Here is a 144179-nt window from a genome sequence, read left to right as displayed (position 1 = left end):
CCCCTTTTTCCTCCAAACATAACGATGGTCATTATGGCCAAAGAGTTCTATTTTTGTTTCATCAGACCAGAGGGCATTTCTCCAAAAAGTATGATCTTTGTCCCCATGTGCAGTTGCAAACCGTACTCTGGCTTTTTTTATGGTGGTTTTGGAGCAGTGGCTTCTTCCTTGCTGAGCGGCCTTTCAGGTTATGTCGAAATAGGACTCGTTTTACTGTGGATATAGATACTTTTGTAACTGTTTCCTCCAACATCGTCACAAGGTCCTTTGCTGTTGTTCTGGGATTGATTTGCACCTTTCGCACCAAAGTACGCTCATCTCTAGGAGACAGAACGCGTCTCCTTCCTGAGCGGTATGACGGCTGCGTGGTCCCATGGTGTTTATACTTGGCTGACTTCTTTTGATTTTCCCATGATGTCAAGCAAAGAGGCACTGAGTTTGAAGGTAGGCCTTGAAATACATCCACAGGTACACCTCCAATTGACTCAAATGACGTCAATGAGCCTATCAGAAGCTTCTAAAGCCATGACATTATTTTCTGGAATTTTCCAAGCTGTTTAAAGGCACAGTCAACTTAGTGTCTGTAAACTTTTGACCCACTGGAATTGTGATACAGTGAATTATAAGTGAAATAATCTGTCTGTAAACAATTGTTAGAAAAATGACTTGTGTCATGCACAAAGTAGATGTCCTAACCGACTTGCCAAAACTATAGTTTGTTAACAAGAAATGTGTGGACTGGTTGAAAACGAGTTTTAATGACTCCAACCTAAGTGTATGTAAACTTCTGACTTCAACTGTATATATATATTTATATAAATTTTTTAACACATATTTAATCCCTTTATTTTAGCAGGCACACACTACCATTAATTGTTTCAACAGGTACCGGTTACCTTCAGACGAGTCCAGTGACACTTGTGGGGTTCGTAGAGCAAATCAGAGAACGTCACTGTGTTCGTGAGAGTCTGTCCATCGAGTGGTCATATTAGCTTCTAGGCCAAACTGTACAAACGTTTGAGAGACAAGTTAGATTTTCGGGATGCCTGATTGTCTGATAAACAATGCAATGGAAGTAAAATTCCGTTTCTATAATGATTTGTGCATTTCTTATTTTCATAACGCACAGCCTACTACTGGGACAATAGTTAGTCTGTAGCCATAATACGCACCAATAAACCGGTCAGTTAACAATAAAATCCACCTTCATTAAATACCTGCATTCTCTTTCTTCAGTTTGTTCATCTTTATCCTCTGCTGGAGTTTAGACTTAGTGATGCTCTGCTCCACTCTCTGTTCCACTACCTTCAGCTCAGTCCTGACCCCTCCACTCTCTCCCTGAGCCCATGGCCCAGACACACAGAACAGCAACACCAGAAGAGCTACAAAACCCCTCATTTACAAATAATGCCGTAAAAATTATGTAGAGAATAAAGTCAAGGATTCTGATCAAGCGAAACACTGCTGTGAGCTGACAAGACAGCAGGTCATTTAAATCTGACACTGTAAAAGGCTGTGACAGAACTGAACCTTCCATTCAGTTGAATAATCTATTTATCTACCTATAAAATAATGTTTCATGTTTTCTTAGAAGTGACTGGAACTCAACCAAGACACACATTGAATAGGAATAAACCAGACGTTAGTGAGCCACTACTCCAATATGTTAGTTATTCAGCCATTATACAACGAACTAGGACACCCACTGTGTTCATACGTGGGTGTCCTGTGTGTGTGTGTGTCCGTGTATTTGTGCCATGTTTTTTTTAAGTAGAACATTATGTCAGCTGTCATTTTTGCTGTGTTATATTTGAGGGATTAAAGTCCTACTCCAGTCTCCTTTTCAGCTAATTTATCACCTGATTTACTGAACAAAAGGCACATCTCAATAGGTGGTCCAGGTATCCTCATGACATGGCAAAAGTGGGGGGTGGGCCTTTCCTCTTGTTCTCTATTGCGCCTCTATTGTTCCTCGAGCAAGGGGGAGGCCGATGACATCAGAGGGCCCCATCAGACCAAATCTTTGAATGGCCTACTCAATTAAGTTTGCACTTGTGTCTAAAAAACACCATTTTGCTCAAAACATATTTTTTTTACCCGTAGTCCATTATCAGCCTAAAACAACGTCATACTTGCACGTAAAAAAAAAAGCAAAAGGTAAAACGTCACAGTAGTTTACTTTTTTTCTCTCAATGCATAGCAATCAATGGGAAAAGATGAATGTCACAGGGTTGACGTTTTTCTCAGTGTCGCTGGGTTGATGTTTATGTAAATACATTGCACAACCATCACATCGCTGCAGATTTTGCTGTGAAGAGACATAATCACAAGATCATTTGTTTTGTTACTGTCCATATATAGCTTGTTTTTGGTCGCAGGTTCAGGAAAGGCTGAAGAATTGCAACATTTACCTGGAGCTAACTCTGCAAACCCAGCACTGCAGCTCTGCACCCAGCTCTGCACCCAGCACTGCAGCTCTGCACCCAGCTCTGCAAAACTAGCTCTGCACCCAGCTCTGCACCCAGCTCTGCAAACCCAGCTCTGCAAACCTAGCTCTGCACCCAGCTCTGCACCCAGCTCTGCAAACCCAGCTCTGCACCCAGCTCTGCACCCAGCTCTGCACCCAGCTCTGCACCCAGCACTGCACCCAGCTCTGCAAACCCAGCACTGCAGCTCTGCACCCAGCTCTGCAAACCCAGCACTGCAGCTCTGCACCCACCTCTGCAAACCCAGCACTGCAGCTCTGCACCCACCTCTGCAAACCCAGCACTGCAGCTCTGCACCCAGCTCTGCAAACCCAGCACTGCTGGGTGATTTGAAAAGTCATAGTCAATCGATCAATAATATAATAATGCTTTTAGCAAAAATGTTTATCTTTAATTGGCAATCTGTAGAAACTATGAGAATAAAAAGGTTCAGAACTTTTGTGTAACATCACAGCACAGTTTAAAACTATATGGCAAATGAAATAAAACATGGATGGTGTTAGATGGGAGGGGTTTAGTGGAGCTGAAGGGTGGGACTAAAAACAGCAAGATAACTCATGTAAAATATACTGTGTCTGTAAAATGTATGTAGGTTCATAACCTTTATGAAACAGCACAGTTAAACATATATGGCAAATAGAACTTCAGAGATAGATGGGAGGAGTTGATGGTAGCTGAAGGAAGGGATTAAAAACAAACAAAAGATAACTATTGTAATATATACTGTATCCGTAAAATGTATATAGTATGTATAAGCTGGAAGTAGAAGCCTAACTGTTGTTGTCCACTAGTTTACTCCAATTAGGGGAGGGGTGGCAGGGTTAGGAAAATGATAATAATAGTAATAATATAATAATAATACATTACAGTCAATAGGAAAAGATAAGTGTCACAGGGTTGACATTTATCTCATTATATTGCAGTCAATGGGAAAAAATTAATGTCACAGGGTTGATACCTAAGTGAATACATTGCATTCAATGGGGGAAGACTAACATCACAATATGGACGCATAGAGAATGACATCACAGACATGACACTCTCTCTCCCTCCCTTTCTCTCTTCTTCCCACCTCTCCCTCCCTCCCTCTTTCTTTCTTCCCTCCCTCCATCTCCCTCCTTCTTTCCCCCTCCCTCTAATTAATTCTCTCCCTCCTCTCTCTCCCACCTTCACCTCTCTCCATTTTCCCACCTCCACAGACAGGATATTGATGCATAGATACGCCTCAAGGGTATTGGCACATAAATCAATATACCGCATTCAAGGCAAAAAAGCTGGTGAAAGAACTGCAATGGGTAAATTGGTGAAAGACAGACAGGCAGACAGGCAGAAAGGGATGTGGAAATGAAGTTAGTATTCGGGTTATGGCTAGGGTTAGGATTGAGCCAAGATGTGGAGATGTAGCGAGGGTTAGGGTAGAAGCTGGGTTTAGGGTTAGGCTGGGATGTGGACATGAAGCTAGGGTTAGGGTTAGGGTAGAAGCTGGGTTTAGGGTTAGGCTGGGATGTGGACATCAAGCTAGGGTTAGGGTTAGGGCAGAAGCTGAGTTTAGGGTTAGGCTGGGATGTGGACATGAAGCTAGGGTTAGGGTTAGAGTAGAAGCTGAGTTTAGGGTTAGGCTGGGATGTGGACATGAAGCTAGGGTTAGGGTTAGAGTAGAAGCTGAGTTTAGGGTTAGGCTGGGATGTGGACATGAAGCTAGGGTTAGGGTTAGGGTAGAAGCTGAGTTTAGGGTTAGGCTGGGATGTGGACATGACGTTAGGATAGAAGCTGAGATTAGGGTTAGGATGGGATGTGGACATGAAGTTAGGGTTAGGGTAGAAGCTGAGTTTAGGGTTAGGCTGGGATATGGACATGAAGCTAGGGTTAGGGTTAGGGTAGAAGCTGAGTTTAGGGTTAGGCTGGGATGTGGACATGAAGTTAGGGTTAGGGTAGAAGCTGGGTTTAGGGTTAGGCTGGGATGTGGACATGAAGTTAGGGTTAGGGTAGAAGCTGGGTTTAGGGTTAGGCTGGGATGTGGACATCAAGCTAGAGTTAGGGTAGAAGCTGGGTTTAGGGTTAGGCTAGGATGTGGACATGACGCTAGAGTTAGGGTTTTCTTCCATAGAAAAGCATTACCTACAGCCCTCACATAACCATGTACACAATGAATCGTGAACTTATAGGGATGCCCTGTGCTGAGGTTCAGCTTTCTGTGGCAACTGTCTTCCATCCTCTGTAGAACGGTCAATTCTTAACATAAAGACTTGAAACTCAGGGCATCGTTAAATAGTGTCCCCAGGAGGCCGTACAGTGAAATAAAGCTTCCAGCAATTAAAGGAAGTGACTTAATTGGGGGTCGTAGCAATGGTTTCGAGGGGGTTAAAAAGGTTTAATTTTCCCAAATTTGAGATATTTGTGACTGGGGGACCCAGCATACAACATTTGAAGTCAATCGACCCAAAAGCATTTTTGTCTGTCTAACTGCCTGCCTGTCTGTCTGTCTGTGTCTGCCTGCCTGTCTGTCTTCCTTCCTTTCTGTCTGCCTGTCTGTCGGCCTGTCTGACAGGGGGACCGTCATGACCTGGCATTATACATTTGAATTCAATCGACTCAAAAGCATTTTTGACCTCCAATGGACACTGAAAAATAGAGGTAGGGTTGTAGGGAATCGAAGGACCATGAATATAATAAGAACACTTAAGTGTTTGCTTAAGGCTGGTAGCAACCACTACAGAATGTACGGTCAGAACAAGGATGAGGCGGATGTCCACATTTGCACACATCTGACCACTCATGGTTCAGATAAGTGAGAATCATCTCCAGTGAGAACTGACATTAACTATGTGGTTCTGAAAGGAAAGAGGAGAAAGAAAACTTAGGCTATTGCACTGCTATAATATGAATGACAAGGCTGTATAAGCTAGCACAGGTAAGTATATAAGAGCAAGGGCTATACACTACAGCAGGCATAAGGCCTAGTCACATGGCAATAGACTTAACAGCTCCACATAATGACACAGATCGCAAGGCACTTACGTTTAGATGCAAGCACAATTAAACATCAGACATACAGGGAGGGCAAACTCCAGCAGGAGGGCAAACTGTGGAAGTGCTCATCAGGATGGGGAAAGCACGTTTCTGACCACACAGCGTGCTGGTGTCATAGGCTAACGGAAACAGAAGTCCCGGGAATCAAGGCGGAATGAGATGTGGTGATAAGTATTTAGCATGACCTTGACCAATAAGACACTAACAAAAGTGTGGGTCTTCTGAATGGGAGACTAAGCTGCCTGACTAGAACTAACCAGAAAGGATGGCTAGAATCAGCTGACTGAAGCTGGCCGTTTTAACAGACAATGGTCTTCCAGTTCTAGAAACTAAGAGCCCTGTTATGAATTCTTGAATGAATTCTGAAGAGGATATTGGTCACTTTCTTATGCCTTCCAGATAAAGGACAGACACTTCAAACTTTATTCCTTATGATTCATTTCATTCATGAACGTGTTATTCAATGTGTTTCTACGGACTATAGTAGTAGAACCCTAACCCAAATTCAATATTTGACCAAATACCGAATGGCTTACACTCTTAAGAATTAAGTTAGTGTAAGGGCTCTATTGAATCAGATCCGCTATAGCCAACAGCCACATAGAGCTGTCAACTACCTCATACCCCTGCACATTGACTCGGTACTGGTAGTCCTTGTATATAGCCCCGTTATTGTTATTTATTGTGTTACTATTTTATATTTCATTTTCAAATGGTCTTACTTTTTAACTTTGCATTGTTGGAAAGGGCTCGTAAGTAAGCATTTCAGAGTTTACACGTTGTATTCTGCGCATGTGACAAATAAAAAGTATATATTTTTTTGTATTTGAAGTGGCTCTTAGAATAGTACCTAAAGCGGACATCGTCATTGGCTGTATAGAGTCACATTTAAAATCCCATGCAGCCTTGGTTATTAAAAAGTGTGAACACTAAAATGTGAGATGTAATCTACATCTTGATTAGGCTGATAGAAATCCTAATTATTTTGTTTAAGGATTATCAATTTAAACGTCATTATTTCTATATAACATACATTTTCTCATTCTTAACTTCTAATGAGAGTGGGACGATGTGGCTTCGTGACAATGAAGCAGCTGCTCACAGATTTGATAGCTCTGACAGCACCAACACATAAGAGCTGAGGGTGTCGACTTTCACCGGTTAACGCTTTATCTGATTGAATCTAGGCCTAACTCATAAGCACCAAATATGATTTATAGTTCCCCTCATGTGGGTGTAAAAAGTGTAACAAGCCGACTGTAACATCCTAATGACTGAAAGATGTGGTAAAAAATGTATACGCTTGTAGAAGGTGTAATCATTAATACTTGTTCTGAGTGGTTGTAGTTCATAACGTTATCGTCACTCATGGCAAAAGATCAATGACACAAAATAAATCTGTCTGGCTTTTATAATGTTTATTTATTGATCAGAGAGGAACATTTGGGGGGGGGGGTTAACCCTAGAACTGCGTACATCAGAAAGTGTTAATCAGAACATTACGGTATGTAATCTTAAAAGAGCATGAAGCCACTGAAGATGTTAAGTTTATTATCAGTATTATCAGAGAGTTCATGCTCTGAGGGGAGAGTCATGTAGATCTGATTCACATCCATCAGCTCTAGAACCACTCCATTAGACACAGACACCGAAACTACACCAACATTGTTTACATAATTGGACAGAACTCTCGCTCTCTCTTTGGAAAGGGTTCTACATGGAACCCAGAAGGGTCCTACCTGTAACCAGAAGGGGTTCTTCGAAGGGTTATCCTATGGGGATAGCCAAAGAACCCCTTTTGGTTCTAGATAGCACTTTTCTTTCTAAGAGTGTACTATCCATTCAGGACAATATCAAGTTATTATTGTTAGCATACATAACTGTATTGACGATTATCAATTATGATTATAATAAAAAATAAAAAAATTAACTAGGCAAATCAGTTAAGAACAAATTCACCGGCCAAACCCGGACGACGCTGGTCCAATTGTGCGCCACCCTATAGGACTCCCAATCACAGCCGGTTGTAATACAGCCTGGATTCGAACCAGGGCGTCTATAGTGACGCCTCTAGCACTGAGATGCATTGCCACTCAGGAGCCCTATGTAATCTCACTATGTATTGTGATCTATTAAAAACTAAAATGTTTATTAAAATAGGAAATAAGCTTACAATCATACAATGAACGGTTTTCAGCTTCTCAATCTTCCCCTCAATGGCACTCACTTTGGCCTCCATGGCTGTGGTCCAAGATAAAAATCTGTCAACTTTTAAAGGTGCTCTACATCGGTCTTGAATTCCAAATCAAATCATTTCTGGGTAACAAAGTCACCCATAATAATTACATGACCTTTATTCTCTTTCTTCAGTTCATTAATCTTGCACCTTTGATGCAGTTCAGGCTTAGTGACAGTCTGTTCCACCACCGTGTCTCTCAGTTCTTTCAGCTCAGTCCTGACCCCTCCACTCTCTCCCTGAGGCAATGCCCCAGACAGACAGAACAGCAACACCAGCAGAGTTACTGCACCTCTCATTCTCAAACGGCACGTTCTCACAAATAATGTAGTCTACGCTATGTTGTCTGATGTCAAATCTGAAAATAAAGTCAAAGATTTTGATCAAGCGAAACACTGCTGAGCTGACTAGACAGCAGGTCCTTTAAATCTGACACTGTAAAAGGCTGTGACAGAACTGAACCTTCCATTCAGTGTCTCTTTATCTACCAATAATACAATGTGTAACATTTCCTTTGAAGTGACTGGAACTCAACCAAGACACACATTGTATAGGAATAAACCAGTCGTTAGTGAGCCACTACTCCAATATACCAGCTGTTAGTTTTGTTGTATTATGCGTCTCACACACAAACATGCAAACTCATTACTACGCCCATGTGTCAGCTGTTATTTTTGTTGTGTAATGGGTATATTATGGGTCAGCTGTTGTTTTTGTTGTGTAATGGGTATATTATGGGTCAGCTGTTGTTTTATGGGTAGAAAGTGAAATACATATGGTGCCATGAAATCTGATGGAGTCTTTACTACAACTATTTAACAATTATATGACAGGCAAAGGAGCACTCACTGTCACAGATGACTGATGAATTGATGATTGCAGCCTTTTATGTATTAGTTCAAAACAACTGACTTTACCTTCTGTCACTTAGAAAGTTTTTACTCTCTCTCACACGCACGCATGCACACCAGCATAATAGCATGATGATAGCAGGGTGAACAGGCAGTGGCTCGGGTAGTTGTTGTCCTTGATTATCTTTTTGGCCTTCCTGTGACATCGGGTGCTGTAGGTGTCCTGGAGGGCAGGTAGTTTGTCCCCGGTGATGCGTTGTACAAATCAAATCAAATGTATTTATATAACCCTTCGTACATCAGCTGATATCTCAAAGTGCTGTACAGAAACCCAGCCTAAAACCCCAAACAGCAAGCAATGCAGGTGTAGAAACACGGTGGCTAGGAAAAACTCCCTAGAAAGGCCAAAACCTAGGAAGAAACCTAGAGAGGGACCAGGCTATGAGGGGTGGCCAGTCCTCTTCTGGTTGTGCCGAGTGGAGATTATAACAGAATTATATAGACCGAGAGATTATACAGAGATTATACAGACCGCACTACCCTCTGGAGAGCCTTGCGGTTGAGGTTCGGTGCAGTTGCCATACCAGGCGGTGATACACCCCGACAGGATGCTCTCGATTGTGCATCTGTAAAAGTTTGTGAGGGTTTTAGGTGACAAGCAAAATCTCTTCAGCATCCTGAGGCTGTCTGTGTGGGTGGACCATTTCAGTTTGTCAGTGATGTGTATGCCAAGGAACTTTCCACCTTCTCCACTACTGTCCCGTCGATACAGATAGGGGGGTGCTCCCTCTGCTGTTTCCTGAAGTCCACGATCATCTCCTTTGTTTTGTTGACGTTGAGTGAGAGGTTGTTTTCCTGACACCACACTGAGGGCCCTCACCTACCTGTAGACTGTCTCGTCGTTGTTGGTAATCAAGCCTACCACTGTGGTGTCGTCTGCAAAACTTGATGATTGAGTTGGAGGCGTGCATGGCCACGCAGTTATGGGTGAACAGGGAGTACAGCAGAGGGCTGAGAACGCACCCTTTTGGGGCCCAGTGTTGAGGATCAGAGGGGTGGAGATGTTGTTTCCTACCTTCATCACCTCGGGGCGCCCCGTCAGAAAGTCCAGGACCCAGTTGCACAGGGCGGGGTCGAGACCCAGGGTCTCAAGCTTAATGATGAGTTGAGGTTACTATGGTCTTGAATGCTGAGCTGTAGTCAATGAACAGCATTCTTACATAGGTATTCCTCTTGTCCAGATGGGATAGGGCATTGTGCATTGTGATAGCGTTTGCATTGTCTGTAGATCTATTGGGGCTGTAAGAAAATTGGAGTGGGTCTAAGATATCAGGTAGGGTGGAGGTGATACGACCCTTGACTAGTCTCTCAAAGCACTTCATGACGACAGAAGTGAGTGCTACGGGGCGAAAGTAATTTAGTTCAGTCACCTTAGCTTTCTTAGGAACAGGAACAATGGTGGCCATCTTGAAGCATGTGGGGACAGCAGACTGGGATAGGGATTGATTGAATATGTCCGTAAACACACCAGCCAGCAAGTCTGCGCATGCTCTGACGACGCGGCTAGGGATGCCGTCTGGTCCGGCAGTCTTGCAAGGGTGAACACTTAAATGTTTTACTCACGTCGACCAAATCAAATCAAATTTTATTTGTCACATACACATGGTTAGCAGATGTTAATGCGAGTGTAGTGAAATGCTTGTGCTTCTAGTTCCGACAATGCAGTAATAACCAACAAGTAATCTAACCTAACAATTCCACAACTACTACCTTATACACACAAGTGTAAAGGGATAAAGAATATGTACATAAAGATATATGAATGAGTGATGGTACAGAACGGCATAGGCAAGATGCAGTAGATGGTATAGTGTACAGTCTATACATATGAGATGAGTAATGTAGGGTATGTAAACATAAAGTGGCATAGTTTAAAGTGGCTAGTGATACATGTATTACATAAAGATGGCAAGATGCAGTGGATGATATACAGTACAGTATATACATATACATATGAGATGAGTAATGTAGGGTATGTAAACATTATATTAAGTGGCATTGTTTAAAGTGGCTAGTGATACATTTTTACATAATTTCCATCAATTCCCATTATTAAAGTGGCTGGAGTTGAGTCAGTATGTTGGCAGCGGCCACTAAATGTTAGTGGTGGCTGTTTAACAGTCTGATGGCCTTGAGATAGAAGCTGTTTTTCAGTCTCTCGGTCCCTGCTTTGATGCACCTGTACTGACCTCGCCTTCTGGATGATAGCGGGGTGAACAGGCAGTGGCTCGGGTGGTTGTTGTCCTTGATGATCTTTATGGCCTTCCTGTGACATCGGGTGGTGTAGGTGTCCTGGAGGGCAGGTAGTTTGCCCCCGGTGATGCGTTGTGCAGACCTCACTACCCTCTGGAGAGCCTTACGGTTGTGGGCGGAGCAGTTGCCATACCAGGCGGAGATACAGCCCAACAGGATGCTCTCGATTGTGCATCTGTAGAAGTTTGTGAGTGCTTTTGGTGACAAGCCAAATTTCTTCAGCCTCCTGAGGTTGAAGAGGCGCTGCTGCGCCTTCTTCACAACGCTGTCTGTGTGGGTGGACCAATTCAGTTTGTCCGTGATGTGTACACCGAGGAACTTAAAACTTTCCATCGTCTCCACCACTGCCCCGTCGATGTGGATAGGGGGGTGCTCCCTCTGCTGTTTCCTGAAGTCCACAATCATCTCCTTTGTTTTGTTGACGTTGAGTGTGAGGTTATTTTCCTGCAAGGCAGATGATTCCTACAGTATGGGTACAAGGAGCAAGGCAGATGATTCCTACAGTATGGGTACAAGGAGCAAGGCAGATGATTCCTACAGTATGGGTACAAGGAGCAAGGCAGATGATTCCTACAGTATGGGTACAAGGAGCAAGGCAGATGATTCCTATGGGTACAAGGAGCAAGGCAGATGATTCCTACAGTATGGGTACAAGGAGCAAGGCAGATGATTCCTACAGTATGGGTACAAGGAGCAAGGCAGATGATTCCTATGGGTACAAGGAGCAAGGCAGATGATTCCTACAGTATGGGTACAAGGAGCAAGGCAGATGATTCCTACAGTATGGGTACAAGGAGCAAGGCAGATGATTCCTACAGTATGGGTACACGGAGCAAGGCAGATGATTCCTACAGTATGGGTACAAGGAGCAAGGCAGATGATGCCTACAGTATGGGTACAAGGAGCAAGGCAGATGATTCCTATGGGTACAAGGAGCAAGGCAGATGATTCCTACAGTATGGGTACAAGGAGCAAGGCAGATGATTCCTACAGTATGGGTACAAGGAGCAAGGCAGATCATTCCTACAGTATGGGTACAAGGAGCAAGGCAGATGATTCCTACAGTATGGGTACAAGGAGCAAGGCAGGTGATTCCTACAGTATGGGTACAAGGAGCAAGGCAGATGATTCCTACAGTATGGGTACAAGGAGCAAGGCAGGTGATTCCTACAGTATGGGTACAAGGAGCAAGGCAGATGATTCCTATGGGTACAAGGAGCAAGGCAGGTGATTCCTACAGTATGGGTACACGGAGCAAGGCAGATGATTCCTACAGTATGGGTACAAGGAGCAAGGCAGATGATTCCTACAGTATGGGTACAAGGAGCAAGGCAGATGATTCCTACAGTATGGGTACAAGGAGCAAGGCAGGTGATTCCTACAGTATGGGTACAAGGAGCAAGGCAGATGATTCCTACAGTATGGGTACAAGGAGCAAGGCAGGTGATTCCTACAGTATGGGTACAAGGAGCAAGGCAGGTGATTCCTACAGTATGGGTACAAGGAGCAAGGCAGGTGATTCCTACAGTATGGGTACAAGGAGCAAGGCAGGTGATTCCTACAGTATGGGTACAAGGAGCAAGGCAGATGATTCCTACAGTATGGGTACAAGGAGCAAGGCAGGTGATTCCTACAGTATGGGTACAAGGAGCAAGGCAGGTGATTCCTACAGTATGGGTACAAGGAGCAAGGCAGGTGATTCCTATGGGTACAAGGAGCAAGGCAGATGATTCCTATGGGTACAAGGAGCAAGGCAGGTGATTCCTATGGGTACAAGGAGCAAGGCAGATGATTCCTACAGTATGGGTACAAGGAGCAAGGCAGATGATTCCTACAGTATGGGTACAAGGAGCAAGGCAGATCATTCCTACAGTATGGGTACAAGGAGCAAGGCAGATGATTCCTACAGTATGGGTACAAGGAGCAAGGCAGGTGATTCCTACAGTATGGGTACAAGGAGCAAGGCAGATGATTCCTACAGTATGGGTACAAGGAGCAAGGCAGGTGATTCCTACAGTATGGGTACAAGGAGCAAGGCAGATGATTCCTATGGGTACAAGGAGCAAGGCAGGTGATTCCTACAGTATGGGTACACGGAGCAAGGCAGATGATTCCTACAGTATGGGTACAAGGAGCAAGGCAGATGATTCCTACAGTATGGGTACAAGGAGCAAGGCAGATGATTCCTACAGTATGGGTACAAGGAGCAAGGCAGGTGATTCCTACAGTATGGGTACAAGGAGCAAGGCAGATGATTCCTACAGTATGGGTACAAGGAGCAAGGCAGGTGATTCCTACAGTATGGGTACAAGGAGCAAGGCAGGTGATTCCTACAGTATGGGTACAAGGAGCAAGGCAGGTGATTCCTACAGTATGGGTACAAGGAGCAAGGCAGGTGATTCCTACAGTATGGGTACAAGGAGCAAGGCAGATGATTCCTACAGTATGGGTACAAGGAGCAAGGCAGGTGATTCCTACAGTATGGGTACAAGGAGCAAGGCAGGTGATTCCTACAGTATGGGTACAAGGAGCAAGGCAGGTGATTCCTATGGGTACAAGGAGCAAGGCAGGTGATTCCTATGGGTACAGGGCAGGGATCATCAACTAGATTCAGTCGGGGGACGTTTTTTTTCTTGAGCGGATGGTCAGGGGACCGAAACATAATTAAAATGAATTTATAGACTAAAAATGTTCCGCAAGAAGCCCAAACAGATATATTTGACTAAAGCATACTCATTTCAAACCTTGCTTACATTTGTATATGATCACATACAGTATTTCTCGCTATTATGCGTCGGAATACTTTGGAACAGATTTCCACAATTAAAATCAACTGGAGCTGATTTGCTGATGTTTTTACAGTCTTTTATGTCCAACAATTTTGTTCTGCTTAGAAAACGTGGGGGGCCCAAAAAAATCAAATGCGGGCCACCAGTTGGGGAACCCTGGTATAGGGGGATAAGGAGTAATGCAGTTCTATGGTCAACTGAAGAGTGTAGAGAAGCAGTGAAGTCTAGGAACAGGGCTTTCAGAATGGTGAAAAGGTCCCATAATTACCAGCACCTGATACAGTATAAACAAGCACAAGTAGTAAGAAGGACCATTAGGTCAGCTAAGAGCCGGTACTGTTCTGTAAGCAGACCAGACCACTCCTGTGGGAGAGGTATGGGGGATGATTAAGAGGATGAGTGGGGTCAGACAAGATAGGATCTCCCTGTGCTGAAAAGTGGCGTGACTGTGAGAGATATGGAGAAGGCAGAGATGTTAGCCCAGGCATTTGTGAAGGTGCACAGCTCAAATAATGTGACATTAGAGTGTCAGAAGAGAACATCCGGGGTCCTGGATCAGAGAGATGGTAGGGGATGCATTGAATGCCCCTTTTACGTTGGCTGAGATGAAGAGAGCATAGATAAAATTGAGGTACATTTTTTTTTAAACTAGGCAAGTCAGTTAAGAACAAATTCTTATTTACAATGACTGCTTACCCTGGCCAAAACCGGACGACGCTGGGCCAATTGTACGCCGCCCTAATATCTCCTGGGAAGGATGAGATGTGTTACAGCATGATGGCTCATCTCAGTGACACTGCAATGGGGAAAGTATTGGGTCTTTACAATAAGGTGTGGCAGGAAGAGAAACTGCCTGGAAGTTGGAAGCAGGCTGTAGTGATGCCGATATGGAAAGCAGGGAAAGACCCTACTAGTCCTTCATGCTATAGGCCAATTTATTTATTTATTTATTTTATTTAACCTTTATTTAACCAGGTAGGCAAATTGAGAACACGTTCTCATTTACAATTGCGACCTGGCCAAGATAAAGCAAAGCAGTTCGACACATACAACAACACATAGTTACACATGGAGTAAAACAAACATATAGTCAATGATACAGTGAAAAAAAATAAGTCTATATACAATGTGAGCAAGTGAGGTGAGATAAGGGAGGTGAAGGCAAACAAATATATGTATAAATAAATAAAAATATAAAAAGGCCATGGTGGCGAAGTAAATACAACACAGCAAGTAAAATAAAAACTAAAAAACACTGGAATGGTTGGTTTGCAGTGGAAGAAAGCGCAAAGTAGAGACAGAAATAATGGGGTGCAAAGGAGCAAAATAAATAAATAAATACAGTAGGTAAAGAGGTAGTTGTTTGGGCTAAATTATAGATGGGCTATGTACAGGTGCAGTAATCTATGAGCTGCTCTGACAGCTGGTGCTTAAAGCTAGTGAGGGAGATAAGTGTTTCCAGTTTCAGAGATTTTTGTAGTTCGTTCCAGTCATTGGCAGCAGAGAACTGGAAGGAGAGGCGGCCAAAGGAAGAATTGGTTTTGGGGGTGACCAGAGAGATATACCTGCTGGAGCGCGTGCTACAGGTAGGTGTTGCTATGGTGACCAGCGAGCTGAGATAAGGGGGGACTTTACCTAGCAGGGTCTTGTAGATGACCTGGAACCAGTGGGTTTGGCGACGAGTATGAAGCGAGGGCCAGCCAACGAGAGTGTACAGGTCGCAGTGGTGGGTAGTATATGGGGCTTTGGTGACAAAACGGATGGCACTGTGATAGACTGCATCCAATTTATTGAGTAGGGTTTTGGAGGCTATTTTGTAAATGACATCACCGAAGTCGAGGATTGGTAGGATGGTCAGTTTTACAAGGGTATGTTTGGCAGCATGAGTGAAGGATGCTTTGTTGCGGAATAGGAAGCCAATTCTAGATTTAACTTTGGATTGGAGATGTTTGATGTGAGTCTGGAAGGAGAGTTTACAGTCTAACCAGACACCTAGGTATTTGTAGTTGTCCACATATTCTAAGTCAGAGCCGTCCAGAGTAGTGATGTTGGACAGGCGGGCAGGTGCAGGCAGCGATCGGTTGAAGAGCATGCATTTAGTTTTACTTGTATTTAAGAGCAATTGGAGGCCACGGAAGGAGAGTTGTATGGAATTGAAGCTCGCCTGGAGGGTTGTTAACACGGTGTCAAAAGAAGGGCCAGAAGTATACAGAATAGTGTCGTCTGCGTAGAGGTGGATCAGAGAATCACCAGCAGCAAGAGCGACATCATTGATGTATACAGAGAAGAGAGTCGGTCCAAGAATTGAACCCTGTGGCACCCCCATGGAGACTGCCAGAGGCCCGGACAACAGACCCTCCGATTTGACACACTGAACTCGATCAGAGAAGTAGTTGGTGAACCAGGCGAGGCAATCATTAGAGAAACCAAGGCTGTCGAGTCTGCCGATGAGGATGTGGTGATTGACAGAGTCAAAAGCCTTGGCCAGGTCAATGAATACGGCTGCACAGTATTGTTTCCTATCGATGGCGGTTAAGATATCGTTTATGACCTTGAGCGTGGCTGAGGTGCACCCATGACCAGCTCTGAAACCAGATTGCATAGCGGAGAAGGTATGGTGGGATTCGAAATGGTCGGTAATCTGTTTGTTGACTTGGCTTTCGAAGACCTTAGAAAGGCAGGGTAGGATAGATATAGGTCTGTAGCTGTTAGGGTCAAGAGTGTCCCCCCCTTTGAAGAGGGGGATAACCGCAGCTGCTTTCCAATCTTTGGGAATCTCAGACGACACGAAAGAGAGGTTGAAAAGGCTAGTAATAGGGGTGGCAACAATTTCAGCAGATAGTTTTAGAAAGAAAGGGTCCAGATTATCTAGCCCGGCTGATTTGTAAGGGTCCAGATTTTGCTGCTCTTTTAGAACATCAGCTGACTGTATTTGGGAGAAAGAGAAATGGGGAAGGCTTGGGCGAGTAGCAGAGGGGAGGGCAGTGCTGTTGTCCGGGGTAGGGGTAGCCAGGTGGAAAGCATGGCCAGCCGTAGAAAAATGCTTATTGAAATTCTCAATTATAGTGGATTTGTCGGTGGTGACAGTGTTTCCTATCTTCAGAGCAGTTGGAAGCTGGGAGGAGGTGTTCTTATTCTCCATGGACTTTACAGTGTCCCAGAACTTTTTTGAATTTGTGTTGCAGGAAGCAAATTTCTGCTTGAAAAAGCTAGCCTTGGCTTTTCTAACTGCCTGTGTATATTGGTTTCTAGCTTCCCTGAAAAGTTGCATATCACGGGGGCTGTTCGATGCTAATGCAGAACGCCATAGGATGTTTTTCTGTTGGTTAAGGGCAGTCAGGTCAGGAGAGAACCAAGGGCTATATCTGTTCCTGGTTCTAAATTTCTTGAATGGGGCATGCTTATTCAAGATGGTGAGGAAGGCATTTTTAAAAAATGTCCAGGCATCCTCTACTGACGGGATGAGATCAATATCCTTCCAGGATACCTCGGCCAGGTCGATTAGAAAGGCCTGCTCGCTGAAGTGTTTCAGGGAGCGTTTGACAGTGATGAGTGGAGGTCGTTTGACCGCTGACCCATTACGGATGCAGGCAATGAGGCAGTGATCGCTGAGATCTTGGTTGAAAACAGCAGAGGTGTATTTGGAGGGCAAGTTTGTTAGGATGATATCTATGAGGGTACCCGTGTTTACGGAATTGGGGTGGTACCTGGTAGGTTCATTGATAATTTGTGTGAGATTGAGGGCATCAAGCTTAGATTGTAGGGTGGCTGGGGTGTTAAGCATGTTAAAATTTAGGTCGCCTAGCAGCACGAGCTCTGAAGATAGATGGGGGGCAATCAGTTCACATATAGTGTACAGAGCACAGCTGGGGGCAGAGGGTGGTCTATAGCAGGCGGCAACGGTGAGACTTGTTTTTAGAGAGGTGGATTTTTAAAAGTAGAAGTTCAAATTGTTTGGGAACAGACCTGGATAGTAAAACAGAACTCTGCAGGCAATCTTTGCAGTAGATTGCAACACCGCCCCCTTTGGCCGTTCTATCTTGTCTGAAAATCTTGTAGTTGGGGATGAAAATGTCAGAATTTTTGGTGGTCTTTCTAAGCCAGGATTCAGACACGGCTAAAACATCCGGGTTGGCAGAGTGTGCTAAAGCAGTGAACAAAACAAACTTAGGGAGGAGGCTTCTAATGTTAACATGCATGAAGCCAAGGCTATTACGGTTACAGAAGTCATCAAAAGAGAGCGCCTGGGGAATAGGAGTGGAGCTAGGTACTGCAGGGCCTGGATTCACCTCTACATCACCAGAGGAACAGAGGAGGAGTAGGATAAGGGTACGGCTAAAAGCTATGAGAATTGGTCGTCTAGAACTTCTAGAGCAGAGAGTAAAAGGAAGTTTCTGGGGGCGATAAAATAGCTTAAAGGAATAATGTACAGACAAAGGTATGGTAGGATGTGAATACAGTGGAGGTAAACCTAGGTATTGAGTGATGATGAGAGAGATATTGTCTCTAGAAACATCATTGAAACCAGGTGATGTCATCGCATTTGTGGGTGGTGGAACTGAGAGGTTGGATATGGTATAGTGAGCAGGGCTAGAGGCTCTACAGTGAAATAAGCCAATAAACACTAACCAGAACAGCAATGGACAAGGCATATTTACATTAAGGAGAGGCATGCTTAATCGAGTGATCAATAAGGGTCCAGTGAGTAGAGGTTGGTTGGGGTCACGGCGATCCAGACAGCTGGCCGGGTAGATGGCTATCGGTAGCAAGATAGCATAGGATGGAGGTCTATTTGTAGATACCTCGTGCGTTTCCGTCGGTAGGTTAGTGGGGTTCCGTGTGGTAGAGGGGATCAATCCAAATTGGCAAAATAGATATAGTGACCCAAGAAAAAAATAAAATAAATAAATAATAATGATAATTGTCCGATATACTTATTCAGATAGCAGCCGATAAGACAGCTAACGATTAGCGGGCCCCAGATGAGCGTTCAGGTAACGTCGGGATGGAGGTGCCAGTTGGATAACTCCCTCGGGCAGATAACGTCGGCAGTCAGTCGTGAAGGCCCGGTGGGGCTCCGTATCTGCGGCAACAACAAAAAAAACGGGTCCGGATAGGTGACTATAGCCCAGGAATGGCTGATGGAACTCCTCAGCTGGCTAGCTCCGGAATGATTTGAGTTTGCTCCGGGATCGACGTAAGCCAATAGTCACACGGTTTGCAGCTAGCTAGCTGCGAAATCAAGGTGCAAATGTCCAGAGCCTGCGGCTCTAATCCGGGGAAACTGAGAGAAAAAAAGTCCCGGAATGCTCCGGTCCGAGTCGCGTTGCACAAAAGTGCCGGTAGATTATCGAGCTAAAGGAATAGCTGATGACCACAAACGTGGGCAGCTGAAACACCAACGCTAGCCAGCAAACCGGCTAATTTCTGGGCAGCTACAGATTAGCTTCTGGCTAGCTATCGGATAGCTTCTGGTTGGCTTTCTGGCTAGCTTCTGAATTAGCCCCTGGCTAGCTTCCACGGTGGATTTTCAGATTTGAGGTAAATAATACTTTTTTGTAATTGGTGAAGCGGGTTGCAGGAAAGCTTTTGCAGGAAAGCTTTTGTAGTTGAGTTCTTGGATAATAAAATATATAAAAGATATGCGAAGAAAGGTGTAAATATATATATATACAGGACACGACAATACGAAACAGAAATGACGTCTGAACTGCTAAGCCATCTTGGAGAACAATAGCGTTGACATCTGATGTATGTAACCTTATGGAAAGGCTGACTTATGGTGGGGAGCTCTATGTCAGAAAGCTATGAAGTCGATAATGGTACCCCCCAGGGAAGTGTCATTAGTCCTTTATTGTTCTCCATTATGATTGACGATATATTCTGCCAGGTGAGACCTGATATTGGGAGGTCATTGTTTGCAGATGACGGGGCACTGTGAAAGAGACAGAAATATTCCTCATACAGCCAGAAGAGTTCAAGAAGTGATCAGTAAAGTTGAGTCCCTCAGGTGGGGCTTCAAGTTCTCAGTTGAGAAAACACTGTTTTTTTTATTTTAAAAGGTTGGGGAGGAAGCTGTATGGAAGGAATCTGGAGAGGGAGGGAGGGAGTGTTTAGGTTCCTGGGGGTCTGGTTTGACACTCGAATGACGGGCGGACCATATTAGTGTCCGAGTAGTTGTCAAAGGAAAGAAAATATTGAATGTGATGCGTTCTTTGTCTGGAATGGAGTGTGGGGCAGATAGAATGGCGTTGAAAATGCTATATATAGCGCTGTTAAGGTCATCACTAGATTAGGGAAGTGTAGTGAGATGGAAATGTCTATGCTATTTTAATAACCAATTTCTGTGTTCTAGTCATGTGCTTTTCTAGTAAACAATTTCTGTGTTCATGCAAGTGACTGATTGAACGAATCCTCACTATCTCAGTTTCTAGGTCTCAGCTTAAAGAAGCCTCGTGAGTTATTGGTCTGTCACATGCATGACACAGTATTGGTTGGTCACACGAAGGAAGCAAACATTAATGATGAATTAATTATGAATGATGTATAAGCTAAAACATGCAAATATAACTTGTCTGTATATAAGAGAACTAACAGTACTGCCCCGGGTAGAGATCCTGATTGACATGTGTACTTGGTGCATTGAGTTGGTTGGAACCTCTCCAGCGCGCTGATAATAAACAATGATTCATTTAAGATTGTCTTAGTGTCCCTGTGTAGAATTTCCACAACAGTAGCATATGGATCAGCAGCTGATCCAGATCCAAGCCCTAAGAATATGTTGTGGATCAGTCAGGACATCCCCGGTGGTAGCAAAGCAGGTAGAGTTGGGAGAGATGCCGGTAAAGTTAAGAATACAACAACTAACCATGACATATTGGGTAGTTCTACTAGGACGTAAGGTTACAAATTACTCCTAGATTGCTGAAAACATGAGCAAAATCTGAATACAAGTTTTGGGTGGATAGGCAATGGCATGATGAGAGAGATGGGTTTGTTTGTGAAGGACTTTACACACTCTGTGGTTCTTCCTGCTATCCCACCTTGGTTGCTTCCTCAGCCAGTGATATATCTAGGGTTGCTTGCGAGGGTAAGAGCTGTTGAGGAGTAGATTCAGTAGTAAGGGAACATTTAAGAACACAGTACTATGCTTTCTTGAATACAGTGCCTTTGGAAAGTATTCAGACCACTTGACTTTTTCCACTTTGTTACATTACAGCCTTATTCTAAAATTGATAAGAAAAAGTTATATTTAATCCTTCTACACACAATACCCACCCCATAATGACAAAACAAAAACAGTTTAAAAAACATTATGCAAATGTATAAAAAATAAAAAACAGAAATACCTTATTTACATAAGTATTTAGACCCTTTGCTATGAGACTCGAAAATGTATTCTTGAGATGTTTTTACAACTTGATTGGAGTCCACTTGTGGTAAATTCAACTGATTGGACATGATTTGGAAAGGCTCACACCTGTCTATGTAAGGTCCCGCAGTTGACAGTGCATGTCAGAGCAAAAACCAAGCCAAGAGGTCAAAGGAATTGTCCGTCGAGCTCCTAGACAGGATTGTGTCGAGACACAGATCTGGGGAAGGGTACTAAAAAATGTCTGCAGCACTGAAGGTCCCCAAGAACACAGTGACCTTCATCATTTTTAAATGGAAGAAGTTTGGAACCACCAAGACTCTTCGTAGAGCTGGCCGCCCGGCCAAACTGAGCAATCAGGGGAAAAGGGCCTTGGTCAGGGAGGTGACCAAGAACCCGATGGTCACTCTGACAGAGCTTCTCCTAGCTCTGTGGAGATAGTAGAACCTTCCAGAAGGACAACCTTCTCTGCAGCACTCCACCAATCAGGCCTTTATGATAGAGTTGCCAGACGGAAGCCACTCCTCAGTAAATGGCACATGACAGCCCGCTTGGAGTTTGCCAAAAGGCACATAAAGGACTCACAGACCATGAGAAACAAGATTCTCTGGTCTCATGAAACCAAGATTGAACTCTTTGGCCTGAATGCCAAGCATCACGTCTGGAGGAAACCTGCCACCATCCCTACGGTGAAGCATGATGGTGGCAGCATCATGCTGTGGGAATGTTTTTCGGCAGGGAATGGGAGACCAGTCAGTATCGAGGGAAAGGTTTAACGGAGGAAAGTACAGAGAGATCCTTGATGAAAACCTGCTCCAGAACCTCAGACTGGGATCAAGGTTCACCTTCCAACAGGACAACGACTCTAAGCGCACAGCCAAGACAACGCAGGAGTGGCTTCGGGACAAGTCTCTGAATGTCCTTGAGTGTCCCAGCCAGAGCCCGGACCTAAACCCGATTGAACATCTCTGGAGAGACCTGAAAATATGTAGCTGTGCAGAGACGCTCCCCATCCAACCTGACAGAGCTTAAGAGTATCTGCAGAGAAGAATGGGATAAACTCCCCAAATACAGCTTGTAGCCAAGCTACAAGCCAAGCTTGTAGCGTCATATCCAAGAAGACTCAAGGCTGTAATCGCTGCCAAAGGTAAAGGGTCTGAATCCTTATGTAATTTAATATATATATTTTTTTTTATCAATGTGCAAACATTTCTAAAAACCTGTTTTTGGTTTGTCATTATGCTATTGTGTGTAGATTGGGGGGGGGAAAATATTTAATATATTTTTGAAGTCTAATGTAACAAAATGTGGAAAAAGTCAAGGGGTCTGAACACTTTCCGAATGCACAGATGGATCTAAGGACCCTGAACCAGGGAGGACCGGTGCAGCTTTTAGTGTTCCTGAGTTTAAGGTGGAAGTGATAAAAAGAGAAACGGATCATTTATCTTTTTACACAAAGTTGTTGGCCAAACTATTGGCTGCGGAGTGGGTGGAGGAGGTGAGGCCAAACAGAGTAGTCATCTCGGAGCGATTGTTATTATATTTAAGGAGTAAAGGGGTTGAAGATCCAAGATTACGTGAACTGCTGGGGAAAATTAAATACTACTTCCCCTGAAGTTATGTACTTCCTTAGGGAGATGAGAATATTGGGTAGGATTTAGACCTTCCCTTTCTCTGGTCCACACTCCAGTCCAGTTGGTGGCGGTAATACATCTTAAAGTTGCTTGATAACCGCCATATATAATCTACAGAACAAAAACTGAGGCATGGAAGAAGAACGGGAGCAATGGCAGAAGCACTGTTTGATTCTGTTGGCGCAAGTGAAGACAGAGGATACGAGTGGAATACTGTAACATCTAAGAATGGAGCTAAAAGGCCAAAAGTTGTTAATCAAGATAAGCCTCGGTATGATAATTAGATTGAATTAGATTTATTTAATGCTTTTCTACCAACTGAGGTAATCAAAGCACTTCACATAGTACGAGGAGAAAAACAATCACCTCACGTGCACCACCCCAACGTGCACCCCAACGTGCACCACCCCAACGTGCACCACCCACCTGGGTGATGCTCACCACCCATCATGTGAGGAGTGATATGCCAATTAGAAATGAGGGTGGTGATTAATGCCTCATTTGTTGTTGGAGTGTGATTCATGAACAAGGATGTTTTTTGGAGAAACCTGTTTGCAATCACAAAGATGGAAGGAAGTGGAGTCAGAGAGTGACCAGGAGTGTTGATTTCATGTGTCAAAAGAACAAAAGGTGAAAGCACCGTGCAAATTATTGACGCATGAAGTGGACAGCTATGATTATCGGAATAGGGCACTGATAAAAGGTGTCATATCAGGTGTCTCTGTGGATTTGATTTGATTTATGCCACTTAAATCACACTGTGAATGGAAAGGAGGAGGACATTCTTTCTGTATTATTGCTGTTTGATGAAGAATTTCTCCCGACCCATGTAAAGCTGGGATATATGAGAAGTACACGGCAGCGGAACGGATAACAGCTGGCTAGCCAAAGGGACTTGGAATTCTGGAGACGGATCTTCCCAGCAGGATCGTGTGGCAGATGGTTGGAAATGTCAGCGAGTAGTGCGGACAAAGTGGAAATGGAAAAGGAATGGAGGAAATGGAGAAAAGGTTGGAGAAGCTACAGCTGGAATGCAAACAATATGGGTAACAGTTCTGATGATATGGAGTGGGAGGATGAGAGTCAAGGATCTGAATGGAATGTAGTGGAAAGACATAGGAAGTAGAGAGATCATGATACTGAAAGCAGTGGAGCGTCTAGTAAAAAACATTAAGAGGGCCAAAGTAGGAAGCAAGAGTAATAATGTGTTGGAGTGGAAAGTTGTAATTTACACCCTCTGGTTAACCAAAGCCATAGAGAAAGAGATGGGTGAAGTTAAACTATCCCGGTTAATTGGAAATGGTAGATTGCTAATATTTTGTGATAGCCAGGCTCAGCAAGGGAAGATTCTGCAAATGGAAAAACTTAACGGGAAGAAGATTAAAAGCAATGTCCCTGGGGCATATGCTAGATTGAGGGGAGTCATCACTGGGGTCACAGTGTCTATGTCCATAGATGATATTAAATAAAATGTGAAGGGAGGCTGAGTGATTGAGGCCAAAAGGTTGATCAGTAGGAAAGAGTCACAGAAGTGAAAGCTTATCAGTGCTGTTGAGGTTTGAGAAGGTTTCTCCTGGAAAAGTAGATTCGATTCCTTAGTTTCAATGTCAGAGGATTTGGCCCATTCCAATGTTTTAAATGCCAAAGAATGGGACACATAGCTGTTCAGTGTAAAGGAAAGAAAATATGTGCCAAGTGTGGAGGGGAACATGATTAGGGTGAATGTGGGAGCAATGTGAAGGTTTAGTGTTGTAATTGTGGGAGGGAACATAGTGCAGCATTTGGTGGATGCCAGGTGCAGAGAGAGAGAGAGGCTCAGAGATATATAATCAGTCATGATGTATCATATGCAGAGGCTGTAAGGCAGATTGGTGGAACTACAGTGCGGACGGATGGAGCTTCCATGGCTGTTCCTTTGTGTGTTCAGAAATCTTGCGCTCATCAATATGCTGTGTCAAAGGACACTTTGATAGTGAATAAAGTGAATCTTACCAATGAAAGCTATGACGTTGTCAACACATCTCGGGTTGCAGAAAGCAGAAATGCCAGGTTGAAGGTTATTGTGGATACGGCAAAAATAAGTTATTGGGGGTAACAGATGTTTCAGTCAATGTGGTTGACATGTTGATGAATTCTGAGGGTGGATTGTTTCAGCATTATATACACTGACATCTGTTGGTCAGAGATGCCAACAAAAAAAAGTAAGGGTGTGTATCAGAAAACCATTCAGTAGCTGATGTGAACACCATTTCCCTCATGCAACATGACACATATCCTTCGCATAGACTTGATCAGACTGTCGATTGTGGCCTGTGGAATGTTGTCACACTCCTCTTCAATGGCTGTGCGAAGTTGCTTGATATTGGTGTGAACTGGAACATGCTGTCGTACACGTCAATCCATGTCTGGTGAGTATGCAGGCCATGGAAGAACTGGGACATATTCAGCTTCCAGGAATTGTGTACAGATCCTTGCGACATGGGGCCGTGCATTATCATGCTGAAACAGTAGGTGATGGCGGCAGATGAATGGCATAACAATGGGTCTCAGGATCTCATCACAGTATCTATGTGCATTCAAACAGCCATCAATAAAATGCAAATGGTTTAGTTGTCAGTAGCTTATGCCTGCCCATACCACAACCCCACCATGGGGCACTCTGTTCACAACGCTGACATCAGCAAACACGACGCCATACTGTCTGCCATCTGCCCAGTACAGTTGAAACCGGGATTCAACCGTGAAGAGCACACTTCTCCAGCATGCCAGTAGCGATTGCAGGTGAGCATTTTCCCACTGAAGTCAGTTACAACGTCGAACTGCAGTCAGGTCAAGAACCTGGTGAGGACGACGCGCACGCAGATAAGCTTCCCTGAGACGGTTTCTGACAGTTTGTGTAAACCCAGTTTCATCAGCTGTCCGGGTGGCTGGTCTCAGACGATCCCCCAGGTGAAGAAGCCAGATGTGGAGGTCCTGGCTGGCGTGGTTCCACGTGGTCTGCGGTTGTAAGGCCGGTTGGACGTACTGCCAAATGATCTTCTGGCAGTCAGCGCCATATGGTAGATAAATTAGCAATAAATGACCTGGCAACAGCTCTGGTGGACATTCCTGCAGTCAGCATGCCAATTGTACACTCCCTCAAAACTTCAGACATCTGTGGCATTGTTGTGTGACAAAACTGCTAATTTTAGAGTGGCCTTTAATTGTCCCCAGCATAAGGTGCAGCTGTTTAATCAGCTTGTTGATTGATATGCCACACCTGCCAGGTGGATGGATTATCTTGGCCAAGGATAATTTCTCACTAAGAGGGATGTAAAACAAATGTGTACACAAAATGTGAGCGAAATAAGCTTTTTGTGCATATGGACAATTTCTGGGATCTTTTATTTCAGCTCGTAACATGGGACCAACACTTGCGTTTATATTTTTGTTTAGTGTGTATATATACAGTGGGGAGAACAAGTATTTGATACACTGCCGATTTTGCAGGTTTTCCTACTTACAAAGCATGTAGAGGTCTGTAATTTTTTATCATAGGTACACTTCAACTATGAGAGACGGAATCTAAAACAAAAATCCAGAAAATCACATTGTATGATTTTTAAGTAATTAATTTGCATTTTATTGCATGACATAAGTATTTGATACATCAGAAAAGCAGAACTTAATATTTGGTACAGAAACCTTTGTTTGCAATTACAGAGATCATACGTTTCCTGTAGTTCTTGACTAGGTTTGCACACACTGCAGCAGGGATTTTGGCCCACTCCTCCCTACAGATCTTCTCCAGATCCTTCAGGTTTCGGGGCTGTCGCTGGGCAATACGGACTTTCAGCTCCCTCCAAAGATTTTCTATTGGGTTCAGGTCTGGAGACTGGCTAGGCCACTCCAGGACCTTGAGATGCTTCTTACGGAGCCACTCCTTAGTTGCCATGGCTGTGTGCTTCGTGTCGTTGTCATGCTGGAAGACCCAGCCACGACCCATCTTCAATGCTCTTACTGAGGGAAGGAGGTTGTTGGCCAAGATCTCGCGATACATGGCCCCATCCATCCTCCCCTCAATACGGTGCAGTCGTCCTGTCCCCTTTGCAGAAAAGCATCCCCAAAGAATGATGTTTCCACCTCCATGCTTCACGGTTGGGATGGTGTTCTTGGGGTTGTACTCATACTTCTTCTTCCTCCAAACACGGCGAGTGGAGTTAGACCAAAAAGCTCTATTTTTGTCTCATCAGACCACATGACCTTCTCCCATTCCTCCTCTGGATCATCCAGATGGTCATTGGCAAACTTCAGACGGGACTGGACATGCACTGGCTTAAGCAGGGGGACCTTGCGTGCGCTGCAGGATTTTAATCCATGACGGCGTAGTGTGTTACTAATGGTTTTCTTTGAGACTGTGGTCCCAGCTCTCTTCAGGTCATTGACCAGGTCCTGCCGTGTAGTTCTGGGCTGATCCCTCACCTTCCTCATGATCATTGATGCCCCACGAGGTGAAATCTTGCATGGAGCCCCAGACCGAGGGTGATTGACCGTCATCTTGAACTTCTTCCATTTTCTAATAATTGCGCCAACAGTTGTTTCCTTCTCACCAAGCTGCTTGCCTATTGTCCTGTAGCCCATCCCAGCCTTGTGCAGGTCTACAATTTTATCCCTGATGTCCTTACACAGCTCTCTGGTCTTGGCCATTGTGGAGAGGTTGGAATCTGTTTGATTGAGTGTGTGGACAGGTGTCTTTTATACAGGTAACGAGTTCAAACAGGTGCAGTTAATACAGGTAATGAGTGGAGAACAGGAGGGCTTCTTAAAGAAAAACTAACAGGTCTGTGAGAGCCGGAATTCTTACTGGTTGGTAGGTGATCAAATACTTATGTCATGCAATAAAATGCAAATTAATTATTTAAAAATCATACAATGTGATTTTCTGGATTTTTGTTTTAGATTCCGTCTCTCATAGTTGAAGTGTACCTATGATAAAAATGACAGACCTCTACATGCTTTGTAAGTAGGAAAACCTGCAAAATCGGCAGTGTATCAAATACTTGTTCTCCCCACTGTATATATATATATATATATATAAAGTATTTGGACACCCCTTCAAATTAGTGGATTCGGCTATTTCTGCCACACCTGTTGCTGACAGGTGTATAAAATCTAGCACACAGCCATGCAATCTCCATAGACAAACATTGGCAGTAAAATGGCCTTACTGAAGAGGTCAGTGACTTTCAACCTGGCACCGTCATAGGATGCCACCTTTCCAACAAGTTAGTTTGTAAAATGTCTGTCCTGCTAGAGCTGCCCCGGTCAACTAAGTGCAGTTATTGTGAAGTGGAAAGGTCTAAGAGCAACAATGGCTTAGCCGCGAAGTGGTAGGCCACACAAGCTCACAGAACAGGACCACCGAGTGCTGAAGTGAGTAAAAATCATCTGTCCTCGGTTGCAACACTCACTACCGAGTTCCAAACTGCCTCTGGAAGCAACACAATAACTGTTTGTCGGGAGCTTCATGAAATGAGTTTCCATGACCGAGCAGCCGAACACAAGCCTAAGATCACCATGCGCAATGCCAAGTGTCGGCTGGAGTAGTGTAAAGCTCGCCGCCATTAGACTCTGGAGCACTGGAAATGCATTCTCTGTAGTGATGAATCACGCTTCACCATCTGGCAGTCTGACAGACTAATCTGGGTTTGGCGGATGCAAGGAGAATGCTACCTGCCTGAATGCATAGTGCCAACTGTAAAGTTTGGTGGAGGAGGAATAATGGTCTGGGGCTGTTTTTCATGGTTTAGTGTCGGCCCCTGTTTCAGTGAAGGGAAATCTTAATGCTACAGCATACAATGACATTATAGACGATTCTGTGCCTCCGACTTCGTGACAAGAGTTTGGGGAAGGCCCTTTCCTGTTTCATCTTTCCCTGTGCACAGAGCGAGGTCCATACAGAAATGGTGTCTCAAGATAGCTGTGGAAGAACTTGACTGGCCTGCACAGAGCCCCAATCTCAACCCCATCGAACACCTTTGGGATGAATTGGAACGCTGACTGCAAGCCAGGCCTAATCGCCCAACATCAGTGCCCGACCTCACTAATGCCCTTGTGGCTGAACCAGCAGCAATGTTCCAACATCTAGTGGAAAGCCTTCCCAAAAGAGTGGAGGCTGTTATAGCAGCAAAGGGGAGACCAATTCCATATTAATGCCCATGATTTTGGAATGAGATGGTCGATGAGCAGGTGTCCACATACCTTTGGTTATGTAGCTGTGCATTTGGAAAGTATTTAGACCCCCTTCCCTTTTTCCAAATTGTATTACTTTACCAACTTAATCCATTTTAGAATAGTTTTACTCCCTCAACAATCTACACACAATACCCCATAATGACAAAGCAAAAACACATTTTTGCAAATGTATTAAAAATAAAAAACTAAGTATTCAGACCCTTTACTTGGTACTTTGTAGAAGCACCTTTGGCAATGATTACAGCCTTGTCTTTGGTAGGATGCTACGAGCTTGGCACACCTATGTTTGGGGAGTTCCTCCCATTCTTCTCTGCAGATCCTCTTAAGGTCTGTCAGGTTGGATGGGGAGCATCGCTGCACAGCTATTTTCAGGTCTCTCCAGAGATGTTCGATCGGGTTCAAGTCCAGGTTCCGGCTGGGTCACTCAAGGACATGCAGAGACTTGTCCCTGAAACCACTCCTGCATTGTCTTGGCTGTGTGCTTAGGGTCGTTGTCCTGTTGGAAGGTGAATATTCGCCCCAGTCTGAGGTCCTGAGTGCTCTGAAGCAGGTTTTTGTCAAGGATCTATACTTTGCTTCGTTTCTTTCCCTCGAGCCTGAATAGTCTCCCAGTCCCTGTCACTGAAAAACATCCCGACAGCATGATGTTGCCACCACCATGCTTCACCGTAGGGACGGTGCCAGGTTTCCTCCAGATGTGACGCTTGGCATTCACGCCAAAGAGTTGAATCTTGGTTTCATCTGACCAGAGAATCTGGTTTCTCATGGTCAGAGTACTTTAGGTGCCTTTTGACAAACTCCAAGCGGGCTGTCATATGCCTTTTACTGAGGAGTGGCTTCCGTCTGGCCACTCTACCATAAAGGCCTGATTGGTGGAGTGCTGCAGAGATGATTGTCCCTTCTGGAAGGTTCTCCCATCTCCACAGAGGAACTCTGCAGCTTTTTCAGAGTGACCATTGGGGTTTTGGTCACCTGCCTGACCAATGCCCTTCTCCCCCGATTGCTCAGTTTGGCCGGGTGGCCAGCTCTAGGAAGAGTCTTGGTGGTTTCAAACTTCTTCCATTTAAGAATGATGGAGGCCACTGTGTTTTTGGGGACCTTCAATGCTGCAGACATTTTTTGGTACCCTTCCCCTGATCTGTGCCTCTACACAATCATGTCTCGGAGCTCTACAGACAATTCCTTCGACCTCATGGCTTGGGTTTTTGCTCTGTCAACTGTGGGACCTTTTGTATAGACAGGTGTATTCCTTTCCAAATCATGTCCAATCAACTGAATTTACCACAGGTGGACTCCAATCAAGTTGTAGAAACATCTCAAGGATGATACATGGAAACAGGATGCACCTGAGCTCAATTTTGAGTCTCATAGCAAAGGGTCTGAATACTTATGTATAAATATGGTATTTCTGTTTTTCATTTTTAATACATTTGCAAACATTCTGAAAATCTGTTTCGCTTTGTCATTATGGGCTATTGTGTGTAGATTGAGGGACATTTTTATTTATTTAATCCATTGTAGAATAAGGCTGTAACATAACCACAGATCATAATCAAAAGGAATCTAGTTCTTTTAGCATGACATCAAGTGAATGGAGCAGCCATGTTTATATTTTAAACCCCTTCAATCAAACAATCAAATGTCTTTATTGTCCTACTTGGGAAATGTGTTGTGCAGTCAGGGTTCAACAATAAAAACAACATTTAAAAACAGTGACAACCATACAACAGATATACATCATGAGATTGGTTACAGTGTACGATCAATAAAAGGCGCAGTCATTGTGCAAACGTGCATCAATAAATATGCATTATTTAATTTCATGTGTAGATTTAGAAAGTTTATGGCCTGTGGGATGTTGCTCTTGGATCTATTGCTCTTGAATTTGGGAAGTTGAAAACAATGACCTGAAGGGACGAGCTCAAAATCGTCAATGCCCGGGTGATTAGAACAGTCTAGGATACTGTTAGCTCTCCTCATCACTTACTTCCTAAATGTTTCTAAGAGCTGTGTCTGCTGCACCCCGATGACTTGCTGGCCACCTCTACCACTGTCTAGCCTGTTTTTGTTGCAAACATTAAGATTGCCAAACCAGGCCACCGTCGAAAACATCAACACAGATTCAATAAAACTCCTGTAAAACAGTCATCATTGCCTTGCTGACAAAAGTTCCATCTTTCTCAGAAAGAAAAGTTGATTTGGAACCACATCGATCAAGAAGGTTCTTGTGGAGTTCTCTGGAATTGTATGTCTGTAAAATGTAATGATTCTGTGACGAGAGATTATTATTGTACCATCTCTTTTGATCTCTGTTCTAGAAGATTGCCATGGCGACAGTGATTGGGTTTGCCATCATGAGCTTCATCGGGTTCTTTGTCAAGCTCATCCACATCTTCAACAACATCTTTCAATTGTGAAAGTAGGACCGCACCTTCAACATAGGACAAGACACTGCAGGACACACACACCAGGAGTCAGTTGGACAGTAGGCAGTCAGTACTGTATTGTGCACATTATTGGTAGAAAACATCATTCAAGTTCAGTCCATTTGGCTTTGTAGGTTAGCATAGATTGGGTGATTTGACTACAGTGTTCTAAAGTGCACTAATGTTACCAGTCTACGAGATCCAAATATATGATTAATTGGTATCAAGATATGTGCATAGATGCATGTAGGTCTGCGATAATATCAAACTATGTTTTGCAGTTCTATTTGATTTAATGGAATGCATGAAACACGCTCTATTTTAAATCATAAGGCATACAGCCTTTCTGCCACTACAGTTAAGAGGAGTGGATGATTGTATACTTTTGGGTGAAGGGGAGAAACTGAATTAGCCTCTGTGTGACCCTGTTTATGTGAGTTCTCTTATCTCTCTCAGGGGCGGTTTAACCTCTGGAGATGTTGCACAACTACAACTACAAAACTACAATAACGAGAGACCTTAGGCAGCGGGGCACTGTGGAAAAGTGGTGCTGGGAGGGTAGTGAAGGGATGCCATTTTTTTTTTTACATTGTTTGCAATGTTTTTATTTGTCTGTGTTAATAAATCAAAGAAATACGCAGCTTGACTTATGTTTGACTTGTATATAATGTGTATCTATGTTTGTTAAGCGACAACGGTGAAGGCACATTGGGCCTGCGTTCCAAACCGTAGACTTGCACCCTAAGATCCACCCTTGAGAAGTATGGATTTGAACCCCACCTCAGATCTGCAATGGTTCGTCTTCAAGGGGAAGGGAGCAAGTCTCCAGTTTGGAATCAGGACGGAGTTTCCTAGGCTAGTGGTGAATCTATAGTCTAAAGTGGCTTCCTCTTGTGACCGTACAGAGATTCCTTCACCAAGGAAGGAAAGAGGCATTTTTCCAGTATTTCAACTAGGCAGAAGCGTGAATTTTCAGTTGGGGAGAGGAAGCCATTAGCCTATTTAAATGACACCCATTTGTCCATTCTGGAAGGAGGTGGAGCACCCTGGTCGATGATGTCATTTCCTGTCCCTGCAGATGCCCATGCTCCAGAGCAGTGGCTGGTCCGTTGTCACGGTTACAGGCTTCCTCTGGTCTCCCTGGGCGACAGGCTCGTAGGTGTTGGATGTGCTCACCAGCTTCCCGAACTGCAGTACCTGGTTGTCTATAACACACAGAGTCAGCCAGACATGCTCCTTAGCCTACAGAATCTACTCAGCAAGCAGTGGAGTGAAAAACACTTGTGGGATAATGCAGGTTCATTCCAACCACACCATAATTTACAAATACACTGTCCTCCCTGTGTAACCCCCAAGGGGGTCCAGTCTGAGGCCACCCTATTCTGTGCAAGCACTCAGCTGGGACCTGGGAAGCAGTGCTGGGAAGGTCATCTCGGGTGAGAGAGAACTCACACAAGGACTAGCATTATGCTTGACCACTGAGCATAAGGAAACTGGGAACTCGTGGGTCGACAAATCCTCTCAAAGCCAACCTTTTGGTCCAGACAGGACAGGAGAGACTTACACCGAAGAGCTGCAATAAGTTGAGGGTTTTCAGGTTCTCTTTTCATGTGTGCCATTAGTATTAATAAAATAACATTCTTACACAAGTGGAGACTTTTCATTACAAAGTGAGAGGACTGTAGCTAAGGGGATGATATTTGTCTTGGAGGTTACTGAAGATGAGTTAGCCTTGAATCCAGGTCAACACTGACCTCCTATGGCCAGATCTGGTATTGCAGGATTACTAACATCAGAAGTCTATTATTGTCATGCCAGATCTATTTAATATAGACTCAACCTCAAGGGTTGATGTAAAAAGGGGATATAAATAACATTTTAGTGATTCATTGATTGGTTTAATGGACAGAAAATTCTGCTCTGTGTGTTTATCTCACATGGACTGTCTGGATTATGCCATTGTTTAACACTGTTTAACATTGTCTATTGGGATTTTAGAACTAACAACACACCTGGTGTTCCCTTGGAAACAATGAAGTTATTATATTACCACATTCTACTGACAGTCAGGATCAAACAGCATTCTATTCCACTGCATCAACTCAACACATCTCATAATTACTTTGCTTTTCAAACGTCTATTGGGACAGGAGAACAAAACATATGTAGAATAATACATTTGTTTTTGAATGTGTGTTAAAAATAGTCTCCAGGACGGAACTAAACAAACAGAAGGAGAAGAAAGAAAACAGCAAAGAGAACAAATCAAATGACCACAGGCGGATGAATACACTTCAAAGACAAAACGCCCTTCTGCTGCAAAGCCCTGTGAACAGCCATGATATTAAACTGTGTGTGTGTGTTGTGAACAGCCATGATATTAAACTGTGTGTGTGTGTGTTGTGAACAGCCATGATATTAAACTGTGTGTGTGTGTTGTGAACAGCCATGATATTAAACTGTGTGTGTGTGTTGTGAACAGCCATGATATTAACCTGTGTGTGTGTGTTGTGAACAGCCATGATATTAAACTGTGTGTGTGTGTGTGTTGTGAACAGCCATGATATTAAACTGTGTGTGTGTGTGTGTTGTGAACAGCCATGATATTAAACTGTGTGTGTGTGTTGTGAACAGCCATGATATTAAACTGTGTGTGTGTGTTGTGAACAGCCATGATATTAAACTGTGTGTGTGTGTGTTGTGAACAGCCATGATATTAAACTGTGTGTGTGTGTGTTGTGAACAGCCATGATATTAAACTGTGTGTGTGTGTTGTGAACAGCCATGATATTAAACTGTGTGTGTGTGTGTGTTGTGAACAGCCATGATATTAAACTGTGTGTGTGTGTGTGTTGTGAACAGCCATGATATTAAACTGTGTGTGTGTGTGTGTGTTGTGAACAGCCATGATATTAAACTGTGTGTGTGTGTTGTGAACAGCCATGATATTAAACTGTGTGTGTGTGTGTGTGTTGTGAACAGCCATGATATTAAACTGTGTGTGTGTGTGTGTGTGTGTGTGTGTGTGTGTGTTGTGAACAGCCACGATATTAAACTGTGTGTGTGTTGTGAACAGCCATGATATTAAACTGTGTGTGTGTGTGTGTGTGTGTGTTGTGAACAGCCATGATATTAAACTGTGTGTGTGTGTGTGTGTGTTGTGAACAGCCATGATATTAAACTGTGTGTGTGTGTGTGTTGTGAACAGCCATGATATTAAACTGTGTGTGTTTGTGTGTGTGTGTTGTGAACAGCCATGATATTAAACTGTGTGTGTGTGTGTGTGTGTGTGTTGTGAACAGCCATGATATTAAACTGTGTGTGTGTTGTGAACAGCCATGATATTAAACTGTGTGTGTGTGTGTGTGTGTGTGTTGTGAATAGCCATGATATTAAACTGTGTGTGTGTGTGTGTGTTGTGAACAGCCATGATATTAAACTGTGTGTGTGTGTGTTGTGAACAGCTGTGATATTAAACTGTGTGTGTGTTGTGAACAGCCATGATATTAAACTGTGTGTGTGTGTGTGTGTTGTGAATAGCCATGATATTAAACTGTGTGTGTGTGTGTGTTGTGAACAGCCATGATATTAAACTGTGTGTGTGTGTGTGTTGTGAACAGCCATGATATTAAACTGTGTGTGTGTGTGTTGTGAACAGCCATGATATTAAACTGTGTGTGTGTGTGTGTGTTGTGAACAGCCATGATATTAAACTGTGTGTGTGTTGTGAACAGCCATGATATTAAACTGTGTGTGTGTGTGTTGTGAACAGCCATGATATTAAACTGTGTGTGTGTGTGTGTGTTTTTAATATCATGGCTGTTCACAACACACACACACAGTTTAATATCATGGCTGTTCACAACACACACACACACACACACACACAGTTTAATATCATGGCTGTTCACAACACACACACACACACACACAGAGTTTAATATCATGGCTGTTCACAACACACACACACACACAGTTTAATATCATGGCTGTTCACCTGTGTGTGTGTGTGTGTTGTGAACAGCCATGATATTAAACTGTGTGTGTGTGTGTTGTGAACAGCCATGATATTAAACTGTGTGTGTGTGTGTGTTGTGAACAGCCATGATATTAAACTGTGTGTGTGTGTGTGTTGTGAACAGCCATGATATTAAACTGTGTGTGTGTGTGTGTGTGTGTGTGTGTGTTGTGAACAGCCATGATATTAAACTGTGTGTGTGTGTGTGTTGTGAACAGCCATGATATTAAACTGTGTGTGTGTGTGTTGTGAACAGCCATGATATTAAACTGTGTGTGTGTGTGTGTGTGTGTTGTGAACAGCCATGATATTAAACTGTGTGTGTGTGTGTGTTGTGAATAGCCATGATATTAAACTGTGTGTGTGTGTGTTGTGAACAGCCATGATATTAAACTGTGTGTGTGTGTGTGTGTGTGTTGTGAACAGCCATGATATTAAACTGTGTGTATGTGTGTTGTGAACAGCCATGATATTAAACTGTGTGTGTGTGTGTGTGTTGTGAACAGCCTTGATATTAAACTGTGTGTGTGTGTGTTGTGAACAGCCATGATATTAAACTGTGTGTGTGTTGTGAACAGCCATGATATTAAACTGTGTGTGTGTGTGTTGTGAACAGCCATGATATTAAACTGTGTGTGTGTTGTGAACAGCCATGATATTAAACTGTGTGTGTGTGTGTTGTGAACAGCCATGATATTAAACTGTGTGTGTGTTGTGAACAGCCATGATATTAAACTGTGTGTGTGTGTGTTGTGAACAGCCATGATATTAAACTGTGTGTGTGTGTTGTGAACAGCCATGATATTAAACTGTGTGTGTGTGTGTTGTGAACAGCCATGATATTAAACTGTGTGTGTGTGTTGTGAACAGCCATTATATTAAACTGTGTGTGTGTTGTGAACAGCCATGATATTAAACTGTGTGTGTGTGTGTTTTTAATATCATGGCTGTTCACAACACACACACACACAGTTTAATATCATGGCTGTTCACAACACACACACACAGTTTAATATCATGGCTGTTCACAACACACACACACACAGTTTAATATCATGGCTGTTCACAACACACACACACAGTTTAATATCATGGCTATTCACAACACACACACACAGTTTAATATCATGGCTGTTCACAACACACACACACACACACAGTTTAATATCATGGCTGTTCACAACACAAACACAGTTTAATATCATGGCTGTTCACAACACACACACACAGTTTAATATCATGGCTGTTCACAACACACACACACACACAGTTTAATATCATGGCTGTTCACAACACACACACACACAGTTTAATATCATGGCTGTTCACAACACACACACACACACACAGTTTAATATCATGGTTGTTCACAACACACACACACACACACAGTCTAATATCATGGCTGTTCACAACACACACACACACACAGTTTAATATCATGGCTGTTCACCTGTGTGTGTGTGTGTTGTGAACAGCCATGATATTAAACTGTGTGTGTGTGTGTTGTGAACAGCCATGATATTAAACTGTGTGTGTGTGTGTGTGTTGTGAACAGCCATGATATTAAACTGTGTGTGTGTGTGTGTGTTGTGAACAGCCATGATATTAAACGTGTGTGTGTGTGTGTGTGTGTGTGTGTGTGTGTGTGTGTTGTGAACAGCCATGATATTAAACTGTGTGTGTGTGTGTGTTGTGAACAGCCATGATATTAAACTGTGTGTGTGTGTTGTGAACAGCCATGATATTAAACTGTGTGTGTGTGTGTTGTGAACAGCCATGATATTAAACTGTGTGTGTGTGTGTGTGTTGTGAACATCCATGATATTAAACTGTGTGTGTGTGTGTGTTGTGAACAGCCATGATATTAAACTGTGTGTGTGTGTGTGTGTTGTGAACAGCCATGATATTAAACTGTGTGTGTGTTGTGAACAGCCATGATATTAAACTGTGTGTGTGTGTGTGTTGTGAACAGCCATGATATTAAACTGTGTGTGTGTTGTGAACAGCCATGATATTAAACTGTGTGTGTGTGTGTGTTGTGAACAGCCATGATATTAAACTGTGTGTGTGTGTGTGTGTGTGTTGTGAATAGCCATGATATTAAACTGTGTGTGTGTGTGTGTTGTGAACAGCCATGATATTAAACTGTGTGTGTGTGTGTTGTGAACAGCCATGATATTAAACTGTGTGTGTGTGTGTGTTGTGAACAGCCATGATATTAAACTGTGTGTGTGTTGTGAACAGCCATGATATTAAACTGTGTGTGTGTGTGTGTGTTGTGAACAGCCATGATATTAAACTGTGTGTGTGTGTGTGTTGTGAACAGCCATGATATTAAACTGTGTGTGTGTGTGTGTGTGTGTGTTGTGAACAGCCATGATATTAAACTGTGTGTGTGTGTGTTGTGAACAGCCATGATATTAAACTGTGTGTGTGTGTGTGTGTGTGTTGTGAATAGCCATGATATTAAACTGTGTGTGTGTGTGTGTTGTGAACAGCCATGATATTAAACTGTGTGTGTGTGTGTTGTGAACAGCCCTGATATTAAACTGTGTGTGTGTGTGTGTTGTGAACAGCCATGATATTAAACTGTGTGTGTGTGTGTGTGTGTGTGTTGTGAATAGCCATGATATTAAACTGTGTGTGTGTGTGTGTGTGTGTTGTGAACAGCCATGATATTAAACTGTGTGTGTGTGTGTGTGTGTAGTGAACAGCCATGATATTAAACTGTGTGTGTGTGTTGTGAACAGCCATGATATTAAACTGTGTGTGTGTTGTGAACAGCCATGATATTAAACTGTGTGTGTGTTGTGAACAGCCATGATATTAAACTGTGTGTGTGTGTGTGTTGTGAACAGCCATGATATTAAACTGTGTGTGTGTGTGTGTTGTGAACAGCCATGATATTAAACTGTGTGTGTGTGTGTGTTGTGAACAGCCATGATATTAAACTGTGTGTGTGTGTGTGTTGTGAACAGCCATGATATTAAACTGTGTGTGTGTTGTGAACAGCCATGATATTAAACTGTGTGTGTGTGTGTTGTGAACAGCCATGATATTAAACTGTGTGTGTGTTGTGAACAGCCATGATATTAAACTGTGTGTGTGTGTGTTGTGAACAGCCATGATATTAAACTGTGTGTGTGTTGTGAACAGCCATGATATTAAACTGTGTGTGTGTTGTGAACAGCCATGATATTAAACTGTGTGTGTGTGTTGTGAACAGCCATGATATTAAACTGTGTGTGTGTGTGTGTGTGTGTTGTGAACAGCCATGATATTAAACTGTGTGTGTGTTGTGAACAGCCATGATATTAAACTGTGTGTGTGTTGTGAACAGCCATGATATTAAACTGTGTGTGTGTGTTGTGAACAGCCATGATATTAAACTGTGTGTGTGTGTGTGTGTGTGTTGTGAACAGCCATGATATTAAACTGTGTGTGTGTGTTGTGAACAGCCATGATATTAAACTGTGTGTGTGTGTGTGTGTTGTGAACAGCCATGATATTAAACTGTGTGTGTGTGTGTGTTGTGAATAGCCATGATATTAAACTGTGTGTGTGTGTTGTGAACAGCCATGATATTAAACTGTGTGTGTGTGTGTGTGTGTTGTGAACAGTCATGATATTAAACTGTGTGTGTGTGTGTGTTGTGAACAGCCATGATATTAAACTGTGTGTGTGTGTTGTGAACAGCCATGATATTAAACTGTGTGTGTGTGTGTGTTGTGAACAGCCATGATATTAAACTGTGTGTGTGTTGTGAACAGCCATGATATTAAACTGTGTGTGTGTGTGTTGTGAACAGCCATGATATTAAACTGTGTGTGTGTTGTGAACAGCCATGATATTAAACTGTGTGTGTGTGTGTTGTGAACAGCCATGATATTAAACTGTGTGTGTGTTGTGAACAGCCATGATATTAAACTGTGTGTGTGTTGTGAACAGCCATGATATTAAACTGTGTGTGTGTGTTGTGAACAGCCATGATATTAAACTGTGTGCGTGTGTGTGTGTGTGTTGTGAACAGCCATGATATTAAACTGTGTGTGTGTTGTGAACAGCCATGATATTAAACTGTGTGTGTGTTGTGAACAGCCATGATATTAAACTGTGTGTGTGTGTTGTGAACAGCCATGATATTAAACTGTGTGTGTGTGTGTGTGTGTGTTGTGAACAGCCATGATATTAAACTGTGTGTGTGTGTTGTGAACAGCCATGATATTAAACTGTGTGTGTGTGTGTGTGTTGTGAACAGCCATGATATTAAACTGTGTGTGTGTGTGTGTTGTGAATAGCCATGATATTAAACTGTGTGTGTGTGTTGTGAACAGCCATGATATTAAACTGTGTGTGTGTGTGTGTGTTGTGAACAGCCATGATATTAAACTGTGTGTGTGTGTGTTGTGAACAGCCATGATATTAAACTGTGTGTGTGTGTGTGTGTGTGTGTGTGTGTGTTGTGAATAGCCATGATATTAAACTGTGTGTGTGTGTGTGTGTTGTGAACAGCCATGATATTAAACTGTGTGCGTGTGTGTTGTGAACAGCCATGACATTAAACTGTGTGTGTGTGTGTGTTGTGAACAGCCATGATATTAAACTGTGTGTGTGTTGTGAACAGCCATGATATTAAACTGTGTGTGTGTGTGTGTTGTGAACAGCCATGATATTAAACTGTGTGTGTGTGTATGTGTGTGTGTGTTGTGAACAGCCATGATATTAAACTGTGTGTGTGTGTGTTGTGAACAGCCATGATATTAAACTGTGTGTGTGTGTGTGTGTGTTGTGAATAGCCCAGATATTAAACTGTGTGTGTGTGTGTGTTGTGAAGAGCCATGATATTAAACTGTGTGTGTGTGTGTGTGTGTGTGTTGTGAACAGCCATGATATTAAACTGTGTGTGTGTGTGTTGTGAACAGCCCTGATATTAAACTGTGTGTGTGTGTGTGTTGTGAACAGCCATGATATTAAACTGTGTGTGTGTGTGTGTGTGTGTGTGTTGTGAACAGCCATGATATTAAACTGTGTGTGTGTGTGTGTGTGTGTGTGTGTGTGTGTGTTGTGAACAGCCATGATATTAAACTGTGTGTGTGTGTGTGTAGTGAACAGCCATGATATTAAACTGTGTGTGTGTGTTGTGAACAGCCATGATATTAAACTGTGTGTGTGTGTGTGTGTGTTGTGAACAGCCATGATATTAAACTGTGTGTGTGTTGTGAACAGCCATGATATTAAACTGTGTGTGTGTGTGTGTTGTGAACAGCCATGATATTAAACTGTGTGTGTGTGTGTGTTGTGAACAGCCATGATATTAAACTGTGTGTGTGTGTTGTGAACAGCCATGATATTAAACTGTGTGTGTGTGTGTGTTGTGAACAGCCATGATATTAAACTGTGTGTGTGTTGTGAACAGCCATGATATTAAACTGTGTGTGAGTGTGTTGTGAACAGCCATGATATTAAACTGTGTGTGTGTTGTGAACAGCCATGATATTAAACTGTGTGTGTGTGTTGTGAACAGCCATGATATTAAACTGTGTGTGTGTTGTGAACAGCCATGATATTAAACTGTGTGTGTGTTGTGAACAGCCATGATATTAAACTGTGTGCGTGTGTTGTGAACAGCCATGATATTAAACTGTGTGTGTGTGTGTGTGTGTGTGTTGTGAACAGCCATGATATTAAACTGTGTGTGTGTTGTGAACAGCCATGATATTAAACTGTGTGTGTGTTGTGAACAGCCATGATATTAAACTGTGTGTGTGTGTGTTGTGAACAGCCATGATATTAAACTGTGTGTGTGTGTGTTGTGAACAGCCCTGATATTAAACTGTGTGTGTGTGTGTGTTGTGAACAGCCATGATATTAAACTGTGTGTGTGTGAGTGTGTGTGTTGTGAACAGCCATGATATTAAACTGTGTGTGTGTGTGTGTGTGTGTGTGTGTGTGTGAACAGCCATGATATTAAACTGTGTGTGTGTGTGTGTGTAGTGAACAGCCATGATATTAAACTGTGTGTGTGTGTTGTGAACAGCCATGATATTAAACTGTGTGTGTGTGTGTGTTGTGAACAGCCATGATATTAAACTGTGTGTGTGTTGTGAACAGCCATGATATTAAACTGTGTGTGTGTGTGTGTGTGTTGTGAACAGCCATGATATTAAACTGTGTGTGTGTGTGTGTTGTGAACAGCCATGATATTAAACTGTGTGTGTGTGTTGTGAACAGCCATGATATTAAACGTGTGTGTGTGTGTGTGTTGTGAACAGCCATGATATTAAACTGTGTGTGTGTTGCGAACAGCCATGATATTAAACTGTGTGTGTGTGTGTTGTGAACAGCCATGATATTAAACTGTGTGTGTGTTGTGAACAGCCATGATATTAAACTGTGTGTGTGTGTTGTGAACAGCCATGATATTAAACTGTGTGTGTGTTGTGAACAGCCATGATATTAAACTGTGTGTGTGTTGTGAACAGCCATGATATTAAACTGTGTGCGTGTGTTGTGAACAGCCATGATATTAAACTGTGTGTGTGTGTGTGTGTGTGTGTGTTGTGAACAGCCATGATATTAAACTGTGTGTGTGTGTTGTGAACAGCCATGATATTAAACTGTGTGTGTGTGTGTGTTGTGAACAGCCATGATATTAAACTGTGTGTGTGTGTGTGTTGTGAACAGCCATGATATTAAACTGTGTGTGTGTGTTGTGAACAGCCATGATATTAAACTGTGTGTGTGTGTGTGTTGTGAACAGCCATGATATTAAACTGTGTGTGTGTTGTGAACAGCCATGATATTAAACTGTGTGTGAGTGTGTTGTGAACAGCCATGATATTAAACTGTGTGTGTGTTGTGAACAGCCATGATATTAAACTGTGTGTGTGTGTTGTGAACAGCCATGATATTAAACTGTGTGTGTGTTGTGAACAGCCATGATATTAAACTGTGTGTGTGTTGTGAACAGCCATGATATTAAACTGTGTGCGTGTGTTGTGAACAGCCATGATATTAAACTGTGTGTGTGTGTGTGTGTGTGTGTTGTGAACAGCCATGATATTAAACTGTGTGTGTGTTGTGAACAGCCATGATATTAAACTGTGTGTGTGTTGTGAACAGCCATGATATTAAACTGTGTGTGTGTGTTGTGAACAGCCATGATATTAAACTGTGTGTGTGTGTGTTGTGAACAGCCCTGATATTAAACTGTGTGTGTGTGTGTGTTGTGAACAGCCATGATATTAAACTGTGTGTGTGTGTGTGTGTGTGTTGTGAACAGCCATGATATTAAACTGTGTGTGTGTGTGTGTGTGTGTGTGTGTGTGTGTGTGTGTTGTGAACAGCCATGATATTAAACTGTGTGTGTGTGTGTGTGTAGTGAACAGCCATGATATTAAACTGTGTGTGTGTGTTGTGAACAGCCATGATATTAAACTGTGTGTGTGTGTGTGTTGTGAACAGCCATGATATTAAACTGTGTGTGTGTTGTGAACAGCCATGATATTAAACTGTGTGTGTGTGTGTGTGTGTTGTGAACAGCCATGATATTAAAGTGGTGTGTGTGTGTGTGTTGTGAACAGCCATGATATTAAACTGTGTGTGTGTGTTGTGAACAGCCATGATATTAAACTGTGTGTGTGTGTGTGTGTTGTGAACAGCCATGATATTAAACTGTGTGTGTGTTGCGAACAGCCATGATATTAAACTGTGTGTGTGTGTGTTGTGAACAGCCATGATATTAAACTGTGTGTGTGTTGTGAACAGCCATGATATTAAACTGTGTGTGTGTGTTGTGAACAGCCATGATATTAAACTGTGTGTGTGTTGCGAACAGCCATGATATTAAACTGTGTGTGTGTGTGTTGTGAACAGCCATGATATTAAACTGTGTGTGTGTTGTGAACAGCCATGATATTAAACTGTGTGTGTGTGTTGTGAACAGCCATGATATTAAACTGTGTGTGTGTTGTGAACAGCCATGATATTAAACTGTGTGTGTGTTGTGAACAGCCATGATATTAAACTGTGTGCGTGTGTTGTGAACAGCCATGATATTAAACTGTGTGTGTGTGTGTGTGTGTGTGTGTTGTGAACAGCCATGATATTAAACTGTGTGTGTGTTGTGAACAGCCATGATATTAAACTGTGTGTGTGTTGTGAACAGCCATGATATTAAACTGTGTGTGTGTGTTGTGAACAGCCATGATATTAAACTGTGTGTGTGTGTGTGTGTGTGTTGTGAACAGCCATGATATTAAACTGTGTGTGTGTGTTGTGAACAGCCATGATATTAAACTGTGTGTGTGTGTGTGTGTTGTGAACAGCCATGATATTAAACTGTGTGTGTGTGTGTGTTGTGAATAGCCATGATATTAAACTGTGTGTGTGTGTTGTGAACAGCCATGATATTAAACTGTGTGTGTGTGTGTGTGTTGTGAACAGCCATGATATTAAACTGTGTGTGTGTGTGTGTTGTGAACAGCCATGATATTAAACTGTGTGTGTGTGTGTTGTGAACAGCCATGATATTAAACTGTGTGTGTGTGTGTGTTGTGAACAGCCATGATATTAAACTGTGTGTGTGTTGTGAACAGCCATGATATTAAACTGTGTGTGTGTGTGTTGTGAACAGCCATGATATTAAACTGTGTGTGTGTTGTGAACAGCCATGATATTAAACTGTGTGTGTGTGTGTTGTGAACAGCCATGATATTAAACTGTGTGTGTGTTGTGAACAGCCATGATATTAAACTGTGTGTGTGTTGTGAACAGCCATGATATTAAACTGTGTGTGTGTGTTGTGAACAGCCATGATATTAAACTGTGTGTGTGTGTGTGTGTGTTGTGAACAGCCATGATATTAAACTGTGTGTGTGTTGTGAACAGCCATGACATTAAACTTTGTTTGTGTTGTGAACAGCCATGATATTAAACTGTGTGTGTGTGTTGTGAACAGCCATGATATTAAACTGTGTGTGTGTGTGTGTGTGTGTTGTGAACAGCCATGATATTAAACTGTGTGTGTGTGTGTGTTGTGAACAGCCATGATATTAAACTGTGTGTGTGTTGCGAACAGCCATGATATTAAACTGTGTGTGTGTGTGTTGTGAACAGCCATGATATTAAACTGTGTGTGTGTTGTGAACAGCCATGATATTAAACTGTGTGTGTGTGTTGTGAACAGCCATGATATTAAACTGTGTGTGTGTTGCGAACAGCCATGATATTAAACTGTGTGTGTGTGTGTTGTGAACAGCCATGATATTAAACTGTGTGTGTGTTGTGAACAGCCATGATATTAAACTGTGTGTGTGTGTTGTGAACAGCCATGATATTAAACTGTGTGTGTGTTGTGAACAGCCATGATATTAAACTGTGTGTGTGTTGTGAACAGCCATGATATTAAACTGTGTGCGTGTGTTGTGAACAGCCATGATATTAAACTGTGTGTGTGTGTGTGTGTGTGTGTGTGTGTTGTGAACAGCCATGATATTAAACTGTGTGTGTGTTGTGAACAGCCATGATATTAAACTGTGTGTGTGTTGTGAACAGCCATGATATTAAACTGTGTGTGTGTGTTGTGAACAGCCATGATATTAAACTGTGTGTGTGTGTGTGTGTGTGTTGTGAACAGCCATGATATTAAACTGTGTGTGTGTGTTGTGAACAGCCATTATATTAAACTGTGTGTGTGTGTGTGTGTTGTGAACAGCCATGATATTAAACTGTGTGTGTGTGTGTGTTGTACATAGCCATGATATTAAACTGTGTGTGTGTGTTGTGAACAGCCATGATATTAAACTGTGTGTGTGTGTGTGTGTTGTGAACAGCCATGATATTAAACTGTGTGTGTGTGTGTGTTGTGAACAGCCATGATATTAGACTGTGTGTGTGTGTGTTGTGAACAGCCATGATATTAAACTGTGTGTGTGTGTGTGTTGTGAACAGCCATGATATTAAACTGTGTGTGTGTTGTGAACAGCCATGATATTAAACTGTGTGTGTGTGTGTTGTGAACAGCCATGATATTAAACTGTGTGTGTGTTGTGAACAGCCATGATATTAAACTGTGTGTGTGTGTGTTGTGAACAGCCATGATATTAAACTGTGTGTGTGTTGTGAACAGCCATGATATTAAACTGTGTGTGTGTTGTGAACAGCCATGATATTAAACTGTGTGTGTGTGTTGTGAACAGCCATGATATTAAACTGTGTGTGTGTGTGTGTGTGTTGTGAACAGCCATGATATTAAACTGTGTGTGTGTTGTGAACAGCCATGATATTAAACTTTGTTTGTGTTGTGAACAGCCATGATATTAAACTGTGTGTGTGTGTTGTGAACAGCCATGATATTAAACTGTGTGTGTGTGTGTGTGTGTGTTGTGAACAGCCATGATATTAAACTGTGTGTGTGTGTTGTGAACAGCCATGATATTAAACTGTGTGTGTGTGTGTGTGTTGTGAACAGCCATGATATTAAACTGTGTGTGTGTGTGTGTTGTGAATAGCCATGATATTAAACTGTGTGTGTGTGTTGTGAACAGCCATGATATTAAACTGTGTGTGTGTGTGTGTGTTGTGAACAGCCATGATATTAAACTGTGTGTGTGTGTGTTGTGAACAGCCATGATATTAAACTGTGTGTGTGTGTGTGTGTGTGTTGTGAATAGCCATGATATTAAACTGTGTGTGTGTGTGTGTTGTGAACAGCCATGATATTAAACTGTGTGTGTGTGTGTTGTGAACAGCCATGATATTAAACTGTGTGTGTGTGTGTGTTGTGAACAGCCATGATATTAAACTGTGTGTGTGTGTGTGTTGTGAACAGCCATGATATTAAACTGTGTGTGTGTGTGTGTGTGTGTGTGTTGTGAACAGCCATGATATCAAACTGTGTGTGTGTGTGTTGTGAACAGCCATGATATTAAACTGTGTGTGTGTGTGTGTGTGTTGTGAATAGCCCAGATATTAAACTGTGTGTGTGTGTGTGTTGTGAAGAGCCATGATATTAAACTGTGTGTGTGTGTGTGTGTGTTGTGAACAGCCATGATATTAAACTGTGTGTGTGTGTGTTGTGAACAGCCCTGATATTAAACTGTGTGTGTGTGTGTGTTGTGAACAGCCATGATATTAAACTGTGTGTGTGTGTGTGTGTGTGTGTTGTGAACAGCCATGATATTAAACTGTGTGTGTGTTGTGAACAGCCATGATATTAAACTGTGTGTGTGTGTGTTGTGAACAGCCATGATATTAAACTGTGTGTGTGTTGTGAACAGCCATGATATTAAACTGTGTGTGTGTGTGTTGTGAACAGCCATGATATTAAACTGTGTGTGTGTTGTGAACAGCCATGATATTAAACTGTGTGTGTGTTGTGAACAGCCATGATATTAAACTGTGTGTGTGTGTTGTGAACAGCCATGATATTAAACTGTGTGTGTGTGTGTGTGTGTTGTGAACAGCCATGATATTAAACTGTGTGTGTGTTGTGAACAGCCATGATATTAAACTTTGTTTGTGTTGTGAACAGCCATGATATTAAACTGTGTGTGTGTGTTGTGAACAGCCATGATATTAAACTGTGTGTGTGTGTGTGTGTGTGTTGTGAACAGCCATGATATTAAACTGTGTGTGTGTGTTGTGAACAGCCATGATATTAAACTGTGTGTGTGTGTGTGTGTTGTGAACAGCCATGATATTAAACTGTGTGTGTGTGTGTGTTGTGAATAGCCATGATATTAAACTGTGTGTGTGTGTTGTGAACAGCCATGATATTAAACTGTGTGTGTGTGTGTGTGTTGTGAACAGCCATGATATTAAACTGTGTGTGTGTGTGTTGTGAACAGCCATGATATGAAACTGTGTGTGTGTGTGTGTGTGTGTTGTGCATAGCCATGATATTCAACTGTGTGTGTGTGTGTGTTGTGAACAGCCATGATATTAAACTGTGTGTGTGTGTGTTGTGAACAGCCATGATATTAAACTGTGTGTGTGTGTGTGTTGTGAACAGCCATGATATTAAACTGTGTGTGTGTGTGTGTTGTGAACAGCCATGATATTAAACTGTGTGTGTGTGTGTGTGTGTGTGTTGTGAACAGCCATGATATCAAACTGTGTGTGTGTGTGTTGTGAACAGCCATGATATTAAACTGTGTGTGTGTGTGTGTGTGTTGTGAATAGCCCAGATATTAAACTGTGTGTGTGTGTGTGTTGTGAAGAGCCATGATATTAAACTGTGTGTGTGTGTGTGTGTGTTGTGAACAGCCATGATATTAAACTGTGTGTGTGTGTGTTGTGAACAGCCCTGATATTAAACTGTGTGTGTGTGTGTGTTGTGAACAGCCATGATATTAAACTGTGTGTGTGTGTGTGTGTGTGTGTTGTGAACAGCCATGATATTAAACTGTGTGTGTGTGTGTGTGTGTTGTGAACAGCCATGATATTAAACTGTGTGTGTGTGTGTGTAGTGAACAGCCATGATATTAAACTGTGTGTGTGTGTTGTGAACAGCCATGATATTAAACTGTGTGTGTGTGTGTGTGTGTTGTGAACAGCCATGATATTAAACTGTGTGTGTGTTGTGAACAGCCATGATATTAAACTGTGTGTGTGTGTGTGTTGTGAACAGCCATGATATTAAACTGTGTGTGTGTGTGTGTTGTGAACAGCCATGATATTAAACTGTGTGTGTGTGTTGTGAACAGCCATGATATTAAACTGTGTGTGTGTGTGTGTTGTGAACAGCCATGATATTAAACTGTGTGTGTGTTGTGAACAGCCATGATATTAAACTGTGTGTGAGTGTGTTGTGAACAGCCATGATATTAAACTGTGTGTGTGTTGTGAACAGCCATGATATTAAACTGTGTGTGTGTGTTGTGAACAGCCATGATATTAAACTGTGTGTGTGTTGTGAACAGCCATGATATTAAACTGTGTGTGTGTTGTGAACAGCCATGATATTAAACTGTGTGCGTGTGTTGTGAACAGCCATGATATTAAACTGTGTGTGTGTGTGTGTGTGTGTGTGTGTGTGTGTGTGTTGTGAACAGCCATGATATTAAACTGTGTGTGTGTTGTGAACAGCCATGATATTAAACTGTGTGTGTGTTGTGAACAGCCATGATATTAAACTGTGTGTGTGTGTTGTGAACAGCCATGATATTAAACTGTGTGTGTGTGTGTTGTGAACAGCCCTGATATTAAACTGTGTGTGTGTGTGTGTTGTGAACAGCCATGATATTAAACGTGTGTGTGTGTGTGTGTGTGTTGTGAACAGCCATGATATTAAACTGTGTGTGTGTGTGTGTGTGTGTGTGTGTGTGTGTGTTGTGAACAGCCATGATATTAAACTGTGTGTGTGTGTGTGTGTAGTGAACAGCCATGATATTAAACTGTGTGTGTGTGTTGTGAACAGCCATGATATTAAACTGTGTGTGTGTGTGTGTTGTGAACAGCCATGATATTAAACTGTGTGTGTGTTGTGAACAGCCATGATATTAAACTGTGTGTGTGTGTGTGTGTGTTGTGAACAGCCATGATATTAAACTGTGTGTGTGTGTGTGTTGTGAACAGCCATGATATTAAACTGTGTGTGTGTGTTGTGAACAGCCATGATATTAAACTGTGTGTGTGTGTGTGTTGTGAACAGCCATGATATTAAACTGTGTGTGTGTTGTGAACAGCCATGATATTAAACTGTGTGTGTGTGTGTTGTGAACAGCCATGATATTAAACTGTGTGTGTGTTGTGAACAGCCATGATATTAAACTGTGTGTGTGTGTTGTGAACAGCCATGATATTAAACTGTGTGTGTGTTGTGAACAGCCATGATATTAAACTGTGTGTGTGTTGTGAACAGCCATGATATTAAACTGTGTGCGTGTGTTGTGAACAGCCATGATATTAAACTGTGTGTGTGTGTGTGTGTGTGTGTGTGTGTGTGTGTGTGTTGTGAACAGCCATGATATTAAACTGTGTGTGTGTTGTGAACAGCCATGATATTAAACTGTGTGTGTGTTGTGAACAGCCATGATATTAAACTGTGTGTGTGTGTTGTGAACAGCCATGATATTAAACTGTGTGTGTGTGTGTGTGTGTGTGTTGTGAACAGCCATGATATTAAACTGTGTGTGTGTGTTGTGAACAGCCATGATATTAAACTGTGTGTGTGTGTGTGTGTTGTGAACAGCCATGATATTAAACTGTGTGTTTGTGTGTGTTGTGAATAGCCATGATATTAAACTGTGTGTGTGTGTTGTGAACAGCCATGATATTAAACTGTGTGTGTGTGTGTGTGTGTGTGTGTTGTGAACAGCCATGATATTAAACTGTGTGTGTGTGTGGTGTGAACAGCCATGATATTAAACTGTGTGTGTGTGTGTGTTGTGAACAGCCATGATATTAAACTGTGTGTGTGTGTGTGTTGTGAACAGCCATGATATTAAACTGTGTGTGTGTGTGTGTTGTGAACAGCCATGATGTTAAACTGTGTGTGTGTGTGTGTGTGTGTGTTGTGAACAGCCATGATATTAAACTGTGTGTGTGTGTGTGTGTGTGTTGTGAACAGCCATGATATTAAACGTGTGTGTGTGTGTGTGTGTGTGTGTGTTGTGAACAGCCATGATATTAAACTGTGTGTGTGTGTGTGTGTGTGTGTGTGTGTGTGTGTGTGTGTGTGTGTGTTGTGAACAGCCATGATATTAAACTGTGTGTGTGTGTGTGTGTGTTGTGAACAGCCATGATATTAAACTGTGTGTGTGTGTGTGTGTGTTGTGAACAGCCATGATATTAAACTGTGTGTGTGTGTTGTGAACAGCCATGATATTAAACTGTGTGTGTGTGTGTGTTGTGAACAGCCATGATATTAAACTGTGTGTGTGTTGTGAACAGCCATGATATTAAACTGTGTGTGTGTGTGTTGTGAACAGCCATGATATTAAACTGTGTGTGTGTTGTGAACAGCCATGATATTAAACTGTGTGTGTGTGTTGTGAACAGCCATGATATTAAACTGTGTGTGTGTTGTGAACAGCCATGATATTAAACTGTGTGTGTGTTGTGAACAGCCATGATATTAAACTGTGTGCGTGTGTTGTGAACAGCCATGATATTAAACTGTGTGTGTGTGTGTGTGTGTGTGTGTGTTGTGAACAGCCATGATATTAAACTGTGTGTGTGTTGTGAACAGCCATGATATTAAACTGTGTGTGTGTTGTGAACAGCCATGATATTAAACTGTGTGTGTGTGTTGTGAACAGCCATGATATTAAACTGTGTGTGTGTGTGTTGTGAACAGCCATGATATTAAACTGTGTGTGTGTGTTGTGAACAGCCATGATATTAAACTGTGTGTGTGTGTGTGTGTTGTGAACAGCCATGATATTAAACTGTGTGTGTGTGTGTGTTGTGAATAGCCATGATATTAAACTGTGTGTGTGTGTTGTGAACAGCCATGATATTAAACTGTGTGTGTGTGTGTGTGTGTGTTGTGAACAGCCATGATATTAAACTGTGTGTGTGTGTGGTGTGAACAGCCATGATATTAAACTGTGTGTGTGTGTGTGTTGTGAACAGCCATGATATTAAACTGTGTGTGTGTGTGTGTTGTGAACAGCCATGATATTAAACTGTGTGTGTGTGTGTGTTGTGAACAGCCATGATGTTAAACTGTGTGTGTGTGTGTGTGTGTGTGTTGTGAACAGCCATGATATTAAACTGTGTGTGTGTGTGTGTGTGTGTGTTGTGAACAGCCATGATATTAAACTGTGTGTGTGTGTGTGTGTTGTGAACAGCCATGATATTAAACTGTGTGTGTGTGTGTGTGTGTGTGTGTGTGTGTGTGTGTGTGTGTGTGTGTGTGTGTGTGTGTGTGTGTGTTGTGAACAGCCATGATATTAAACTGTGTGTGTGTGTGTGTTGTGAATAGCCATGATATTAAACTGTGTGTGTGTGTGTTGTAAACAGCCATGATATTAAACTGTGTGTGTGTGTGTGTGTTGTGAACAGCCATGATATTAAACTGTGTGTGTGTGTGTTGTGAACAACCATGATATTAAACTGTGTGTGTGTGTTGTGAATAGCCATGATATTAAACTGTGTGTGTGTGTTGTGAACAGCCATGATATTAAACTGTGTGTGTGTGTGTGTTGTGAACAGCCATGATATTAAACTGTGTGTGTGTGTTGTGAACAGCCATGATATTAAACTGTGTGTGTGTGCTGTGAACAGCCATGATATTAAACTGTGTGTGTGTGTGTTGTGAATAGCCATGATATTAAACTGTGTGTGTGTGTGTTGTGAACAGCCATGATATTAAACTGTGTGTGTGTGTGTGTGTGTGTGTGTTGTGAACAGCCATGATATTAAACTGTGTGTGTGTGTGTGTTGTGAACAGCCATGATATTAAACTGTGTGTGTGTTGTGAACAGCCATGATATTAAACTGTGTGTGTGTGTGTGTTGTGAACAGCCATGATATTAAACTGTGTGTGTGTTGTGAACAGCCATGATATTAAACTGTGTGTGTGTGTGTGTTGTGAACAGCCATGATATCAAACTGTGTGTGTGTGTGTGTGTGTGTGTTGTGAACAGCCATGATATTAAACTGTGTGTGTGTTTGTGTTGTGAACAGCCATGATATTAAACTGTGTGTGTGTGTTGTGAACAGCCATGATATTAAACTGTGTGTGTGTGTTGTGAACAGCCATGATATTAAACTGTGTGTGTGTGTGTTGTGAATAGCCATGATATTAAACTGTGTGTGTGTGTGTTGTGAACAGCCATGATATTAAACTGTGTGTGTGTGTGTGTGTGTGTGTGTTGTGAACAGCCATGATATTAAACTGTGTGTGTGTGTGTGTTGTGAACAGCCATGATATTAAACTGTGTGTGTGTTGTGAACAGCCATGATATTAAACTGTGTGTGTGTGTGTGTGTTGTGAACAGCCATGATATTAAACTGTGTGTGTGTTGTGAACAGCCATGATATTAAACTGTGTGTGTGTGTGTTGTGAATAGCCATGATATTAAACTGTGTGTGTGTGTGTGTTGTGAACAGCCATGATATTAAACTGTGTGTGTGTGTTGTGAACAGCCATGATATTAAACTGTGTGTGTGTGTGTGTTGTGAACAGCCATGATATTAAACTGTGTGTGTGTTGTGAACAGCCATGATATTAAACTGTGTGTGTGTGTGTTGTGAACAGCCATGATATTAAACTGTGTGTGTGTTGTGAACAGCCATGATATTAAACTGTGTGTGTGTGTTGTGAACAGCCATGATATTAAACTGTGTGTGTGTTGTGAACAGCCATGATATTAAACTGTGTGTGTGTTGTGAACAGCCATGATATTAAACTGTGTGCGTGTGTTGTGAACAGCCATGATATTAAACTGTGTGTGTGTGTGTGTGTGTGTGTTGTGAACAGCCATGATATTAAACTGTGTGTGTGTTGTGAACAGCCATGATATTAAACTGTGTGTGTGTTGTGAACAGCCATGATATTAAACTGTGTGTGTGTGTTGTGAACAGCCATGATATTAAACTGTGTGTGTGTGTGTGTGTGTGTTGTGAACAGCCATGATATTAAACTGTGTGTGTGTGTTGTGAACAGCCATGATATTAAACTGTGTGTGTGTGTGTGTGTTGTAAACAACCATGATAGCAAACTGTGTGTGTGTGTGTGTTGTGAATAGCCATGATATTAAACTGTGTGTGTGTGTTGTGAACAGCCATGATATTAAACTGTGTGTGTGTGTGTGTGTGTTGTGAACAGCCATGATATTAAACTGTGTGTGTGTGTGGTGTGAACAGCCATGATATTAAACTGTGTGTGTGTGTGTGTTGTGAACAGCCATGATATTAAACTGTGTGTGTGTGTGTGTGTTGTGAACAGCCATGATATTAAACTGTGTGTGTGTGTGTGTGTGTGTGTGTTGTGAACAGCCATGATATTAAACTGTGTGTGTGTGTGTGTGTGTGTGTTGTGAACAGCCATGATATTAAACTGTGTGTGTGTGTGTTGTGAACAGCCATGATATTAAACTGTGTGTGTGTGTGTGTTGTGAACAGCCATGATATTAAACTGTGTGTGTGTGTGTGTGTGTGTGTGTGTGTGTGTGTGTGTGTGTGTGTGTGTGTGTGTGTGTGTGTGTGTGTGTTGTGAACAGCCATGATATTAAACTGTGTGTGTGTGTGTGTTGTGAATAGCCATGATATTAAACTGTGTGTGTGTGTGTTGTAAACAGCCATGATATTAAACTGTGTGTGTGTGTGTGTGTTGTGAACAGCCATGATATTAAACTGTGTGTGTGTGTGTTGTGAACAACCATGATATTAAACTGTGTGTGTGTGTTGTGAATAGCCATGATATTAAACTGTGTGTGTGTGTTGTGAACAGCCATGATATTAAACTGCGTGTGTGTGTGTGTTGTGAACAGCCATGATATTAAACTGTGTGTGTGTGTTGTGAACAGCCATGATATTAAACTGTGTGTGTGTGCTGTGAACAGCCATGATATTAAACTGTGTGTGTGTGTGTTGTGAATAGCCATGATATTAAACTGTGTGTGTGTGTGTTGTGAACAGCCATGATATTAAACTGTGTGTGTGTGTGTGTGTGTGTTGTGAACAGCCATGATATTAAACTGTGTGTGTGTGTGTGTTGTGAACAGCCATGATATTAAACTGTGTGTGTGTTGTGAACAGCCATGATATTAAACTGTGTGTGTGTGTGTGTTGTGAACAGCCATGATATTAAACTGTGTGTGTGTTGTGAACAGCCATGATATTAAACTGTGTGTGTGTGTGTTGTGAATAGCCATGATATTAAACTGTGTGTGTGTGTGTTGTGAACAGCCATGATATTAAACTGTGTGTGTGTGTTGTGAACAGCCATGATATTAAACTGTGTGTGTGTGTGTGTTGTGAACAGCCATGATATTAAACTGTGTGTGTGTGTGTGTGTGTGTGTGTTGTGAACAGCCATGATATTAAACTGTGTGTGTGTGTGTTGTGAACAGCCATGATATTAAACTGTGTGTGTGTGTTGTGAACAGCCATGATATTAAACTGTGTGTGTGTGTTGTGAACAGCCATGATATTAAACTGTGTGTGTGTGTGTTGTGAATAGCCATGATATTAAACTGTGTGTGTGTGTGTTGTGAACAGCCATGATATTAAACTGTGTGTGTGTGTGTGTGTGTGTGTGTGTGTGTGTTGTGAACAGCCATGATATTAAACTGTGTGTGTGTGTGTGTGTTGTGAACAGCCATGATATTAAACTGTGTGTGTGTTGTGAACAGCCATGATATTAAACTGTGTGTGTGTGTGTGTTGTGAACAGCCATGATATTAAACTGTGTGTGTGTTGTGAACAGCCATGATATTAAACTGTGTGTGTGTGTGTTGTGAATAGCCATGATATTAAACTGTGTGTGTGTGTTGTGAACAGCCATGATATTAAACTGTGTGTGTGTGTGTGTTGTGAACAGCCATGATATTAAACTGTGTGTGTGTGTGTGTGTGTGTTGTGAACAGCCATGATATTAAACTGTGTGTGTGTGTGTGTGTGTGTTGTGAACAGCCATGATATTAAACTGTGTGTGTGTGTGTGTGTTGTGAACAGCCATGATATTACACTGTGTGTGTGTTGTGAACAGCCATGATATTAAACTGTGTGTGTGTGTTGTGAACAGCCATGATATTAAACTGTGTGTGTGTGTGTGTGTTGTGAACAGCCATGATATTAAACTGTGTGTGTGTGTGTTGTGAACAGCCATGATATTAAACTGTGTGTGTGTGTGTGTTGTGAACAGCCATGATATTAAACTGTGTGTGTGTGTGTGTGTGTGTTGTGAACAGCCATGATATTAAACTGTGTGTGTGTGTGTGTGTTGTGAACAGCCATGATATTAAACTGTGTGTGTGTTGTGAACAGCCATGATATTAAACTGTGTGTGTGTGTTGTGAACAGCCATGATATTAAACTGTGTGTGTGTGTGTTGTGAATAGCCATGATATTAAACTGTGTGTGTGTGTTGTGAACAGCCATGATATTAAACTGTGTGTGTGTTGTGAACAGCCATGATATTAAACTGTGTGTGTGTGTGTGTTGTGAACAGCCATGATATTAAACTGTGTGTGTGTGTGTTGTGAACAGCCATGATATTAAACTGTGTGTGTGTGTGTTGTGAACAGCCATGATATTAAACTGTGTGTGTGTGTGTGTGTGTGTGTGTGTTGTGAATAGCCATGATATTAAACTGTGTGTGTGTGTTGTGAACAGCCATGATATTAGACAACCAATAAGAGGAATAGGGAGTGAAAACAGTACTGAAAGGAAGTAATTGACCATCGAGAACACTGAGGCAGACCATAGCCTAAACCGTTCTCTGCAGAACCAATGCTGAAGACACTGTAGTAGTTAATTAAACCACTAGGGGAAGCGCTGCACTGTGGAAAGAGGGGAGATTGTCAGATACATGCACATCATTTTCTGACACACACACACACACACACACACACACACACACACACACACACACACACACACACACACACACACAGACACAGACAAATGAATCTAGTTTAAGTTGCGGCTCCGCGCCTGATAACATTTTAAACAGGAGAAAGGAACACCCTTCCCCTAGAGACTATTTGGAATCACACCCCCCCCCCCCCCCCACACACACACCCCACCCCCCCACCTCTCTCTCCAGAGTAATTTGTAGTGTAAATGTGGGTATTTAAAGCGGTCACCCTCTCTGGTCTCAGTGCTGGAAATGCAATTACAGCCAGCAAACAGCTTTATTGTTATCAGTGGAGGTGCGACGCTCATTCCGGTCCCCAGCGCAACACCGGCCGCCATCGATCGTTATCAGGGCTGAGGAGAGGATTACTAATGAAGCTATCCTCAGGCTCCATAGTCTGTTTGTGTGGGTAATTGAGGATGGAAACTGTGTGTGTGTGTGTGTGGTCATATGCTGTATCTTGACAGGGTCAGCTGAGGTAGCTGTACACCCCCCCCCCCCCCCCCAACCTTCCCCTAAACCTGTGTGTATGTGTGTGGTTCACATCAGGTATTTGTCCATTTCCTCCTCTCCCAGCATGACTCAGATCTAAAAGGAAAAAATGAAACTGTACTATGGCAGTTTCCCTCCCTCCCACAGCATGGCTGGAGAATACTTACAGGGTACTTAATCTCCCTCTCGTTTTGCTCTTTCTATAGACTTTAAGACAGAGAGAGAGAGAGAGAGTGGGAATAAGAAGGGGAAAAAGAAAAGAGACTTTGCCAAGGTGAGAGCCGTATAGCTCAGCAACATCTGAATCCGTCCAAGAAAAAACAAAAAAACTGATTCTATCTTTCTCTCTACCTCGCTCCCTCTCCATCCCTCTCTCTTTGCCTGCAGAGAATAAACCCAAACCGACAGCCATTAGTACAGGAGGTTTCACAGGGATACTGCAGCTATAGGTAACGGAAATATATGTATTCATCCACCTGTGTGTGTAGGTGTGTGTGTGTGTGTGTGTGAGCAAGAAAGTAAAGAAAAAATAGATGATATTCCAGCCTTGAAAATGTTATAATGCGATCATTTTGATGATAACTGTCAGGGAGATAAATCTAATGAGGATCCATCAATTAGTCTAATTCCCAGAAATCTGGCTGGCTGGAAACATGCCAGATGTGGACTGTTACAGTACATCATAGTTACTCACTACACTGTCTGTCTTTTTCATTGTAGTCATACTTTCAACACTGCTACAGGTTATGTGTATACGGAGGTTAGACATTACTCAAAAAAACAAACAGAAGGTTCAAATGGTTGTTTTAGCACAAAGCTCAGAGTCTAAGTCTGTCTCACTGATTGACTAGACAGACTGTTTGAGGACACTGGTTCACTGACTGACAGTTAATCAGGTGTGTGTGTGTGCGTGCGTGCAAAGAAAGAAAAAAAAGAGTGCATAATAACAGATTGGTTTCTCTAAGAACAAGGAGAGACAAACAGACAAACAGAGAAAGCAATGGAGAGGTCAGAGAAGGAGAGATAGAGAGGTGGCTTGACTCTAGCAGTTAGTATGAGGACATGTTTTCACCTTTCTAAACAGTTCTGACACTTCCTGTCTAGACAGTATGGAAATTTACACTGTTCTATTCTTACTATTGTCTGATGTTACTTACTCTTACACCTCTCTCTCTCTCACACACACAGTTAGGTTTTTGTAGGTGCGTAACCTAAAGTTACATCATTTCAACCAGGGATGGAAATTAAGCAATCCCGTGGCTAGTACTTTTCAGACCGGGCTAGTAGAAAATGTGATCTACTAGGCCAGCTGGCCAGTGCCCAAAGTTGCATCACTGATTACATCATAGTAAAAAGGGGAAAATATAAGAGCTAAAGTAATCCTTTTGGTTTTTGTAAAAAACTATATTTTTCTGACTCTCCCGACGACAAGCATTAAACCATACCCATCCAACCACACACTTCAGTTAGAACAATGACAGATTGAATTAATCCTCCAAACACATCCTACAATAGTTCCTACAGATGTCTTACACACACACACACACACACACACACACACACACACACACACACACACACACACACACACACACACACACACACACACACACACACACACACACACACACACACACACACACACACACACACACGACTTTCTCTCTCTCCGGGTCCTGTCTTTCCTCTTTCCACAACCGAGGAGAAGAGAGATCCACCGTGTGATGTCATCATTAATTACCACACAAGGAAGACTGTGTGTGAAATGTGAATACTAGAAAACAATCTCTGAAATGGTCGATGACACACATCACATATGCTACTGTACATAATTAAACTGTACATTCAATCTCTATAAAACCACAAGTTTTCAATTGGGCCTCCTACATTGCCCTCCATTAACTTTGTGATCTTTTAGAGAGGTTGTAGCTTTGCTCAACAGAGCCATTAAAGTTAATGGGGGTCAGAGGCTACTCTTACTAAGCGTCTGCCCAGCTGCCATTTTGGGGATCTTGCCATGTTTGAATCCCCCATAACTTTATTTAAATCAGTCACCGCCTGGCACACACAATGCAGGAGCAGTAAAGACGAAGGACTGAGGCCAATGTTACAGTCAGTTCATGGCCACATCTAGACTTACTGCTAAGAAGAATACTGCCTTTCTCCCTCCCTCCCCCTGTGTTCCCGTATATCAACCACTTCTGAAATATTTGTTGTGTGTATGGGTGTGTGCGTGTGTGTGTGTGTGTGTGTGTGTGTGTGTGTGTGTGTGTGTGTGTGGGTGTGGGTGTGGGTGTGGGTGTGTGTGTGTGTGTGTGTGTGTGTGTGTGTGTGTGTGTGTGTGTGTGTGTGGATCAAAACGCAGAGCGGAGATGTTGATGATTGACATTTTCTCAGATGATTTATTTATCTACTCTCCTACCTTCTTCCTCCGCTAAGCCCCGACTTTTAAACTCCACCATCAACAACATCATTATTAAAACAGTAACCCCTGTCAAACAGAACACTCAACTAAAACAACCTGATATACCCTGAGGGCTCTGCTTCAGAAAATAAAGTATGCACAATAAGTAGGTTTCACATAGATAATGGGGTTACAATTAACTAACTTGTACTGTAAACTTTGAATTCTGACATGGATCTACAGGGGTTGAAACAGTTGCCACACTACAGATCTGTATGCCCTGTAGTGCAGGTTCTCTCTGTGTTTCTCTCTTTAATGTGCATACTTCAAACAAAGCCAAAGCCCTGACACTAAGCCCCTTTAGGCCAGACAGCCGCTAACTGCACAGGTCTCTTTATAATACAGCATATATTATTCATTACAATCATGCTTTAAAAAGGGATAATCATTTATATGGACTTCTAACACACACACACAAGCACGCACTCTTTAAAATCATCTGTCAACTAAGCAGCAATCAGCAGTTGAAACAATAACAAAGCGTTCCCACCACCCCCTGTTTCGGGAAAAAAGCAATGCTTCAACAAGGGATGAGGTTGGAGAAATGGAACCACTCTCAACTTCATAGACAAAGCTATGGATGCAAGGACTAATCATTCACGATATCTATTCTGCCCTTGCAAGAGTCCCCTTTTTAAGTTTAGCAGATAGATCAACTCTATCCAGCAACTATTGTATTGCATAATGATTTATTACCACCAGTTCGTAGGTACAGTATTAGAAACGGAGTAAAACTGACATAGATGAAGGAAAAACAACCAGAAGTAAGAGTATGCTGATTATTAAAGCTTCATTCTCACTAACAGCACAGCTTGTCATGTATTGTTGTCTCTACCTTGCCCTTTGTGCTGTTGTCTGTGCCCAATAATGTCTGTACCATGGTTTGTGCTGCTACCATGTTGTGCTGCTACCATGTTGTGTTTCTACCATGTTGTGCTGCTACCATGTTGTGTTTCTACCATGTTGTGCTGCTGCCATGTTGTGTTTCTACCATGTTGTGCTGCTGCCATGTTGTGTTTCTACCATGTTGTGCTGCTGCCATGTTGTGTTTCTACCATGTTGTGCTGCTACCATGTTGTGCTGCTGCCATGTTGTGTTTCTACCATGTTGTGCTGCTGCCATGTTGTGCTGCTGCCATGTTGTGTTTCTACCATGTTGTGCTGCTACCATGTTGTGCTGCTGCCATGTTGTGTTTCTACCATGTTGTGCTGCTGCCATGTTGTGTTTCTACCATGTTGTGCTGCTGCCATGTTCTGTTGCTACTATGTTGCTACCATGCTGTGTTTTCATGTGGTGCTGCCATGCTATGTTGTTGTCTTAGGTCTCTCTTTAAGTAGTGTTGTGGTGTCTCTCTTGTCATGATGTGTGTTTTGTCCTATATTTTTATTCTTAATCCCAGCCCTCGTCCCCGCAGGAGGCCTTTTGGTAGGCCGTCATTGTATATAAGAATTTGTTCTTAACTGACTTGCCTAGTTAAATAAAGGTAACATTTTTTAATTTCATATTTTTTTTAACGTATGTTATATTATCATGAACTCAAAAATATGCTGCCGTATCCAAAAATAATTCCCCAAACATGGCAAGATCAATTAAATAGAACAGATATCTCCAACCATCCAGCTATCAAGAAAATACTTAAATCTATCACTTAAACGATCATCCATACAAAATATCATGAATTGTTATTATTGTTTTACTTAAAAGACAGTTCTTCTCAAATTGACTGCAAGGATGCAGTTTGATAATATCTGCAGCTCCACAGAGTGACTTTCACCATTTGCAACGCTAACAAGGATTCTTATTTTACAGGACATAGAAACGTAGGCCTTATCAGTAAGCGGTGCCATATAGGGGACAAAAATTTAATTTACTTTAAAATGAACTCAAACCAACTACAGGGGCCAGAACACTCCCCGCCTAGTATCTGTAAGGATGCCACCATTATCACTAGAACATCACAAGTACAGTCTCTGAAACTGGATACAGAAAAGTCTTGCATGACCCATCTCTTGCTGTATTGACTTCAACTTTTCTTAATTTCCCATCTCTGCCAGGAAAGGTCTTTACGACGATGCTCATGGGCCAGTCGTTCCTTTTCACTTGACTGTCTCCCAGCATCACAATGTCTCCCTCCTGAAGGTTGGGCTTCTCTTTCTGCCACTTCCTTTGGTTTTGCAGGGTAGGAAGATAGTCTTTCTTCCTGCGGTGCCAGAAGGCGTTGGAAAGGCTTTGAACTTGCCGCCACTGCCGGCTGAAGATATCTTTCTCATTGAATTCACCTTGGGGAGGGGGGACTGCACCAACCTTTTGGGAGAAAAGTTTTGCTGTCATCAAGGAACTAATGGACGAGCACTCACGATGGCTGAGACTTTCGCCATGAATGTAGTCAGGACTTCATTGGTAAGCTTGGATGGACCCACCTTCAGCATCATGGACGGCGATCATTCTCTCCCAGTTGCTCCCATATGAGACGCGTGCAGTGGATTGAAGACCCAACCCTTTGTCATTCTGGTACTCCTGGACCTTCTCGCTCTAAACGGTCTCCATCTCCAACTCTCTGCAGGCCTCTGAGCCACAGACCCAACTGCTCTCAAAGCGCCCTCAGTGAAGTGCTGTCCTTGATGGGCTCGTGGTGGTGTCAGTAAGAGGGTTGCTTTAATCTTCACCTAGACTTGCTTGGGACAGCCGTCCTGCAATCCTCAGTGGGCCTGAATCGTCGATGTAGGCCAGTTGTTCTTAAACTTTTTCAGCCTGGGACCCAAATGAGAAATTCTGTGTTTTCCTGGGACACAATTTTAGGAACATATGCAACTATACATAAATATCGGTACATTTCATTGCCCTTAAGCCTAAAACAAATGCAATATAGACAAAAACAAAGAACAATGAAATTAAATATCCATATAAATATCTACTAATGTTTATTCTCCCCCATTAAAAACACTCTTACATATCTGTCTAGGTTGGAACTGTTGCTGTTAAAATACAATACATCATTTTCATTCTGAACCTGAATATATGAATTGATCACATCACACAGATGAATAACAGAACACACACAGGCTTTTTGATAGTGCAACCCTAAGTAACAGTACAGATGAAAAATGATATATCTTACTGTAGAAATGATTTTGAAACAAAGTCTAGGTTGAAACTGTTGCTCTTAATACAATACATATGTTTTATTCTGAACTGGAATAAACTGATTGCTCACATCACACAGATGTAGACCAGAACACACACAGTCCTAATGAGAGCATGTCTATTCTGGGCTCTGTTTTTCACAGTGTAACACTGAGGTTATGCTCAGCATTGAAACTGTTTCTGTACTTGTTTTTCAAGTATGTCAGAGTTGAGAACCCTGACTTGCATAGGTATTTGGTGCCAAACTGGATCAGAACATCTACTGCTTTCGAAGTCAGGCAGGAGACCACTTCCTGCTGCAGATGAGCAACCCAGAACTGTGTGAGCGTTTGCCTCAAAAAGCATCTTGCTTCAATCAGTTTATTTCAGGTAAGAATACAAATTATTATTGTATTTTAACAGCAACAGTTCCAACCCAGACTAATTTTCAAAGATAATTTCAACAATAATTTTAGTGGGCCTGATCATTTTTCATCTTCATCTGTACTGTTACTAGGGTTGCACTATCAGTAACTGGCTTTGGCAAATGTTAGTTATTAGCTGTGTACAAGGCCAGGGGATTGTTTGAAAGAGAAACTCACATCTACAGTTGAAGTCGGATGTTAACATACACCTTAGCCAAATACATTTAAACTCAGTTTTTCACAATTCCTGACATTTCATCCGAGTAAAAATTCCCTGTCTTAGGTCAGTTAGGATCACCACTTTATTTTAAGAATGTGAAATGTCAGAATAATAGTACAGAGAATGATTTATTTCAGCTTTTATTTCTTTCATCACATTCCCAGTGGGTCAGAAGTTTACATACACTCAATTAGTATTTGGTAGCATTGCCTTTAAATTGTTTAACTTGGGTCAAACATTTCAGGTAGCCTTCCACAAGCATCCCACAATAAGTTGGGTGAATTTCGGCCCATTCCTCCTGACAGAGCTGGTGTAACTGAGTCAGGTTTGGTGGCCTCCTTGCTCGCACACGCTTTTTCAGTTCTGCCAACAAATTTTCTATAGGTTTGAGGTCAGGGCTTTGTGATGGCCACTCCAATAGCTTGACTTTGTTGTCCTTAAGCCATTTTGCCACAACTTTGGAAGTATGCTTGGGGTCATTGTCCACTTGGAAGACCCATTTGCAACCAAGCTTTAACTTCCTGACTGATGTCTTGAGATGTTGCTTCAATATATCCACATAATTTCCCTCCCTCATGATGCCATCTATTTTGTGAAGTGCACCAGTCCCTCCTGCAGCAAAGCACCCCCACAACATGATGCTGTCACCCACGTGCTTCACGGTTGGGATGGTGTTCTGCGGCTTGCAAGCCTCCCCCTTTTTCCTCCAAACATAACGATGGTCATTATGGCCAAACAGTTCTATTTCTGTTTAATCAGACCAGAAGACATTTCTCCAAAAAGTATGATCTTTGTCCCCATGTGCAGTTGCAAACCGTAGTCTGGCTTTGTTATGGTGGTTTTGGAGTAGTGGCTTCTTCCTTGATGAGAGGCCTTTCACGTTATGTTGATATAGGACTCATTTTACTGTGGATATAGATACTTTTGTACCTGTTTCTACCAGCATCTTCACAAGGTCCTTTGCTGTTGTTCTGGGAATGATTTGCACTTTTCGCACCAAAGTACGTTCATCTCTAGGAGACAGATTGCGTCTCCTTCCTGAGCGGTGTGATGGCTGCGTGGTCCCATGGTGTTAGGGTAAAAAAACTTTATACCGCTCCCGCGTCTAGCAAGGACTCCCCCTCCCAAAGGCCCAACTTCCTGCCTTTATCCTAACACACTTACCACAGTACAATAAATGGGCAAGGGGGGGGCAAAAACTAAGTAACACTAACAACAAATTAATATATCTCAATCAGGTAAATATAAATCATAAAGGTACGTACCTAATATTTCATCATATACATTCATATTTAATATATTTACACAAATGTACATGGAGCTCTGTATGTTCTGTCTTTCATACAAATATGTCCAAATTGGCTCTAACACTATTGTTTGTACAAATGAACGTGGTACCTTCAGGCATTTGGAAATTGGTCACAAGGATGAACCAGACTTGTGGAGGTCTACAATGTTTTTTCCTGAGGTCTTGGCTGATTTCTTTTGATTTTCCCATCATGTCAAGCAAAGAGGCACTGAGTTTGAAGGTAGGCCTTGAAATACATTCACAGGTACACCTCCAATTCACTCAAATTATGTCAATTAGCCTATCAGAAGCTTCTAAAGCCATGACATCATTTTCTGGAATTTACCAAGCTGTTTAAAGGCACAGTCAAGTTAGTGTATGTGAACTTCCGACCCACTGGAATTGTGATACAGTGAACTATAAGTGAAATAATCTGTCTGTAAACAATTGTTGGAAAAATTGTGTCATGCACAAAGTAGATGTCCTAACCGACTTGCCAAAACTATAGTTTGTTAACAAGAAATGTGTGGAGAGGTTGAAAAACGAGTTTTAATGACTCCAACCTAAGTGTATGTAAACTTCTGACTTCAACTGTACTACTATGAGAGTTAGTTAGTACTCCCTTATTTCTGCTTACCATTATTTCTGCTTACCCTTATTTTTGCTTACCCTTATTTTTGCTTACCCTTATTTCTGCTTACCCTTATTTTTGCTTACCCTTATTTCTGCTTACCCTTATTTCTGCTTACCCTTATTTCTGCTTACCCTTATTTCTGCTTACCCTTATTTTTGCTTACCCTTATTTCTGCTTACCCTTATTTTTGCTTACCCTTATTTCTGCTTACCCTTATTTCTGCTTACCCTTATTTCTGCTTACCTGTTATAAAATGACAACAATGCCTTGCTAGCTGATTTACTTTTCCACTGTCAAAGCACTGTTTCCTGAAGCATTCTGTCCTGTTCTGAAAGAACTTCCTGGGTTTACCATCATGCTGTGGATGTTAGGTCAGGGCGTGTCGTTGTATTAATTTGTTCGTTATGAGAGACTCATTACTAAGCACTTCCCCGCACAAAACACATTGTGGGCGCTCCTCGTTATAAGTTTGTATGAAAGAGAGAGAAACTCATCGTTGTATATGCATTTCATGACAATTGAGCTCAGTCAGAACTTGTGGCTAGCATGAGTCCATTTGATGACAGCAGTGAGTGATGGCGAGTGGGAATGACAAGTCAGTGGCCGACAGTGCATCATGCATCTTGTGTGCATCGCGGAGTGATCTTTAAGAAAATATCTGGTAAACCGCAAAGCACACGGGCATCTCCCTCTCATACTCGCGCAGCTGCCAAACTGAGCAGAGACCATTGCTAAGCAGAGAGCGCAGATGCACTAGGCCAAATCCATTCCAGTAATTAATGAAATAATTATAAATTTACTCTGACACGTCGTGACCTACCATTAACAGGTCCGCGACTCATACTTTAAGAAAGGCTGATGTAAGGACACAGACTGTAGAGTGGGCTCAGCTTAGGAATGGCTTTACGTTCACTGATGCATTCCAATTCCTCTTGAAAGGCATTGTGTTGCAGAATGCGGATTAGGATGGTCTTGGGTTGATCCAGATCTTCGGTGGAGCAGGGTTTGTTGCAAATGTGCCATCCTTTGCAGCTGCTGCCTTCCTAACACATGCACAAGCCTTGTGGACCTCTCAAAGACCTTGGAGTCTAACTTGTTGCTTGAGACAACGGTGGCGTGACAAGCAACTTGGGGGCGGATTTTGTAGTAAGTTCCGGGGGTCAACCAAGTCAAAAGGTGTGTCAAAGGTTTCTGGCTTTGCTGACCTGAACTAGAAAGCTGGTCCTGTCAACAATGTCCTATGAGTCAGGCTGCTTGCTGGGACTCATCTCAAGGCATGATCAGCAGTGTTCTGGTCAGTAGGGACATGTTTTCACTGCTCTGGGCAAATAGATCTCCTAATACATTGCACCCTGTTATTCACATACACGTAGAATCACCTGGAGTCGTTTTGTATGTAACCTAGGACCACTATCAGATTAGAATGTGACAACATTGAGTTGGATGTCAATCTCATCGACGATTGCTTCTGCTATTTCCACAGCTAGAACAGCGACGCACAGCTTGAGTCTTGGAACGGGGATCTCAGAACGTAGAGCGAGCTTACCTTTACCAAAGATGAAGCCAACATCCATATTCCCACTGGCATCAGTTGTCTTCAGGTAGGCTACTGCCGCGATGGCGTTCGTGGATGCATCATTGAAGACGCACATCTCTTTTTTGTATGAGAGAGGTTGATCTGTATGTGGGAGAGATCTTGACCTGCTCAAGCTCCTTCAAAGAGTCTCTCCATACCTTCCATTCCTTGAACTTCACTTTTGGGAGAGGGGCATCTAGTCACAATCCTGCATGGAGAGCTCTCTAAGTAGAGACCTTCCTCGAATGCTTACTGGGGCGGGGAATCCAAGTGGGTCGAACAAGCTGTTGATCGTCAACAAGACTCCACGTCTAGTGTATGGTTTCCCCGCTGAAGACACCTGAAATGTGAAGACATCCTCTGTGACATCCCAGCCCACTCCGAGACTTCTCTGCATGGGAGGGAAGTTGACACAGATCCAGGTGCTTCAGTAAATTGCTTCTACAAATTGACTGCAAGAAGGATGGAGTTCGATAATATCTGCAGCTCTACAGTGACTTTCACCATTTGCAATACTAACAAGGAATCTTCTTTTACAGGATATAGGAACTTATTAGTGAGCAGCAAAAATGAAATTGACCTTCAAATGAACTCAAACCAACTATAGGGGCCAGAAGAATATCAAAATGATATTTGTAACCATGTTTTGAGGCTTTATAGTGCTTGTTTACATTTACTTTGTTAACAAACAGTAGAGTAAAACAAGCTTATATTTTGGGTTCTGATGGGATATGACAGTTGAACTAAGGTAATGAGGCATTTATGAGATATTCTTAAAAAATAATTTCATTAATAAAGAAACTGCAGATTGCCCCTTTAAACACTATAACCAAGGTACTCGCACATAACAACCTACAGAAACATGGAACATTTGCATACGCACGCACACCAAAGCTGAGGGTCCACTTTGTAAAAGTGTGTATTTCTTATTTTCTACCTTCATCCATCTGATCCCAGGGGAAATATTCCTTTGCCTCCTTTTTAATTATGTGTGTGATTAATTATGCATTTTATTATGACTGGTTAATCTGAAGGAGCCTCTCACGCATAATCCCACCTCATTATCAATCAGGTGCCGAGGTAACAGGTTGACTGGGAAAGTAACACACACACATTCCCAGGCCAGCAGCCAACCAACCAACAAGCGCACGCTTGCACACACACTTCCTGCCTGGATTCCCCTTGACACTGAGTTATACAACCAACAGATTGTTGAGGTCCCGCCCTGTACCGGTGGTGCAGTGGTCTGAGCCAACTCATTAAGAACACAGCTGGCCACTGGGCCTAGGACTGGAACAAACCACAAGGGGACAGACGGGGTGTGTGTGATTGTGTGAACAAAGCGTAGGGAAGAGGAGTGCTCGTGTGTGTCACTGTGTGTGTGTGTGTGTGTGTCACTGTGTGTGTGTGTGTGTGTGTGTGTGTGTGTGTGTGTGTGTGTGTGTGTGTGTGTGTGTGTGTGTGTGTGTGTGTGTGTGTGTGTGTGTGTGTGTGTGTGTGTGTGTGTGTCTGTGTCTCTGTGTCTCTGTGTCTCTGTGTGCTCACCCAGGTTCCATTTGAGTCCAGTGGTGTGTGTTTTGCATGGTCCTCCTATAGGTATTAGACTGCACCATTCCCCCTCCAGTCCTGTATTCACTCCCAACCTGTGTCTCATATCCTAAAACACACACACACTCACAGAGAGAGAGAGAGAGAGAGAGACACACACAAACACACACACAGAGAGAGACACACACACACACACACACACACACACACACACACACACACACACACACACACACACACAGAATGAGCTTCCAGAATAACTCTGGATCTAATACTGTCGTAGTGCTGACAATTCCCACCTACAGTCTTATCTGATATGATTAGCTCCCTTGATAAAGATGAGCAAAACATACTTCAATAAATAACACAAATACTTAGCTATATTGTATGCTCAAAGAAATGGGGAAATTATCTTATTTTTTACTAATACAATTGCTCAGAGAATGAGATGTTGTTTAACAAGTAAAAGACAATCTTAAAAAGATAGATGTCAAAATGATTGGCACCCCTAATGATTTTTATAAATAAAATCAAACAGCAATCTGAATTAAAATGAGTCTCAGTTGAAAGAACTGTATTGTGGCCTTTCATGGCTTCCTGTTTCACTGGCACACAACTTGTGGGTTTGGCCTCGAAAGAAGGATGCATATGCAGAAAAGAACCTCATACCTACTGTAAAATATGGTGGTGGATCTTTGATGTTATGGAGCTATTTTGCTTCCACTGGTCCTGGGGACCCCTGCTTAAGATCAACAGCATCATGAACTCTACCAAGTATCAGGACATTTGAACCAAAAACCTGGATGCCTCTGCCAGGAGGCTGAAACTTGGCCACAAGTGGCTCTTTCAGCAAGACAATGACCCAAGGCACACATCAAAATCCACAAAGAAATGGTTCATAGACCCAAAATCAACATTTTGCAATGGCCATCTCAGGCTCTGGACTTGTACCCTATTGAAACCCTGTGGTTTGAATTAAAGAAGGCAGTCGATAAGAGCAGATCGAAGGATATCAAGGGTCCGTAAAGATTATGTATGGAGGAAAGGTCTAAGATACCTCCCAATGTGTACTTCAATCTCATAAAGAATGACAGAAAAAGGCTAAGCTCTGCTATCCTCACAAGGGGAGGGGGCACAATGCACTGAAAACAGAGGTGCCAATCATTTTGACATGTATCTTTCATAAAACATTTTTTATTAATTGTTAAACAAAATATTTTTTTGAGCATACAATATAGCTCAGTATTTGTATTAGTTATTTTATATAGTCTTTTTTGCTCATCTTTAACAGGGGTGCCAATAATTCCGGGTGTGATGTTACAGTCAGTACACTCAAGGAAAGTTAGCAGAAGGCCCCCGAAGAGAAAAGTTTGAGGCTGAACAACCCTTTCTGAAACGATGACAGCTAAAATGGCGGATATGTTTCCTCCTTGGCGGTGGAAAGACAGGAGCCAGAGGGAGAAAGATAGGGATAGAGGGAAAGTTCTCAACTCCTAAAGGAAGGAAACTCTGAGAGACAGAATAATCTCCAGCTCTTGCGGTTGTGCTAATCTGGCCTCAGGGTGTGTGTGTACGCGTGTGTTCTAAGCAGCTTTATGTTGCTTGGTTTATAAATACCAGTGATCATAGAACGCCTCTGAGATATAGAATCCTCACTAATACAACTTTCTCCCACCTGAGATTCAGCCCACACATACTTTACAGAGAGATGGAGGGACAAAAAAAAGTAGAGAGAGAGGTGGAGAGAGAGAGAGACCTTAGCCTCACAGCAATGCACATAAGCAAGAACAAATTCTTATTTACAATGACGGCCTACCCCGGCCAAACCCTTACCCGGATGACGCTGGGCCAATTGTTCGCCGCCCTATGGGACTCCCAATCACGTCTGGTTGTGATACAGCCTGGAATCGAACCAGGGTCTGTAGTGACGCCTCTAACACTGAGATGCAGTGCTTCACTCGGGAGCCCCGAAATCTCATGATGGGATTTAATTGAAAAGCCTTTATGAGAGCTGGAGTTTTCAAAACTCAATTTGGATTAAGTGCCTTGAAATGTTGCAGTTATTTTTGTCAAGGACATCTCTAGAGTATCTGTATTCTTCATTCCATTGTATTGTTCTATAAAACTTAGAATGTCAAAGTCATCTGTCTACTGGGTCTGTCTGCATCTGTCCATGTTCATCCCTTCAGCAGCTGCAGTTCACCACAGTACAATCCTCCATCATGTAAATCACCTCCGCTCCTTACATGCCCTACTAAAAGGTCATTGTAAACAAGCATATACAGTATTTTCGAACCAAATACCTGCAATCTCATTTGTAGAACACACGTGCACCCACCCACCCACCCACGCATGCAGATACACACACATCTCCCTCTCCTATTACCCTAAATCGTTTGTTGTTATGAGGGTGTCTAATTTGCTTTTCCAAAATTACATCATCTCCAAATCAATCTATTCCCTCCCTCCCTCCCTCCCTCTTCTCAGATGATTGAGTTTACTGTGAGGCTGAGCCCAGTCATTTCCATGTTCTGCTCTAGCAATACTACAAACATACCCACTTTTTTCACTCTCTCTCCCCTTTCCCCCTCTCTTTCCCTCCCCTCTCCATCTTTCTCTCCTCTTCCCCTTGTCTCTCTCTCCCCCTCTCCATCTTTCTCTCCTCTTCCCCTTGTCTCTCTCCCCCTCTCCATCTTTCTCTCCTCTTCCCCTTGTCTCTCTCCCCCTCTCTATCTTTCTCTCCTCTTCCCCTTGTCTCTCTCTCCCCCTCTCCATCTTTCTCTCCTCTTCCCCTTGTCTCTCTCCCCCTCTCCATCTTTCTCTCCTCTTCCCCTTGTCTCTCTCTCCCCCTCTCCATCTTTCTCTCCTCTTCCCCTTGTCTCTCTCCCCCTCTCCATCTTTCTCTCCTCTTCCCCTTGTCTCTCTCTCCCCCTCTCCATCTTTCTCTCCTCTTCCCCTTGTCTCTCTCCCCCTCTCCATCTTTCTCTCCTCTTCCCCTTGTCTCTCTCTCCCCTCCTCTTCCCCTTGTCTCTCTCTCCCCCTCTCCATCTTTCTCACCTCTTCCCCTTGTCTCTCTCTCCCCATATCCATCTTTCTCTCCTCTTCCCCTTGTCTCTCTCCCCCTCTCCATCTTTCTCTCCTCTTCCCCTTGTCTCTCTCTCCCCCTCTCCATATTTCTCTCCTCTTCCCCCCCTCTCTCGTTTGTCATTAATAAATACATGTTCTCATTTGCTGCTTCATACGTACATACCTCCAATTAATCTAACTCCTCTGACGCACACACACACACACACACACACACACACACACACACACACACACACACACACACACACACACACACACACACACACACACACACACACACACACACACACACACACACACACACTTAATCAAGCTGGTTTGTCACTGCAGTCCGGATGTAATGAACTGACTGAAGGTACATGGTTCAATTCAAAAGGTCAACACAACCTTGTCAAGGACCCTTATACCAACATTTATAACTAAAGTGCTTTGTAGTCCCTTGACTGTGTGTGTGTGTGTGTGTGTGTGTGTGTGTGTGTGTGTGTGTGTGTGTGTGTGTGTGTGTGTGTGTGTGTGTGTGTGTGTGTGTGTGTGTGTGTGTGTGTGTGTGTGTGTGTGTGTGTGTGTGTGTGTGTGTGTGTGTGTGTGTGTGTGTGTGTGTGTAGGGTTAGAATTAGGAGGGTAAGGGGAAATAAGATTTTGAATGGGAATCAATTGTTGGTCCCCAAAAAGTCCTCAAGTATAGTAAAACAAACAGTGGTGTAAAGTACTTAATTAAAAATACTTTAAAGTACTACTTAATCATTTTTTGGGGGCATGTGTATTTTACTTCACTATTTATAATTTTTACAACTTTTACTTTTACTTCACTACATTCCTAAAGAAAATTATGTACTTTCTACTCCATACATTTTCCCTGACACCCAAAAGTACTTGTTACATTTTGAATGCTTAGCAGGACAGGAAAATGGTCCAATTCACACACTTATCAAGAGAACATCCCTGTTCAAACTGTCTCTGATCTGGTGTACTCACTAAATACACATGCATGGTTTGTAAAATGGATCTGCGTGTTGGAGTGTGCCCCTGGCTATCCGTAAATAAAATAAAAAATACAATTTTGCCAACAAAAATGATTTATACTTTTTATACTTTTATAATTACAATTACATTTGATACTTAAGTATATTTAAAAGCAAATAATTTTAGACCTTTACTCAAGTAGTATTTTACTGGGTATCTTTACTTTTCCTCAAGTATGACAATTGTGTACTACCACTGAAAACAAACGTGTGTATAGTTACCGGTCGTAGCAGGTAGGCCAGACTGCATCCCTGTAGAACCACCAGAGGTAGTTCTGTCATATTGAGGGCGTGGTACAAAGTCTCTACTGAAGCCATGGTCTGGTCAAATCTTCCTGCTAGACCACCCAGAGTCACTATAGTATCCACCTGGGGGAGGAGGAGGGGGGGGGGGGAGATTAATTCTCATAATCTCCCAATCATGGGTCCACCAGGTGGTACAACTTCAGACCACTTTAGAAAACTTTGGAACATATTACAAACTGTGAGTATGCTATTTAAGTCTGGAAGGAGAAACATGTAGCCTTTAGACAGAAAGGTTGAGTTCTTTTCAGCACTTGAAACATCCGGAGAGCCATCGTAATAACTATAATTTACCCAAACTTCTCTCTCTCCCTCTTTTCTTCTGACCTCATACCCATCTCTCCCCCTGTTCCCCCCACTCTCCTTTACTCCCTCCTCCTCCTCTCTCTACTTTCCCAGTCTCTCTCTTCAGTCTAGCTCTCTCCCTCTGTGTCTCGCCCACCATATCTTTCACTCTCTCCCCAAGAGTGTTCTAAGGACACAATGTCGCAGAGAGTTTGGAGAATTCATGGTGTGCAGCCATTTTACATTGAAGAAATAAACATAGTGTACTAGTTCGTTTGCTCTCGGTGGAATTGCACTCCGTATAGCACTGCATAAGCACAAACACTTCCATACTGTCTGACACGCCACGGCACCTGGACCCTAGTTAAGATATGATAATGACTTGGAGACAGTGATCGTCTTAATTTACATCTTCTAAACTGATTTAGAAATGTGCTTATTGAGGTTAAATCCACATCTGTCAAACACCCAATACACACAACAGAGGACAGCTTCAGAAAAACCCCTTTTCTCTTATTAGGCTGCACACACAAACACACCCACGCATGAATAAACACCGAACTGCTTTAGAAAATAATTTGTCTTATCATCTGAATGACAGCGTTCTGTAAACAAGCGTTGCCAAGCTACGGTCCTTGGAGACAGAGAGAGATTATAAAACAGAAAGAAAGTATTATGTTAAATCTTTACTTTGCAACTTCAGCACCTTTAACCACAGCCTAGAACAAGACAAATAAATACACTTCTGCCAGCACAGACAGACAACATAAAGGGAAACAGGACAAACCAATGGAATAGCCTATATAACGCAACTTATGTAACTACCTAAGAAGCCTGGTCCCAGATCTGTATGTGCTTTAGCCAACCCCTTTGACTGTTAGGGCTGTGGCCATACCAGCATCTGACTGTTGTCGTTAAGTTTGTGACAATACCATTATCTGACTGTTGTTGTTAACTCTGTGACGATACCAGTATCTGACAGTTGTTGTTATAAAAGTATATGACTGTTGTCGTCAGGGCTGTGACAATACAAGTATATGACTGTTGTCGTCAGGGCTGTGACAATATAAGTACAGTTGAAGTCAGAAGTTTACATACACCTTAGCCAAATACATTTAAACTCAGTTTTTCACAATTCCTGACATTTAATCCGAGTAAAAATTCCCTGTCTTAGGTCAGTTATTTCAGCTTTTATTTCTTTCATCACATTCCCAGTGGGTCAGAAGTTTACATACACTCAATTAGTATTTGGTAGCATTGCCTTTAAATTGTTTAACTTGGGTCAAACATTTCAGGTAGCCTTCCACAAGCATCCCACAATAAGTTGGGTGAATTTTGGCCCATTCCTCTTGACAGAGCTGGTGTAACTGAGTCAGGTTTGTAGGCCTCCTTGCTCACACGCTTTTTCAGTTCTGTCCACAAATTTTCTATAGGATTGAGGTCAGGGCTTTGTGATGGCCACTCCAATACCTTGACTTTGTTATCCTTAAGACATTTTGCCATAACTTTGGAAGTATGCTTGGGGTCATTGTCCATTTGGAATACCCATTTGCGACCAAGCTTTAACTTCCTCACTGATGTTTTGAGATGTTGCTTCAATATATCCACATAATTTTTGGTCCTCATGATGCCATCAATTTTGTGAAGTGCACCAGTCCCTCCTGCAGCAAAGCACCCCCACAACATGATGCTGCCACCCACGTGCTTCATGGTTGGGATGGTGTTCTTCGGCTTGCAAGCCTCCCCCTTTTTCCTCCAAACATAACGATGGTCATTATGGCCAAACAGTTCTATTTTTGTTTCATCAGTCCAGAGGACATTTCTCCAAAAAGTTTGATCTTTGTCCCCATGTGCAGTTGCAAACCGTAGTCTGGCTTTGTTATGGTGGTTTTGGAGTAGTGGCTTCTTTCTTGCTCAGTGGCCTTTCAGGTTATGTCGATTATAGGACTCTATAGGTATCTATATTCTGTGGATATAGATACTTTTGTACCTGTTTCCTCCAGTATCTTCACAAGGTCCTTTGCTGTTGTTCTGGGATTGATTTGCACTTTTCGCACCAAAGTACGTTCATCTCTAGGAAACAGAACGCGTCTCCATCCTGAGCGGTATGGCGGCTGCGTGGTCCCATGGTGTTTATACTTGCGTACTGTTGTTTGTACATATGAACGTGGTACCTTCAGGCATTTGGAAATTGCTCCCAAGGATGAACGAGACTTGTGGAGGTCTACAATTTTTTTCCTGAGGTCTTGGCTGATTTCTTTTGATTTTCCTATGATTTCAAACAAAGAGGCACTAGGTTTGAAGGTAGGCCTTGAAATACATCCACAGGTACACCGCCAATTTACTCAAATTATGTAAATTAGCCTATCAGAAGCTTCTAAAGCCATAACATCATTTTCGGAAATTTTCCAAGCTGTTTAAAGGCACAGTCAACTTAGTGTATGTAAACTTCTGACCCACTGGAATTGTGATACAGTGAATTATAAGTGAAATAATCTGTCTGTATCAATTGTTGGAAAAAGTACTTGTGTCATGCACAAAGTAGATGTCCTAACCAACTTGTCAAAACTAAAGTTTGTTAACAAGAAAATTGTGGAGTGGTTGAAAAACGAGTTTTAATGACTCCAACCTAAGTGTATGTAAACTTCTGACTTCAACTGTATATGACTGTTGTCATCAGGGCTGTGACAATACAAGTATATGACTATTGTCGTCAGGGCTGTGACAATACAAGTACAAAGCATACCAAACTCTTTGGTCATTTAATAACCTGCTGTATGTAAATAGTGTGTTGTGTAAAATAAATACATGTGACCTTGTTTGAGCTCATAATGATGTTTGTTTCCAACATTAGTGCTGCTTTCCTACAGAAGTTAAATCCGATTAGTGTTTTTTATCCTTGCCACGATACTAACGAGTATTGCGATACTGGTATCGTCCCGGCCCTAATTGTTGAAGTCAGTGGAGGCTGCTGAGGGGAGGACAGCTCATAATAATGGCTGGAACGGAGTGAATAGAATGGCATCAAACACATAGAAACCATGTGACACCATTCCACCAACGCCGCTCCAGCCATTACCACGAGCCCGTCCTCACCAATTAAGGTGTCACCCACCTCCTGTTATTGAAGTACAGATCTGGGACCAGGCTACTGAAATACCGTTACGCAGCACTTTCTACTTTAGCCCTCACAAATCTGCAGACAGCGCCTGTTCTCTTATTATTGAGAGATAACATAATCAAAATAATCATTCTGTTGCTGATTATACTCCAGCCTTGAAAATGTTATAATGTGATCATTTTGATGATAACTGTCAGGGAGATAAATCTAATGAGGATCCATCAATTAGTCTAATTCCCAGAAATCTGTCTGGCTGGAAACACGCCTGACGTGGACTGTTACAGTACATCGTTGTTACTCACTACAGCCCTGGCCAAAAGTTTTGAGAATGACACAAATATTAATTTTCACAAAGTATGCTGCCTCAGTTTGTATGATGGCAATTTGCATATACTCCAGAATGTTATGAAGAGTGATCAGATTAATTGCAAAGTCCCTATTTGCCATGCAAATGAACTGAATCCCCCCAAAACATTTCCACTGCATTTCAGCCCTGCCACAAAAGAACCAGCTGACATCATGTCAGTGATTCTCTCGTTAACACAGGTGTGAGTGTTGACGAGGACAAGGCTGGAGATCACCCTGTCATGCTGATTGAGTTCGAATAACAGACTGGAAGCTTCAAAAGGAGGGTGGTGCTTGGAATCATTGTTCTTCCTCTGTCAGCCATGGTTACCTGCAAGGAAACACGTGCCGTCATCATTGCTTTGCACAAAAAGGGCTTCACAGGCAAGGATATAGCTGCCAGTAAGATTGCACCTAAATCAACCATTTATCGGATCATCAAGAACTTCAACGAGAGCGAATCAATTGTTGTGAAGAAGGCTTCAGGGTGCCCAAGAATGTCCAGCAAGCGCCAGGACCGTCTCCTAAAGTTGATTCAGCTGGGGGAATCGGGGCACCACCAGTACAGAGCTTGCTCAGGAATGGCAGCAGGCAGGTATGAGTGCATCTGCACGCATTGGACTGCTGAGGACTGGGGTAAAGTCATTTTCTCTGATGAATCCCCTTTCCGATTGTTTGGGGCATCCGGAAAAAAGGTTGTGCGGAGAAGACAAGGTGAGCGCTACCATCAGTCCTGTGTCATGCCAACAGTAAAGTATCCTGAGACCATTCATGTGTGGGGTTTGCTTCTCAGCCAAGAGAGTGGGCTCACTCACAATTTTGCCTAAGAACACAGCCATGAATAAAGAATAGTACCAACACATCCTCCGAGAGCAACTTCTTCCAACCATCCAGGAACAGTTTGGTGACGAACAATGCCTTTTCCAGCACGATGGAGCACCTTGCCATAAGGCAAAGGTGATAACTAAGTGGCTCGGGGAACAAAACATAAATATTTTGGGTCAATGGCCAGGAAACTCCCCAGACCTTAATCCCATTGAGAACTTGTGGTCAATCCTCAAGAGGCGGGTGGACAAACAAAAACCCACAAATTCTGACAAACTCCAAGCATTGATTATGCAAGAATGGGCTGCCATCAGTCAGGATGTGGCCCAGAAGTTAATTGACAGCATGCCAGGGCAGATTGCAGAGGTCTTGAAAAAGAAGGGTCAACACTGCAAATATTGACTCTTTGCATCAACTTCATGTAATTGTCAATAAAAGCCTTTGACACTTATGAAATGCTTGTAATTATACTTCAGTATTCCATAGTAACATCTGACAAAAATATCTAAAGACACTGAAGCAGCAGACTTTGTGGAAATTAATATTTGTGTCATTCTCAAAACTTTTGACCATGATTGTACACCGTCTGTCTTTTTCATTGTAGTCATACTTTCAACACTGCTACAGGTTATGTGTATACGGAGGTTAGACATTACTCAACAAAGCAAACAGAAGGTTCAAATGGTTGTTTTAGCACAAAGCTCAGAGTCTAAGTCTGTCTCACTGATTGACTAGACAGACTGTTTGAGGACACTGGTTCACTGACTGACAGTTAATCAAGTGTGTGTGTGTGTGTGTGTGTGTGTGTGTGTGTGTGTGTGTGTGTGTGTGTGTGTGTGTGTGTGTGTGTGTGTGTGTGTGTGTGTGTGTGTATGTAAACGTGTGCAATAAGAATGAAGGGTCCATGTGTGCAGTGAGGGTCTTAAGGTGAATAACACCCAGATAAACACACATCCTCTCTGACAGTTGAGAGACAAACACACACACACCCTCTCTGACAGGTGAGCAAGAGGCGGAGGAAGAGTGGGAAGACAGAGGGGGAGGACAGAGGGGAGGCCAGAGGGGGAGGACGGAGGGGAGGACAGAGGGGAGGACGGAGCGGAGGACAGAGGGGAGGACGGAGCGGAGGACGGAGGGGAGGACAGAGGGGAGGAAGAGGAAAGGAAGAGGGGAGGACGGAGCGGAGGACAGAGGCGAGAACGGAGGGGAGGAAGAGGGGAGGAAGGAGGGGGAGGAAAGAGGGGGAGGACAGAGGGGATGACAGAGGGGAGGACGGAGCGGAGGACAGAGGGGAGGAAGAGGGGAGGACGGAGCGGAGGACAGAGGAGAGAATGGAGGGGAGGACGGAGGGGAGGAAGAGGGGAGGAAGGAGGGGGAGGAAGAGGGGGAGGAAGAGGGGGAGGACAGAGGGGAGGAAGAGGAGGATTACCTGAAGCTGTTGTCTCTTGATCTCCTCCACCATGATGGTCAGACATTTAGTGAAGTCAGTCAGCTCCTGATCAGAAGTCTCTATCAATCGACACTTCTAGAGGGAGAGAGAGAGGAGGGGGGCGGGGGAGAGAGAGAGGAGGGGGGCGGGGGAGAGAGAGGATGGTGCGGGGGATGTGAGACAGATACAGAGAGACAAAAAGAGCAGAAATCCCTCTTCTTTATTCTGTAAATAAGTCTCTGAGCTCTCTCAAACTCAGCGTACCCCCACACACAACGTTCCAGTGAATGCCCCTAAACGGTAGTTAGTTCCAGGTGAGTTCCTGCTCGCAGCAGGAATCACACAGCCTTTGTTCTATTCATGTCAGCTCACACACTCTTTCACTGCCCCGCTCCGTTTTATGCCCCCTCCATCCCCTGATGAATACTTTTATCCCTCTCTCCCTCCTTCCCCTCTGTCTCTCTTTCATTTATGTAGAGTTATGCACATCTCCTGAAACACCTTAAAGTCCCTAGATGTCTTGCACTATTCTCTATAACATTACCATAGCTTGAGATTCTCTGAGTAACATTAGAATAAATACAACCCTATTCTCTATAACATTACCATAGCTTGAGATTCTCTGAGTAATATTATAATAAATACAACCCTATTCTCTATAACATTACCATAGCTTGAGATTCTCTGAGTAATATTATAATAAATACAACCCTATTCTCTATAACATTACCATAGCTTGAGATTCTCTGAGTAATATTACAATAAATACAACCCTATTCTCTATAACAGTGGTTCCCAAACTTTCTATAGTCCCGTACCCCTTCAAACATCCAACCTCTAGCTGCATATCCCCTCTAGCACCAGGGTCAGCGCACTCTCAAATGTTGTTTTTTACCATCATTGTAAGCCTGACACACACACAAACACACACAATACATTTATTTAACAAAATAATTTGAGAAGTGACAAAGAGCCCAATAATAGTAAAATAATAATCAATCATTTTGCTCTTTATTTAACCATCTTACATATAAAACCTTATTTGTTCATCGAAAATTGTGAATAACTCACCACAGGTTAATGAGAAGGGTGTGCTTGAAAGGATGCACATAACTCTTCAGTGTTGGGTTGTATTGGAGAGAGTCTCAGTCTTAAATCATTTTCCACACACAGTCTGTGCCTGTATATAGTTTTCATGCTAGTGAGGGCCGAGAATCCAGTCTCACATACAGTGGGGAGAACAAGTATTTGATACACTGCCGATTTTGCAGGTTTTCCTACTTACAAAGCATGTCGAGGTCTGTAATTTTTACCATAGGTACGCTTCAACTGTGAGAGACGGAATCTAAAACAAAAATCCAGAAAATCACATTGTATGATTTTTAAGTAATTAATTTGCATTTTATTGCATGACATAAGTATTTGATACATCAGAAAAGCAGAACTTAATATTTGGTACAGAAACCTTTGTTTGCAATTACAGAGATCATACGTTTCCTGTAGTTCTTGACCAGGTTTGCACACACTGCAGCAGGGATTTTGGCCCACTCCTCCATACAGACTTTCTCCAGGTCCTTCAGGTTTCGGGGCTGTCGCTGGGCAATACGGACTTTCAGCTCCCTCCAAAGATTTTCTATTGGGTTCAGGTCTGGAGACTGGCTAGGCCACTCCAGGACCTTGAGATGCTTCTTACGGAGCCACTCCTTAGTTGCCCTGGCTGTGTGTTTCGGGTCGTTGTCATGCTGGAAGACCCAGCCACGACCCATCTTCAATGCTCTTACTGAGGGAAGGAGGTTGTTGGCCAAGATCTCGCGATACATGGCCCCATCCATCCTCCCCTCAATACGGTGCAGTCGTCCTGTCCCCTTTGCAGAAAAGCATCCCCAAAGAATGATGTTTCCACCGCCATGCTTCACGGTTGGGATGGTGTTCTTGGGGTTGTACTCATCCTTCTTCTTCCTCCAAACACGGCGAGTGGAGTTTAGACCAAAAAGCTCTATTTTTGTCTCATCAGACCACGTGACCTTCTCCCATTCCTCCTCTGGATCATCCAGATGGTCATTGGCAAACTTCAGACGGGCCTGGACATGCGCTGGCTTGATCAGGGGGACATTGCGTGCGCTGCAGGATTTTAATCCATGACGGCGTAGTGTGTTACTAATGGTTTTCTTTGAGACTGTGGTCCCAGCTCTCTTCAGGTCATTGACCAGGTCCTGCCGTGTAGTTCTGGGCTGATCCCTCACCTTCCTCATGATCATTGATGTCCCACGAGGTGAGATCTTGCATGGAGCCCCAGACCGAGGGTGATTGACCGTCATCTTGAACTTCTTCCATTTTCTAATAATTGCGCCAACAGTTGTTGCCTTCTCACCAAGCTGATTGCCTATTGTCCTGTAGCCCATCCCAGCCTTGTGCAGGTCTACAATTTTATCCCTGATGTCCTTACACAGCTCTCTGGTCTTGGCCATTGTGGAGAGGTTGGAGTCTGTTTGATTGAGTGTGTGGACAGGTGTCTTTTTATACAGGTAACGAGTTCAAACAGGTACAGTTAATACAGGTAATGAGTGGAGAACAGGAGGGCTTCTTAAAGAAAAACGAACAGGTCTGTGAGAGCCGGAATTCTTACTGGTTGGTAGGTGATCAAATACTTATGTCATGCAATAAAATGCAGATTAATTACTTAAAAATCATACAATGTGATTTTCTGGATATTTGTTTTAGATTCCGTCTCTCACAGTTGAAGTGTACCTATGATAAAAATTACAGACCTCTACATGCTTTATAAGTAGGAAAACCTGCAAAATCGGCAGTGTATCAAATACTTGTTCTCCCCACTGTAGGTACGTGGTTGCAAAGGGCATCAGTGTCTTAACAGAGCGATTTGCCAAGGCAGGATACTCTGAGCGCAGCCCAATCCAGAAATCTGGCAGTGGCTTCTGATTAAATTCAATTTTCACAGAACCGCTTGATGCAATTTCGATGAGGCTCTCTTGTTCAGATATCAGTAAGTGGACTGGAGGCAGTGCATGAAAGGGATAACGAATCCAGTTGTTTGTGTCATCCGTTTCGGGAAAGTACCTGCGTAATTGCGCACCCAACTCACTCAGGTACTTATCACTATATCACATTTGACATTGTCCGTAAACTTGAGTTAATTTGCACACAAAAAATCATACAATGATGTAAAGACCTGTGTGTTGTCCTTGTTAATGCAGACAGAGAAGAGCTCCAACTTCTTAATCATAGCCTCAATTTTGTCCTGCACAATGAATATTGTTGTGGAGAGTCCCTGTAATCCTAGATTCAGATCATTCAGGCGAGAAAAAACATCACCCAGATAGGCCAGTCGTGTGAGAAACTCTTCATCATGCAAGCGGTCAGACAAGTGAAAATTTGGTCAGTAAAAAAACTTTAAGCTCGTCTCTCAATAAAACAAACGTGTCAATACCTTGGCCCTTGATAACCAGCGCTCTTCTTTATGTTGTAAAAGTGTTACATGGTCGCTGCCCATATCATTGCATAGTGCAGAAAATACACGAGAGTTCAGGGGCCTTGCTTTGACAAAGTTAACCATTTTCACTGTAGTGTCCAAAACAGCTTTCAAGCTGTCAGGCATTCCTTTGGCAGGAAGAGCCTCTCGGTGAATGCTGCAGTGTACCCAAGTGTTGTCGGGAGCAACTGCTTGCACGCACATTACCACTCCACTATGTCTCCCTGTCATGGTATTTGCATCATCAGTACAGATACCAACATGAGCAGCAGCTACTTTTGGCTACATACGGACCTTGTCGTGGAAAATTACCACGTATACAGAAAGGGGTTGTATGTATTTTCTCTATAAAAGCATGGAACCGGCACTGTTCGTTGAGCTTTTCAACTATACACTGTTGAGTGGGTAGTTGATTCTCAATTTTTACAAATCAAGTCTCTCTTCCCTTTGATTAGATATTCCACGACAAATTGTTGACAGCGGTGGGATGCTAACTACGCTTGCTGATTGTTCCCAGGGGACCAAGGTTAAATTGCAGCAGGGGCGCCGTTAGACGTGGCTCAGGGTACCACACACTCCAACTAAAACGGAGCAGAGAGGGACCCACCTCGGACCTGCCGGGAGCGTCAGTGAGTGGATGCGTCATTTTGGACAGATAAGATAAATTAAGGGTGAGACTGATTTTCTTAAAAACAACCTCCAATTGGGGAAAGTTAACTTTTAGAAAGTCCTGTTCTAGGAACAGGTCACGCATGTTATAGATACCAGGACAGAGTCCTGATGAAAGCGATTCCAGAATAAGATCCTGAGGTACTATAGAGAAACCAGGACATTGTCCTGAAGTAATATACCATGGGTTACAATCATAATGGGGCGGCAGTAGCCTAGTGGTTTGAGCGTTGGGCCAGTAACCAAAAAAGGTTGCTAGATGACAAGGTCATTCTGCCCCTGAACAAGCCAGTTAACCCACTGTTCCTAGGCCGTCATTGTAAATAAGAATTTGTTCTAACTGATTTGCCTAGTTAAATAAAGGTTAAATAAAAAATGTACAACATTAAAATAATGCATGAGTTATGTTAAGAGATACCAGGACAGAGTCCTGATGAAAGTGTTCCAGGATAAAGTCCTGAAGACATAAGAAAATATTCCTGCAGGTAAGAAGAAATTTAAAAAACGAAAAATATACAAAAAAATAAAAATAGTAATTATTAATCAGTGTACTGGTAAAACAGTTGGTTATGATTTGGGAAACTAGTTATAAATTTAAACCCTACACAGAAATGTGCATAGCAGGAACTACCATGTCGGTACAACATTTAAATGACAGAGAGTAATTATAAAATATTTAGATGGAGAAGAAATTACTCTTTCAAATTACAAGAAAGGAAGACGTTCCTAACCAAATACTGTTTGTTTTGTGTGTCTGTTTTTGTTTCCTGAGTGTGTGTATTGATGAGAGATTCATATTATGGACGGACGATGGACCCTATCAGCCCGACTGGCTGCACAGTGTGATCGAATAAAGGAACACACATTCTCCAGTAATAAATTGGCAGAAGTTCCAGTATTGTTTCTAATACAAGGTATCAAAACTTTTACCAATTAAAAAGGCACAAATACCATAACTACTCTCCAGGGAATTGGTTATCACTACTTTAGAAAATTGTTAAATTGGCATATATTGGCATACACCCTTGGTAAATATGAGCAAAACGAGCTGTGGAAAAAATTGGGATCTGAGACCATTCCTCCATACAGAATCTCTCAAGATCCTTCAGATTCCGATGTCCATGCTTGTGGACTCTCCTCTTCAGCTCATCACACAGGTTTTATATGGGGTTTAGGTCAGGGGACTGGAATGGCCATGGCAAAACCTTGATTCTGTGGTCAGTGAACCATTTTTTGTGTAGATTTTGAGTGGTGCTTTGGATCATCGTCTTGCTGGAAGATCCAACCACAGCCCAGTTTAAGCTTCCTAGCAGAGGCAGTCAGGTTTTGATTTAATATCTGCTGGTACTTGATGGAATCCATGATACCATGGGTCCTAACAAGTTGTCCAGGGCCTTTGGAAGAAAAACAGCCCCAGAACATCAAAGATCCACCACCATACTTCACAAACTGGCTTAATTTTGCTGCTTTGGCAGCAGCTAATGGAGATCCATAATACATACAAATACAGTGGGGATGAGGTACTTGTCTGCATGGCTCTCTTTCTGTCTATGCCAAACCCACCTCTGGTGTTTGTTTCCAAAAAGCTCTATTTTGGTCTCATCTGACCGTAGAACCCGGTCCCATTGAAAGTTTGGCAAACTGTAGGCGCTTGAGTTTGTTGTTGATGACAGCAACGTTCTTTTTTATGGCAACCCTCCCAAATAACTAGTGGTTATGTGAACGGCATCTGACGTAGTTTTGGAGATTTTCTTTTTTTTTTTATTATTATTATTATTATTTTATTTTTTATTACATTTTTATCCCCTTTTCTCCCCAATTTTCGTGGTATCCAATCGCTAGTAATTACTATTTTGTCTCATCGCTACAACTCCCGTACGGGCTCGGGAGAGACGAAGGTCGAAAGCCATGCGTCCTCCGAAGCACAACCCAACCAAGCCGCACTGCTTCTTAACACAGCGCGCCTCAAACCCGGAAGTCAGCCGCACCAATGTGTCAGAGGAAACACCGTGCTCCTGGCCCCCTTGGTTAGCGCGCACTGCGCCCGGCCCGCCACAGGAGTCGCTGGAGCGCGATGAGACAAGGATATCCCTACCGGCCAAACCCTCCCTAACCCGGACGACGCTAGCCCAATTGTGCGTCGCCCCACGGACCTCCCGGTCGCGGCCGGTTGCGACAGAGCCTGGGCGCGAACCCAGAGACTCTGGTGGCGCAGCTAGCACTGCGATGCAGTGCCCTAGACCACTGCGCCACCCGGGAGGCCCTGTTTTGGAGATTTTCTGACCCCATGACCCAACTAACGTCTGCAATTCTCCATTTGTGATTCTTGGAGATTTTTTGGCCACTCGAACCATCCTCCTCACTGTGCGTGGGGTCAATAGTCTTCTTCCAGGTCGATTGTTAACATCTCCAGTTGCTTTAAACTTCTTAATTATTGCCCTGATAGTGGACATTTTCAAACCTTGAGCTATTTTCTTATAGCCATTTCCTGATTTGTGCAGCTAAACAACCTTTTGTCGCACATCATTACTGTATTCTCGGATCTTTCCCATAGTGATGGATGACTATGTGAACTTGGCCTGTGTGTCACCTCATATTTATACCCCAGTAAAACAGGATGTCATGGCTTACCACTTAAGTGTTCCTAATCACTCAGGTGAACTTAAAAACATATAAAAATATGAATGGGAATATACTTCAGTTAGATTTTACTCATAAGAATTTCTAGGGGTGCCAATAATTGTGGCACACATGTTTCGGAGAAAAATATTTATTTCACATAAATTTTTTTCAATCATTTTACTTCAATTAAAGGTTTGATTTTTGAATGAAAGACCAAGAGGAAAAAACAGCAAATGTATATTGTTTAACAGCCCGTTTTGCTCATATTTACCAAGGGTGCCAATATTAGTGTAGAGCACTGTAGAGAGGGCAGTGTGTGCTCTAAACAGTCAGAATTTCCAAAACACACAAAGTAGTAAAATTTCTAACTAGTAATTTGCTATGCTAACAAGCTAGCAAGAGGCCGCATAGCAAAAGCATTAACTTCTGGTAGACATGCAAAGCTCAAATAAAAGGTTATCATTTGGTTACAGTATACTGAAATGAACTAATAGTATATAGTATGAAGTATATACTCATTAAGCATGTAGTATATAGTATATTGGTATGGGTATTTGAACACAGCTTGGGTATGTGAGTACATTTTACAGATGCACAATCGAGAGCATCCTGTCGGGCTGTATCACCGCCTGGTACGGCAACTGCTCTGCCCACAACCGTAAGGCTCTCCAGAGGGTAGTGTGGTCTGCACAACGCATCACCAGGGGGCAAACTACCTGCCCTCCAGGACACCTACAGCACCCGATGTCACAGGAAGGCCAAAAAGATCATCAAGGACAACAACCACCCGAGCCACTGCCTGTTCACACCGCTATCATCCAAAAGGCGAGGTCAGTACAGGTGCATCAAAGCTGGGACCGAGAGACTGAAAAACAGCTGACATAGCAAGGCCATCAGACTGTTAAACAGTCATCACTAACATAGAGTGGCTGCTGCCAACATTCATACTCAAATCTCCTGCCAATTTAATAAATTGATTTAATAAAATAAAATCACTTTAAATAACGCCACTTTAATAATGTCTACAAATCCTACATTACTCATCTCATATGTATATACTGTATTCTATACCATCTACTGTATACTGTATTCTATACCATCTACAGCATCTTGCCTATGACGCACGGCCATGGCTCATCTATATATTTATATGTACAGTTGAAGTCGGAAATTTACATACACCTTAGCCAAATACATTTAAACTCAATTCCTGACATTTAATCCAAGTAAAAATTCCCTGTCTTAGGTCAGTTAGGATCACCACTTTATTTTAAGAATGTGAAATGTCAGAATAATAGTAGAGAAAATGATTTATTTCAGCTTTTATTTCTTTCATCACATTCCCAGTGTGTCAGAAGTTTACATACACTCAATTAGTATTTGGTAGCATTGCCTTTACATTTTTTAACTTGGGTCAAACGTTTTGGGTCACCTTTGTAACGGCTTTCTTCTGTGGACGAAGGATCGGACCAAAGCGCAGCGTGGTTAGTGTTCATCATGTTTAATTAAAGCCAATAAACGTGAACACTACAAAATACAAAACAACAAAATGTGAAAAAAACGAAACAGTTCTGTCTGGTGCAGTCACACGAAGACAACCACCCACAAAACCCAACACAAAACAGGCTACCTAAATATGGTTCCCAATGAGAGACAATAACTAACAACTGCCTCTGATTGAGAACCATATCAGGCCAAACATAGAAACGGGAAAACTAGACACACAACATAGAATGCCCACTCAGCTCACGTCCTGACCAACACTAAAACAAAGAAAACACAAAAGAACTATGCTCAGAACGTGACAGCCTTCCACAAGCTTCCCCCCCAAAAAAGTGTCCTCCTGACAGAGCTGGTGTAAGTGAGTCAGGTTTTGTAGGCCTCCTTGCTCGCACATGCTTTTTCAGTTCTGCCCACAGATTTTCTTTGGGATTGAGGTCAAGGCATTGTGATGGACTTTGTTGTCCTTAAGCCATTTTGCCACAACTTTGGAAGTATGCTTGGGGTCATTGTCCATTTGGAAGACCCATTTGCGACCAAGCTTTAACTACCTGACTGATGTCTTGAGATGTTGCTTCAATATATCCACATAATTTTCATTCCTCATGATGCCATCTATTTTGTGAAGTGCACCAGTCCCTCCTGCAGCAAAGCACCCCCACAACATGATGCTGCCACCCCCGTGATCCACGGTTGTTCTTCGGCTTGCAAGCATCCCCCTTTTTCCTCCAAACATAACGATGGTCATTATGGCCAAACAGTTCTATTTTTGTTTCATCAGACCGGAGGACATTTTTCCAAAAAAGTATGATCTTTGTCCCCAAGTGCAGTTGCAAACCAACTTTTTTATGGCAGTTTTGGAGCAGTGGCTTTTTCCTTGCTGAGCGGCGTTTCAGATTATGTCGATATAGGACTCGTTTTACTGTGGATATAAATACTTTTGTATCTGTTTCCTCCAGCATCTTCACAAGGTCCTTTGCAGTTGTTCTGGGATTGATTTGCACTTTTCGCACCAAAGTACACTAATCTCTAGGAGAGAGAACGCGTCTCCTTCCTGAGCGGTATGATGGCTGTGTGGTCCCATGGTGTTTATACTTGCGTACTATTGTTTGTACAGATGAACGTGGTACCTTCAGGCATTTGGAAAATGCTCCCAAGGATGACCCAGACTTGTGGAGGTCTACAATTTTTTTTCTGAGGTCTTGGCTGATTTCTTTTGATTTTCCCATGATGACAAGCAAAGAGGCACTGAGTTTGAATGTAGTCCTTGAAATACATCCACAGGTACACCTCTAATTGACTCAAATGATGTCAATTAGCCAATCAGAAGCTTCTAAAGTCATGACATAATTTTCTGGAATTTTCCAAGCTGTTTAAAAGGCACAGTCAACTTAGTGAACTTCTGACCCACTGGAATTGTGATACAGTGAATTATAAGTGAAATAATCTGTCTGTAAACAACTGTTGGAAAAATTACTTGTGTCATGCACAAAGTAGATGTCCTAACCGACTTGCCAAAACTATAGTTTGTTAACAAGAAATGTGTGGAGTGGTTGAAAAACAAGTTTTAATGACTCCAACCTAAGTGTATGTAAACTTCCGACTTCAACTGTACATATTCTTATTCATCCCTTTACATTTATGTATATAAGGTAGTCGTTGTGAATTTGTTAGATTACTTGTTAGATATTACTGCACTGTCAGAACTAGAAGCACAAGCATTTCACTACACTCACATTAACATCTGCTAACCATGTGTATGTGACCAATAAAATGTGATTAGATTTGATATTGATAGAATGTGTACGTCTGCTTGGATGGCAGGTTTGAAACCTGTTATCAGCATGGATATTGCAGGGGTAGCAGAAAAATACCAAAGCGTAGTGTGATTGGTCATTCGAAAAGTGAGTGTAGGGGCAATATTTGTTCATTTCATGATAATGAAAATATGGGGAATTCACTTACCCTAACCAATGAAACTATGAACGCTTATGGGATTTTCTCGGTCCTCTATGGGATCGGTGTCCCCCTGCGGGATTATTGAGCTAACGTAGGCTAATGTGATTAGCATGAGGTTGTAAGTAACAAAAAACAATCTCAGGACATAGACATATCTGATATGGGCAGAAAGCTTAAATTCTTGTTAATCGAACTGCACTGTCCAATTTACAGTAGCTTTTACAGTGAAAAAATACCATGCTATTGTTTGAGGAGAGTGAACAATTATGAACTTGATTATGTCATAATAATAAACCAATTAGGCACATTTGGGCAGTCTTGGTATATAAAAAAATACCCGATATACAATGATTCATTGGATCAGTCTAACACTTTGCACATACTGCCATCTAATGGTAAAAATCAAAATTGCGCCTTGGCTGGAATAATACATTATGGCCTTTCTCTTGCATTTCAAAGATGATGGTACATATTCTCCTACATTAATTTCACAGTTCCACAAACTTCAAAGTGTTTCCTTTCAAATAATATAAAAAAATATGCATATCCTTGCTTCAGGTCCTGAGCTACAGGCAGTTAGATTTTTGTATGCCATTTCAGGCAAACCTTTGAAAAAAAAGGGTCAGATCCTTAAAACCTCTACTTCATCACCCTCCCGGATCCGGGATCCTCCTCATCAAAAAAAGCTGACTAGCATAGCCTAGCCTAACGGGACAGGGATATCATATAATAAAAGTTTCATGAAATCACAAGTCCAATACAGCAAATGAAAGATAAACATCTTGTGAATCCAGCCATCATTTCCGATTTTTTAAATGTTTTACAGCGAAAACACAATATGTATTTCTATTAGCTAACCACAATAGCCAAACACACAACCGCATATTTTCACCATGTTTCCACCGCATAGGTAGCTTTCACAAAACCGACAAAATAGAGATATAATTAGTCACTAACCAAGAAACAACTTCATCAGATGACAGTCTTATAACATGTTATACAATACATTTATGTTTTGTTCGAAAATGTGCATATTTGAGGTATAAATCATAGTTTTACATTGCAGCCACCATCAAAAATAGCACCAAAGCAGCCAGAATAATTACAGAGAGCAACGTGAAATACATAAATACTCATCATACAACATTTATGAAAAATACATGGTGTACAGCAAATGAAAGATAAACATCTTGTGAATCCAGCCAATATTTCCGATTTTTTAAGTGTTTTACAGCGAAAACACAATATAGAATTATATTAGCTTACCACAATAGCCAAACACACAAACGCATTTATTCACCGCAAAGGTAGCTTCGCAAAAACCAGCAAAAGATAAACAATTAATCACTAACCTTTGGACAACTTCATCAGATGACAGTCTTATAACATCATGTTAACACATTTATGTTTTGTTCGAAAATGTGCATATTTATAGCTACAAATCCTGGTTATACATTGTGAATACGTAGCAACGATTCACCAGAATCTCCGGAGATATTTTGGACACTCACCTAATCTGACCAAAGAACTCATCATAAACTTTACATAAAAATACTTGTTGTATGGCAAATGAAAGATACACTGGTTCTTAATGCAACCGCTGTGTTCGATTTTTTTAAATAACTTTACCACAACATACAGCTTGGGTTATGGTGAGACAGTGCTCACCAACACGGCGGAGAATAGACATCAACATATTACACAGAAATACAAAATAACATCATAAATGTTGTCTTACTTTTGCTGAGCTTCCATCAGAATGTTGTACAAGGAGTCCTATTTCCAGAATAAAATTGTTGTTTGGTTTTAGAATGTCCATTTCTTCTGTCGAATTCGCGCCACAATGCTAGCCAAGGTTGCTAACATTCCCATCCTCTCTTGGCACAAAGAATCCTAGTTCCACAATAAATTGTTGTTTTGTTCGATAATGTCCATTATGTATGTCCAAGTAGCTACTTTTGTTAGCACGTTTAGTACACATATCCAAACGCTCGTGCAGGCCTAGGCGAACGTCGGATGAAAACTTTATATTACAGGTGGAATAAACTTGTCAAACTAAGTATAGAATCAATCTTTAGGATGTTGTTATCATAAATATTCAATAACGTTCCAACCGGAGAATTCCTTTGTGTCTATAGAAGTAATGGAACGCAAGTCAATATCATGTGGAATGCGCGTGACCAGGACCTGGCTCTCTGCCAGACCACTGACTCATTCCCCTCTCATCCGGCTCCACATCACAGTAGAAGCTTCATTCAAGGTTCTACAGACTGTTGACATCTAGTGGAAGTCGTAGGAAGTGCAAACAGATCCATATCCCACTGTGAATTCAATAGGCGATGAGTTGAAAATCGACCAACCTCAGATATCCCACTCCCTGGTTGGATTTTTCTCAGGTTTTCGCCTGCCATATGAGTTCTGTTATACTCACAGACATCATTCAAACAATTTTAGAAACTTCAGAGTGTTTTCTATCCAATAGTAATAATAATATGCATGTATTAGCATCTGGGACAGAGTAGGAGGCAGTTCACTCTGGGCACGCTATTCATCCAAAGTGAAAATGCTGCCCCCTACCCCTAAAAAGTTAAATGCCAGTGTTTTTTCTAACCTGATACAAACTTGTCTTGGTGTGACTTAGTCATAAGACTGGGCTTACAGCTAAGAGACGTTTGGGTGCAAACGCAGCATGTAAAATCCTGTGGGTTTACTATCTACAGAAAGTCACATGTATGGAACCTTGCAGAAAGGAGTACGATATAGTGTTTGTTGTTGTGAATGCAGTTAGACGGTTGAGCCCTCGGGCTATCAACCTTGTGCTATCTTAAGTTTACACAGACAATGATTTACCTTTTACACATTATCTGCTGACTGCCACGTATACAGAAAGGGGTTGTATGTATTTTCTCTACACAAGCATTGAACCGGCACAGTTTGTTGAGCTTTTCAACTATGCAATGTTGAGTGGGTAGTTGATACACCATTTTTGCAAATCCTATGATAAAGTGTTTGAAAGAATCTGCACTCTCTCTTCCTTTTGATTAGATATTCCACGACAACCATTAGTGGAATTCCTGCGAGAGAGTAACGGTTAATGTGATTGGATGTTAATTATTTGACTAGGCTACTGTATTTGACATTGTGTTGTTATTTCGCTGAACCCTAGACGGTTTAATTTTATTTTTGGCAATGAACTGAGGCTACTCAGGCGAGAAAAAAACCTCCCCCAAATGTATAGCCCAGTTGGAAAATTTAAATGGACTGTTTGAAAATAATAATAAATCCATAAATCCAACCCCATTCTCTAACATTACCATAGCTTGTGATTCTCTGAGTAGTATTAGAATAAATCCAACCCTATTCTCTATTACATTACCATAACATAATGCAGGTAGATACTGGAAGGTCGTGTGTTTTTTATTGGTTTTCTTTTCTCTACAGTGATTGGCCAGTTGTCCAGGTCTAAGACAGTCTCTGATTAGAAGGAGCAGAGTCCTGTGGGTGTAAAGAACCAGAGCGATGTACCTCTAATATCACTACCATAATGTAATGCATACAGTGAATAATGGCTGATCAGTGTTAAACTGGCCTCATTCTCCTAGATGACAGAGAACGCTGCTATTTACATGACTCATCATGGCTGAGTCATCATGGCTGGGTGCCTACTCCTCGTCTCTCAAACACTCAGGGTGTCATCTCCATTTCAAACAGTAAACACTTATGTACCCTGGGCTCTGAACACAATCGTACACTGTGTGTGTGTGTGTGTGTGTGTGTGTGTGTGTGTGTGTGTGTGTGTGTGTGTGTGTGTGTGTGTGTGTGTGTGTGTGTGTGTGTGTGTGTGTGTGTGTGTGTGTCACCTTCTCTGTGTAGAAAGCTTTGACCTCTGCAGTTATAGAATCAAAGTCCCCACTGATGTAGTCTGGAAGAAAACTAGATGAGAGAACAAGAAAAATAAAGAGAGAAAGAGGATTTGGGAAAGTGTCAGTTTGGGAAATATGGGGGTCCGTATATACAGTGGGGAGAACAAGTATTTGATACACTGCCAATTTTGCAGGTTTTCCTACTTACAAAACATGTAGAGGTCTGTAATTTTTATCATAGGTACACTTCAACTGTGAGAGACGGAATCTAAAACAAAAATCCAGAAAATCACATTGTATGATTTTTAAGTAATTAATTTGCATTTTATTGCATGACATAAGTATTTGATCACCTACCAACCAGTAAGAATTCCGGCTCTCACAGACCTGTTAGTTTTTCTTTAAGAAGCCCTCCTGTTCTCCACTCATTACCTGTATTAACTGCACCTGTTTGAACTCGTTACCTGTATAAAAGACACCTGTCCACACACTCAATCAAACAGACTCCAACCTCTCCACAATGGCCAAGACCAGAGAGCTGTGTAAGGACATCAGGGATAAAATTGTAGACCTGCACAAGGCTGGGATGGGCTACAGGACAATAGGCAAGCAGCTTGGTGAGAAGGCAACAATGCACCGTATTGAGGGGAGGATGGATGGGGCCATGTATCGCGAGATCTTGGCCAACAACCTCCTTCCCTCAGTAAAAGCATTGAAGATGGGTCGTGGCTGGGTCTTCCAGCATGACAACAACCCGAAACACACAGCCAGGGCAACTAAGGAGTGGCTCCGTAAGAAGCATCTCAAGGTCCTGGAGTGGCCTAGCCAGTCTCCAGACATGAACCCAATAGAAAATCTTTGGAGGGAGCTGAAAGTCCGTATTGCCCAGCGACAGCCCCGAAACCTGAAGGATCTGGAGAAGATCTGTATGGAGGAGTGGGCCAAAATCCCTGCTGCAGTGTGTGCAAACCTGGTCAAGAACTACAGGAAACGTATGATCTCTGTAATTGCAAACAAAGGCTTCTGTACCAAATATTAAGGTCTGCTTTTCGGATGTATCAAATACTTATGTCATGCAATAAAATGCAAATTAATTACTTAAAAATCATACAATGTGATTTTCTGGATTTTTGTTTAAGATTCCGCCTCTCACAGTTGAAGTGTACCTATGATAAAAATTACAGACCTCTACATGCTTTGTAAGTAGGAAAACCTGCAAAATCGGCAGTGTATCAAATACTTCTTCTCCCCACTGTATATACAGAAAAGTATGTGGACAACCCTTCAAATTTGTGGTTTCGGCTATTTCAGCCACACCCGTTGCTGACAGGTGTATTAAATCGAGCACAGAGCCATGCAATCTCCATAGCTGCCACCTTTCCAACAAGTCAGTTCGTCAAATTTCTGCCCTGCTAGAGCTGCCCCGGTCAACTATAAGTGATGTTATTGTGAAGTAACGTCTAGGAGCAACAACGGCTCAGCCGCAAAGTGGTAAGCCACAAAAGCTCACAGAACAGGACCTCCAAGTGCTGAAGTCAGTAGCGCGTAAAAATTGTCTGTCTTCGGTTGCAACACTCTCTACTGAGTTCCAAACTGCCTCTGGAAGCAACGTCAGCACAAGAATTGTTCATCGGGAGCTTCATGAAATGGGTTTCCATGGCCGAGCAGCCAAGCGCGGCTGGAGTTTGAGTTTGAGTTTGAGTTTATTTTTATTTTTACAGGGACAGTGCACATTAATCAACGTTTCAGTAAAAGTGCCGGTTTTAGCCAGCCGGCTAATTTTCAACCGCAGTCCCTGCGCAGGTTATTAAGTGGTGTATAGCTCGCCGCCATTGGACTCTGGAGCAGAGGAAACGTGTTCTCTGGAGTGATGAATCACGCTTCACCATCTGGAAGTCCGACAGACAAATCTGGGTTTGGCAGATTCCAGGAGAGGGCTACCTGCCCGAATGCATAGTGCCAACTGTAAAGTTTGATGGAGGAGGAATAATGGTCTGGGGCTGTTTTTCATGGTTCGGGGTAGGCCTCAGTTCTAGTGAAGGGAAATCTTAACGCTACAGCATACAATGACATTCTAGACGATTCTGTGCTTCCAACTTCGTGGCAACAGTTTTGGGAAGGACCTTTCCTGTTTCAGCATGACAATGCCCTTGTGCACAAAGCTAGGTCCATACAGAAATGGTTTGTTGAGATCGGTGTGGAAGAACTTGACTGGCCTGCACAGAGCCCTGACCTCAACCCCATCGAACACATTGTGATGCATTGGAACACCCACTGCGAGCCAGGCCTGAACTATTTTCTACATTGTAGAATAATAGTGAAGACATCAAAACTATGAAATAACACATATGGAATCATGTATTAACCAAAAAAAAAGTTAAACAACTCAAATCAAATATTTGAGATTCTTCAAAATAGCCACCCTTTGCCTTGATGACAGGTTTGCACACAATCTGTCCTTTAGGAAGGAGAGAAATATTCAAACACACACACAGTGGCTACTTGTACCTGTCTTGTTGTCCAGTGGTGATGTCATACAGGTGGTTGGCCGCACCATCTGCACACGCCCGCAGGAGAGCTACAGAGAGAGAGAGACCTTGCTTAGCTGAAAGAGGTGGACGAATCTTGCTGAGATGTATATGCCTGTTTTGTGTGCAAACAACTTTTTGCTTTTATTTCCTATTTCTCCCAAACATAATGCATGTGTATATAGTAATAGTAATAGTAATAAAAAACTCCTTTCTAATTTTACCCAAAAACAAAATATGCGGTCCCCAGGTCCAACTTTTAATGTTATTCGTATTTTTGGGAATTTGAAGCATTCCGTTTGCAAATTTCACAATTTATTAATGTTATTCAAATTGAACCTGTGACTTTAAGGAGTCTGTTTTTGTGTCATGGGGAAAGACTGCATGGGAGCAATAGAAGCATTCTCTAAGCACCTTGTTTAAAATAACCAATGCATTCAGCAGAGAGAGATATTCTGTTTTAAACACACGTGTGTCACAAGAGTGTGTGTACTAGCAAACACACCGTGATAAGGAATGTAGTGCCCTTTTCTATAGGAACTTTCCCACTCTCAAGCAGAGATTCAAAACCCCCAACAAAAAGATGTGAGCTGGAGAAACAGCCTGTAGCACTCCAAGAGGAGGGTTGGCTTAGAGACAGCCAATACCATATCAGTACAGACATAACAATGCTGTCTTAACTTTACACTAAAGGATATATTTTAGAATTTGATTATTAGTAGTGATGAGCACTGATGTGGAAAGATACCAAGAAATATCAAGATACCAATAGGTGTAAATGTTCACTTCAGTATTCACCCCCACAGCTCTGCTGAGTCCAGACAACTGCTAATTGGCCAAACGGCCAGGTGTGAATATTCTGGAAGCCAACCAATCTCAAATCATCCACCTCTGATGGACCATCAGCAGGGCCATCAGTATGCTGACTTGATAGCCTGCAGAAGGTCTGAGAAAGAGTTTTGTGCAACGGACATGTATGCTTTATTTCACAATAGTGTAAGCTAAGAGGAAAGAAATAACTATATTATTGGTATCATATGAATGATCAATGTTGGTGTCCAACACTAATGAATATAAAAGCTACAAGATGGATACCTTTACTCCAGAGTGTGTGAAGACAGTCTTTTTCCAAAGGCTGGTTGAGAATGATCAGACATATTTTCTGTGTGCCTGTAGGGAGGCAGGGAGATAATTACTTGCATTTGTTACACAATATCAGATCTATTCTGAAACAGAAATGAAGGTTTACTTCAGAAAGGTACTGTAAGGCTGTAAGGCCATAAACTGCTCTTCCTTCCACAACAGCTCTGAGAGAAATCAAATTCTACTTTAACACTCAAAGTGTTCTTGTTGTTTTAATAGTTTTAACCACAATGAGGATGAGCCAGAGAGGAATCAAAATTCGCTTTGGTTAGGAGATGAAACAGAAACGAGGTTGAACATTACCTACAGTTGGGTGTGGGATGAAAGTCAGAACTATTTGCCTTTTGGGCTCCATTTTACAACAAGAGAATGAAATCATTTAAATGTTTTAGAGATATCAAATGCTTGCATCAGACAGCTCATTTTGGTTGAATGCAATCAGTTGTGCAACTGACTAGGTATCCCCTTTCCCCTTCTCCTTCCATAATGACTCACAGTACATCAAGAGGTATCACAATATGCAGTAGAGTCCGTTGCACTGCACTCCAGCAGGTGGCAATAGTGCACAATTTTGACTACGATGTGCATGGCTATATAACTAGTACAAACCACCGGTAGCTAGTTAGCTAGCATTCTCTACAAAAATGCCTACATTCGAGGGCCTCCCGAGTAGTGCAGCGGTATGAGGCACTGATTCGCAGTGTTAGAGGCGTCACTACAGACCCGGGTTTGGGTCCGTAGTGGACTAAAGACTGTAGAGAAGCAGTGACGTGTACGAACAGGGCTTTCAGAATGATGAAAAGGTCTCATAATTACCAGCACCTGATACAGTATAAACAAGCACAAGTAGTAGTAAGGAGGATCATTAGGACAGATAAATAAGGAGGTGGTGGTAGCCGTTTTCTTCAATGTAGAGATGGCCGATGATATGATGTGGAAGGCAGGCCTACTTATCAAGCTGAATATCATGGGGGTTGGAGGAAGGGCTTATAACTGGATAAAGGATTACATTTTTGGGCGATCAATACAAGTGAGGGTGGAAAGCTTTATGTCAGAAAGCTATGAGGTAGATAATGGTACCCCCCAGGGAAGTGTCATTAGTCCTTTGTTATTCTGCATTATCACTGACAATGTATTCTCCCAGTTGAGATCTGATATTGGGATGTCATTGTTTGCAGATGATGGGGCACTGTGGAAGAGAGGGAGAAATATTATCCATACAGCCAGAAGAGTTCATGAAGCGATTAGTGAAGTTGAGCAGTGGTCCCTCAGGTGGGGCTTCAAGTTCTCAATTGAGAAAACACAGACTGTGTATTTTTCTAGAAGGAAGGTTGGGGAGGAAATGTACTTGAAGCTGTATGGAAGGAATCAGGAGAGAAAGGTGTTTAGGTTCCTGGGTGTCTGGTTTGACACTTGAATGACATGGGCGGACCATATTAGTGTCAGAGTAGTTGTCAAAGGAAAGAAAATATTGAATATGATGCGTTGCTTGTCAGGAATGAAGTGAGAGGCAGATATAGAATGGCGTTGAAAATACTATATATAGCGCCTTCGGAAAGTATTCAGACCACTTGACTTTTTCCACATTTTGTTAGGTTACAGTCTTATTCTAAAATTGATTAAATAAATAAAAATCCTCCTCTTAAACATCTTAATGTTGTGATAGAACTGTTAAATCAGTGAAGTAGAAGCCAAGGGGTTAATAAAAACAGGGGTTAAAAACAAATGGCAAGATTTGTGGAAAAGGGAGGGAAAGGGAAGACACCTGTATAAGATCCAGGAAAAGGTGGGGGCAGGGAGGTCCTCAGGTCGAGAGAGAAGGGAGGAAAGTGTCATCACAAGGATGAGACTGGGACACAAGGCTCAATAGTACATTGAAATTGGTGGGGAAACATCCGACTGGGAGGTGTGATCATTGTCAGGAGGAGATGGAGACAGTGGAACACGTTCTATTTCAGTGCCAGAAATATGGGAGGGAAAGCGAGTGATTGTTTTTTATTTTTTATTTATATATATTTTTTTTTTTTGGGGGGGTGGATCAGCTTAATATTGCGGAAAGAATGTTGTTTCCAATGTAATTGTCTGCATCATTTCCAATCCCCCATATTTTTTGGAGTAAATATATATATCCATTCACGTATGCATACATATACACATATATACATACACATACCTACATAGACATACATACTTTTTTTTAAAGAGTATACCTTTATTATTATTCCCTGCAAACCCTACCACCGATCCCCCAATTGGAGTAAACTGATAAACATTTCTGTTTTTACCTTCAATTTATACATCTTATACACATTTACAGACACAGTCTACTTTATAATAGTTCTCTCTTGTTTGTTCTTAGTCCTTCCTCTATTTCTGTTGTCCATCCAGTTTGATTTCCACTTGTAACTGTGCTATTTCACAATAGCTCCGCACCTATACACATTTCACAGATCCCGTATGCCCTACATTGTTTATCTTGTTATTAGTCCCACCCTTCAGCTCCACTCAACCTTTCCCATCTATCTTCCAACATCATCCATTTCGGATTTTTATTTGCCATATATTTTTCAGCTGTGCTGTGATGCTTCACAAAAGATTTGAATCTTCCTATTCTCATAGCTTCCACGGATTGTAAATTAAAAATAAACATTTTTGCTAAAATAATTATTATATTATTGATTGATTGACTATGGCTTTTCAAATCCCCCAGTATTGCTATCTGTAGCGTTAGTTCTACGCAAATGTTGCAATTCTTCAACCATTCCTGGACCTGTGACCAAAAACGAGCTACATGCGGACAATACCAAAATAAATGGTCTAATGACTCTGCCTCCTCACAGCAGAATCTACAGAGCTGAGAAGATTGTATCCCCCATATATATAACATTCTATTAGTTGCAAGAATTTTGTACAATAATTTAAATTGAAAAATTCGAAGTTTTGAATCCGGCGTTGTTTTGCGTATCAATTCATAAACCATGTGCCATGGAATGGGTACATCGAAAATCTCTTCCCAACTATTTTGCAATTTATATGGCACAGCTGTAAGTTTTTTGGTCCTTAAATGAAATTGGTATATGTTTTTATTTATCACACTTTTCTTTAACCATTTATGTTCTTTAATATAAGGCCGACATACAAGTTCCTTACTTTTATCCCCTTCCACCTGCCTCTTCCATTTTTGTGGTAATGCTGCAATTAATTGGTTGTAATTTTGGGTAGAGCAGACATTTCCATATGTCTGTGTTAGCTGCATGTGTGACATTACTCCACCAGTCCTATTTATGATATCATTCACAAAAATTATACCTTTTTTAAACATTTCTTCGATAAATACAGTTTTTTTATCAATTACTATATTTGAATTTAACCACAAGATTTGTTGTACTATTTGTTCCGTCCTTTCAGGTGGATTAAACTGAAATTGCAACCAACTTTCTAAGGCTTGTTTAAAAAATAAAGATATTTTGGAGATTATTTCCTTTTCAAGCAACCGAAAGTGAGCAGGTGTAATCTGAATAAAGGGAAAAAGGCCCTTCTTGAACATAGGATGAGACATTCGTACCAATCTACTAGAGAACCAGTTTGGATTTAAGTATAACTTTTGTATGACTGATGCCTTTAGTGAGAGGTCTAATGCTTTAATATTTAATAATTTCTGCCCTCCGAATTCATATTCGTTATATAAATAGGCCCTTTTAATTTTATCTGGCTTGCCGTTCCAAATAAAATTGAATATTTTTTGTTCATATAATTTAAAAAGCAGGTCACTAGGTGTAGGCAAAACCATAAGCAAATAGGTAAACTGTGATATGATTAAAGAGTTAATCAGGGTGATTTTCCCACAAATAGACAGGTATTTTCCTTTCCATGGTAGCAAGATCTTATCTATTTTTGCTAACTTTCTATAAAAATTTATTGGAGTGAGATCATTTCTTTCTTTTGGGATTTGTATACCGAGTATGTCCACATCACCGTCAGACCATTTAATTGGTAAACTACATGGCAATGTAAAATGTGTATTTTTTAGTGATCCAATACGTAATATGGTACATTTATCATAATTTGGTTTTAATCCAGAGAGGATAGCAAATGTATCTAGATCCTCTAAGAGGCCGTGGAGAGATTCTAGTTGTGGTTTTAAAAGAAAACATGAATCATCAGCGTACAATGACACCTTAGTTTTTAGGCCCTGGATTTCTAATCCCTTAATATTAATGTTTGATCTAATTTTAACAGCTAACATTTCGATGGCAATAATAAATAGATATGCCGATAGTGGACAACCTTGTTTTACTCCTCTAGATAGTTTAAAACTTTCTGAGATGTAGCCATTATTTACTATTTTACACCTAGGGTTACTATACATAATTTTTACCCATTTTATAAGAGATTCCCCAAAATTGAAATATTCTAGGCATTTATATATAAACTCCAGTCGTACTTTATCAAAAGCCTTTTCAAAATCAGCTATGAAAACCAGGCCTGGTGTCCCCGATATTTCATAGTGTTCTATTGTTTCCAGTACTTGCCTTATATTATCTCCAATGTATCGTCCATGTAAAAAACCTGTCTGATTAGGATGAATAATATCTGACAAGACTTTTTTTATTCTATGCGCCAAGCATTTTGCTAGGATTTTTGCATCACAACACTGAAGTGTAAGAGGTCTCCAATTTTTTAAATGGACTGGATCTTTATATATACCACTTGGGTCCTGTTTCAGTAATAATGATATCACACCTTCTTGTTGCGTGTCTGATAATCTATCATTTATATAGGAGTGGTTAAAACAAGCTAATAGTGGTCCTTTGAGTATATAAAAAAAATGTTTGTATACTTCCACTGGTATGCCATCCAGTCCTGGAGTTTTCCCATCCTTAAAGGCCCCAATTGCATCAAGTAGTTCCTCCTCTGTAATTAGGCCTTCACATGAGTCTTTCTGTACAGATGTTAATTTTACATTATTATTAGGGAAAAAATCCATACAATTAGTTTCAGTTAGTGGAGATGGAGGAGCCTGAAACGAAAATATATTCTTAAAGTACTTTACTTCCTCTTTCAAAATATCATTTGGTGAATCATGCGTGACTCCATCATTTGTAACAAGTTTTAATACGTTTTTTTTGGTAGCATTTCTATATTGAAGATTGAAAAAGAATTTGGTGCATTTTTCCCCATATTCCATCCAGTTAGCTTTATTTTTGTAATATATTACACTGGATCTTTCTTGAATAAGTTCCTCCATTTCTTTTTGTTTTTCCTCTAACTTATTCTGTGCCTCTATGGTACCATTTTTATTGTTATCTAACTGTACTGTTAGTCCTTCAATTTCCTTTGTTAATATGGACTCTTTTGATCGAAATTGCTTTTGTTTTATAGATGAGTACTGAATTGCATGGCCTCTAAAGGCACACTTAAAAGTGTCCCATACAATATGGGGATCTGCTGTACCTATGTTATGTCTAAAAAAGTCAGTTATAAATTCTTCTGTCCTAGTTCTAAACAATTTATCATCTAGTAGGCTTTGATTAAATTTCCAATATCCTCGCCCACGTGGAAATTCTGTAAGAGTAATATATATGCCAATTATGTGATGGTCCGACCGCATTCTGTCCCCTATCAAACACTTTTTAACTTTTGGTGCCAGAGAGAATGATATAAGAAAGTAGTCAAGGCGACTAGCTTGATTAAGCCTCCGCCATGTATATCTCACTAGGTCAGGGTATTTAAGTCTCCATATATCCACTAATTCCAATATATCCATGACATTCCTGATTTCCTTAAGTGCCTGAGGGTGATAGTTTGTAGTGTGATTTCCTTTCCGGTCCATAGAGGTATTTAAGACCGTATTAAAATCTCCCACTATAATAATAGAGTCTAGTGTTGCTTGTAGAGTTGATACATTCTTATATATATTGTCAAAGAAGCTTGGATCATCATTATTCGGACCGTATAGGTTAATAAGCCATATATGTTTATTGTCCAATAACATATTTAAAATAATCCATCTACCTTGAGGATCTGTTTGGACAAGTTGCACATTTGGATCAAAGTTATTATTAATTAAAACCATCACCCCTTTTGAATTTCTTTGCCCATGGGAGAAATATATTTCGCCCCCCCAGTTCTTTTTCCACAAAACTTCATCTAAAACTGTTGAATGGGTTTCCTGTAAACAGTAGATATTATAATCCTTCTCTTTTAGCCAGGTAAATACTGATCGTCTTTTCTTATTATCTACTAAGCCATTACAATTGTAACTGGCTATACTTATTTCACCACTTACCATAATGAGACACACCTTTCAATTATTTTTATCAAAATATATGTTTGTAAACGTCCTATTAAAAAGTAACATAATGATTGAGTGTCTATATAGTTGTACCATGACATTTGCATCTCCACTAAGCAAACCTCCAATTGGTCCCCACTATTCCACCCGCCAAAAGCCCCCATCTCGAGTTGGGTTGTCATCCCAATGCCCGGCAGACCACCCCCGACCCCCCGCATCGCACAGCCCCGGACCGACTGGGATCCATCCTTCGAAAAGTGCACACAGCACCATCCACCGAACCGAAGCAGATCCATTGCCAAATGCATTTCCATCGCCCTCACCTCGATTTTTATTCCATATTGCTGTGAATCATCCTCTATAGTCCCTAACATCTTTTACTTCTTCCTTCGCAACAGTTGTGGGATACACACATACACCCACACACATTCAGCCCTTACCCCCACACAACCATAAGCTCACCCTCTCAACAATTGCACCATCCCAGAGCCCAACTCAAGATGGGTCATGATTTACAAATGTACTTGCAGTTGCAGCTGCATGAGAAGGCCTGCAAGACCGCGCAAAAAATGAGCATAAATGTAGAGATTTATTTACCATTGTCACATCCTAGATGATGGAGGTCAAATGTACACCTTCTTCCTGAAACACCCACAATACGGTCATCCATTTTGACCATGTTCCCAAGCCTCTCCATGCAGTCCGATTGGTTTCGTGCCACCAGGGCCACAATAATATACCCCCTCTCTGAATGTCCGAGTGTGACCCCCTCCCCATGGGTTACTGCAGCTAGTGTTGCCAGCACTGCCACTGCCTGGGTGGGGGCACCCCACCGGAATCCCCACCGGCTAGGTACAAGGTCATCAAGGTTCTCATTAGCAGCTTTGAGAATTTCCTTGTTTATTATGCTCTCCCTTTAGGGGGCTTTGGCTTTGCAGGACCAACCCTGCCAGGCTCAGAATCTTGAGGGGGCAGTGCTGCTCTTGGTCCCTGACCTCATTTTGGCTGCATACAGACCGCATACAGCATGCACATAAAACAGTTAGGGACTTCTCCTTAGTATCTGGGCTATTCATGTGGGTGTCTAGGGTATAGGGCCATGGACCGTACCATTAAAATAGGATAATAAATAATTAGATATAATTTATTTTAAAAATGTAGTTCCCCATGATAGGACAATAAATAAATAAGACGTGTAATTCATTATAAAAGTATATCCATCATCTGAACAACATTGAAAGCCCTCTCATACCCGGCCCACAGCAATACACTGGCTCTGGGATATGCAACTTCATTACAATTTCATTACTCACTCACTCAACTTTTCAAACATAACAAATAAAAATAAACACACACCACACCATCCACACATACTGTGCCTTCTGTTTACTTAGTTTTTATCTTCACTATATAGAAATAGTGCTTGTGTTCAATTAGTTATATGTGAAGATTTATAGAAAAGCTATATTTTGTATTGTATTGTTACAATCAGTAACCGGGCTTGAATTGTGTTTATTTTCCTCATCTATGAGAACTTTGTAATTTTTAAAATAACCATGGAGTAATCTTTGTGTCTCTTAACAACTGGTTATCAATATATAGTTTATCAACGACGAGAGCTACTCGTTTCGCTTTTAATCTATTTTCTTTGAAAATTGGATACAGAACTTTGCGCCGTTCTGCAATTTCTTTCGGAAACTGATCATTCGAGTGATTGTTATTAGATTTGAAGAGTGGGGTCAAAGAGCAAGGATTAAGTGAACTGCTGGGGAAATCTTCAAGGGATGTAGTATTTTATTATGTACTTCGTTTCCTTAGGGAGATGAGAATATTGGGTAGGATTTAGACTTTCACTTTCTCTGGTCCACACTCCAGTTCAGTTAGTGGCGGTACCTTAAAGTTGGTTGCCAACTGCCATATAAAAACCACAGAAGAAGAAGTCCACCTCTTCCTTTTCTCGGCTCATTCCAGAGAGGATTTTCTTACAAGGAAATCTGAACGCAGGATAGTGTCATATAATGGGAGCAGAAGGGAGGAAGTTATGTTATCTAGGATGAGAATAGGGCATATGGGATTGAATTCCTCTTTGAAATTGATAGGGAAACATGGTACTGGAATGAGTAATGGCTGTATGACAGAGGAAACGGTTGAACAAAGGGAACAAAGGGAGAAGTTTGACAGGGTCAGAGGTTGCACTGGAATGGGGAGTGGGTGGTATTTTGGGTGGGAGTGATGGGAGTAGTGAGTTTTGTTTTTTATTTATTTTTTATTAGAAATTCAGAGTTAGTGGTATAGATCAGTGGTTCCCAAACTGTGGGGCGCGCCAGTTAAAGTTTTTTATTTCGTTTTTTTAGCCGATATTGTTGTAATTTTTTTGTCACTCAAATATCACATGAATACACATTAGACATGAAAACATGTACAGAATTACAAGAAAATGTGCTTTAAAATTGTAAAATTGCTGGAAATAAGCTTGACATTCTCTCCACCAACAAGAGGGATGTGAACAGTTTGTGTCATGAACAGTGCTTCTGCTCATAGAAATAGACGTGGCGCGCGGGATATTCCCCAATGCTAAAAGGGGGGCCCCTAGTGAAAACATCTGGGAACCCCTGTTATAAGACAGGTCGTGACTGGCCTTGCACTCTAGTATAGTAGGTGGCCGTGTATGCACCTGTCAGTTGGTTGCAATCCGCCGATAGAAACTTAAGAAGAAGAGGATTTGCTTGGTAAGAGCTCTATGTAGTGTAGAAGCGCAGAAGTATACCCGCTGCTATTCAATAGCTTGGAGAAGCTAGCCTCTCCATCTGGGTGCTATGCTGTCCCCCCACTCGGTTTGGCTTGTGCCATCTCGTTTGGGTTTTGTCCTTGTTTTGATTACTTGTGACAGTGTACCAACCTGGGAGATACTCGGTTTGGTTGACCAGTACTGTATTGCGGCACTGAGGGTTTGTCTTAGTTGTCTGTGTGACTTGTCTGTCCACCGGGAACCCTCACGGTTTTAGCCTTCAAGTTTGGGAACCACGCTTACCCTGCAAGATAGAGAGACGTACTGTATGTTTCGCTCCAGCGGACTTGCAGTTCTCCCCTGACCTAGGTGTCGAGAGGCGCCCCAAGTTTTCATCTCTCATGGGACGCAGCCATCTTGCTATACTCTTATGTGCAGTGTTGCCAAGTTCGTGGTTTTCAGACGAAATTAGGCTACGCTGAAAACGATGTCGTGGGTGAAAATGTATTGGTGGGCTACTTCTAAATTGCACTGCGGGCGCCATGGCACTTCTCTCAGTAGACCAGTGTCTACTGCCCTGGCAACAAGAAGATCGGTGACTAATGCCAAGGCAACAAGACCACCAGTGTCGTCTGCCCTGGCAACAAGACTAAGGAGGTCTACTGCACTGGGAACAAGACTGGCCAGAAAAAATTAGCTATCTGTAAATTGAACATTTGTAATACCTTTAAAACAACTCCATATTCATCATAACATAATTTGTATTACTAACTCATCAATCTTTTGTGCTGATGCGTTATAACAAATCTGTTACTATACTAATGATGCTTTCTCCGTTTTCATAGGAGGCAGTTAGAGATTTTTACATTCTCGGTGGTGAGGAGATCAGATACAAAGCCTGGCGAAAGGTGAGGATACAACTTTGTATTTATACACTACATGTACAAAAGTATGTGGACACCCCTTCAAATGAGTGGATTTGGCTATTTCAGCCACACCCAATGCCACATCCAATGCTGACACAGCCATGCAATCTCCATAGACAAATATTGGCAGTACAATGGCTTACTGAAGAGCTCAGTGACTTTCAACGTGGATCTGTCATAGGATGCCACCTTCCCAACAAGTCAGTTCGTCAAATTTCTGTCCTGCTAGAGCTGCCCCGGTCAACTGTAAGTGCTATTATTGTGAAGTTGAAACGTCTAGGAGCAACAACGGTTCAGCCGTGAAGTGGTTGGCCACACAAGCTCACAGAATGGGACTGCAGAGTGCTGAAGCGCGTAAAAATAGTCTGTACTCGGTTGCAACACTCACTTCCGAGTTCCAAACTGCCTCTGGAAGCAACGTCAGCACAAGAACTGTTAATCAGGAGCTTCATTAAATGTGTTTCCATGGCAGAGCAGCTGCACACAAGCCTAAGATCACCATGTGCAATGGCAAGCGTCAACTAGAGTGGTGTAAAGCTCACCGCCATTGGACTCTGGAGCAGTGGAAACGCGTTTTCTGGAGTGATGAATCACGCTTCACCATCTGGCAGATGGACGAATCTGCGTTTGGCGGTTGCCAGGAGAACGGTACCTGCCCTAATGCATAGTGCCAACTGTAAAGTTTGGTGGAGGAGGAATAATGGTCTGGGGCTGGTTTTCATGGTTTGGGCTTGACCTCTTAGTTCCAGTGAAGGGAAATCTTAACGTTACAGCATACAATGACATTCTAGATGATTCTGTGCTTCCAACTTTGTGGCAACAGTTTGGAGACGGTCTTTTCCTGTTTCAGCATTGCAATGCCCCTGTGCACAAAGCGAGGTCCATACAGAAATAGTTTGTCGAGATCGGTGTGGAAGAACTTGACTGGTCTGCACAAGCCCTGACCTCAACCCCATCGAACACATTGTGATGAATTGGAACGCCCACTGCGAGCCAGGCCTGATCACCCAACATCAGTGCCCGACCTCACTAATGCTCTTTAGGCTGAATGGAAGCAAGTTCCTGCAGCAATGTTCATACATCTAGTGCAAAGCCTTCCCAGAAGAGTGGAGGTTGTTATAGCAGCAAAATGGGGGACCGACTCCATATTAATGCCCATGATTTTGGAAGGAGATGTTCAACGAGCAGCCGCCCACATACTTTGGTCATGTAGTGTATGTGTGTATATGCCTAGTCAACCAACTGGGTGCCATCTTTACCAATGGGGAGTGGACCATGAAAGACTGTTTTGGGAGGTAATGTATTGGTGTCTATTGGTGACAGGCTTTTAAATACCTTGCAGTTTTATTACACTAACATCTCTTGACTAATGTCATTTCAAGAACTACCATCATTTTAACAAAGGAAACTTGTACTTTCTGTTGAGAGGATGTTTTCAATGACCGTTGAAGTTTTGGTACTGCCGACAGTTGTTGCTGTTTTTTCAGTCGTACGCACTGTTATGTTCTGTGTTTTTATATATTTTTCAAACACTTTGAAAAAGTTGGAATAGTTATTTCAAGGACTTAAATGGGCGCTGGTACAACAATAGTCAGCTACTATGGTTGAGGAAGTCCCTCTCTCTCTCTGTCAGTTATCTGTCAATCGAGTCTGACAGTCTATACACTTTGATGTCTCCTCTTAATGAGGATCTGTTGACAGCAAGAGAGCCAAGCTGTTTTCATCAACTCTCATTTAGTGTCTTATTGCAGATAGCCGTCTGTCACTTACACATTATCATATAACCCAAATGACTGTGCTAAGGGACTTTGTGTTCATTAAAATTCAATGGAACATTCTCCTAATAAATTAGCATGCTGGACTCATAATATGATCCTAATACACCCCATAGAATACCTACATGTAATAAATATGTAGCACTAGTCTAGTGCTGAGCGATTAGTGTTTTTTTTAGGTCTGCTTCGGTTAGATTACTAAAAAAGTTTTTTGATTTCGATTATTTTTAATTAATAAAAGTCCCACGATGGTAGTGACTGCCCATTACTGCTTATCAATTATTAACAATTTATTCACATTATTTGACTTTAATAAAATATTTCAGTTGTGTATTTTACATTTGTTTAATTTGATGACTTTATTATTTAATTCCAAGTCCTCATCTCTATAGAGCTGCCGCCTATGCTGTCTGAAAAAAATCACTGTTTTGTAGTTCTTCAAAATCAATAAGGCATTTTTATGACTGCTGAATACCAACCATGAGTGACTTAGATAACGTATTTTCAGGTAGAGATAACTTGCAAAGCAACAGCTCTTCTCTCTATATCGCCTCACCATCACGCATTCTTTCCTCTTCTGTAGCAGACGTAAAAGAAACACAGAGTGGACAAGTAGATGTGCAATGGATTATGGTAGAATATTGGCCAGTTGGAAACTACAACTCCCTACTACATTGCAAAGTTCAGTCTGGATCTGATTTATCTCTGGAGAAACTGCGATGTGCACATTGGGTTCACAGAAGAAAAATAACAAACAAAATGGAATTCAAATAATTGAACCTAGATAGGTCAATTAGATGTTTAAAAAAATAAAAATAACCAGCATTTCGATGAATAACTCAGGACTAAGCTAGTCTTATGTTAGAAGAGTCTGACTCATGAGTGGAACGGAGAAATGGTGAGGGGGAGATCAAGAAAGTGAGAGAGGGGAGAAGAGATAATACAAAACCTGTGAGTTTTCTCTACAAGCACAAACAACATGTCCAACACACTCAGATGTCTGGAAAATGGTATTATGTCTTCAATAAAAATTATTATCAGATATGGTCCTTTCCGAAATTGAACATCACTGATATAGAGCCATATAGCAGAATGAAAAGCCTGTTTCAGAACAAATTTGCCTGCACTCACTTGCACAGCGAGTGCGCGTAAACACACACACGCGCGCCCACATCTAGGCAGTGTATTAACAGTAGATAACAGTGATTTAGGAGTGTCTCATGAATTCATCGCCCCTCTTTTCCTCCCTCTTCTGAATTTCAAAACCAAGACAGAAAGAGAGTGGGATAAGGAAGGACAGAATGTGTGTATGTGTGTAAACTACAGGGGGAATAAAGCAGCGATATTTCAGCCCTCTGTTTAGTGCAGGACCCTTAAAGTCAGAGTTATTCCAGACAATGTTAATAGATGCGTGTCTCTTGTTTTGCCTTGAGCTCTGCTCTCTGTAAAAGCCCAGGAAAACTCTAGGGGCTGGAGGTGTTTAAACAACTCAGACACTCAGTCCCACTTACTGTAATAGGGACAATAGTTTGGCTACTGTGAATTGTCTTAGGAGTTCGTTTTCTATGTTATCTACTACAATATATCTGCAGGTCAAATCACTGAATTGTTTAGATAGGCTACTTGAATGCATGATGCCCAACATAGCCCACAACTAAGAGGAAAAACTGAATGACTGCATTATGCAGTGAAAAACTCCAGTATGTGCCTGTGTTCACTCCAGACCTGACTGCCCTTTACCAGCACAAAAACATCCTGTGGCGTACAGCATTAGCATCAAATAGCCACCGTGATATGCAACTTTTCAGGGAAGTTAGGAACCAAAATACACAGGCAGTTAGGAAAGCTAAGGCTAGCTGCCCACTGCACTCAGGGTAGGAAACACTGTCACCACCGATAAATCCACGATAATTGAGAATTTCAATAAGCATTTTTCTACGGCTGGCCATGCTTTCCACCTGGCTACCCCTACCCCGGTCAACTGCCCTGCACCCCCCACAGCAACTAGCCCAAGCCCCCACCATATCTCCTTCACCCAAATCCAGATAGCTGATGTTCTGAAAGAGCTACAAAATCTGGACTCCTACAAATCAGCCGGCTAGACAATCTGGACCCTCTCTTTCTAAAATTATCTGCCGAAATTGTTGCAACCCCTATTACTAGCCTGTTCAACCTCTCTTTCGTATCGTCTGAGATTCCCAAAGATTGGAAAGCTGCCGCGGTCATCCACCTCTTCAAAGGGGGAGACACTCTAGACCCAAACTGCTACAGACCTATATCTATCCTACCCTGCATTTCTAAGGTCTTCGAAAGCCAAGTTAACAAACAGATTACCAACCATTTCGAATCCCACCGTACCTTCTCCGCTATGCAATCTGGTTTCAGAGCTGGTCATGGGTGCACCTCAGCCACGCTCAAGGTTGTAAACGATATCATAACCGCCATTGATAAGAGGCATTACTGTGCAGCTGTATTCATTGACCTGGCCAAGGCTTTCAACTCTGTCAATCACCACATTCTTATCGGCAGACTCAACAGCCTTGGTTTCTCAAATGACTGCATCACTTGGTTCACCAACTACTTCTCAGATAGAGTTCAGTGTGTCAAATCGGAGGGCCTGTTGTCCGGACCTCTAGCAGTCTCTATGGGGGTGCCACAGGGTTAAATTCTTGGGCCGAGTCTCTTCTCTGTATACATCAATGATGTCGTTCTTGCTGCTGGTGATTCTCTGATCCACCTCTACGCAGATGACACCATTCTGTATACTTCTGGCCCTTCTTTGGACGAGCTTCAATGCCATACAACTCTCCTTCCGTGGCCTCTAACTGCTCTTAAATGCAAGCAAAACTAAATGCATGCTCTTCAAAGGATTGCTGCCTGCACCTGCCCGCTCGTCCAGCATCACTACTCTGGATGGTTCTGACTTAGAATATGTGGACAACTACAAATACCTAGGTGTCTGGTGAGACTGTAAACTCTCCTTCCAGACCCACATTAAGCATCTCCAATCCAAAATTAAATCTAGAATTGGCTTCCTATTTCACAACAAAGCATCCTTCACTCATGCTGCCAAACATACCCTCGTAAAACTGACCATATTTGTCACCAAACCCACTGGCTCCAGGTTATCTACAAGTCTTTGCTAGGTAAAGCACCGCCTTATCTCAGCTCACTGGTTACCATAGCAGCACCCACCGGTAGCACGCGCTCCAGCAGGTATATCTCACTGGTCACCCCCAAAGCCAATTCCTCTTTGGCCGCCTTTCCTTCCAGTTCTCTGCTGCCAATGACTGGAATGAACTGCAAAAATCACTGAAGCTGGAGACTCATATCTCCCTCACTAACTTCAAGCACCAGCTGTCAGAGCAGCTCACAGATCATTGCACCTGTACATAGCCCATCTGTAAATAGCCAATCCAACTACCTCATCCCCATACTGTATTTATTTTGCTCCTTTGCACCCCAATATCTCTACTTGCACATTCATCTTCTGCACATCTATTACTCCAGTGTTTAATTGGTATATCGTAATTACCTCACCACTATGGCCTATTTATTGCCTTACCTCCCTTATCTCACCTCATTTGCACACACTGCATATATACTTATGTTCTACTGTATTATTGACAGTATGTTTGTTTATTCCATGTGTAACTCTGTGTTGGTATATGTGACGAACTTCTTTGCTTTATCTTGGCCAGGTCGCAGTTGTAAATGAGAACTTCTTCTCAACTAGCCTACCTGGTTAAATAAAGGTGAAATATATATATCTTTTTTTAAGTGTGTCTGTCAGAGAGAGAGAGGGAGAGAGAATACAGTACCTGTAGGTAGCAGACAGTCTAAAGGAGTGAATTCATCCATGATCATCCAGATGTTCCGTCTCTTCAAAAGAAGTACTCAACTGGAACAGAGAAACACACACAGTCACTCCATACTATTCTTTCTTCCTTTATTTCTTTCTTTCTTCAAAGTTAATCAAACCTTCAAAATAATTGCCGATGGCCTAAAGTATCTGACACCCAACACTTTGAAAACAAGTAACAAACCATTATCACAACCTCTCACTATTGAGGCAATTCCTCCCAATTACATGTCAACAACATACCATACCTGCCAAGCCAAGGGGCAGACTCTAGGAGGAATAAGTTAAAGGAACAGGTTTCCCAACATTCTAACAACCTCTGACCCCAACACTGATTGCTTATCTGAGCGTTGCAAAATAATTTAATCTCTACTCTGCAACCTGAACTTTTGATCAGGTAGCCGTTGGCAGCTTCATACCAGTTTGTTCCATCTCAGCAATATGAAGAGTGGTGGGAGTAGTTCTGAAGGATTATTTGAGGGTAACAGAAAGTGACAGAGAGGCAGATACTATGACAACGGTCAATATATTGTGAGGTTTACATGTGACATGGTTAAAGACAGTGTCGTGGAGAATCGTCTCAGAAATATAACACTCTTACAAGAACTTGTTAATTCAATATAGACTTTAATACAAAGTAGCAAAGCTGAGCCCTTCCATGGAAGGACCCTATAACAGCACCGAGCCCCTCCATGGAAAGAGACTAAATTCTCATATTACAGAGTCCTGCCTTTATAGGATTTTGTCTTTGCATAACGTATACAGTCCCCTCCCTCTATATGAAAATAGCTTCCCTTGACCTTTCTCCATCATTAATCTTTCCATCTCAGAGCTTGCTTGTTCACGCCCACTAACGCTCATATTTGCTTTTGGTTAGGTTATAACGATGACAGAACCCTTTTCACGTCCTAAAATAATCTATGCATTGCATGCTTAACCTGCCCAGGGACTGCGGTTGAAAATTAGCCGGCTGGCTAAAACCGGCACTTTTACTGAAACGTTGATTAATGTGTACTGTCCCTGTAAAAATTTAAAAAAATAAACTAAACTAAACTTATGTTTTACGTGTTAGTCATCAGTTATCTTGCTTCCATCTTTCTTCCTGTATCCTGCTGACCATAGTACGTCCAGCTGTCATAAATGTACGTGTGGTCTTGGTTAATGTACTCTTTCAAAAATAGAGTATAGCCTGGGAGAGTATAGCCTAGAGTATAGAGTATAGCCTATAGCCTCATCTTCTCTTAATGTGCATGTCCTTGCTACTTCAGCCGGGCAACTAGACCTATTTATATTTAATGCTCAGCTCTCCTTAATGATTTGCTCCAACAACAGATAGTGTTAGCAGGTTCCCATTATACTGAAGGAATTCTGTAGGGAGTAAAATAATCAACAAACACAATTTTAAAAAACAAATACCCAAAAATATGATTTCTCTATCCTCCCTGATTCAGAATATACAGTATCATTTTCATAGTCATGGCACGCTTTCTGTAAGAGCTATTGAAGATTGAAAGTAATAAAAGTAATACAAATAAATAAATAAAAATACATTTCAACAACAAAAAACCCGTGGATTTTTGTCCATCTTCCCGATTGAGAATAAAAAACGAATATTCAATATTAACTCCTTTTACCTCGGTAAACCGGGGGTCGGCAAGGACAGAGATGCCGAGTTTGCTCTCACATGCTTAGATACACAAACACATTACAATCACGTTTTATTCTCAACACATCTAGCTATGTGATTTTGGTAGAACAATCATGTACGTCGTATTTTTTAGGTGTAAATTCATACTCACTGAGTCAAGCAACTAACAGCAAGAGTTCCTGGTCAGATTTGTATATAGTCAACAACAGCTCCGGATCTGACAGCAAGACGTCCTGCTCTGGTGGAAAAGGTCCATAGACTCTGTGATGGCGCCATCTATCGGTGAACCAATATAAAATATAAGAAAAATATGCCGGGTATGACTTTTAGGTAATAGGTCCATCTATCCAGTACTGAGAATGAATCCTAGATCTGTGCCTCAATCAAATTTTAATTGTAACATGCTTCGTAAACAACAGCTGTTCACTAACAGCAAAATACTTAGAGAAAAATGTAGAGAAAAATAAAATGGAGAAATAATAGAAAAATAAAACATGTAATAATAATGTCAGTACAGAGTTGATGTGCAAGGGAGTACGAGGTAATTAAGGTATGTACATACAGTGAATTCCGAAAGTATTCAGACGCTTGACGTTTTTCACATTTTGTTACGTTAGAGCCTTATTATAAAATGGATGAAATAAAAAATCTCATCAATCTACACACAATACTCCATAATGCCAAAGGGAAAACAGAAAATACCTTTTTTACATAAGTATTCAGACCCTTTGCTATGAGATTCGATATTGAGCTCAGGTGCATCCTGTTTCCATTGATCATCCTTGAGACGTTTCTACAATTTGGTTGGAGTCCACCTGTGGAAAATTCAATTGATTGGACATGATTTGGAAAGGCACACACATGTCTATATAAGGTCCCACAGATGACAGTGCATGTCAGAGCAAAAACCATACCATGAGGTCAAAGGAATTGTCCGTAGAGCTTCGAGACATGATTGTGTAGAGGCACAGATCTGGGGAAGGGTACCAAACATATTCTGCAGCATTGAAGGTCCCCAACAACACAGTGGCTTCCATCACTCTTAAATGGAATAAGTTTGGAACCACTATGACTTTTCCTAGAGCTGGCCGCCCGGCCAAACTGAGTAATCAGGGGTGAAAGGGCCTTGGTCAGGGAGGTTACCAAGAACCCGATGGTCACTCTGACAGAGGTCTAGAGTTCCTCTGTGGAGAGGGGAATACCTTCCAGAAGGACAACCCTCTCTGCAGCACTCTATCAATCAGGCCTTTATGGTAGAGTAGCCAGATGGAAGCCATTCCTCAGTAAAAGGCACATGACAGCCCACTTGGAGTTTGCTAAAAGGCGCCTAAAGGACTCTCAGACCATGAGAAACAAGATTCTCTGGTCTGATGAAACCAAGATTGAACTCTTTGGCCTGAATGCCAAGCGTCACGTCTGGAGGAAACCTGGCACCATCCCTACGGTGAAGCATGGTGGTGGCAGCATCATGCTGTGGGGATGTTTTCAGCGGAAGGGACTGAGAGACTAGTCAGGATCGAGGTAAAGATGAACGAAGCAAAGTACAGAGTGATCCTTGATGAAAACCTGCTCCAAAGCGCTCAGGACCTCAGACTGGGGTGAAGGTTCACCTTCCAACAGGACAACGACCCTAAGCACACAGCCAATACAATGCAGGAGTGGCTTTGGGACAGGTCTTTGAATGTCCTTGAGTGGCCCAGCCAGAGCCCGGACTTGAACCCGATTGAATATCTCTGGAGAGACCAGAAAATAGCTGTGCAGCGATGCCCCCCCCATTCAACCTGACAGAGCTTGAGAGGATCTGCAGAGAAGATTTGGAGAAACTCCCCAAATACAGGTGTGTCATGCTTGTAGCGTCATACCCAAGAAGACTAGAAGACTCAAGATTGTAATCGCTGCCAAAGGTGCTTTAACAAAGTACTTGTAACGGCTTTCGTTGGTGGAAGGAGAGGAGGACCAAAATGCAGCGTGGTACGTATCCATAATACCATTTAATCGAGAATGAATACAAAAGAACAAGAGAATAAATGAAAACCGAAACAGTCCCGTATGGTGCAAACACTAACACAGGAAACAATCACCCACAAAACACAATAGAAAACAGGGTACCTAAATATGGCTCCCAATCAGAGACAACGACTGACACCTGCCTCTGATTGAGAACCATACTAAGCCAAACACATAGAAATATAAATACAGAACAAAACATAGAAAAACAACATAGAATGCCCACCCCAACTCACGCCCTGACCAAACTAAAATAAAGACATAAAAAAGGAACTAAGGTCAGAACGTGACAGTACTGAGTAAAGGGTCTGAATAATTATGTAAATGTAATATTTCAGTATTTATTTTGCAAAGATTTAAAAATACTGTTTTTGCTTTGTCATAATCGGGTATTGTGGTGTAGATTGATGAAGAAAAAAAACAATTTAATCAATTTTAGATTAAGGTTGTAACGTAACAAAATGGGGGAAAAGTCAAGGGGTCTGAATACTTTCCGAATGCACTCTATAACTAGGAAGAAAGTGACAGATAATAAATAGAAGCAGCAGCGTATGTGAGGAGTCAAAAAAGTTCATGCAAAAAGGGTCAATGCAGATAATCCGGTTGGCTATTTGGTTAAATATTTAACTAACTATGTAGCAGTTTTATGGCTTGGGGGTAGAAGATGTTCAAGGTCCTGTTGCTTCCAGACTTGGTGCATTGGTACTGCTTGCAGTGCAGTAGCAGAACGAACAGTATATGATTTGGGTGGCTGGAGAGTTTGACCATTTTTAGGGCCTTCCTCTGACACCCTGCCTGGTATAGAGGTCCTAGATGGCAGGGAGCTCGTCCCCAGTGATGTACTGGGCCTTACGCACTACCCTCTGTAGTTCCTTGCGGTCGGATGCCAAGCAGTTGCCATAAAAAGCAGTGATGCAGCCTGTCAAGATGCTCTCAACTTTTTGAAGATCTGAGGACCCATGCCAAATCTTTTCGGCCTCCTGAAAGGGAAGAGACTTTGTCGTGCCCTCTTCACAAATGTATTGGTGTGTGTGGATCATGGTAGATCCTTAGTGATGTGGACACCGAGGAACTTGAAGCTCTCGACCCGCTCCAATACAGTCCCGTCGATGTGAATGGGGGCGTGCTCAGCCCTACGTTTCTTGTAGTCCACAATCAGCTCCGTTGACTTGCTGACGTTGATGGTGAGGTTGTTGTCCTGGCACCACACTGCCAGGTCTCTTCCCTATAGGAGGTATTCAGGCCTATTACCGTCGTGCCATCGGCAAACTCCATGATGGTGTTGGAGTCTTAGGAGCCAAAGGAGCTACACACAGCAACAGTGAATCATAATCCATGCCCCCCAAAACCAACACACACACACACACACACACACACACACACACACACACACACACACACACACACACACACACACACACACACACACACACACACACACACACACACACACACACACACACACACACACACAGTACACCAGCTGTCTGTCCGATGGGTGTTTAATCCTCCAAAAGTAAAAACCTTAATCTGAAGGGTATCCTGCAACATGACAGACAATATAGGGGGTGAATTCAAAATATACTGTACATCAGGGGTATAAATATATGGAGCCCATGAACTAATCAGTCCAGTAAAACCTTCAGTCATTTTCACGTGCATACAAATACAACCCCTGCCCCCCACATGCACAAATGCATATAATACATTGAATGGCATTCATACACACACACACACACACACCAACACACACACACCCACACACCCACACAAACACACACACATTCTATCCAGTTGTCTGGAAAGAGAGTGTGTATAAAGAGTAGGATAGTAGCCTATGGGGAAAGACATTAGTATTTTTGCCCTACTTTCTTTCTGGCTTGTTAAAAGCAATCGTCTAGCCAATCTGTCACCCTGCTTGAAACGTCTGCTCTGGCAAGGGCTGGCACACGCACGCACGCACGCACGCACGCACGCACGCACGCACGCACACACACACACACACACACACACACACACACACACACACACACACACACACACACACACACACACACACACACACACACACACACACACACACACACACACACACACACACACACACACACACACACACACATCCCCTCTGGCTAGTTACACAGGAGAGGAGGGAGGCAAGGTAGAGATGAATGTCTTTCCAACTTCACCTGTCCCAACCCCAACATTTCACTTAACAAATTATAAACAAAGTCAGGCTGAGGCACAATGTTGTGCTCAGGGGGAGAGAAAAATACTGTTGGTCTAAGATGACAGATCTCCTCCCCATGGTGAGAGATGACCACACACAATAGGGTGTTTATGGGACCTCTCAATGGCTCTGTGTGTGTGTGTGTGTGTGTGTGTGTGTGTGTGTGTGTGTGTGTGTGTGTGTGTGTGTGTGTGTGTGTGTGTGTGTGTGTGTGTGTGTGTGTGTGTGTGTGTGTGTGTGTGTGTGTGTGTGTGTGTGTGTGTGCGTGCGCGTGCGCGTGCGCGCGTGCGTGTGTGTGCGTGAAAGAAGTCCTCCCATTAAATGTTTTATTTATTTCCCATGCACACGCTCTTGCATTAATGGTTGTACAGGAATCGAATGAAATGCACACATAAAAGAAAGCAAGGTTATAGGCTACAGGGAAACAAAGATCATTTTGAATATTCAACAAATGCTTGTCTTTTTAATTTTTACTTTCCATCATCAGGGAACTGATTTGAATGTGAAGGTGAATTTGAATACTCTGTGGTATAAAGTGTGCTAACATGATCTGTATGTATTTATACAGTATATTATATTATACATACCGTATACTGTATACCTTATACAGCTGGATACGTCTTCGCCAGGGATAATTAAGAGAGGAGAGAGAGAGAAAGAAAGAGTAGTGAAAGACAGAGAGAGGAAGAGAAAACAGGCAGAGACAGAGAAGGGTGTGAAATAGAAAGAGGAAGCAGACAGACGAGGGAGAGAGAAACAGGTAGGAGAAATAAACAGGAGGGAGAGAGAAACAGGAGGGAGAGAGAGAGAAACAGGAGGGAGGAAAGAGAGAGAGAGAAACAGGAGGGAGGAAAGAGAGAGAGAGAGAGAAACAGGAGGGAGAAATAAAAAGGAGGGAGAGAGAAACAGGAGGGAGAGAGAGAGAAACAGGAGGGAGGAAAGAGAGAGAGAAACAGGAGGGAGGAAAGAGAGAGAGACAGAAACAGGAGGGAGAGAGAGAGAAACAGGAGGGAGGAAAGAGAGAGAGAGAAACAGGAGGGAGGAAAGAGAGAGAGAGAGAGAAACAGGAGGGAGAAATAAACAGGAGGGAGAGAGAAACAGGAGGGAGAGAGAGAGAAACAGGAGGGAGGAAAGAGAGAGAGAAACAGGAGGGAGGAAAGAGAGAGAGACAGAAACAGGAGGGAGAGAGAGAGAAACAGGAGGGAGGAAAGAGAGAGAGAAACAGGAGGGAGGAAAGAGAGAGAGACAGAAACAGGAGGGAGAGAGAAACAGGAGGGAGAGAAAAACAGGAGGGAGAGAGACACAGGAGGGAGAGAGAGAGAAACAGTTGGGAGAGATAAACAAGAGAGACAGAAACAGGAGGGACAGAGAAACAAGAGAGACAGAAACAGGAGGGACAGAGAAACAAGAGAGACAGAAACAGGAGGGACAGAGAAACAAGAGAGACAGAAACAGGAGGGACAGAGAAACAAGAGAGACAGAAACAGGAGGGACAGAGAAACAAGAGAGACAGAAACAGGAGGGACAGAGAAACAAGAGAGACAGAAACAGGAGGGACAGAGAAACAAGAGAGACAGAAACAGAAACAGAGTGAGTGAGTAAATAAGGTGGTGTCAGCACTTTGCCTGTCATCTCTAGAGATCGATGGAGACAGCGATGGATGGGGATGCCTGCTCTTATTTACCTCATCTGACACACGCACACACACACACACACACACACACACACACACACACACACACACACACACACACACACACACACACACACACACACACACACACACACACACACACACACACACACACACACACACACACACACACACACACACACACACACACAGGAAGAGAGGAGACGAGATCAAATATAAACGCTTGTATTTCCAGCGCTTAAGAATTTCAACGTTCAATATTCTTGGAGACAAGAGAACGAGAGGAAGAAAGAAAGTTAGAGACTAAGAATGTGCATGCCAATAGGTAGAGAGAGAGAGAGAGAGAGAGAGAGAGAGCGAGAAAGAGAGAGAGACAGACAGACAGACAGACAGACAGACAGACAGACAGACAGACAGACAGACAGACAGACAGACAGACAGACAGACAGACAGACAGACAGACAGACAGACAGACAGCGAGAGAGATGGATAGACAGAGAGAGAGAGAGAGAGAGAGAGAGAGAGATGGAAAGACAGAGAGAGAGAGAGAGAGAGAGAGAGAGAGAGAGAGAGAGAGAGAGAGAGAGAGAGATGGAAAGAGAGAGAGAGAGAGAGAGAGAGAGAGAGAGAGAGAGATGGAAAGACACAGAGAGAGAGAGAGAATCTCAAATCTCAAATCAGTTGCTAAACTGCACCACAAAATATCCTTCCTAATCACTATAATCAGGTTTTATATAGGAGCCAATCCCACCCACTCACCACTAACATAACACTAATACCAGCCTGGGTGTGAAGATGCCTTATAATGGAACAAGATGGCAGGAACAAGTAGGAGAAGAGGAAAAGCGAGAGAGTGCATGCTGTGTGTTCGTGTTCACATGTGTTTGTGGACGTTGTGGGGTTTGGCTTGTGTACATTGGTGTTATCAGAGTGGAACTTGAGTCATGGGTTATGCCAAGTGTGCGGGGTTGTGGGGGGGGGGGGCTCTCTTTCTCTCCCAGCTAGAGCATAACATTCTAATATTCATATGTTCCATTGAGCTAGGTGAGAGTGTGGTTGTTCTATGGTTATTTTGCATACAACCTTCCCACAACTTTCTGGGAATGGTGCAGGATAGTTGCTTGGCTTTGGAACATTCTCAGCACATTTAAGGAAATCGACAAAAACTGAATTTTCTTTTGTATTTCATTACTTTAATAGAACCTTTCCTAAAAGTTCAAACATGGTTACATTTAACTTAAATTTTGGCAATGTTCTTGGAACGTTCTCCAACCGGTTTGACATTGGGAATGTTCTCAAATAGTTCAGAGAACATTAAGAAACAACGTTCTTCTGAGGGAATTTCAGTACTTCAGCATAACGTTTCCTACAGGTCTCCTCATGGTTTTATTTCATGTCAAATTGTTCCGAGAACGTTAAGAAAACTGTCTATAAAAACCACAAGAAAACTTTAGCAAACATTCTAAGAATGTTATTTAAAAACATATACATTCCATTCTCAGCATCAATAATACTCTCTCTATCCTCTATCTTGTTAAGTGTGTTCAGGTGTGTTGGCCGGGTCTACTAATTGGCCACACATGATCTTAATTAGTGCTTGTTTCCTTTTAAATGGGGTCTGTTTGAATAGACAAAAATGAACAGCTTTGTATGAATAAAAAAACATTGAACAATAGCTCCGTCCGTGGCCAATTGGACTAATTGCATAGATAGGGAACAAAAGATCATAGATTCAAATCTCACTGATGCCACGCCACAATGAAAAAATAAATGGGTTTGAATGATTAATGCCTAAGCAAATGAATTTCTATCTGTGCTTGGATTCCAAAACAGTGTACCCAGCATTTCTCAAACGTAGTCCTAAGGGGTTCACGTTTTTGCCCTAACACCACACAGCTGATTCAAATGATCAAAACTTGATGATGAGTTGATTATTTGAATCAGCTGTGTAGTGCTAGGGTAAAAAACAGAAACGTGAACCCCTTGGGGTCCCAAGGAAACCCTGATTTAACCTAAGCTAGCAGTGTTATTAAAAGTCTTATTGAAACATGTTCTCAGAACGTTATTTAATTACCTTCCAATAAACTATGATTTCCGTTCTCAGAACCTTCCTGCAACCTAAAAATGTACATTCCTAGAACAGCCTAAATGTTCACTTCCGGTCTCAGAAAGTTTAAATAACGTGCAGTTTTACAAGAAACTTATGGCTATGTTCCCAGAACCAATGGAGAACAAAAAACTTACGTTCCCAGAACTTTCAAGGAAGCAAATGTGCTAGCTGGGAATGGTGTAGTTTCCTGAAGCAGGTTTTCTCATTCGAGTCTGGTGGGTTTTAATGGTGGAGGGGGGGGGGGGGGGATCAGGGGCTTCGGAAGACAGCTGAGCAGGGATGTAGTGCTTCCGGTGTGCGCGGGAGCGGCACCCCCTCACTTTTATTCAATTTGCAAATACACAGAGCTGGTAAAAATCATTTCTGAATCAGTGTCATGCAAGATCACATAATGATTAGTATTTTACATAACAGACGGAATATAATGGCATAGCATGGTATTCCATGGTATTTAATGTTACTGTTACACTAAAAACACCTCATTCATAGGGAATTTTAGGATGGTTAGCTGAAGCTGAATAGTCGCATTTCTTTTCTAATGCGGCCAAAACTCAACAGCGTGTGCCACTAGGCAGGATATACAGCCAAGTCGTTCAAAATGTGACATTTATCCATGTCCTGAGGACGTCGGGAAATACCTTAAAAAGTGGCCACTGGCCACTATTATCATCAAGTAGGTCAGGGATGGGCAACTTTCAAATCAAATTACATTTTATTGGACACATTCACATATTTAGCAAATGTTATTGCGGGTGTAGTGAAATGCTTGTGTTCCTAGCTCCAACAGTGCATTAGTATCTAACAATTCACAACAATACACACAAATCTGTGTGTATTGTTGGGGCCACAAAAAAATCTGAACTCATCATGAGGGGCAGCAGTTGCTCGCGGGTCTGCGTACCCACATCCATACCCCCCCCCCCCCCCATGCAATTCTACACATTTTGCCATGGGGTGTAGAGAAATGTTTACAGTTTGTAATATGATATCTGAGTGAAACTGACTAAAAAAATATATGGGGCCCCCTGGCTGGTAATTCAAGCATGATAACACGTTTAGATAGCTGCCAATTAAACTAATTTACCAATCTAAAAAATGTTTAGCTGACATGGGCCAATTGACTGACTATCAGTGACTGATGTAACAAGAGAAAAACTGCTGATGCACAACCAAATTTCGAAATTGCAACTTGTCTATTCTATTATTCTAACTTGCAACGGTAAATTGAAACCCAGAAAGTTCCGCCAGTTGCCCATCCCTGAAGTAGGGTGTTGTGGATGGGTGTAATCCCATGACCCTGGATCAAAAAGTTACGTGTTCGATCCCAATCGTGGACACGGGGGTTATACGCTGACATATGGAATTGTTTTAAGAAGGTCATACTATGGACCATTTAGTTATTTCATTTTGAATTGAAGAACCCCTTTAGGTATAAAAAATATATATACATTTTTGGTGGGATAAAGTATTGAATTTGGCCTTTACTACTATAGCCCAGAGAAACACATTGAATAACACATTCATAAATGGCTAAAAAAGACAGTCAAAACATAAATAATAAGACACAAGGTGTTGAAGTGTCTGTCCTGTATCTAGGAGATATAAGAAAGCTCAGGAAATATATATTTTTTTACACGTCAGACCTTTTCAAATAGTCTGACTGTGAACATGTCACTGCCCGTCAAAAGGTGGAGACCAAGGCGCAGCGTGGTATGCATACATTCTTCTTTATTAATAAGAATGAACACTGAACAAAAATGGCTACCTAAATATGATCCCCAATCAGAGACAACGATAAACAGCTGCCTCTGATTGGGAACCATATCAGGCAACCATAGACATATATATACCTAGACCTACAAAACCCCTAGATATACAAAAACCCTAGACAAGACAAAACTAGCATACCCACCCTAGTCACACCCTGACCTAACCAAAATAATAAAGAAAACATAGATAACTAAGGTCAGGGCGTGACAGAACATCTGTACAAAAAACAAATTAAGGGCGATATAGACATTATTAAAAAACAACTGTTGATGCAATATTTTTAAAAATGGGTGGAGATGAATCATAAACCCAAATTGAGAACCTTTTGTTTAAGGGTGAATTTGTGTGTGAGATATGTATTATGTATAACCTACCAAAAAGCAAGAGATCGCTATGTGCACAGGTAAGATCAGGGATATTGCCCCTGCATATTAAAACAGGTAAGATCAGGGATATTGCCCCTGCATATTAAAACAGGTAAGATCAGGGATATTGCCCCTGCATATTAAAACAGGTAAGATCAGGGATATTGCCCCTGCATATTAAAACAGGTAAGATCAGGGATATTGCCCCTGCATATTAAAACAGGTAAGATCAGGGATATTGTCTCTGCGTATTGAAACAGGTAAGATCAGGGATATTGCCCCTGCATATTAAAACAGGTAAGATCAGGGATATTGTCTCTGCGTATTGAAACAGGTAAGATCAGGTATATTGTCTCTGCGTATTGAAACAGGTAAGATCATGGATATTGTCTCTGGGTATTAAAACAGGTAAGATCAGGGATATTGTCTCTGCGTATTGAAACAGGTAAGATCAGGGATATTGTCTCTGCGTATTGAAACAGGTAAGATCAGGGATATTGTCTCTGCATTTGAAACAGGTAAGATCAGGGATATTGTCTCTGGGTATTAAAACAGGTAAGATCAGGGATATTGTCTCTGCATATTAAAACAGGAAAGAAACTGTATTTATTTATCTGTATATGTATGTATGTATGTATGTATGTACAGTAAGTATATTTTTTACTGCTCTAGGGACATAATTATTGTTTGGATAACCTTATATACTATTATGTATTGATTTTATCATTAATTTGTTTCACTCTTTATGTGATGCGCACTGCAGAGAACACCGGAAGAAGAATTATCGCTGAATTATCACAGTGAATTATTGTAATGTTTGTTTATGTGTCAATTAATCCCATAAGTGATGGGTTGCCAACTGGAGATTAGACACAAAAATAAAATGTAATGAATTTCATTAATTCATTAATTCATTAGACTGCCTTCAGAAGGTATTCACACCCCTTGACTTTTTCCACATTTTGTTGTGTTACAGCCTGAATTAAAAAATAATAATAATTCTTTGTCACTGGCCTACACACAATACCCCATAACGTCGAAGTAGAATAATGTTTTTAGAAATTTTTACTAATTAATGACAAAGGAAAAACTGAAATGTCTTGAATCAATAAGTATTCTACCTCATCTCTGTACCCCACACATACAATTATCTGTAAGGTCCCTCAGTCCAGCAATGAAATTCAAACACAGATTAAACCACAAAGACCAGGGATGTTTTTCCGTGCCTCACAAAGAAGGGCACCTATTGGTAGATGGGTATAAAACAATCTGACATTGAATATCCCTTGAGCATGGTGAAGTTATTAATTACTCTTTGGATGGTGTATAAATACACCCAGTCACTACAAAGATACAAGCGTCCTTCCTAACTCAGTTGGCGGAAAGGAAAAAAACCGAGGCCAATGGTGACTTTAAAACATTTACAAAGTTTAATGGCTGTGAAAGGAGAAACCTGAGGATGGATCAACAACATTGTAGTTACTCCACAATATTAACCTAATTGACAGAGTGAAGAAAATGAAGCCTGTACAGAATAAATATATTCCAAAACATGTACCCTGTTTGCAACAAGGCACTAAAGCAATACTGCAAAACAATGTGGAAAATACATTTTTGTCCTGAATACAAAGTGTTATGTTTGCGGCAAATCCAGTATAACACATTACTGAATACCACTCTCCATGTTTTCAAGCATAGTGGTGGCTGTATCATGTTATGGGTATGATTGTAATTATTAAGGAATGGGGATAAAACAAATTATGGAATGGAGCTAAGAGAGAGAGACGTACCTAGAAAGACTCACAGCTGTAACCGCTTACCCTAAGGTGCTTCTACAAAGTTTTGACACAGGGGTGTGAATACTTATGTAAATTAGATATTTCTGTATTTCATTTTCAATTAATTTGCAAAAATTTCTTAAAACATGTTTCCACTTTGTCATTATGGTGTATTGTGATTAGCTGGGTGAGAAAATAAATCTATTTGACCCATTTTGAATTCAGGCTGTAACTAAATGTAGAAGAACTTAAAGGGTATGAATAATTTCTTAAGGCACTGTATTTAATCCCTTTTCTTGGGTAGGCACAAAACCACCTTCATAGTTCCATTCATAAAAAATAAAAAACGGTACCAGTTACCTTTAGACAAGTCCCGTGACACTTGTGGGGGTCGAAGAGCACAATGGAGTACACCACACTGTTTGTGGGAATCTCCCCTTTCAACAGTGGGGTCACATTAGTTTGTAGCCCAAACGGTTCGGACGCTACAAACAGATGTTGGCACATCGATGGTACTGACTTCAGACGAGTCCTCTGAAACTGAGAGTGGTCATGATAAAATTTTTGTAGGTCAAACCGTTTGGACCCTACAGACGTTTTTGTGAGAAGACCAATTTTTGTTATGTCTCCTGGTCTGACAAACACCACTGTAGCTCTGCCACCTTTCACCACAGATACGGAAGTGCGACACTGGTTGATGTGGTGGATTGAGACGCATCCAATGCAACAAAAAAAACATGTCTCTAGCTTAAACTGACAGATTTTTATGGGGATTTTTTTGTTTTGTAACTTAGATTGATGCACCACTGAATCAATAAACTCTAGGGAATGAGTGCCTAAACTTAACCCTTAACATCAAATTTTGACATTTGGAGAAATGGAACGATACAGAGCAGCATGAGCAACAAAAACACATTTGGAAAACGTGGATGAACGTCTAATTCTGCAGTGAGACTGACAGCTTGTTGGGGAGAGAGTGAGGGAGAAAGGAAGAGATGGAGCAGGAGGGAGAGAAGGGAAATGTAGGTGGAAGAGGAGAGTTTATTGACCAGTTTACCAACAAAGCATAAGATTGACCAGTTTACTGTTAAGCATAGGACTATCAAAATACACCACCCCAAAGGCCTTTTAATAACATCTGACTCAACGTACCTTCTATGAGGTCAGAATACTTGGCTTGAGTTCTAAAGCTTATGTAAGAAACACGTTCAATTCTCATTCATTGGCTCACCATGTTGTGAGTGTATATAAAGAAAGGGGACTGAGATTCATAGGCCACATCATTTCTGAAGAGGTTTTATTTCAGAATAAGTGGTGCTGTTGCTCTGCTGGTGCTGCTCTTCTGTCTGTCTGGAGCATGGGCTCGGGGAGAGAGTGGAGGTGTCAGAGAGAATTACATCACTCAACAGGGTCACAGTGCAGGGGGAGAGAGCAAGGAGAGAGGTTCAGATTGAGAGCCAGCTACAGAGACGACCCACAAACAGATGGCTGGCCCGACTACCACCACCCCTGACATCTGGACTGAGCTGAAGGAGATGAGACATGGTGGCGGAGCATAGTAGAGCTGACTGTCACTATGACTGAACTGCAGCGCCAAATGAACAAGGTGGGGGAACTGGAGAAACAGAACTCAGATAAACGACCACTATGCATGGATATGGAAGATCATTTGGTCATTCTTTGAGTAAAATATCAACAGTTTGAGAATTAAATAGTGTTCTCATAATTCCAGGACAAGCAGCAGAACTGTCAGCCATGAAGGCCAGAGTGACGGCCAGTAAGAATAAGGTGGAGGATCTGCAGAAAGAGAATGCTGTGACAATGTTGCTATAGGAGGTAGGTGAAGGAGTCAGGCGCAGGAGAACAGAGATGTCTGAGAAGCGTACTTTAAATCGGCAAGTCCCCCAACACAGGTATGGCACAATCAAAAAAGGTACAACGCCCTCGACAACAGAGAACCCGTACAAACGCACGGAGGAACAAACAACGTTCCGACAATAACACACTATTATGAATCCGTGAAAAAAAGTCGGTCTGGATAAGAGCGTCTGCTAAATGACTTAAATGTAAATGTAAATGTGAAAACAAAAAATGGCATAACCTCACCGAGCACATCACAATGAAAGAATAATCCCTCACAAACCTAGGCAGGCAACAGGGTAAATATATACACACAGAAATTAAGGCAAATTTAACCAGGTGTGAAAAGAACCAAAGACAAAACAAACAGAAAAGGAAAAAGGGATCGGTGATGGCTAGTAGACCGGCGACGCCGACCGCCGAGCGCCGCCCGAACAGGGAGAGGTACTACCTTCGGTGGAAGTCGTGACAAATGCACGTGATTTGAATCCACATCACACATGACCAATGTGTAAGAATAAATGAAAGTGTCACGCTCGTTTTTGTAAGAATCGGACCAAAATGCAGCGTGGTTTGGGTTCATCATCTTTATTACGTGAACCGGCAAAAAACAATAAAGAACAAAACGAACGTGAAGCTATGCAGTGCTCAAGGCAACTATACACAAACAAGATCCCACAACCAACAGGTGGGAAAAGGCTGCCTAAGTATGATCCTCAATCAGAGACAACGATAGACAGCTGCCTCTGATTGGGAACCATACCAGGCCAACCTAGAAATAAAGAAACTAGAATGCCCACCCTAGTCACACCCCGACCTAACCCAAAATAGAGAATAAAGGATCTCTAAGGTCAGGGCGTGACAGAAAGTTACAATTTCGTAGCAATACGTGATCATTGAACTGGTTGTTCATTCAGAAGTGACTGTTTAGTTAACTGATTTTCCTTTCGTGTGGTGTTATCCCTGGATACCAGAGTGACAGCCAGTGAGATTGAGACCACAGATAAGGAAAACAAGACAGTGCCATCTGTTGTATAAGTAGGTGAGTGACTGAGTTTGAACTGGCGTTTTCTGCATGCTGCAAGACCGTCAGTCAGATATGCCATTAGCTTGTGACAGTCAAGGTTACTGTAACAAAGACGCTGAGAGTCGAGAAGCAGTTGGTACGTTTAATAAAACATGGAATGAGACATAGCAGTGGCATCTACGCATGAACACAGGAACAATACTGACTGGGGAAAGAACCTAAGGGAGGTAATGGAGTCGAGGTGTGCGCGTAAAGTGCTGGTGCGCGTAATGATGGATGCCAGCACTGGTGGTTAGTATACCGGCGATGTCGAACGTCGGAGGGGAGGAACGGGAGTAAACGTGACAGTACCCCCCGACACGCGGCTCCTACGGCAGGACGACACCAACCAGAGGGACGGCCCCAAGGACGAGGAGTAGGCCGGTCCGGGCAGCAAAGATGGAAATCACGGATGAGGTTGGGATCCAGAATGTCCTCCACCCGGAGCCCAACACCCCTCCACTGGGCCATACACCTCCCAGTCCACCAGGTACTGGAGCCGACCCCCACGACGTCAGGAGTCCAGTAGGGATCGGACGGCATAGGCCGGAACCCCTCGATGTCCAGGGGGGGTGGAGGTATGTTGTGGGGACAGCATCAGCTAGGGGACCAGGAACCACCGGCCTGAGAAGGGAGACATGAAAAGGTGAGATACGGTAGTCACTAGGAAGCTGTAACCTATACATCACCTCGTTGATCCTCCAGAGAACCTTTAACGGCCCCACAAACCGGGGGCTCGGCTTCTTGCAGGGCAGGCGGAGTGGGAAGTTCCTGCTAGAGAGCCAGACACGATCTCCAAATGGAAAACGGGGGTCGCACTGCGGTGGCTGGCTGCCTGCTCCTTCTGACGGTGGACAGTGCGCTGGAGTCTCACGTGAGCGTCGCTCCACACCTCTGCACGCCTGAACTGATCAACCGCAGGAGCTTCGGTCTGGACCGGGGTCCACGGAGCCAGGGCCGGCTGAAAACCCAGAACACTGGAAGGGAGTCAGCCCAGTGGAGGAGTGACGTAGCGAAATCTTGGCGTACTCAGCCCATGGAAGGAATCGGGCCCACTCTCCCTGCTGGTCCTGACAGTAACTCCTCAGGAACCTCCCCAGCTCCTGGTTCATCCTTTCCACCTGCCCGTTGAACTGAGGCCGATACCTGGAAGTGAGGCTGACCGTGACTCCGAGCTTCTCCATACCCGTGATGTGAATTGGGGGCCACGGTCAGAGACAATGTCCTCCGGAAGGCAATAATGCCGGAAGACCTGCTGGAATAGTGCCTCAGCAACCTGGAGAGCAGTAGGGAGACCAGAGAGGGATAAAATGACAGTATTTGGAAAATATATCCACAACCACCAAAATGGTGGCGAAACCGTCAGAAGAGGGGAGATCAGTAACAACAACAATCAGTAACAACAACGTAGCGAGTGACGTCTCATCTCTTCAACCAAGGTTGGCCACCAGTTCTTTTCAGAGATGGATTGGGTAGTGCGAGAAATACCTGGATGACCACCAATGACAGCTGTGTGTGCCCAGGTCAGCAGCCAATCCCTTATCCCCGTGGGAACATTGATGCGCTCAGGAGGACAGTTAGTGGGTGCGGGCTCCCTCTCCAGAGCCTGGCGGATGTCCACATCTACGTCCCAGACCACAGGGGCTGGGAGAGGATGGGATTATAGGTGCATTCTGGCTAAGACCCTCTCCCGAAATGTAGAGATGGGGCAGGGCATCAGTGTTTTTTTTTACCTGGGCGATAGGTCAGCGTGAAGTCAAATATTGTGAAGGGCCCACCTTGCTTGTCGCGGATTCAGCCTCCAATGGTTGGTGAGGATGACGAATGGGTCCTTGGCGCCCTCCAGCCAGTGTCTCCACTATAATGCCAACTTCACCGTCAGGAGCTCTCGATCACCGATGTCATAATTCCTCTGCAAGGAACAGTTTCTAAGAGTAATATGCAAACAGATACAATTTCTGTGGATTACCTTGTCGTTGAGACAGATCTGCCCCCACGCCTACCACCTACACCACAATGGATATCGTGGGATCTGGGTGTTTGAGCAATGGGGCGGAGTTGAAACGTCCCTTGAGTAGACGGAAGGACTCGTAGGCTGCTGGGCTCCGCACCAACCTACATGGACCACCCTTGAGGAGAGAGGTGAGAGGAGCCGCGACGGAGCTGAAGTTCCTGATGAAACGGCGCTAGAAGTTGAAAAACCCCCAAAACCGTTGTGATCCCTTCATGGTGGTTGGGACTGGCCATGACCTGATCGCATCTATCTTGTTGTCCATCCTTACTTCATGCTGATTTTGTAGCCTAGGAAGGAGACAGCCTTCTGATGAAACTGGCACTTCTCAGCCTTGACGAACAGGTGGTTAGCAGGGAGGCGTTCCAGGACTGCTCGAATGTGAGCGATGTGATCCCCCCAGGGTAGCTGAGTAGACCAGGATGTCATCGATATACAGTACATGACCACCTGGCGTCCGAGCATGTCCCTGAACACCTCGTTAACGAATGCCTGGAACACTGACGAAGCATTGGCTAAACCAAATGCTATCACCAAGTACTCGTAGTGACCAGACATCATGCTAAAATCCATCTTCCACTCATCCCCCTCCCGGATGTGGATGAGATGGTATGCACTCCGCAGGTCCAGTTTGGTAAAGAACCAGGCCCTGCAGAGCTGTTCAATGGCTTCTGGCACCAATGGGAGAGGGTAACGGTACTTTCATTGTGATTTTATTGAGTCCTCTGTAATCAATGCATGGACGTAACCCTCCATCCTTTTTGGCTACGAAGAAGAAACCAGCCGACACAGGAGAAGTGGATGTGCGGATGAAACCTTGTTGCAGCGCCTCTTGTATGTACTCCTCCATGCCCTGGGTCTCAGCCACTGACAGAGGGTAGATGCGTCTGTGCGGGGGCGCAGAACCTGCAAGCAGGTTGATGACAGTCCCAGGGGTGAGGAATAAGACAGGTGGCGCGGGTCTTGGAAAATACCTGAAGGGCAACCACAGGACTCTCAACCAACGTGGAACCACAGGGGATGGAGGCCGAGGATGAAGGGGATGTTCTCCTGATGAATGGATTCCACAGTGAGCGTGGGTGGTTGGGTGATGGTTCCGGATCCTAGTGGCCGATTATCGAGGGCTTGAACCGGGAAAGGAAAGGAGAGCGGGTATGAGATGATGCTAAGAAGGAGGCAAGGGTCTGGTCAATAAAGTTCCCCGCGGTACCGGAATCCACTAATGCAGTAGACACAGTACATGAGGGTGACTGTGATGGACACGAAAAAGAGTTTAGCAGGAAGTGATGAAGAGGGAATACTCACTCATGCCCCAGGAGGTGGAAGATCTGCTCTTGTGGATCCCAGGTTGGGAAGTACAGGATACTGCTGGAGCTGGTGCCCTCCTTGACCACAATAAAGACAGAGCCCCAGATGTCTCCGTCTGCATCGCTCCGCTGCAGGGAGGCGTGTGACCCCTACCTCAGTGTGTTCAGGCTCTGAACCAGAGTGTTCACTGAGGGAGGGAGAGAGGCGATGAGAGTACTGATGCTCGCGAAGTAGGTTATCCAGATGGATGGCCATCGCAATGAGTGCGTCCAAGTAGAGGTTGTCATCTCAACAGGCCAGTTTCGTCTGGACCTCCTCGCGCAGACTTCTTCTGAATAGCGTACGAAGCACCGGCTAACTCCATCCTCTGGATGGTGCCATCTGGTCCCCCTGCCGTAATTGGAGTAGGTGCTCACCACCACCCCCCCCCCCCCTGCCTTCCTAGGGATCATCGAAGATACATTTAAACAGAGCCATGAACCCTGCATATGAATCTAGCTCCTCCTCTCATCTCCTCTCCTCTCTCCCAGATGGCTGTGGCCCATTCCAACACCTGCCCAGTCATTAGAGAAATAACCGTGGCAACCTTGGACCTCTTGGTGGTGGGGGCTCCCATCTGGTGGAAAAGTAGAGGGAGCACTGAAGTAGGAAGCAACGGCATTTAGATGGGGTGCCGTCATATTTATCCGGGAGGGAAAAACGGGCATTGCTGACCTGAGCGAGTTGCAGAATGGGCTGTTGTGCTGGCTTGCTGGATCGACTGGTTGTAGAGTATCCTCCGCTAGTTGATGGCAACGCCTCCTGGGTATATTCGAGATGTTGCACACTGCGAAGAACCTCTTCCATAGCCGTCCCCAGTTGTTCCAGCTGGTCTTGGTGTTGAAAAAGAAGGTATCCCTGCTCGTCGACTGTCTGGGAGATACTGTTTTCCTGCTGCTTCCATTGTTTGAATCAGTATTCTGTAACAAAGACGCTGAGAGTCAAGAAGCAGGTGATACGTTTAATAAAACAACAAACACAGAACGAGACAACATAGCAGTGGCGTCTACACATAAACAATACTGACTGGGGAAAGAACCTAAGGGAGTGCAGATATAGGGGAGGATATAAGCGAAGTAATGGAGTCTAGGTGTGCCTCATGATGATTTCATCAGAAGGCTGTCTCCTTCCTAGGCTACCAAATCAGCCTGAAGTAAGGATGGACGACAAGGTAGATGCGATCAGGTCATGGTGTGCGTAATGATTGGTGCCAGTTGTGTGAAATGATGGATGCCAGGACCTATGTTAGTATACTGGCGACGTCAAACGCCGGAGGGGGGAAGCGGAAGTAGATGTGACAGTTACTCATCACATGAGCGTGGTTCACCTAACCACTTACATTACATAGGTTAAAACTTCTTATGGCTGGTGGCAGTATTGAGTAGCTTGGATGAATAAGGTGCCCAGAGGTGCCCAGAGTAAACGGCCTGCTACTCAGTCCCAGTTGCTAATATATGCATATTATTAGTATATTTGGATAGAAAACACTCTGAAATGTCTAAAACTGTTTGAATGATGTCTGTGAGTATAACAGAACTCATATGGCAGGCAAAAACCTGAGAAAAAATCCAACCAGGAAGTGGGAAATCTGAGGTTGGTCGTTTTTCAACTCATTCCCTATTGAAGATACAGTGGGATATTGGTCATGTTGCACTTCCTAAGGCTTCCACTAGATGTCAACAGTCTTTAGGAACTTGTTTGAGGCTTCTACTGTAAAGGAGGGGCTCATAAGGGCTCTTTGAGTCACCACTCATTCACGTGAGAGGTAGCTCACGTTCCATTGCTTTTTCTACAGACAAAGGAATTCTCCGGTTGGAACATTATTGAAGATTTATGTTAAAAACATCCTAAAGATTGATTCTATACATCGTTTGACATGTTTCTACGGACTGTAACGGAACTTTTTGACATTTCGTCTGCTCCTAGTGAACGCGCTTCGTGACTTTGGATTTGTTTACAAAACGCGCTAACAAAAGTAGCTATTTGGACATAAATGATGGACATTATCGAACAAAACAAACATTTATTGTGGAACTGGGATTCCTGGGAGTGCATTCTGATGAAGATCATCAAAGGTAAGTGAATATTTATCATGTTATTTCTGACTTCTGTTGACTGCACAATATGGCGGATATCTTTTTGGCTGGTTTGGGCTCTGAGCGCCGTACTCAGATTATTGCATGGTTTGCTTTTTCCGTAAAGCTTTTTTGAAATCTGACACAGTGGTTGCATTAAGGGGAAGTGGATCTAAAATTCCATGTATAACACTTGTATCTTTGATCAACGTTTATTATGAGTATTTCTGGAAATTGATGTGGCTCTCTGCAAAATCACCGGATGTTTTGGAACTACTGAACATAACGCGCCAATGTATACTGAGATTTTTTTATATAAATATGAACTTTATCGAACAAAACATACATGTATTGTGTAACATGAAGTCCTATGAGTGTCATCTGATGAAGATCATCAAAGGTTAGTGATTCATTTTATCTCTATTTCTGCTTTTTGTGACTCCTGTCTTTGGCTGGGAAAATTGCTGTGTTTTTCTGTGACTTGGCGGTGACCTAACATAATCGTTTGTGGTGCTTTCGCTGTAAAGCCTTTTTGAAATCGGACATTGTGGTGGGATTAACAACAAGATTACCTTTAAAATGGTATAAGATACTTGTATGTTTGAGGAATTTTAGTTATGAGATTTCTGTTGTTTGAATTTGGCGCCCTGCACTTTCACTGGCTGTTGTCATATCGATCCCGTTAGCGGGATCTCAGCCATAAGAAGTTTTAACTAAGTAAAACTGCACAAATGTTTCTTTCTAAATCCAGCTTTGGAGGCCAAACTGCATACCAGAGAGAGGGAGGTGGAGCAGCTGAAGAGAGAGAATGCAGGTAAAACAGATGAGTAAAGTTAATTGTTACTTGATAAGCCTAATCAACATTTTGATAATCTTATATTGAATTCCATTTTATTTGAAAATGACAAACTTTTCTGTCTCTCCTTTCCTGAGCATTCATTCTAATTATTAGTAAACACCTTAATCTGTGTTCCAGCAGTGTATTTGATATGCACATGTGCTTGCAGAGAACGCAGGTAAATCAGAACGCCATTAAAAACCCATCACATTGACTGTAAGGTTATTATAATTTAGTAGTTGACAAAAAATATAAATTGTTCTCCTCAGTATGAAGATGCATTTAAAAAATGTCATGATATCCAATTGCGATCTAGCCTCATCACTGCAACTCCCCAACGGGCTCGGGAGAGGCATGACCTACCAAACCGTGTTACTTAACGCCCACCCGGAAGCCAGCTGCACCAATGTCTCAGAGAAAAAACAGTTCAACTAATGACCGAAGTCAGCCTGCAGGCTCCTGGCCCACCACAAGGAGTCGCTAGAGCGCAATGAGCCATGTAAAGCCCGCCGGCCAAAGCCTCCTCTAACCTGGACGACGCTGGGCCAGTTGTGCGCCGCCCTATGGGACTCCTGGTCACAGCCAGTTGTGACACAGCCTGGGATCAAACCCGGGTCTAAAGGCCATGAAGATGCATTTTAATAATGTGTGCTTATTTTCAGTACATCATCTGTGTTCAGACAGACCAAAAGTAGCCTTCTCTGCTGCTTTGACTCATTCAGGAGGGATGGGACCCTTCAATAATGACACCACACTGATCTACAGTAAAGTCTTCACCAACACTGGCAGGGCCTACAACCCAACTACAGGTACTGACCACACTAATCCAACACACACTGGATCAGGCTACAGTTCAGTATTACTAGCAGTGTCTGAGAGAAATGGACAGTGATGATCTCTCTCTGCTTCTCCTCTGATGCAGGCATCTTCACAGCACCAGTGAGAGGAGTCTACTACTTCAGATTCACCGCCTTTGAAAACCGCACTGGGAAAGCCATGGTTGTTTACCTTTACCACAATGACGAGACGGATGTTTAATAATGACACCAATGATCAGTATTATGAGTACATATCTAATGCTTTGTCTCTAGAGCTGGATGAGGGGATGTGGTCTAAATGCATCTCCCTGCAGGCCGTGGACTCTGGGATAATAATAATAATAACTTCACCACCTTCAGTGGCTTTCTTCTCAGCCCTATGTGAAGGCAGCACCATGCTGTAATTAATCCTGTTTACAGATGTGAACAGTTCTGTGGTTAATGCCCCCAATGTTCCTCTCTAACCAATAAATAAGCATTAGAAAAGCCAGATGACTCTCTCTTGTATCATTGATATTTTAGTATCAGCAACTTGAAGTGATAACAATTCTTATTGCTTTATCCTGATAAAGGTGGAGCTATAGCACACAGCTTCCACCTATCCTATGCTCTTAGAGATCTTATGGTCAATGAAGGGGAGAGAGTTACAGAATCTGAATCCTTGTCAACCAATCATGGGCGAGGGAGAGAGGGGATTATAGCTTTATCAGGATCTTTGACGTTTTTCTTAAATTTGACCTCTTCTCTTTGTCTTTTGTTTCTCTCCCTCTCTCTCTATCTCTCACTTGCTCTCTCTATGTCCCTACATCTGCCTCTCCTTCTCTCTTTCCCCTTCTCTCTCTATCCGTTATACTCGTTTAGCTAATTGAGCTCGTGAAACGTTTCAGAAATCAATTACTCCCTGATATTACTAAAAGAAAGCTGCTTATTTGAGACCATACCGTATCTCTCTCTCTCTTTCCTGGAAAAATTAAACTTGTATGACCCTAGAGGTAATTGGAAATGGTTTCTCTTCTTTTCCTACTGTAAACTAACAGCCACTAGATAATTAGGTTAATGTCGATGTGCGAGAGAGGGGAGTGGGAAAGAGAGGAAGGAAGGAAGGAGAAGAAAGAAAATAGGAGATCAAGTGGGAGGGAGAGAACAGGGGATGGAGGAAAGAGAGAGGGGAACGGGAAGATTTTGGAAGAGAAAGGGAAGGAGGAGTATGGAAGGGGAGAGATGAGGAAGATAGGGGGAGAAGGGAGGAGTGGAGACATATGGGGCAGAGGCAGACCTAAAACGATGACTCAGTCATGTTACTTATCAGCCTAAGCCATTGCAGCACGACTTTGACACAAACTTTCCCACTGTCTCCGTGGCAACGCCACAGAGATACAGCCCTTACAACATATGACACCCCACACAACTCAAAGTGTTGGCGATTACGAACATTGATTAAGTCATACAAGTTTTTTTTGGTGACCAGTTTACCGATAAAAGCTACCGAATATAAAAATACACCCTCTCCAAAGGCCTTTTTGAAACATATTTAAATGACCTGCTATGTGGTCAGCTCACCCAGTTTCTCCCTTTATCCGAATACTTGGCTTCAGTTTTAAAGTGTGCTTCAGAAACATATGTTAAATTCTAATTAATTGGCTCACTATGTTGTGAGTGTATTTAAAGAAAGAAGGGGACTGAGATTCATAGGCCACATCATTTCTGAAGGGGTTTTATTTCAGAATAAGTGGCTGTTCGCCACTTATTCACACTTAGCTCTGCTGGTGTTGCTGGTCTGTCTGTCTGGAGCATGGAGTCAGGGAGAGAGTGGAGGGGTCAGAAAGAATTACATCACTCAACAAGGTCACAGTGAAGGGAGAGATCAGGGTGGAAGTGGTTCATATCGTGAGCCAAAAGACTGAAGCTACAGAGACGGCTGAAGGAGCTGAGAGACATGGTGGTGAAACAGAGAGCGGAGCTGACTGTCCAAGACTGAACTGAAGAACATTGAAGCCAGGCTGAATTTATTTTATTTAACCTTTATTTAACTAGGCAAGTCAGTTAAGAACAAATTCGTATTTACAATGACGGCCTACCAAAAGGCAGAAGGCCTCCTGCGGGGACGGAGGATGGGATTTAAAAAAAATTATAGGACAAAACACACATCACGACAAGAGAGACCCCACAACACTACATAAAGAGAGACCTAAGACAACAACATAGCATGGCAACACCACATAACAACAACATGGTAGCAACACAACATGGCAGCAGCACAACATGGTAGCAGCACAAAACATGGTACAAACATTACTGGGTACAGACAACACCCCAAAGGCAAGAAGGTAGAGACAACAAAACATCACGCGAAGCAGCCACAACTGTCAGTAAGAGTGTCCATAATTGAGTCTTAGAATGAAGAGATGGAGATAAAACTGAAGGACAGTGAGGATCTGGTGGATGAGCAACGATTTGAACTTTGGAGGAACAGAATGCAACAGCATTTACCGCTGTGCTCTCACTGAAAATAATGACATCCGGTCTACCGTCTACCGTCTACCTCGTACCATCTAAACGTGGCATTACTTACGCGGGTCCTTTTTTAACAATGTAAGTTAAAGATAAGATTAAAACAATAATATAAAAAATGTAAATAGTGACAGAAGGAATTAACACAGTGTATATCGAGTAACACTAACGAGTAAAAACAACATGGCTGTATACAGGGAACAAAGTCGAACAAAGTTGATATGCCGGGGTACGAGGTAATTGAGTTAGTTATGGTACATATACTGTAGGTAGGGGTAAAGTGACTAGGCAACAGGATAGATAATAGACAGTAGCAGTAGCGTATGTGGTGAGTGTGAAAGTGTGTGGGCGTATGTAGTGTGTGTGTGTGTGTGTGTGTGTGTGTGTGTGTGTGTGTGTGTGTGTGTGTGTGTGTGTGTGTGTGTGTGTGTGTGTGTGTGTGTGTGTGTGTGTGTGTGTGTGTGTGTGTGTTGGGGTGTCAGTGTAAGTATGTGTGAGTGTGTGGGTAGACTCCAGTGTGTGTGCATATAGTCAGTGAAAAAGGATCAATGCAGGTAGTCCGGGTAGCCATTTGGTCAGCTATTTAGCAGTCTTATGACTCGGGGGTAGAAGTTGTTCTGGGTCCTGTTGGTTCCAGACGTGGTTCACTAGTACCGCTTGCCATGCGGTAGCAGGGAGAAAAGTCTATGGCTTGAGTGTCTGGATTCTTTGACAATGCCGTACTCATCACCCTCTGTAACACATTGCGGTCGAGTGTCTTGTTCTACCAAGAGGTGATGCAGCCAGTCAAGATGCAGCTGTAGAACGTTTTGAGGATCTGAGGGCCCGTGACAAATATTTTCAGCCTCCTGATGGGGAAGAGGCTTTGTTGTGTCCTCTTCCGACTTCCTGACGGGCCGCCCCCAGGTGGTAACGGTAGGCAACAACGCATCTGCCACGCTGATCCTTAACACTGGGGCTCCTCAGGGGTGCGTGGTTAGTCTCCTCCTGTACTCCCTGTTCACCCACGACTGCGTGGCCAAGCACGACTCCAACACCATCATTAAGTTTGCTGATGACACAACAGTGTTAGGCCTGATCACCGACAATGATGAGACTATAGGGAGGAGGTCAGAGACCTGGCAATGTGGTGCCAGGACAACAACCTCTCCCTCAATGTGAGCAAGACAAATGAGCTGATCATGGACTACAGGAAAAGGAGGGCCAAAGAGGCTGAAGTGGAGCTGGTCAAAGGTTTCAAGTTTCTTGGTGTCCACATCATCAACAAACTATCATGGTCCAAACACACCAAGACAATTGTGAAGAGGGCAGGACAACACCTTTTCCCCCTCAGGAGACTGAAAAGATTTGGTATTGGTCCCCAGATCCTCAAAAGGTTCTACAGCTGCACCATCGAGAACATCCTAACAGGTTGCATCACCGCCTGGTACGGCAACTACTCGGCCTCCGACTGCAAGGCACTACAGAGGGTAATGCGTACGGCCCAGTATATCACTGGTGCCAAGCTTCCTGACATCCAGGACCTATATACTAGCCGGTGTCAGAGGAAGGCCCAATTTTCTTTTAAAGACTCCAGTCAAGTCCTAGACTGTTCTCTCTGCTACCGCACGGCAAGCGGTACCGCAGCGTCAAGTTTCGGACCAAAAGGCTCCTTAACAGCTTCTACCCCCAAGCCATAAGACTGCTGAACAATTAATCAAATGGCCACCTGGACTATTTACATTGCTGTTACTCGCTGTTTATTATCTATGCGTAGTCACTTTACAAATTAATGTGACAAATTAAAGACTAACCTGTACCCCTGCACATTGACTCTGTACCAGTACTCCCTCTATATAGTCTCATTATTGTTATTTTTATGTAATTTTCTTGTGATATTGTTTTTATTTTTATTTATTTTTATTTATTTTTTTAGTAAAGATTTTCTTACTAAGTAGTAACTTGAGTAAGATTTTATTTTCTCTATTTCTTGAACTGCATTGTACGTTAAAGGCTTGTAAGTAAGCATTTCACGGTAAGGTCTACACCTGTTGTATTCAGTGCATGTGACAAATACAATTTGATTTGATTTGTTGTCCATGCACCACACTGCCAGGTCTCTGACTTCCTCCCTATAGGATGCCTCATCATTGTCGGTGATCAGTCCTAACACCGTTGTGTCATCAGAGAACTTTATGATGGGGTTGGAGTTGTGCCTAGCCACACAGTCATGGGTGAACAGGGAGTACAGGAGGGGACTATGCACGCTCCCCAGGTTTCCTTGGTGTTTTTGGGCACTGGGACTATTGTGGTCTGCTTGAAGCAAGTTGGTATTACAGACCAGGTCAGGGATAGGTTGAAAATGTCAGTGAAGACACTTGATAGCTGTTTATCGCATGCTCTGAGTACGCATCCTGGTATTCCGTCTGGCCCTGCAGCCTTGGGAATGTTAACCTATTTAAAGCTCTTACGCACATCGGCTACGGAGAGCGAGATGACACATTCATCTGGAACAGCTGTTGCTCTCATGCATGGTTCAGTGTTGATTGCCTCGAAGCGAGCATGGAAGGCATTTAGCTCGTCTGGTACGCTCGCATCACTGGGCAGCTCTCAGATGGGTTTCCCTTTGTAATCCGTGATAGCCCTGCCACATCTGTCAAGCGTCAGAGCCAGCATAGTAGGATTCAACTTTAGTCCTGTATTGACACTTTGCCTGTTTGATGGCTCGTCGGAGGTTGTAGCGGGATTTATTAGAAGCATTGGGATTAATGAGGTCAGTTCATTGGCGGCTCAACAACTGAACTGTCAGCCATGGGGGCCACAGTGACAGCCAGTGAGAAGGAGGTGGAGGAGCAGAAAAAGGAGGTGACGGCTCTTAGAGAGGAGCTGAGCATCACCACTACTGAACTGCAGCTCCAGAAGAACAAGGTGGAGGAGCTGGAGAAAGACAATACAGGTAAAGCACCGCTATGTAGAGACATTAACATTTGTTTGGTTCATTGTGAAGTCAGTACAGTAAAAGATCTACAGATTTTGGAGAAAATATTTCCCATAATTCCAGGACAAGCAGCTGGACTGTCAGCCATGGGGGTCAGAGTGACAGCCAGTGAGGAGTTGGAGGAGCTGAAGACAGAGAATGCAGTTAATATTATAAAGCTACATCACACATAATCATTGTGTAAGAATAAATGACAGTTGAAATTGCATTTCTTTGTATATGTTTATTACTTGATCATAATTGGACTGATTGTTCTTTTAGAACTGACTGTTGAGTGAATTGTGTTTGGTTGCAAGTGATGTTAGCCCCGGAGGCCAGAGTAACAGCCAGCGAGAGTGGGAAAGCAGGTAAGGAAAAGAAGAGATTCACTGTAATCCTTTGCATAATTTTAGTGTATGTGAGTGTGACAGAGTGGGTTTGGACCTTGGTTGTCTGTCCTAAAAGACGCTTAGGTTAGGGAGATAATAAAAGTCTTTAGTTCTCAGTCAAGGTTACTCATCACAGGAGCGTGGCTCACCAGACCAACTCCATTACATTGGTTAACTAATGTTTTTCTTTAACCGCAGCCTTGGAGGGCAGACTGAGTTCCAGTGAGACGGAGGTGGAGGAGATGAAGAGAGAGAAAATTAACACTGATCATTCAATCTCATTGTTACTTAATGGTCTAATCAACATTTTTGATTAACTCAAATTGAATTCCTGTTTATAAAAAATATATAATTGATATTTGGTTTTCATTGTGTTGTTTTAGTTTTGTTATTATTAAAACCTCTTACAGCGGAAATTGAAAGAAGGGGGGCTTCATACCCAAATCTAACTGCCTCTAGCTCAGGCCCAGGAGCAAGGATATGCATATTCTTGGTACCATTTGAAAGAAAACACTCTGAAGTTTGTGTAAATGTGAATTGAATGTAGGAGAATATAACACAATAGATCTGGTTTAGATAATACAATGAAAAAACCCTACGTTTTTTCTTTTTAATTGTTGTATCATCATCTTTAAAATGAACAAGATAAAACAAACATTCAGATATGAATATGGGGACAATTTCAGTGAACAACATAAGAGGGCAACAGTACTTGCGCAAAGTTTCAGAATGATAACTTCCAAAATGAGTGTGCTACATGACATTTATCATGAAGTCACCCAGGTGTCCCACACAAGTAGCCCAAATGTACCCAAGTGGCCAAATTGGTGAAGGTATACATTTTGAAACAAATAACTATATACAAAATACCAAAATGGTATTCTAACACCCCCCCCCAAAAAATGGAGGGAAAAAAAATGGGGGAAAAAATGGGGAAAAAAATATATGCATTTACAAAATAACATGGGTAACTACTTACACACTTTCAATATTTGGAAGACCCTCTGTCCTCTATCAAATCAAATCTATTTATATAGCCCTCAAGAATAAATATAAACAGTTTACCTCTAGATGGCCCGGGAGGTGTGGAGCCAGAGACAGCAGGGGTCCAGCTGGATGAACCAGCTTCAGAGGGGGATGGACACACGTTGGGGATGGACACGTTGGCGGCAGACACACGCATCTCGACCATGCTCCCTCTAATCCATAATATGTAGACTGAGTTGAGGAAGCATGCGCTGGAGGAAGTATAGCCAATGTGTACTTTACACATTTCATTACATTTTTTATATATTGCAAATAAAATGTAAAAACAATCACAAATAATATTTTATATTATTAATTTCAAACAACGGCATTAGCATGAGAAGAATTTACCAGTCCAAAACAATGTCCTCTCCGTTCAAAAAATATGCTTCCATCTGAGTCATGGTCGCTAACTGAGTCGTCTTCCAAAAGCATATGTTTCACTTTCACGATCAATTTCCTCTATAATTTTGTCTACATTCGTATATCTAGTCTTAGATTAAGCTTTCCCTGACTTATTCGCCATGATGTTCGATATATAAACATCTGAAGATGCTTGTTACCGAAACAGTGCTGTGCGTAATGAGTTTTGCTACTTCCAGTATGAAACTTCAATGGCGAATGACGATCTTTACGCCGGAGTTTACTACATGGGTTGGTCTTCCAAAACACAAACATTACATATTGCCGTTTACCTCTGCTCATTGGCTATCTACCCAGCTAGATTTCAAGACGATCAGTGGTCATTGGGTTAAAATACAGTCAATCAACGAAACAGCGGTCATATAATTGGTGCACAATGAGGTCGTTACTTTTTGTCTTCCAATCGTTTTTTCCGGGTCAATACGTCCCGCGAAATGACCCATCAAGTTTGGTTGTGTTACAAACAAACAGTTGATTGCAAGGAAACCAAACATGACTGGATAAAGTCAGGTTTAGTCTGTGTATTTATGTCGAATGTTTCGTCGAAAATTGAATGACACGAAATTCAACGAGATAAGCGTTCACAAAATGTTTCGTGTTAGGCTATAAAAATGGATTTAAACGAACAAAATACCATTCATTGTGTAACAATGAGCCTTGGGATTGCAAACAGAGCAAGATCTTCAAAGGTAAACAATTTATTTCATTGCTATCTGTGATTTTGTTACGCCTGTGCTGGTTGAAAGAGTAGTTTGGTATGGGGCTCTGTGCTCAGATAATCGCATCGTATTCTTTCGCAGTAAATCCTTTTTTAAATCTGACAACGCAGTTGGATTAGCAAGATTCTAGGCTTTTGAAGCATGTGAGACACTTGTATTTTCAGGAATGTTTAATAATGACTATTTGTGGCGATCACCGTATGTTGTCGAATTTAAACCCGCATCCGGTATCTGTAGATAAGAGAAGTTAATGCTTCTCTTCATGTTGTTTCAGCCAGGGAGGCCAGAGTGACAGCTTGTGAGAGTATATCCAGTGCCTTTGGAAAGTATTCAGACCCCTTGACTCTTACATAAGTATTCAGACTCTTTACTCAGTACTTTGTTGAAGCACCTTTGGCAGCAATTACAGCCTCGGTGCTACAAGCTTGACACATCTGTATTTGGGGAGTTTCTCCAATTCTTCTCTGCAGATCCTCTCAAGCTATGTAAGGTTGGATGGGGAGCATTGCTGCACAGCTCTTTTCAGGTCTCTCCTGAGATGTTCGATCGGGTTCAAGTCCGGGCTCTGGCTGGGCCACTCAAGGACATTCAGAGACTTGTCCTGAAGCCAATCCTGCATTGTCTTGGCTGTGTGCTTAGGGTCGTTGTCCTGTTGGAAGGTGAACCTTCGCCCCCAGTCGCTGTCACTGAAAAATATCCCCACAGAATGATGCTGCCACCACCATGCTTCACCGTAGGGATGGTGGCAGGTTTCCTCCAGATGTGATGCTTGGCATTCCGGCCAAAGAGTTTAATCTTGGTTTCATCAGACCAGAGAATCTCGTTTCTCGTGGTCTGAGAGTCCACAGGTGGTCTGAGAGTCCACAGGTGGGAACAGGCTACGTAAGTATGATTCTCAATCAGAGACAACGATAGACAGCTGCCTCTGATTGAGAACCATACCAGGCCAAACACACAGAAATACAAAACAATGACAACATAGAACACCAGACATAGAATGCCCACCCAAACTCACACCCTGACCAACCAAAATAGAGACATAAAAAGGATCTCTACGGTCAGGGCGTGACAGTACCCCCCCCCCCCCCCCCCCCCCCCCCCAAAGG

The 144179-nt window shown here is 42.4% G+C and overlaps 1 protein-coding gene and 1 pseudogene across 8 annotated transcripts; one reads left to right on the top strand and one right to left on the bottom strand.

Moving 5' to 3' along the window:
• Positions 1-30572: 30572 nt before the first annotated feature.
• tpk1 (thiamin pyrophosphokinase 1) lies at positions 30573-113369 on the bottom strand. 8 transcript variants are annotated; one of them, XM_071414749.1, is made up of 9 exons: positions 113272-113369; positions 111432-111511; positions 95839-95913; positions 94724-94793; positions 92213-92285; positions 78113-78208; positions 72027-72173; positions 67693-67820; positions 30573-32576 (listed from the first exon to the last, which is right to left on the bottom strand). In XM_071414749.1, exons 2-9 carry the CDS (start codon positions 111475-111477, stop codon positions 32324-32326), a joined length of 888 nt encoding a protein of 295 aa, XP_071270850.1. In that variant the 5' UTR covers positions 111478-111511; positions 113272-113369; the 3' UTR covers positions 30573-32323. The 8 variants fall into 8 exon arrangements, with proteins under 8 accessions (XP_071270850.1, XP_071270857.1, XP_071270852.1 ...); XM_071414756.1 differs by having other exon boundaries at positions 67693-67804; XM_071414751.1 differs by lacking the exon at positions 113272-113369 and adding an exon at positions 113107-113219.
• An 18726-nt stretch (positions 113370-132095) lies between these two features.
• LOC139582326 (complement C1q-like protein 2) lies at positions 132096-135434 on the top strand (annotated as a pseudogene).
• The last annotated feature ends 8745 nt before the right edge of the window (positions 135435-144179 follow it).

The sequence above is a fragment of the Salvelinus alpinus genome, chromosome 8 (genome assembly GCF_045679555.1).
Source record: "Salvelinus alpinus chromosome 8, SLU_Salpinus.1, whole genome shotgun sequence".
Lineage (NCBI taxonomy): Eukaryota > Metazoa > Chordata > Actinopteri > Salmoniformes > Salmonidae > Salvelinus > Salvelinus alpinus.
Note: the sequence above shows the minus strand (reverse complement) of the source record. Positions and strands in the feature narration are given on the sequence as shown.

Coding starts and splice junctions, on each gene's coding strand:
- tpk1 (XM_071414749.1), bottom strand. CDS start 111,477: ATGATCATGGATGAATTCACTCCTTTAGACTGTCTGCTACCTACAG. Junction 95,914..111,431: donor AGACTGTCTGCTACCTACAG/GTACTGTATTCT, acceptor GCCTCCCTACAG/GCACACAGAAAATATGTCTG. Junction 94,794..95,838: donor TCACACACTCTGGAGTAAAG/GTATCCATCTTG, acceptor CTCTCTCTGTAG/CTCTCCTGCGGGCGTGTGCA.